The sequence below is a fragment of the Myotis myotis genome, unplaced genomic scaffold, assembly GCF_014108235.1.
Source record: "Myotis myotis isolate mMyoMyo1 unplaced genomic scaffold, mMyoMyo1.p scaffold_m19_p_34, whole genome shotgun sequence".
Classification (NCBI taxonomy): Eukaryota; Metazoa; Chordata; class Mammalia; order Chiroptera; family Vespertilionidae; genus Myotis; species Myotis myotis.
The window spans coordinates 2,007,725-2,112,736 of NW_023416340.1; the positions used below are offsets into that span (position 1 = coordinate 2,007,725).

Here is a 105,012-nt window from a genome sequence, read left to right on the forward strand (position 1 = left end):
GAAGGAGCAGGGGAGGGGATTGTTCTTTAAGGAACACAAAAATCACAAACACAGCATGTGTGTGAACATGCAAATTTACTTCGAACATGAAATAATAACAAATTGCATATTTAAAAGAGCTGCCCTGGCTGATATGGCTCAGGTGGTTGGAGCGTGATCCGGTACACGGAAAGGTGGCCCTGGTCGGGAGCATAGGGGAGGCAACCGGTTGATGTTTCTATCTCACATGTCTCTCTCTCTCTCTCTCTCTCTTTCTCTCTCTCCCTTTTCCTCTCTCTAGAATCCTTTTTTTTTTTTTTAAGCTGACAAATACCGCAAACATTGCTAAATCCCAAAAGATGATAGCGTAATGTTTTTTTATTAATTTACTGCCTGACACACCTCTGTGATATGTTTCCTACTTTTTTGGCTTCATATACTTATTTCACAATATCCTTATCTCCAGCGAGAAAAGCACATTTTCCTTCCTCTAGCATATTTGATGGAACTTTTTTTAGTCATTAGAATTTTTTAAATATATTTTTATGGATTTCAGAGAGGAAGGGAGAGGGCGAGAGATAAAACAACCATGAGAGAGAATCATTGATCGGTTGCCTCCTGCACGCCCCCCACTGGGGATTGAGTCTGCAACCCAGGCACGTGCCTTGATCAGAATCAAACCCAGGACCCTTCAGTCTGCAGGCCGATGCTCTATCCACTGAGCCAACCCGGGTAGGGCAGAATTTCAGCTTCACAAGTCAGCATTGGTGATGTCATCTAAATTTGCAGGAAATTCGTGAAAACATTCGTGAACTTTAACTCATCTGTTAGCTGGAAGTTCTGGAAAATGTTTCCACAGACTGGCTTCTGGCTCATTCCTTTTTTTTTTTTAATCCTCACCCGAGGATATTTTTCCATTGATGTTTAGAGAGTGGAAGAGAGAGGGAAAGACAGAGAATATGGATGTGAGAGAAATACATCCACCAGGGCCTGGGCCGGGGAGGAGCCTGCAACTGAGGTACATGCCTTTGACGGGAATCAAACCCTGGACCCTTCAGGCTGCAGGCTGAAGCTCTGTCCACTGAGTCAAACTGGCTAGGGCTTGGCTCATTCCTTTTAATTATTCACTCAACTCCCCTGTGAGGTGCTTCTGGAGTGAGACACTTATAGGACAGGTCATGCCACTGTAGACTGAGGCCTTGCATCTAGTGAGCTAGCACCCTGGACGTTAGGAGCATTCCTGGAAGCCATTCCTACACCAAGAAACTCAGTAGGTCATTTAAGTCTACCTGAAAATGTCTCTGAACCCCACCAAATAACCCACAAAACTCAGTGTATCCTCAAACCCCATACCCCCCAGTGAGGTCCCATAAATGCCTGACTACTCCATCGCCACCATGGTAAAGAGAAGTGCAACAGGGGGAAGGGAACTGGAAAAAGACAGTGGTAGCAACCAGTTGCATTTTAAATGTCCTCCTTTAAATGAGACCATAAGATCATATCAGTAGGGTCTTGGAAGGGTCTATGCCAGTGATGGCAAACCTTTTGAGCTCGGCGTGTCAGCATTTTGAAAAACCCTTACTTAACTCTGGTGCCGTGTCACATATAGAAATTTTTTGATATTTGCAACCATAGTAAAACAAAGACTTCTATTTTTGATATTTATTTTATATATTTAAATGCCATTTAACAAAGAAAAATCAACCAAAAAAATGAGTTCGCGTGTCATAGGTTCGCCATCACTGGCTTATGCCAATCGTGGGCCCGGAAGCTTACCTGAGCTTTACTATAAACCCACCCTGAACCAGTCATGGTGCATTTCCTGAGTTACCAGTGAGTGCCAGAAGCTAGTACCGGAAATCCTACCCTGAGGCAAAATAGCCAGCCGTGCCATTTCCACCAACTGGTTTCGGGGCCCCCTTTCCTCTCTGGGTATGAGTTTTCCTGCCTATGAATTGAGTATTGATGACAGACTGACATTTAGGGTTGTGATGAGACCTACATATAAAAGTCACAAAATAGTCCAGTTAAAAACTTGAGCGTTGGCCCTGCTGGGTGGCTCAGTGGGTTAAACATTGTCCCCTGCACCAAGAAGTCACTGGTTTGATTCCTGGTCAGGGCACATGCCTGGGTTTCGGGCTTGAGCCCCAGTAGGGTATGCAGGAAGTCACTCAATGTTTTTCTCTCCCTTTCTCTCTCTCTAAAAAAAAGAAATCAATAAAAAAATATTTTTAAAAAAAACACACACATATCACTATTAAAAGAAGAACTTGCCGAAACCGGTTTGGCTCAGTGGATAGAGCTTCGGCCTGTGGACTGGAAGGTCCCAGGTTCGATTCCGGTCAAGGGCATGTGCCTGGGTTGCAGGCACATCCCCGGTGGGGGATGTGCAGGAGGCGGCTGATCAATGTTTCTCTCTCATCGATGTTTCTGACTCTCTATCTCTCTCCCTTCCTCTCTGTAAAAAATCAATAAAATATATTAAAAAAAAAAAAAAAAAGAAGAACTTGAGCTTTGCAGTCAGAGAGACCTGGAAAAGAACCCAGTGCTTCCTATGACCAGCTGGGGGCACTCCCACCAATGGTGCATCTTCTGTGGGCTTCACTTTTCTCTATCTATAAATAGAGTTCAATTCATTCATTCATTCATTCATCAAACATTACTGAGCACCTGCCAAGTTCCAGGAACTTTCCAGGGTTCTGGGTGTATCAATGAACAAATAGAAAAAGCTCATAACCTGCTGAAAGGGAGATAAACTATAAATAAATAAATAAAATGTCAGATGAAGATAAGTGTTTGGGGATAAAATAAAGCCGAATAAAGGAGACAGGCTGGTCAGCGAAGGCATCTCAGAGAAGCTGACTTAGAGCAGAGACCTGTAGTCAGTGAAGGAGCCAGCCTCCTGGGTGCAGGAGTAGAGCATTCCAGAAAAAGGAAACAATGAATGCAAAGGCTCTGAGGTGGGAACATGCTGATGCATTTAAAGAACAGTGAGGCCCTAGCTGATTTGGCTCAATGGATAGAGTGTCGGCCTGCAGACTGAAGGGTCCCAGGTTCCATTCTGGCAAAGGCACCTTGCCCCAGTTGCGGGCTCAATCCCCAGTAGGGGGAGTGCAAGAGGCAGCCAATCAATGATTCTCTCTCATCATTGATGTCTCTCTCTCTCTCTCTGTCTCTCTCTCTCTCTCTCCTTTCCTCTCTGAAATCAATAAAAATATATTTAAAAAAAAAAAAAAAAAAAACAGTGAGGAGGCCAATCTGAGTGAATGGAAGTGTGGTAGAAGGTGTCTGGGAGGCGGTCAGAAGCCCAGTCCTGTAGGCCATTGTGATGAGATCTTCGGGTTTTGCTCCGAATGGGAGGAGACCCAATGGAGGAGGGCAGCAGGAGCATAACTTTACTCATGCCTTACGTGGTCCTGCTGGTGGTTGTGTCAAAAATAGGCTGTTAAAATAATTGAAATGAGGTAACATTTTGGCAATTCCTCAGAAAGTTAAACATAGAATTGCCATATGACCCAGTGTTTCCACTCCTACGTATACACCCAGGAGAACTGAAAACTGATGTTTAAACAAATACTTGTACATACACAGTCATAGCAGCACCATTCAGAATTGCCTAAAGGTGGCAACAACCCAAATGTCTATTAATGGATGAATGGATAACAGAATGTGGTATAGCTATACAATGGAATATTATTTGGCCACAAAAAAACATAAAGTTCTGATGGATGCTACAATATAGATGAACCTTGAGACCATTATGCTAAACGAAAGAAGCCAGACACAAAAGGTCAAATATTGTGTGATTCCACTCATACGAAATGTCCAAAGTAGGCAGATCCACAGGGGCAGAAAGCAGATTAGTGATTCCAGGAGCTGGGGGACGGGCATAAGGATGCAGAGTCACCATTTAATGGGTGTGGGGTCTCCTCTGGGGATGACGAAACATTTTGGAACTCAATAGAGATGATGCTTTCACAATATTGCAAATGTACTAAATATCTCTGGATTGTGCCATTTAAAGTGGTTAATTTATATGTGGCTTTCACCTCAAAAAAATTTTAAGCAAAAGATTTTTTTTTACATGATTCAAAAGAGAGATGGTAGCTCTTATGAGGGTGGTAGCAGTGGGGGTGGCGGGACGTGTTTAGAATCTGCATATATTCTGAAGGTAGGGCTGACAGAATTTGCTGATGGATTGGGTGTTGGGAGGGAGAAGTCAAAAATGATTGCAAGATTTTTTGATCTGAGAATCTGCCAAGATGAAGTGTTCCTTTATTGAGATTACAAGGGATGAGGGGGATCAGGAGTTTGTTTTGGGACGTGTTGAGGTACCTAATGGACTTCCAAATGGGCGTGTTGACAGGATAGGTGAATATATGAATCTGAACTCAGGGTGTGTTCAGAGTGATGAAGAGAGAAAGGGGAAGGGGGCCAAAGACCCAGCCCCAAGACCCTCCAGAGTTTAAAAAAAAAAACAAAATGAGAAAGAAACAGCAGAGGTGACTGGGATAGAACAGCTACTAAGAAAGGAGGGAAATCGTGAGCCTGGGTGTCCTGGAGGCCAAGGGGAGTAAATAAAGCTAGGCAGAGGGTGTGATTATCAGTGAGAGGCTCTAGTCACATGAGGTGGGTCACTGGACTGTCGGACTGAGCCACATGGAGGCCGCTGAGATCCTCAAGAGTTGAATTGACCTAGTGGTGCAGCCACACCCTGGCTGGAGCGATTCAAGAATGCTTGGAGGAAAAGAACTGGAGACCTTAGTACAGGTCACTTGTTTTGAGGGTTTTGTCATAAAAGAATGTTGGAGCCTTGGCCGGTTTTGCTCAGTGGATAGAGCATCGTCCCGCAGACTGAAGGTTCCCCGGGTTCAATTCCGGTCAAGGGCATGGCCCTGATTGGGGGGGGGGGGGGGGGGGGGCGCAACCAATGTGTCTCACATTGATGTTTCTTTCTCTGTGTGTCTCTCCCCCTTCCTTCCACTCTTTCTAAAAAAATCAATGGAAAATTATCCTCAGGAGAAGATTAACAAAAAATAAAAAAATAATAATAAATAAAAGAATGTTGGAGCTGTAGCTAGACAAGGGAATACAGCATGTTTGCATCAGAGCGTTTTTTTTGTTGTGTTTTTTTTTAAATATATTTTATTGATTTTTTTACAGAGAGGTAGGGAGAGAGATAGAGATTTAGAAACATCGATGAGAGAGAAACATCGATCAGCTGCCTCCTGCACATCTCCTACTGGGGATGTGCCCGCAACGCAGGTACATGCCCTTGATCGAAATCGAACCCGGGGCCTTTCAGTCCGCAGGCCGACGCTCTATCCACTGAGCCAAACCGGTTTCGGCCAGAGCGTGTTTTTATGCCAATGAGAAGATCGAGAAGAGAGAGAACTGATGATGCAGGAGAGAGAGAGAGAACTGCTTGACTGACGTCCCTGGGTAGGGGAGAAAGGGTGGGATGTAGTACGCACGTGAGGCAGTGGCCTTGGCCAGGCGTGTTTACGTCTTTGACAGGAGGAAAGGCAGAGAACAGGGTCTCAGGCGCAGGTAGCGAGGTAGACATCCTGGGAACCTGTGGAAGTTCTCTTCTGATGGCCTCGCCTCTTGCTGTGACATAGGAGTGGGGTCAAGGGTGAGAGCGTGGACCGTGAGGAGGTGGTAGAGGTCAGAGGAGGAATGAGAAAGTGTAAAGTAACTTCCAGGAGCATGGGAGAGTGAATGGACAGGAGTGATCTTGATCTTACGGGGAGCCCATTCTCACTGTAGCGTGTGTTTTTGTCCAGCCGTGTTCGGCCGGCGGGTGCAGGCATAGAATAGGTGGAGAGCTGAGTGACACCTGCCCACCAGTCTCATTCACACAGGAACTTGGGAACAGGACGTGTCTCCCGGTGGGTGCTGGAAAGGAAGCCGACTGTGATAGTTACAAGTGCTTTGATTTAGCAAACGGAAGGGCTGTGAAAAGGATGGGGGCTTCCGATGGGGACACCAAGGCCCAGCTGAGTCCCTTCCAAGTTTCATGCATGATTTTTTAAAAATATGGGATGCTATATTATTATGCCTATAAAATGATCCAAAAGCCAAATCCATTATCAAATTTGCTGACGCAGCAAGCATTGCCCAAGCCCCTCTAGGTTGTCCTGATTATTAATGCTGTGATAATAGAGCCCTAGACGGTTTGAATCACTGGATAGAGCGTCGGCCTGGGGACTGAAAGGTCCCAGGTTCGATTCTGGTCAAGGGCATGTACCTTGGTTGCAGGCACATGCCCAGTAGGGGGTGTGCAGGAGGCAGCTGATCAATGCTTCTCTCTCATCGATGTTTCTAACTCTCTATCCCTCTCCCTTCTTTGCTGTAAAAAAAAATCAATAAAATATATTTTTTTTAAAAAAAAAATGGAAGATTATAAGAGAGGGTTTCGCGTGCCAGCAAAAGTTACTGGCGTGCCAGAGGTTGCCCACCCCTGTGCTAAACTGATCTGCATAAGAGAGTGAAGCAATGCTTTCACATGCATTAGCCTGGCCAAACTTAGGACGCCTAAGAGCACCACGTTCTAGAGAAGAGTGTGGAAGAGGGGCCACCCAGCACTGAGGGTAGGAGTACGACTGGGTGCATCCTTTCCGGAGAGCAATCTGGCAATTCTTTGGGAAGTTAATAAATGTGAAGATGGCTGACAGTTTCCCCCCTCTCTCCAGCAGGCTCCTAAACGAGGTATGTATGCAAATGAGAATGAGGGCATTTTAGGTGGCAGAGAGTCGGAAGGAATTTTATGTCCATTATTAGGGCTCCAGAAGCAGAATGTGGGGTACATGAGGGGACACCACACGGTCATATAGAAGGAGCCAGTGCAATGCTTAGTAAGTGCCTGATGCTAAATGCTTGAAGATGCCAGCTTGCAACGGCCTTATAAGAGAGGTACCATTATTCAACACCCTCTATTTTTAAAAAATAATTCTTTACTGTTGAAAGTATTACACATGTTCCCTTTTGCCCCTCCATTGACCCCCTTCAGCCCGCCCCCGCCCCCCCCTCCGCCCCAGGCCCTCACTGCCCCATTATCTGTGTCCACGGGCCATACATACTGTATATGCATACAAAGTCGTTGGTTGATTAATCCTACCCACCCATCCTCCCCTGACTTCCCTCTGAGATTCCGCACTCTGTTCCATGCTTCCATGTCTCTGGATCCACTCTGTTCATCAGTTTATTTTGTTACTTAGATTCCACATATGATAACAGCCTTTTTTTTAGAGAGAGAGAAAGGGAGAGAGAGAGAGAGAGAGAGAGAGAGAGAGAGAGAGAGAGAGAGAGAGAGACATCAACATGAGCGAAACGTTGATCGGCTGCCTCGTGCATGCCCCCTACCAGGGATCGAGTCCACAACCCGTGCATAAGACCTGACCAGGAATCTAACCCGCAACCTCTCGGTGCACAGGACGACACCCAACAAACTGAGCCACACCAGCCAGGACAACACCCTCTGTTTTACAAATGGAGAAACTGGAGCCCAGAGAGGTTAAGTAACCTGCCCCGGGCCATCCAGCTTGTGAGCAGCCAGGCTGAGACTTAAGCCCAGGCAGCCTCCCCTGAGCCCTCTTCAGACTCACCCATCATGAGCTAGAAATAAGCAGCCCCACGCAGAGAGCGCTCAGAAAGCACAATGAAAGAAAGGGAGGCTTGTGGCTCCAAGGCGCTTTTGCAGATTTAAGACATATATAAGACAAAATGACCTTGAAGGCTACATACATGGATTTCAATGAAAGAATAGAAGAGGGATTGGGAGCCAAAAGTTCAGCACCCTAGAGAGGGTACCTATGGGAGGGGGCGAAGATGAAGGGGAGAAATTACTAAAATTAAATGCAAGCAGAAATGATTGCATAGAATCAGCTTCATCCTATGCCCTGTGATGAGCTAGAGGAGCAGCTAAGTGGGGATGCGGGGGGCGCGTGGTGCATACCTGGAGAAAGCTGGCTGAACAGAGAGAGAGACATGTGAGAAAGAGGCAGGGAGGTAGAATGGTTCAGGAGGTAGCTTCTGCAGCCAGGTGGCCAGGGTTCAAGTCCCAGGTCTGCTACAAGTGACTTAAGCTCCTGTGCCTCAGTTTCCCCATCCATAATATTTGTAAATGCCCACGCTGTGGGAGAGATGCACAGAAAGCTCCTTCTCCCTCCATGAACCTGAGGCCAGAAATCTACACCGTTCCTCAAAGTTCTTACAGAAATCCCCCCCTTTTTTTATTTTTTATTTTCTCTCGCCTACAGTGCCCTGTATGATCTGACTTGCTTTTTAAATGAATGACTCTGGGCGTGCACTGTCCCTTCCCATGGAAGACTGAAGACCTCGCCTGGCTGAGCTGAAACCCGGAAGACGTCCTGCCAGCACCGAGCAGCGCTGGCCAGGGCAGAGTGGCACAGGGTGGAGGGGCCCAGAGCAAGGTGGGGCCGACCAGCACCGACCAGCACCGCAGGCCAGTCTGGAGCAGAGCTGAGTGAGCTGCCTGCTGAGTGGGGCCTGGCCGAGGGCTGCTGGCCCCAGGCTGCCTCCCAGCCATGCTGTTTTCGCCGTCCTGCTGTATCACAATGGAGCTGTGTGCTGAATCAAATTTCCTTCTCCACCACGCCCCAAATGGGAGATTCCTATTGGCAATGAATTGGCACCAAGGGCCATTGATTGACAAGTGATAGAAATACTGTCATATATAATCAATTGATTGCCTTCTAATACAGATGTTTTTGCCTTCAGCATGAAGAGTTTTAAAATTATACTGTTGCCCTAGCCGGTTTGGCTCAGTGGATAGAGCGTCGGCCTGTGGACTAAAGGGCCCCGGGTTCGATTCTAATCAGGGCACATGCCCAGGTTGCAGGCTCAATCCCCAGTAGGGGGCGTGCAGAAGGCAGCCGATCAATGATTCCCTCTCATCATTGATGTTTCTATCTCTCTCTCCACTCCCTTCCTCTCTGAAATCAATAAAAATATATATTTTAAAAATTATACTGTTGCCTTAGCTGGTTTGGTTCAGTGAATAGAGTGTCAGCCTGTGGACTGAAGGGTCCTGGGTTCGATTCCGGTCAAGGGCACATGCCGGGGTTGCAGGCTCAGTCCCCAGTGGGGAGCGTGCAGGAGGCAGCCGATCAATGATTCTCTTTCATCATTGATGTTTCTCTCTCTCCCTCTCCCTCTCCCTTCCTCTCTGAAATCAATAAAAACATATTTTAAAAAAATAAGAAATACTGTCCTGTTAAGTCTAGTAATTTTAACTTTAAGATGTTTATTGTACTTCTAAACTTAACAATGTAGGCCTTCTCCAAAATTCTCCTAAAACTCCGTTTTTCTAGGTATAATGACATATTCAAATATATTGTGAGTTATATCTTTTTGCTTACAGTCTAAGTCAGGGGTGGGCAAACTTTTTGACTCGAGGGCCACAATGGGTTCTTAAACTGGACCGGAGGGCCAGAACAAAAGCATGGATGGAGTGTTTGTGTGAACTAATATAAATTCAAAGTAAACATCATTACATAAAAAGGTACGGTCTTTTTTTTCAATAGTTTTATTCATTTCAAACGGGCCGGGTCCGGCCCGCGGGCCATAGTTTGCCCGCGGCTGGTCTAAGTTAAAGGTCTAAATTTTTTTTCAAGTTGCTGACTTTTTTGTCCCAATACCACACGTTGAAAGAAATATAAATTTTCAATCAAAACTAATGCTGTAGTTAAAAAAAAAAAAAAAAAAAAAAGGACTCTGTCTGTTGAAATGATGGGCACGGGTGGGAGTGGGGCGCACAGGAAAGGTCCTATGAGTCTGGCGGGGTAGGGCGGGGGGCTGCTGAGGGCCTGGGCTTTGGCGGTGTTGATAGAGGCTGCGACATGGGTCAGATTTGGAATCCAAAGGTGCAGCAGAGAGCGTTTGCTTATGGATTGGCTGTGGGTGTGAGGCAAAGAGGGGGTGTCAAGGGCAAATGCAAGGTTTTTGGCCTGAACAACTGGGAGAGTTTGGAATTGATCCCAGAGGCAGTAGGAAGTCATAGGAAGATATTAAGGCTGGGGGGAGGGGGGAGGGGACGCTGGTCAGATGCCATAATCACCAAGGAGGCAGCCAGGGCTGGGATGGATTCAAGCCCTGGCTCAGCCCCCAGCTCGCTGTGGGCTCCTGGGCACGATGAAACCATTCTGGACCCCCATCTCCCCGTTCTACAAAGAGGCTGTGAGGAGCAAAGGACCCCTCGAGACCTTCGCAGCACAAAGACTTTTGCTCCAAGATCCTCTGACTCAAATAGCCCAGGATCAGATCTACACACACTCATTACGCAGTCAGACCCCTCTTCCCCATCCTCCCCGAAGGCCTCCTTGTCCCCGTGGACAGGACACAGAAGTTCCCTGGTCTGGGAGCCTGGGGGGTAACGGTGACAGTGACAAGCGGTATTTGTTGAGCACACATTCTGTGCCAAGGGCTGTCTCAGCTCTGTCACACTGACACCACACAGGAGCTCTGAGCGGTGGGTGTTTTATCATCACCCCCGTTTGGTAAATGGGGAAACTGAGGCTCAGGAGAGGTGAAATGATTTGCCCACAGTCACATGGCAGAACCAGGACTCCAGTGATGTCTTCCCACCTGTCACCCAGGCCCAACCACCAGCACTTCCCACCTGCGTGGTCAAGATCACCTCCATACTTCTACCACCACCACCACTGGTCCCTCTACCTCCCCCTGCCCCCCGCCCCCCGCCCCCCGCAGTATTGTTCGCATGCAGCCAAAAGGATCTTGTGATAAAACCTAAATCAACTCACATCCTTCCTCAAAACTCTCCCACGGTCCCATTTCACTCCGAGTCAAAGCTAAGTCTTTGACTGTGGCCCTCAGAGCAGACAGTCGGCTCCCTGCCAAACTCTCTGGCCTCATCCCTCCCACTCTCCAACTTCCCTGGGCTCCTCCTCCTTCCTCCAACAAGCCAGGTACACTCCCGCCTCGGGGCCTTTGCACCTGCTCTTCCCTCTGCCTGGACCGCTCTTTCCCCAGAGATCCACCTGACCTCACCTCTTTCGTGTCTCTGCTCAAATGTCATCTCCTCAGTGAGGTCTTCCCTGTCCATTCTATCTTTTCTTAAATGTTTTTATGTTTCTTATATGTTTGTATTGATTTCAGAGAGAGCAAGGGAGAGGGAGAGATAGAAACATCAATGATGAAAGAGAATCATCCATCAGCTACCTCCTACCCTCTCCCTACAGGGGATTGAGCCCCGCAACCCGGGCATGTGCCCTGACGGGAATCAAACAGTGACCGCATGGTTCATGGGTCTATGCTCAACCACTGAGCCATACCAGTGGACTGACTAAGTGTATTGCTTACTGTGGGTCAAAAAAGTTTGCAGAACCCTGCATGGAACAGTCCTACCTCTCCCAGATCCCATGTACAGACTGGATAGATGATGCTAGTATCAGCTCTTCACTGGGTCCCATGCTAAATGGTCTTACCTCCTTTGGCTCCTGGATTTCTCACCACCCACTTGACAGATAGGAAGACTGAGGCTCAGGCTAGAGAAAGCTCATGCCTGAGGTCACCGGGCTGGGAAAGAGAAAAGCAGGGCTTGAGCCCCAGCAGCCTCCCTCTCTCCTGCGCCTACCCAGTTGCCCGCTTGCCCTACCCCTCCCACTTTGCTCCCCACCTATACAAAGCACTCAAGTGTGCCAGCCTGTCCTCAGAGCCCCCGGGTGCAAGCTGCCTCGTAGGTCCTCCAACAGTGCAGCCAGCAGGATCGTTTTCACTCCCATTCTGCAGGCTAGCAAACTGAGGCTAGGCAGCATTTCCAAGAATCGACCATTCTATCCAAACTCCCTCTCCAAACTCCCCTCTTGGAGAAGCAGGAGAGAGCAGTGGCTCAACATGTGTCTTTCCCCCCCTCGGTTCAAACCCCACGCTTCCAAACTCTGTAGCTGTGTGATTCCAGGCAAGCTCTCTGAGCCTCAGTTTCCTTTTCTGCAAAACAGGAATAATAATAGTATCTGCCCCCAAGGCCATGCTTAAGACTTAAATATGTTGGAATACGTGCAAAAGTATTAGGTCAGCAACCACACCCCTGTGTTGGAAATCTTACCTGCACCCCCGTGTAATTGGACTACTATTTGCCCCTGAACTTTGTCAAGGAGGCCCTTTCTTTTCTTCTTCTTTTTTATTTTATTTTATTATTATTATTATTATTATTATTATTATTATTATTGGCTGCCTCCTGCACGCCCCGATCAGTAATTGAACCTGCAACCGAGGCACGTGCCCTTGACCAGAACCGAACCCGGGACCCTTCAGTCGGAAGGCCAGCGCTCTATCCACTGAGCCAAACCAGCTAGGACAAGGGAGGCCCTGTCTTGAGTTAATACAGCTAGAAAGCGGGAGGGTCAGAATTGGGATGCAGGTCTGCCTGGCTTTTCACCACCGAGTCACAACAGTCCTTTGGGGTGTTAGTTTCGACAGCGACAGCGGCGAGATTGTCCAAATGAAGGAACATAAGACTCAGAGAGAGTTAAGGGTATGCCCGAGTCACACCGCGTGTAAACGGCAGGCCCAGGTTTTGAACCCAGGCTGTGTGTCCAGATGCAGGCTGACTTTGGTCCCATGGTCCCCTCCTTAAAGCTCTGATCAGCTGAAGGGAAAAGCAATTTGAGGGTTGCCCTTGTCCCAGCTCAGTCTGATGGTCTTGTATTCCTGGCTCCGGCCCCTGCCCAGCCTCCAGTGGCCGCTTCCCTGAAGACTCTAGACTGAGGGTACTGGGGTGGCACGGATGATGGCAGAGGGCGCAGCAACCCCCTCCACTGGCCTCTGATTGGGGCCCTGCAATCCCCCAGGATTTGGTGCTTGGAAAGCTGACGTTGGGTTGCTATGGCAATGGGTTTGGGGCGGTTACCATAGCAGCAGAACTAGCCTGGGTTTAAAAATATCTAGGAGGAGGTTTGTGTTTGTGTGTGAGTGTGAGTGCGTGACCGACCATGCTGTCGTGTGTGTCCAACTGGGAGGGCTTGGGGGGACTGTAGAGCTGGGGCTGCAGGCATGACTAGGGGGTGGGGGCTGAGCTGCACACGGGACTCCATGTGTGTTGTGTATGCTGCTGAGTGATCTGTGAGGTCTCCTGTATTGTGTGCATGAGACTATGTGGGACATGTATCTAAAGGTGTGTGATTACCCACTTTGCGTGGAAGACACACTTGAGTCCGTGTGTCCGTGTATTTCACATGTCACTAACATGTATGCCTTATGTAACATGGGTTGTGCTTGTTCGGTGGCTGCAATCATGTCCTCACAACTTCTCAGGGCGTGTGTGGCCAAGTGTGGAGTAGTTTTGGCTCTGAATGTGCGCACCTGGGAAATACTCTGATATCAGCTGTGCCTGTGTCTATTTGTGTGTGAGTGCCTGTGGTATGGCTTTGGGTCTGCCTGACTAACTGTGCATTATGCATTATTAAGGAGTGTGTGTGTGTGTGTGTGTGTGTGCACACCCGTGTGCCTATCCCCCATGAGTCTTCTTCATACATCAGAGTGTGCCTATGTGAAACTGTTGAGAGTGTGTACCTGTGTGTCTGCAAGAGGGCCTGTGTGACTGGGACTGGCGGGACTTCACACCCAACCCCATGGATGTTGAAATATGTACCTGTGTGGTGTGAGTATATGTAACTCAAAGGGTCTAGGTGTGGATCTCCGCCTGACCCCAGTATCTCCCTGCATTCCTCTGCCTCTTCTCCGTCTCCATGGCAACCAGCTCCTCAGCTTCCTCCAGGAAGATGGAGGGGGAGGATCCTGACTGCAGTGGACCACAACCCCCTACGATCCCCCTTGGCTCTGGGGACAATAGGGGGAGGGGACAGATGGGTGACCACCCCATCCACCTCAGGCCATCTGCTACCCTCTCCATCCTGGGGACCTGAGAGCATGGCAAGGGAGGGGGGGCAGCAGTGGGATGGAGCAGAGGGAGGAGGGCCCCCCCCCCCCCCGGCTGCCACAATCACCCTCACTCAGGCCTCTTCTGAGCCTAATCTTGCCTCTGGCTGACCTAAGGAAGGAAAGAATCCTGGGAGACCAGGAATCCAAGGAGAAGAAAATTAATGGATCAGTGAACGTTGACTATTAGCAATGATCAATTCCAAGGAAATACCCCATACTTTCAATGATTTTCGGCTCTGAAATTAAACTTGTCCTTCATTCAAATCCCAGTTTCCCCCTCAGTCTATCCGTGTGCCCTTGGACGAGCCACACTCCACGCTCCTGGGCCTCCACTTTGTCATCTGAAAAGTTGTTTTTCTTCATGACATGAATAGTGACACTTGACAAGGGGCGACTGTTTTGTCCCCCAGCGTTGTAAGGGACAGTGCCTGGCACCTAACATGTTGATTGAATTGAACACCAGTGGTGCGCTAGGCTCAGAGCTACACGCTTTAACTCAGGTATTCATTGAATTAATACCCAGGGGCCTTGCAGTAACCCTGTGTTAATTCTTCAAGGAATAAATGCAAAGTTTCGAGGAGGAACGTCCCAGCTGGGGTGGGAGACTTGTGACGTGGGATTTCTTATCTCGACCAAGTGATGTCCAGCTGCTGAGGCTAAGTTTCCTCCCCTGTAAACTGGGGATACTAAGAGCACCTAAAGGAGCTGGTTGCTCTGGGGATTCCATGTGATGTTTGTGCAGCGCTTGCTTAGAACCGGACCGAGCACATAGCAAGTGCTCAGTAACCGTGCTTTACTGGCGAGGGGTGGGGATGTGTTGCCTGAGTCCGGGGTCCCACTGTAGCCTGGGGAAGCTGAGTCCCTCCGGCAGCGGTGGGAGGGGCGTGGCCAACACATAGGGGCGTGGTCTAGGCTTCCAGGGCAGGCCAATGGGGGCCCCGAGGGGCGTGGCCTTGACCGGCATGGGTGTGGCCTTGCGTGGGTGGGCGGGGCCAGGCCGCGGTGGGAGCCTCCGGGAAAGAAGATGCTTGGTCCAGCAGCCACCGCCAGCCCTGCCGCCGCTGCCACCCGTGCCCGCCGAGCCCCACGTCCCCACTAGCGGCTGCCTCCGCCTCCCAGCTCCGGCCCCCCGCCCCGAGCAGGGTCTGGGGGGCTCGGCCCTCCTCCCGGGGCAGCCAAGAAGGGAGCCCCATCCCTCCAGTGGCGCGGCCAGTCCCCGGGCTCCCTGATTTCGAGAGAGACCCCACCCCTGAGTTTCCTCCGGACCCCATCGGAGACCCCCTGGGCCCTCCCATACGGCTCACATCCGTTCTCTTGTCTCTGTCAGCCCCCCAGAACCAGCTCCCTCCCTCCTTCCCTCTCCGGGGTTCCCCCTCCCCCATCCCTCCGCCGCCGCCCCCTCCTCCTCCCACATCCCCTTCCCTCCCCCTCCCCTCTCCCCTCTGCCCCCCCCCCCCCACCATGAGGATGATGGCCGCCGGCGCGGTGCACGGCCTCTTCACGGCCTCCGCGGCCCCGCAGCCGCCGCCGCCCCCGCCGCCGCCGCCGCAACCCCAGCCTCCCCAGCAGCCGTCGCCGCCGCCACAGCAGCCGCCGCCGCCGCCGCCGCAGCCGCAGCAGCAGCAGCCGCCGCCCCAGGCCCCCCCCCTGGGGCCCGAGGCCCCGGATTCCCGCAAGAGGCCCCTCGAAACGCCCCCCGAGGTGGTCTGCACCAAGCGCAGCAACACGGGAGGTGAGAGGGGGCTGCGCTCGGGGTGGGGGAGCGGGCAGGGGGCCTCGCCTTTCTCCATCCTCCTCTCTCCCCCGTTGGCAGGTGCAAGGGCTCTAGGGAGGGGAAAAGCGCCCCTCCCTAGCCCCGGAACCGAGAGGGGAGTTGGGGAGAGTCCGGACCCCCTCCCCTGCTGGCCGCGGCCCGGGGCTGGGAGCTTTGTCTGCGACCAGAGGAGTTGGGGGGGGAGGGGGTGGTAAGTGTCCTTGGGGGGGCGCAAAGGTTGGGGGCGCGGGTCCCTCCGAGCCGGTGTCCGTGTCCTTGAGGGGTGTGTGATGTGACCCTTTGGGGCAGGGGTGTTCCCGGCTGGCGCGTCCTGGCGGGGGGAGGGGAAGGAGGAGCGGAGGCCTGTGGGCTCGGAGCTCTCCATCTCCTCCCTGGGGATGTCCTGAGCAGGGGTGTCCTGGAGGGAGGCATGTGCGGGCCACGGCGGAAGGAATTGTGTGTGGGCACCAGCGGGTGGGTGTGTTGGTGAGATGGAGGAAAGGGTGGGTGTGTAGAGCCAGGTGGGAGAATGTGTGGCTGGGACAGGTGTGTGTGTGTGTGTGTGTTCGTGTGTATTCATGTGTGCGTGTGGGCCCTGTAAGGCCTGAATGTGTGGCATTAGGGATCACGGATACGGCAGGAAAGAGGGTGTATGTGTGTGTGTCTGTGTAAGAGAGAGGGCAGATGAGAGGGGCTGGGATCCATGTTTGAGACCCTGGTATGTGTAACAAGGAAAAGTGTGTGCATGTCACCCCAAAAGTGGCAGCGGTAGAGGAGTGAGGGTGTGTGTGACATGCAAGCGGGTGTGTGGGGGACGCTGAATGGGCTGGCTCTGGGTGTGAGCCATGAGAGGCTGTGCGGATCAGGGGGAGGCAGTTCAGTATGTGACACAGGCGTGTCTGGGGTGGGGTGGGACCAGGAGAAGCGGGTGAGGGTATGTGACCAGAAAATGGTGTGGGTGTGACTCCAGAGAGGCTGTGGCTGGGTGTGACACATGGAGGTGTGCAACAATGACATCAGAGGGGGTGTGTGCCACAAGCGGAGGTGGGTGTATGACGAGGGAGAGGTTGGGGCTCCGGGGGTGAACCGGGAACAGGGAACATGTGCATATGACACCCAAGGGGTATGAGCAGGGAAGGGTGCGTGTGTGACAGCCAGCGTGTGTATAGTTGTAACAAGGGGAGAGGTGTGTGTGTGTGATGGTTGAGTGTGTGACACCGGGGAGGTGGGGATGATTGTGTGTGGTTGTCAAGGGAGTGTGTGTGTGACACCACAGAAGAGGGGCCGTCCCTGTGTGTGACCTGAAGAGGGATGTGTACGGGAGAATAAAAGACATGCTGGGGGCGCTAGGTGTGTGTCTCAGGAGCAAGCAATTAGTCGGGGGGTCCTCTGAGCCCAGTCCATTAGCCCTGGACGAGGGGAGACCCCAGAGCAGAGAGGCCCCTCCTGGCGGTCACCTTGGCCAAAATCTCTGCTTCCTCCAGCCTTTTCCTCGGGATGGGAGCAGGATGGCCTCAGGCAGGGTGCACCTTCTCTTCCCACTGCCAGGCTGCCGGGCGCTGGAGTGGGTCGGGTGGGGACCTCCCCCACCCGCCCCCCCCCAGACTAACACAGTTGAGTCTCTTCCTTCTATCCCAGTGCTCCCCCCACCCCTGTCCAGGTGGGACAGGAATCGGGGACCCCCTGGCCGCCTATGAGGGTGTCCAGCAGAAATTGGAGGAAAGGGAAGTTGGGGGAGGGGTTGGGAGTGAGTTTCCTGTCCTTCTTCCTGCTCCCCCACCCCCAACACACACATGAATACGGCCCCTCCGACTTCCTTCCCTCCTTCCTGTCCCATTGCCATTCCCAGTCGCTGAGAGGGTCAGGGACCCAGGTGGCCCCAGAGCCCGGCCCGGCAGGCAGTCCAGCCCCGCCCCCCGCGGTGGGGAGGGGGAATCCCATTCTTCTCTTAAAGGGGCTGAGAGGCTCCAAAGCAGTGCACTCAGAGCAGCACAACCTTTCTGCCGAAGGTGGTCCGGCCCGAGCCCTTGGCGCCCTACTCTGAGTCAGACTCTGAGATACGGATTAATTTCCCAATGAATCCCTCCAGGGGGGTGATTTGGGCTGCTTTTTCAGATGAACAGAACTGAGGCTCGGGGAAACGGAGCCACGGCCCAGGCACACAGCTCATCGGTGCTGGAGCTGGGACCCGTCAACCCCGGTGCCGGTGCCGGTGCCGGTGCCGGGTTCCAGGGCTCATGTGCTTGCTCTCGGCAGCAGGGAAACTAGGATGAGCCCTGAGGGACCGCTCCTCCAGGCTCTCGCCCCTCCTCCCCTCCCATTGACCCACGGGTAAACTGAGGCCCGGAAACGCAAAGGGGCAAGCCTCCGTTTAGAGCAGTGGTTCTCAACCTTCTGGCCCTTTAAACACAGTTCCTCATGTTGTGACCCAACCATAAAATTATTTTCGTTGCTACTTCATCACTGTCATGCTGCTACTGTGATGGATCGTCATGTCAATATCTGATCTGCAGGATGGTCTTAGGCGACCCCTGTGAAAGGGTCGTCGGACCGCCAAAGGGGTCGCGACCCACAGGTTGAGAACCGCTGATTTAGAGAAACACTCAGGGGCAGGGATGGGCAAGGGTCTGAGACTTTCATCTCAGAAGTGAGGGCTCTTTCTTTTTTTTATATTTTATTAATTTTTTACAGAGAAGAAGGGAGAGGGGTAGGGAGTTAGAAACATCGATGAGAGAGAAACATCGATCAGCTGCCTCCTGCACACCCCCTACTGGGGATGTGCCCGCAACCAAGGTACATGCCCTTGACTGGAATCAACCTGGGACCCTTGAGTCCGCAGGCTGACGCTCTATCCACTGAGCCAAACCAGTCAGGGCAAGTGAGGGCTCGTTCTGACACTTTCATGACTGGGGTGTTGAGTCAACATCCCTTTTCTGAGCCTCGGTGTTCCTACCATCTGCCAAATTGGGAAATAACAGTGACCACAACGATAATAATAATAAAAGCTACCAGTATAATTGCTTAGTGCCTTACATGCAGCATTTCATTCATTTAATTCTCCCAGTATCTAAGATGAAACATTAATAATAATAATAATAATAATAACAATAATAATAAATTACAATGATGGCTAGCATTGAAGGTCTGCAGTGTGCCGTGCCAAGAAAAATTATGGAAAACATTTGGTACCGGCCAAATCATTGAATCCATACAATTCTATTATGTTATCCGTCTTACCGACGGCAAAGTGCGGCCCAGAGAGGTTAAGTAACTTGCCCAAAGTCAGTCAGCTAATCAGAGGCTGAGCCGTGATTCGAACTCGGGAGGCTGCCTCCATTGTGCGGGCAAACACCGTAGGGAACCTCATTTTCAGGTGAGGATAGGCTCAGCGAGCTGGGGAACTCCTCTGGGGTGTCCCAGCAGGTTGTGGCAGACGGGGCAGACGGAGTTCTTGCCCAGGGCACCTGCCCCGTTCTTGGGGGCCGATAGAGGAGATGGTGGCTGTTAAACTGGCTTCCGGGTACCATGACTGGCAGGCAGGGGCGGCTGGGAGGGAGATGAAGCTCTGAGGACAGGAGGCGTTAGGTGAAGAGGTGGCTGGAAACTCCAGTTAGAAGCAGCAGATGACCAGGCTGAGGGGCAGTAACAAAGAGCGTCCCCCTCGAGTACAGATGATAACTCTGAAGGTGCCAGTAGAATGGCCCCCGTACTTCTGGCCGTGTTCCCACCTCTGTCACCCCCATATATAAACAGAAACGCACGCTTCACCCCCCACCCGTAGCTTACACCAGCCAGGTCCTGTTCCCGGCATCCCTCACATCCCTTAACACAAAGACAACGGCACCAGGGTTAAGGGCGCTCGGGTGGGACCTTCCAGGGCCCGTCTCCTCCCTGTCCCTGTCCCTGTCCCGTGCTTGGTGTGGGCCCCTCAGGCACCCTGTTTCGCTGCTCTGAGGCTCAGTCTCCTCGTCTGCAAAATGGGGACCGTAAGTCCTCCCTCTGCCTCTCCAGGCTGCTGTGCGGGTTCGGTGAGGTTGCGTAGGTGAAGTGAGGCCTGGCAGGTGGCAAGCACTCAATAATCAATAGCTGTCATTCAGTATTTTTATTATTATTGTTGTTGTTGTTGTTGTTGTTGTTGCCATGAGAATGTCACTGTCCTGTTCCGCCACTCACGGGTGAATTCCCCCAAGGGAGTCATTCCCCACTCACCTTCCTCTCACTCAGAGACCGTGTCACCACACAAAGTCAGCATCACACCTGCCGGCGCTCATCCCTTCAGGGGCCGGCTCCAGTAGTGTTACACTTCTCACACGCGCGCACCATCCTTCACGGAAAGGCATCCCAGACCTGGCGTCCCCCCATCCTCGGCGGTACCCTCCAGCACCCTCACACGCCCCATGACAAGATCAGCCTCAGCCTCAGCCTCCGCACACCTCACAGAACACGTGACCCTGCCGCCCCGGACCCCAGGCAGGAGCAGGTGCCATGGGTACAGCACCCGGCTTTGGCTTCCCCAGGCCGCTGTCACGGAAAACAGCACCGCCACAACGTACACCCCCAGCCCTACCTTTGCATGGGTGACCTCCCGTTCAGATCAAAGCCGCCTTTCAGGGTCCACTCTCTGACTGTAAAAAGGGCCACTCCTTCCCAGCACCCCAGATCTTTGGTTCAGGTGAACGTTATTTAGAGGGGCGGGGGGGTGGTGGTGGTCGCTGTTTGGAAGCCTTCAGAAGCACTCCTGAGGAGGTGGGCACCCAGGGGCGGGCGGGGGGGGGGGGGGGAGACCAGAGACTCATAAAGGCTAGAAGAGGGAAGACAGCCCCTTCCCAAGGTGGAAATACTTGCAACTGTAGCCGGAGGGACACAGATGAATCAGGAGAGCCGAAGCTGGCATCTCTTCAGTCCCTGGCATGAGTAGAGGGAGCTACCTGAGCCCAAGGAAAGTGCTAAGAGGGGGGTGGAGCATGGGTGGGTGGAACGTTCTGGCATCTCGATTCTGCGATTCTGCGTCGGTAGAAGGAAGAACTTTTTTCACAGGCAGAGTCCTGAGTATTCAAACAGGGTGGGATGGGTGAGGCTTGGGGGCTCCAGGGTCAGCAGAGGTTGCGTGTCTCCCCTTGCTGCAAGGCAGGCTGGGAAATAGAGGCCTGGCTTCTTCCCCGGGGAAGTGGGACTCACCCGGGGAGAAGTGCCCTCAAATAGGAAGGACACGCAGATTCGAGAGAGGACCAGACTGGTGGCCAGGATGGGGACGCCTGGGACCTAGAGTTCGGAGTTTGAGCAGGTGGGAGATCTCAGCTGCTGAGACTGGCTGAGGAGGGGGCTCCAGATTGCCACTAGTCTGATCCAGCGACCACCTAGCACCCCTGGATGGTTTAAGGGGTCCATGGAGAGACTTTTTTTGTTGTTTTTTCACCATTGTGTGCTCATATGAATGCGCTTTGTGGGGGAGACACAGCATACATGTTAAAAGTGATTGGATTTAAGGTAAAGGGACTGCCTGTCTTGTGTCATGATATATCCCCGGCACCTAAAACCAGGCCTGGCCCTGGCCGGGGGGCTCAGTTGGTCGGGCGTTGTCCCATGCTCCAAAGGGTTGTGGGTTTGGTTCCTGGTCAGAGCACATACCTAGGTTACGGGTTCGATCCCCCGTCAGGGCGCGTAGGGGAGGCAGCCGATGGATGTTTCTCTCTCACATTGATGTCTCTCTCTCTCTCTCTCTCTCTCTCTCTCTCTCCCTCTCTCCCTTCTTCTCTCTCTGAAGATCAATAGGAACATATATTCAGGTGAGGATTTAGAAAAAGACATTATAAAATAAGGCCTGGCACATATAGTGGGTGCCAGGAAGGATTTGTTGGAGGAAGCGAGGGAAGAGGGAGAGAAGGAAGGAAGGAAATAGTAGTGCAGAGGGATGGGAAAAGGCAACATTGAAGAAGGTGGCAGGAGGACGAAGAGTATCACAGAGATACTGAGGCAGGAGAATGGGCGCAGGGTCTCACTTCTGCCAGTGAGAAGCCATTTCTCCTCCACGAAGCAGGGAAAAGCCAGGGCAGCCCCTAAGGGGGTAAGTGATGGAGGAAGAGGGGTCTCCCCTCCTTTTCATATTTCCCAGCAAAACCCCAAATCTTAGAGGCTCATTTCCCCACTTAGAGAACACTTCCATGTGTCAGACACTGTGATAAGAACTTATATTCATGAAGCACGTAATAATAATAGAAATAATTGCCCTGCCAGGGTGGCTCAGCTTGTTGGAGCATCACCCATACAACAAAAGGTTGCAGGTTCAATTCCCAGTCAGGGCACATACAGGAGGCAATCAATAGATCAGTGATGGCGAACCTATGACACCACGCGAACTCATTTTTTTGGTTGATTTTTCTTTGTTAAATGGCATTTAAGTATATAAAATAAATATCAAAAATATAAATCTTTGTTTTACTATGGTTGCAAATATCAAAAAATTTCTATATGTGACACGGCACCAGAGTTAAGTTAGGGTTTTTCAAAATGCTGACACGCCGAGCTCAAAAGGTTCGCCATCACTGCAATAGATGTTTCTCCCTCACATCTCTCTCTCTCTCTCCGCTCTCTCTAAAAATCAATAAAAATGTATCCTCAGGTGAGGATTATAATAATAATAATAATAATAATATGATGATATCTAACATTTTTCAAGTGCTCCATGTGCCTGAAACCATCCTAAGTACTTTACAGTTTATCATTTTATTACTGACAGTAGCCCTGTGGGGTAGCACTATCATGTCCCCATTTTACAGGTGAGAAAACTGAGGCCCACGGGCACACGGGCTATCGGTGACAAAATTCACACTCAGTCTAGGGCTGTTTCTGCCATTTCCTATGGGAATTCTGACAAAACCTGGGAAGTATGAGAAAGGGCACAGGAAATGGGGTGGGGACCAGTTTTCTTCAGAGCAGATGAATATCTTCTCTCTTCAAGAGGGAAGCTGGCTGGAGGGAAGATGGGGACTGGAGTCAGAGGACGAAAGAGAACTGAGCCCTAGTGAGAGGGGAAGGATCTCCCTGTAACTGAACCCTCTTTCTGAGCCTTCCAGGAGGTAGAGAACTAGCCCTCATCTCTGAGCCAGGTTTAGGGGCAGGGCAGACAAGGGGCCACCTCTGGGAACCCAGGGGAGAAAGGGAATTGGGGGGAGGGCTGGGATGATGGATGGGAAGGCACCCTGGGGCGAGCCAATTACCTAATAGGCTTAATGGTCTGATTAGGCAAGTTTAAGAGGATTGCCTTGGGCTCAGGGAAACCCCTTCATTCTGGACCCCCTCCCAATGCAGGCACAGCCACATTCAACCCCTCACCCTCAGACACCCCACCTTAGCACATCGGGGAACCCAGAACCTTCCATCCTAAGGGACCAGGTAGAGATGGGCAGGGCTCCCAGGCCCTGACCCTGCTCCCATTTTTCCCAGCAGTTTCTCCTTATCTGAATGTTGGAATGTTGGAGTTTCATGGGAGAACATTGAAAATAGGTTTCCTTTGCTTGGGAGGTGTTTTACAACCTTAAGCTTTGGAGACAGGACGACCTGGCTCCCCCCTCCCCTGTCCCCCTACTCCCCACCCCCACCCCCCCGCCACCCCCATGTTTATTGCATGCCTACTACTGCTGGGCACCGGTCAGTCCCTGGGACACCAGGGTGAGCTCTAGTGCATGGCCCACAGTGGGCTTCGGTGATACATTGCTCTGAATACATCCCCTCCTCAGAGTTTAAGGAAAGCTTCCAAGAGTTAAGAGGCATTTGAGTGGGGATCTGAAGGACAAAAGGAATTCATTGGGGGGAGGGGAGTTGCAGACACAGAGAATGTGCAAAGGCCCTGAGGTGGGACGGAGGAAGAAATGTTGGAGGAACAGAAAGGAAAGTATGTCTAGTGCCCATAGAGAAAGACCAGGACCTGCAGCTGGAAAGGTGGGCGAGCCCGATCACCAAGGGACTTCGGTTGAGAAGTCAACAGTTTGGTTAGAAGGTAGGAGAGGCAAGGCACTGGCCTTGAGACTGCGTTAACCAAGAGCTTTATCCATGACCAAGGAAATGGCCATAACAAAGAATGGCCAAGCCCCACAGACACCCTTGGCACCACCTTGGCACCTCCGGTCTTGAGACTGACTGTCCTTGAACGCGTTGGCCTTTGGCCACGGGCAGTGGAGGGTGTTAAACAAGGGAGGGCCAAGAACCAAGCAGAATCGCATTTGAATCTCAGCCCAGCAACTAACTGTCTTGGTGCCCTTGGGCTGGTGACCTGGAGCTGGTGCCTCTCCGTCTCTGAGTCCCTCCGTGCCTCAGTTTCCTGTTTTGTAAAAATGGGGCTCGTCTACCCCCCTCACTGGCAGGTTGCGAGGAATGGACAAGTTCAACCTTGCCAAGCAGCACAGCGCCAGGGCTGTATGAGTGTTGAGGACATTTCTGGAATCCGGCCGCCTCCCTCTCACCTCTCGCTGCCTCCACCAGTCAAACTGCCATCACCTCCTGCCCAGGCCTTTGCAGTCCCCTCCTCGCTGGGCTCCCAGCTCTTCACCCTGGCTGCTCTCAGTCTGCTCCCCTCCTGGGTGCCAGAGGGATCTGGCAACCTAAGTCAGAGCACATCCCTCCTCTGCTCAGAGGCCTCCGTGGCGCCCATCTTATTTGGGTAGAAACCAAAGACGTCACGGTGGGCCACAAGCCTGAACACCCCGCCACCACCACCCCTCTGAGCCCTCATCTCTTCCCACTCTCCACTCTCACTCAACCCCAACCACCGGCCGCCGCACTCCCTGAAACAACCCAGGCATAACCCCGCTCCAGGGCCTCTGTCCTTGCTCTGTCTCCCAATAGCCACAGCCGGGGGACAGGATAGCATGGTTCAGAGCTAGGACCCTGGATCTCAGCCCTGTCACCTATGCAAACGGGGGCGCTTTCTTCACCTTTGTTTCTCATCTGTAGAATGGGTGGGTGTGTGTGTGTGTGTGTGTGTGTGTGTGTGTGTGTGTGTTTTGTGTGTGTGGGGGGGGGGTTGTTGTTGTCAGTCTTCACCAGAGGATATTTTTTCATTGATTTTTAGAGAGAGTAGAAGAGTGGGAGGGAGGGGGAGAGAGAGATACATCAATTGGTCGCCTCCCCACACATACCCCAACCGACTGACCGGAGGCTGGGATCAGGGATCAAACCTGCAGCCTAGATACTTGCCCTTGACTGGGAATCGAACCCGCAACCCTTGGCAACATCGGCCTAAACGAGAATGGGTTTTTTAAAAGTACCTCCCTCGCCGCATCAGTGTGAAAATGAGAGGAACTGGCTTTTGTAAGTGCTTGGGAGAGAGTCTAGCTCTAGCACATAGTAGGGCTGCAGCGTGTTTGACAGAGAAAGCCCCATTCTCGGGAGGGCTTTCCTGGCTGCCGGACCTGACAGCGCAGCCCCTCCACTCCCCAGCCCTTTCCTGCCTCTTTTTGTTTCCCTCGCACTCACCACCGTCTGACAGCCATGCTGTCTGTCCCCCCCTTAGGAGAACGTAGCTGTGCAAGCTCTTGGCTTAACGACTAAAACCCTCGCGGCCTCATTTTATGCGCGAAATCAGGGAGTTTGCTTCTTTCGTGGCTGTTTGGCCAGCACAGTGCTAAACACACAGCAGGTGCTCGGTGACTACTGGCGAGTGAATGAATGATCATTATTTTCCTTTCTGCTGTCCTCATGGTCATTGCTCCTGTATGTTAGTCACCGTGAGCCCAGTGGTTTCCTAGGGCACCCCGTGCTGGCACCTGAAGAAGGGGGACCCCGAAAGGTGAAGACCCCTCCGCCACTCCCCTCCCCCTGACTCTCCTCCCGCCGTGTGCCCCTGCAGAGGAGGGTGAATACTTCCTGAAGGTGCTGATCCCTAGCTACGCAGCGGGCTCCATCATTGGCAAGGGCGGGCAAACCATCGTGCAGCTACAGAAGGAGACAGGAGCCACCATCAAGCTCTCCAAGTCCAAAGACTTCTATCCGGGTAAGCCCCTGCCAGGACTCTGCCCATCCCTCCCACCTGGGCCCTGGAGGAGTGGGAGCAGCTGCCCCAGGGACTGTGAGAGTGGTGGGGGACCTCCCCTCCCCCTAAGTGGGGGGCGGGGGGGGGGGTTGAGGACAGAGCTGCTCTCAGCCCCTGGGGCCAGGCCCAGAGCAGATGGGGGTGGGGGCAGGGCCAGACAATGGACCTGCTGCATATTCATGAGCTCATTTGCATGATGTGCTGGCAGATGTGCCCCTTCCCACACACCTGCCCCTTTGGGTCAGTTGGAGGAGCTTGCGCGGAGGGGCAGGGAGGCAGGTGTTAGGATGCTCCTTGGGGCTTGGGGGCCAGCCATCCTTGTCACACACACACACTCTGTTCCCCCTACTCTGTCCCTTTGGGTTTCTCTGTCGCCCCATCTTGCCCACTCTGAGTCTCACTGGTTTTCTGCCTGTTTTGTCTCTTTCTCATTCTATCTCTGACTTTCCCACCTTTTGTTCCCTTAGACTCCAGTCCCATCGGCCCCTCTCTGTCTCCCCTGGCTCTGCTGGCTTGTCCCTCACATCTTGTTCTCAGCCTCTCATCCGGTCTGTCTGTCGTCCGTCTCTGCCTTTCCCTCTCCCTCCCCTCTGCTTTCCCTCCCTTTCTATCTTCCCATCTCTACTCCCCATCTTTTCCTTTCCCCCCACCTCTCATATTCTCCCCTTTTTCTTTCTCTTGCTCTCCCGACTGCATCTGTCCAATCACCCATTCAGCCAGTGTTCGGTAGCACCCCTCAATGAGGTCAGCCTCTGTTGGGGATGCCCCTCACTCCTCCCTCCCTCCGCCTGCCCATCGCTGCCTTTATGTTTCTCTCCTTTTCCTACGCCTCAGCTCCCTTCTGCGTGGTTTCATTTTTATCTTGTCCTCTCTCCAAACCCGACTTTCTTCTGCCTCTCCTCCATGTCTGTCTGCTTTCCCACAGCCATACATTTTCAACGCCCCTCCGCTCTCTCTAATCCCCCTCATACCTCTCACCCTGCATGTCTCCCTCCCAGGACCAATGCCCATGCTGGGCATCTAGGATTTCAGGGAAGCCCCCCAATTATCGCACATTTGCCCCAGCTGGTTCTAGTTCATCCTTAATCCCCTTGGATTTTTTTTAGGTCAAACACCAGAGATGGAGCCCAGGGTCAGGACACATTTATTCATTCTCTCTCTCTCTCTCTCTCTCTCTCTCTCTCTCTCTCTCTCTCTGCCCCTCCCCCGCAGTAAGCAGCTTTGGCAAGAGGTTTAGAGAACAGTCCAGGGAACCAGGCAAGCCCCCCCTTTCTCTTCTCCCCTGGCCCAGTGGCCCCCAGGCCCCTCCAGCCCACAAGAGACAGATAAGACCTCTGCTTGGGACATGCATCCGAGGACACTGGGTTTCTTGCCCCTGAATCACATTCTGAGACATGAGACACGTCATCATCCCCTCCCAACTCAGTGACACACCCCGCAGACCGGGCAGCTGGGAACCCCAGAGGATGGGACAGTCATTGACTCTCCGGGGATAAATACAATTCAAACAAACATAAGCCAGCGTCTGTCCCCGGTCCTTGGACGTGCGACCAGCCTCCCTCCCTGCTCCAGATCATATGGCCTGTGCCAGCTCCTGACTCATACACAGCACCCAGCCACTCTACCCGAGTCCTGTCCCTAGGACTTCCCAGGACCACGGGAACACAAGATGCTACTGCTCAAGACAAATAGCTACTTCCCTCTGCTTCTGGCTGACACCCTTTCAATCATTCATTCAGCACACATTCTCTGAGCAGCTCCTCTATGCCATCCTGTGCTGGACAGAGATGGGGACACAGCCATGACTGAGGTGCCCAGCCTTGCCCTCTCGAATCTCACATCCCAGTATGGAAGACAGACCCAACATAAGTGGTGATCCAGAGTGGTCAGGGCGAGGTGAGGAAGCCCAGAGGATGGTGAGCGCTCAGAGGGGGCACTCGACTCAGCCTGGGGAGGTCAGGAAGGCTTCCTGGAGGAGGAGCCCAGAACAATAACTATAAGTGAGTGAGGTAGAGGGCTGTTTATTCAGTCTGGCTGAAGCGTAGAGAGCAGAAGAGAAATGGAAAGGTTCTGCTAGGCCTAGTAGGTTCCCACATGAACACATACACTGCACTTGTGTGTCTACTATAACACCTACGTGGCCCTTAACCTCAAGGGAGGGGCAGAACGCAAAGGGGGATCCCTCCTGGGTACAGGAAACCCCAAACCCCAGATTTAATCCTTTCGGGTCATCCATGGAGACACTGAGACCCAGAAAGAGAGTCAGGTCCCTGGCCGAAGCCGCACAGACTCCTGCGCACTCACCCAGACACCCTCGTGATTCGAAACTCCTCCTGAATTTGAGCATCCATCTGAAGCCCTGGCCCCTATCCCAGAAGGAAAACAGACACACACGATTTTTAAAAATTGATTTATAATATATTTGCACCAAAGGACAAAATCCTAAGTGACCACTTAATAAATTCACACATATCCTTTTTTACTGTCAAAAATACAAAAGCAGCCCTGGCCTGTGTTTCCCAGTGGTTAGAACATCAGCCGGTGCACCAAAGGCTCCTGGATTTGCTTCCCAGTCAAGGGCACCTACCTGGGTTGCAGGTTTGCCCCCCACCCCCGATTCGGAGGCAACCATTCGATATGTCTCTCTCACATAGATGCTTCTCTCTCTCCTTTCTCTCTCTTTCTTCCCCCACCCCTCTTTCACTCTTTCTCCCAGTCCCTCCCTTCCACTCTCTCTGAAAAGTAATGGAAAAAATATCCTCGGGAAAGGATTAACAACAACAACAAAAAAAAAGAAGCAAAACTGCAATCCTGTTATGCCTCTCTTCCCCCCCAACCCCTCCCCCCCCCACACATATTTCACACCCCGAAAATTCAGTACATGTGGCTCAGTGGTTAAAAGCTCAGACTCTACCCTGGCCGGTTTTCCCAATGGTTAGAGCTTTGGCCTGTGGACTGAAGGGCTCAGTTCCCGGTAAAGGGCACATACCTCGGTTGCAAGTTCCACATGCGGGGTGGGGGGAGGGTCAGCAGCCAATCGATGTGTCTCTCTCACATCGATGTTTCTCTCTCTTTTTCTCTGCCCGCCTCCTCCCTCCTTTCCACTCTCTCTAGAAATCAATGGAAAAAGTATCCTCGGGTGAGGATTAAAAAAAAAAAAAATCAGACTCTGAGCCAGACACCTGGGTTCACAACCCTGATCTTTCACTCCGGGATGAGTGAACGTGGACAAACCCCAAAGCTCCTCTGTGCCTCAGTGCCCTTAGCAGTAAGTCAGGAATAATAATGTCGCCTGTCTGATATATTAAAGTGAACAAATATATATAAAGTGCTTAGAACGGCGCCTGGTGCCGGGTGTTATGTAAGCACCAGCTGTTATTATTGGACAGTCTCACCGAGTTTAACTGGGCCCCGTAAAAGCCCTGCGGACCCGGGTTAAGAACCACAAGGGGAGGGGAGATCACAGACTCTCTGAGCCGGAGAGAAACCCCGCAGTGATGGAGAACCCGGCCACTTCATCCAGGCTCTCCCTGGGGCCGCCCCGAATCCCCCCAGTTCCCACCCTGACCCACACCCTTTCCTATTTACACCCAGACGGAGGCAGCCTGCACGCTGACTCACCCTTGGCTCAGACCAAGCCATTGTTCTGGGGGGGGGGGGGGGGGGGGTCAGAGTGAGGAACAGCGGCCCAAAGGAGATGGAGGATGTCAACTGCACAAGTGACCCAAGACAGGGACACCCGCACAGGGCAAGACTGGCCTGCGAGGCTGCGAGGTGGCAAGCGAGGGGTCAGAGCAGTAGCACCAGCACGCTGCGTGAGAACGCCCCCAGGACACTGGACATGCGCCCCAGTGTCCCAGACAGGCAGTCACGTGAAGCCTGGCACACACTCAAAACCAGGGAGCTAACTGGTCCTACAGACGGAGTCCCACCAGAGAGACACACACAGCCCCACGCACCAAACAGGGCCAGCTCACCCAGGCGCTCACATCGTCAGACCGGCCCGTTCATAGCAGAGTCTTCTTTGGCTGTAATACATACAGTCCCCCACACAGTCTTACATCCTGACACCTGGGTCTGCCTGTAGGTCTCTTTCTCATGTTTACACACACATCAGTCATAGTCTTGTCTATATCCTATACACACTGTCACACGCCTATACATTCATACCACGTACCCGTCATTCAGATAGTGTTTTGAACACGAGGGTGTCAGGCTGTCTCTTTCCTTTACACACCTGTACACACATATAGGCACACACACATACTGGCATACAGTTACAGTGGTACACATTCATTGTATAGCCTCAGTGTTGCTTCCTGAGATTCTTTGTCTCCTTCAAATTCACAGTGTACTTAACCTTGAACATCACAGCGACGTTCTCACATACAAGAGTACACACAAACTCCTTTCCTGGAATCACTATGTCATGCAGTCCGTTTATCTCTCATCTCTTCTGCCCTTTCTCTTATACACACATACTCTGATAAAGATCATTTACCCAGTCCTGCCCCCAAGTGAACACACGCGTGTGCTCACACACACACACCACTCAACCAGAGTCACAAATATACACACACTGCTCTCACAGTGTCACCCAGTGTGTGTCTCCCACAGAATTACCCCAACACCACCCAGAGTTCTCCCCACTGCCCCCCAGCACATGCACACACACACACACACACACACACACACACACAATGACACAATGATGCCTGGGTCAGAACCAGAGCCAATATGTGGAGAATTTCCAGCAAAGGCACCCAGTCCCCCATTGCCTAAGCTCCCATGAGTTGCCTTTGACCCCCTCTGCCCTCCCCTGTGTCCACACCCATGCCCTCCCCCACCCCTCAGCCCTCCATCTGGTGGGTCCAGGCAGGCACTCAGGCCTCTCTTCTGTCTCCCCATCCCCCAACCCTTCCCCATCCTCTCCAAAAGCCCAGAGGCCCTCGCTGCAGGCTTTCAGGGGTTGCCATGGCAACAGGGCCTCATCCCTCGTCCCCCTGGGGGTGGGCTGAGGACCCGGCCAGCCAGACCGATAAGGGGGTTCCAGTTACTGTGGCAACCGTTGCAGGCCTGAGCTCTCCCGCTTCTGGAAGGGGGGGGGGGGGGAGTGAGTGAATGGTTGCCAAAGCAACCGGGAGCCAGCAAGGACTGGGAAGAGGCAGCTGAGCCCTGTCTCCCCTGCCCAGGGCTGCTGTGGGCATCGCCAAGCACTTAAGCATCATTCTTCCATCCCCTCGGGTTGTTTTAGGGGAGGGGAGGGCCGTGAAGTGCAGGTTACAAAACAGGGATTCCACTCACTCCCCCAGCTGCCCGCGATGGCCCGGGAGCCCGTGCCAGCTCCACCGGCTTACCATGTGACCCCACATTCCCAGGTCCTCCGTTTTCTCTTCTCTTGCCATTAACCGGGGCCCGTCTCTTCCTTGCTCAACAGGAACCACAGAGCGAGTGTGCCTGGTGCAGGGCACGGCAGAGGCCTTGAACGCCGTGCACAGCTTTATCGCCGAGAAGGTCCGAGAAATCCCACAGGCGATGACCAAGCCTGAGGTGGTCAACATCCTTCAACCCCAAACCACAATGAACCCCGACAGAGCCAAGCAGGTCAGCACGGGGCAGCGTGGGTTTCTGTACAGCTGGTGCGGTTCGGGAAGTGACACCTTCTCCCATCACTGGATGGTTATGGGGCTCAAAGGGTTCATGTTGATCACATGTTGGGCAATCGAATACACGGCCGTGGTTAGTATTATTACTCTTAGGGAGTCCGCCTGGGGACTCCAGACTTCCGGTCTAGGTCAGTGGTCGGCAAACCGCGGCTCGAGAGCCACAGGCGGCTCTTTGGCCCCTTGAGTGTGGCTCTTCCACAAAATACCACGTGCAGGCGATTGAAACTTCGTGGCCCATGCGCAGAAGTCGGTTTCCGGCCTGGGCGAGTCTATTTTGAAGAAGTGGCGTTAGAAGAAGTGGGGGTACCTTCGCTGAGGTCGACCCCTCAGATTGAGGACGTTTTTAGCAAAGGCCAGCTTAGGAGCACCCTAATGAAGTTAATAACAATGTACCTACCCATATAGTTTCAGTTTAAAGAATTTGGCTCTCGAAAGAAATCTCAATCGTTGTACTGTTGCTATATGGCTCTGTTGACTAATGAGTTTGCAGACCACTGGCCCACAACCCCCTGCGCCCCCCTCCTTCCTGGGACCCTCCACAGCCTCTCCGCCCCCATCTCATCCCATTGTCTCTCCCGGCAACCTGCCTCCCACTTCCGGTCCTCACCGGAAGTAACCTCAGCGACAGCCCGTCCACCTCCCGCGGCGCTGAGCCTCTCATACTCCCTCTCTCCGTGAATTATTGTACGGGGGCAGCCACCATTTTGGAGAAAGGATGTTTCGTTAGCGAGCGAGGGGCGGGTCCTTCTCCGACAGAGCGCTCCCGTCAGCGTCACTCCGCCGTCTCAGTTCCGGGGAAGCGGCGGCCGCCAGGGGCGTGGCTGGGAGCGGACCAATGGCTTCCCAGGCCTCCCCGGTTGCCATGACCACGGTGCGGCAGGTGGGCAGCTGCGGAGCCCCCAGCGGCTGCGGCGTCTGGAGCGCAGGGACCCAGGCGGAGGGGCGCGCGGGGCGAGCTGCGCATGTCCGTTCTCTCTCCCCGCTCCCGCTCCCATCGTCCTGCACGCGAGGTGTCAGAGGGGCCGGAAGCCCTGGGCGGCGGACAGGCCGCTTGCGAGGGTTCCTGAATGTCTGCCTAGAAACGAATGGAGGGCCTTGGCAAAAGGCATCTGGAAGTCTTGGTCATTCTTGTTGCTCTGAGGTGGGGGACCGCGTTTCCCCAAGCTCGTGGGGGAAACGGTGGCGGGAGAGCCTCGGAAGAATGCTGCCCAGCTGAGCGTCCCCCCCAAAAAAGGACCGCGGGGCTTGCGGCGCGGTCGCTGTCCTTGGTGCTGAATCCGCTCCGCTCCCTTCGCCCCGCCGGCCTCTCCCACCAGCAGCTGACCCACAGTTTGCAGGAAAGCGAGGGTATTGCCTCTTCCCTCCACCTTGGTCGCTGCCACAAGGGACCCTGGGTTCACCAAGAGTTTGTTCATGTTGCAGGGGGCATGGGGTCAGCACCGTCTGTGCCTGAGCCTCCCACCCCCACCCCCTAATCCACAGGAACTCTGAGACCGTGGAGTCGAAGGTTTCTAGAAGCAGGGTTTTTCCTCTGCCTTATTATTACTCCGGGACCCCACGGAATGAGGGGGACAATGACTGCAGGCTCGGGCCCTGGAGTCCGATGTAGAGTTGAATCTTACTCTGACACTTCTGGCCTGTGTGACCTTGAGCAAGTGACTTGATTTCTCCGTGCCTCATTTTCCCATCTGTACAATGGGCTTTATTATGGTACCCGCTTAAGGTGGTAGTTCATGTTCACTGATGTTTGAAAATCGCTTAGCATGGATGCCTAATGCATGGAAAGTACTCAAAAAAAATGTTAGCTGTTGTTACTGTTATTATGGGAATTTTTTTAGTTAGGAGACAGGTCGGGCTGTTCCCTTTTTCCTTGGACTTGCTGTATTACTTACTCTGGGTCTTCTTCCTTTCTGTGAGCCTCAGTTTCCCTTTCTTTACCGTGTGGGAGCTGGGCCAAACCAGGGATTATAAATGGAAATGCCTCCAGGATTCAGAAAGGGAACGTGAAGGATTGAGGACCAAGGCTTCATCATAGAGATATAATACCACCCTTTAAGGGGGCAGCTGCTGCTCAGCTACACTTGATACTTGCCCTTTGGGAATGTGGACATAGGGTTGCCACATCTTCCAAATTTTTCAAAAGAAGCCAGAAATATTTGAAACCAGCTGATTTTTTAAAGGACAGCTTCGATTTTGAAGCACCGTGTGGCGCCCTAGCTGGTTTGGCTCAGTGGATAGAGCACCGGCCTGCAGACTGAAGGGTCCAGGGTTTGATTCCGGTCAAGGGCACATGCCTGGTTGCAGGCTCTATCCCCAGTAGAGGGCGTGCAGGAGGCAGCTGATCAATGATTCTCTCTCATCATTGATGTTTCTGTCTTTCTCTCCCTCTCCCTTCCTCTCTGAAATCAATCATATATATATATATATATATATATATATATATATATATATATATATACAGAGCCATATAGCAACACTGTGTGGCTATAGGCTGGCTATGGCCTAAGGACCACCAGTTTGCCACCAGTTTTGCTAAACGGGTGATGCTCAGCCTTTGCTAGTATCTGAATTATCTAGGTAGCTTACAATATATACTCCAGGGTCCCCACCCTGACCCAGAATTTCTGGGGCTAAGGCCTTGGAATCTGAATGTGGATTCTGGCCTGGGATCAGATCCTAGCTCTGTCATTCACTATCTGGTACCTGTAACCTTGAGTAAGTTACTGAACCTCTCTGTGCCTTTATTTTCCAATCTGTATAAAGTGATGATAATAATAGTACATACCTTGTTGGGTTGTTGCCAGGATTAAGTAAGTTGCTGTATGAAAGTTTAGAAAAGTGAGTGGCACATGGTAAACACCATTAGCTGCTGCTGCTGCTGCTGCTGCCATGGTTATTGCTGCTGCTGCTGTTGTTGTTGTTGTTACTGTTAGTTTAAAATCTCCAGACTTGCAAATCACGGGACAGATGGTCTCCGAGGTCCTTCTGGCTCTCAAATGCCTACAATTCAGTGGCTCGATGATTCCAGGATTCTACGCATGTATTATTCTAAGATTCTCCTGTTCTGACATCCTGAGACTCCAGGATTCCGTGGAGCTGTCCCCACCGGTCACTCTAAGATGCTGTGGTTCTCCATTCTGGGCCTGTTGTGAAGGCAGCGACTGTTTTTCTGAGGGCTTCCCTTGCACCAGGCACCAGGCAGTCGCTTTAGTCGTTGAATATCCCCAGTCATTGCCTGAGTAGCTGTGATCATGTCAGAGTGGGAGATGAGGAAACTGAAGCACAGAGAGGGGAAGCCATTTGCTTTCACCGTTTCTGGGTGATCGGTTTTGGGGTGAAATGATTCCATCCTCCCCCGTGGCTCTGAAAGGCGCTATCACACACTAGGCACCTCTTTGCTGTCGGGTCTGGTTTTGGACTTTCTTTTGTTCTGTCCCTTCACTTGTCAGACTTCTTATTTTCTAATGACTTGTTTTTGAAATAACAGTTGTATTGAGATATAATTCACATACAGTAAAGTTCACCATTTCAAAGTTTGTAATTCAGTGGTTTTAGTACAGTCACAAAGTATACTAAATGCATTGTTATTATGGGAATAGCTCGACCTGTCTTCTGACTAAAAAAATCCCATAATAACAATAAAATGCATTGATCACCACTATCTAATTCCCAAACATTTCTCACCACCTCAAAAAAGCTCTGTAGCCAAAACCGGTTTGGCTCAGTGGATAGAGCGTCGGCCTGCGGACTGAAAGGTCCCGGGTTCGATTCCGGTCAAGGGCATGTACCTGGGTTGCGGGCACATCCCCAGTGGGAGATGTGCAGGAGGCAGCTGATCGATGTTTCTCTCTCGTCGATGTTTCTAACTTTCTATCTCTCTCCCTTCCTCTCTGTGAAAAATCAATAAAATATATTTAAAAGGGGGGGAGGTTGGGGGTTAATGGGGGGGATGAGGACACATTTGTAATACCTTAACTAATAATAAAAAAAAAAAAGGAAGAAAAAAATATATATATATATATATTTAAAAAAAAAAAAAAAAAAAAAAGCTCTGTAACCATTGACGGTCACTCTCCATTCACTCTGGCCCCCCTCCCAGCCCTTCCCACCACTGATTATTTTGGTGTCTAGGGATTTGCCTGTTCTGGATATTTTATATAAACTAAATTAAATTTATGTGGGGTTTTGTGCCTAGCTTCTTTCCCTTAACATAATGTTTTCAAGATTCATCCATATTGTAGCACAAGCATGTCAAACCCAAAGGCTAACACAGGCCAAATAAACAAGGTTTAAGTTTACGTGGGCCGCAAAGAAACAAAAGCTTCAATTTTCATAGGAACGTACGTTTATTTCGATAGAGACATGCTAAATACAAAGGGCTGAAGTAAATGAGTCATCGTTAACATAAAATAATAGAACATTTTAATAAAAATATTTTTCTTGAACATGAACTTACCAGACACTGAAGATCTGCACAAATTAATAAGCGTAACGCACATAAATCTATTATTCTTGTTCTCCAAATGCGAAATATTTCCTGTTGTGCACACCAAACAAGTCAGTCCAAGAGGTAGCAATCAGCTGCTAAAATATTCACTGCTAGTATTAGTAGAGAAAAATGGTGCGCCTGCCTGTAAGGTGCGTAAGGGAAATGAATGCAACACAATTATAGTAATCAGTCATTAGCGAACATTGTAATTTGTTATTGGTAATTATGTATAACAAAATATTGTAAAGATTAAGTTAAAAAAATTTTATTGAAATGTTTCTTACATACTGTTATATTGGCTGGGCCGTCTGCGGCCCACAGGCCACGAGTTTGACATGCTTGTTGTAGCACATATCAAAACTTCATTTCTTTTTATGGCCAAATAATATTTCATTGTATGGATATACCACATTTTTTAATCCTCACCCGATGATATGTTTATTGATTTGAGAGAGCGAGGGAGAGAAAAACATTGATCAGTTGCCTCCTGTACACGCCCCAACCAGGGATGGAACCCACAATCTAGGTATGTGCCCTGATGGGAATTGAACCTACAACCTTTTGGTGTACAAGATGGCGCTCCAACCAACTGAGCCACCCGGCTGGGGCTGAATATACCACATTTTTTCTATTCATCAACTGACAGAAATTTGGGTTGTTCCTACTTTTGAGCTATTATAAATAATGCCGTTGGTGAACATATGTGTGGACATATGTTTTCAGTTCTCTTGGGTATATACTTAGGGGTGAAATTGTTGGGTCACAGGATAAATCGGTTTAACCTTTTGAAAAATTGCCAGACTGTTTCCCAAAGTGGCTGTAACACCGATGTGAGATCTACTAGTAAATTCAGGCCTGTCTAGGAGGTAACAATGACAGCAATCATTTTTTTTAGGACCTACTACAGGCACATACTAACTGCACACTCACGTGGTACCCTATGCTTAACGTAGCATGTGCTCAGCAAATGTTGCTTGTTTGAATGACCTAGGAGGTCCCAGCGGACCTAGTTGTATAGTCTGATGACATGCCCACAGGGGCCAAGCAGAAACATGACTAAGGGGAGGTAGCCAGGTGTATTCTGGCAGTGGTAGGCTCTGTGAGTCACCTGGAGGGCAGCTATACTAAGTTGTGGCTAATTGTGACCATGCTTGACTTTTAAGTTCATCTTTTTATATATATATAATTTTTTTAAATATATTTTATTGATTTTCTACAGAGAGGAAAGGAGAGAAATAGAGTTAGAAACATCGATGAGTGAGAAACATCAATCAGCTGCCTCCTGCACACCCCCCACTGGGGATGTGCCCGCAACCCAGGTACATGCCCTTGACCGGAATCGAACCTGGGACCCTTCAGTCCGCAGGCCGACGCTCTATCCACTGAGCCAAACCGGTTTCGGCAAAGTTCATCATTTTATAATGATCTCAGTTGGGCCTCACAATAATCCTACAGAGGAGGTATGACTATCCCCATTTTACAGATGGGAACACTGAGTCTCAAAGAGATTAAATCTCTTGCTCAGCATCAGTGATGGAACCAAGATTTGAACCTGAACAGGTGTCTCCAGAGTCCAAGGCAGCTTTTCAGTGATATGTGTACACAGACTACACACTGGTGGCCTGGCTACTGCATAGACATTTTTAAGAGGTTGCCAACATTTAAAAACGTGGATGCTTCACATATGATAAGTCAGAAGGTCAAGTTAATCTTAGAAAACTTAGATGGGCCTGAGTTTGATAACCCAAATGCACAGCATCCTAACACACACACACACACACACACACACACACACACACACCACCAAGTGGTATACACCTGGTTGCCTCCAACCCAGTAAATCTCCTGCTTGGTCCTGTCATCATCCATTCTTTCATTTATTCATTCATTCACCCACCCTTTGCTGAGTGTGTACCAGTCACTCCTCTGGGCACTGAGCACCCAGGAGTAAACATGTCTGCCCTTGTGGATCTTAAATTCTTCCAACAGAAGATGATAAATCTTCCATCAGAAACAGAAAACAAGTAAAATATATAGGGAGACTTAACTTGGGGTGGTGAAGAACACACAGTGCAATATACAGATGATGTATTATAGAATTGTACACCTGAGACCTATGTAATTTTATTAACCAGTCACCCCAATAAATTCAATAAAAAAGAAAATATTTTTTACAATTTAAAAATCAAAACCAGTTAGATGAAAAAAAATTTAATAAATATACATAAAATATAAAGTATATAGGATATCAGAGAGTGAAAATGCTATGAAAAAAAATCAAGCAGAGAAGAGAGAAAGGGAGTATAGGGGTATATATTTTTTTTCTCCTGACTTTTTATTTTGAAAATGTTTAAAGAACAGTACAATGAACTCCCTATACACTGCACTTAGATTCACCAGTTGTTAACATTTGATTTATCTCTACACACACACACACACACACACATTGTTTTTTTGTTTGTTTGTTGCTCATCCATTTGAAAATAAGATGTAGATCTCATGACTCCTATATTAGTATTACTATTATTATACCTATAAAACCTATAATAATAAAAGTGTACTATGCTAATTAGACAGACGTCCTTCTGGACGAAGCCAGGGCTGCAAGGGAAGTCCGGGTCCTGGGTGCCAGAGGGAAGCCGGTGCTGGCAGCCGGGGGAAGGAAGGCCTACTCTTGCACAAATTTCGTGCATCAGGCCTCTAGTTAATAATAATTCCATACTATTATTTAACAAAAAGCCGATATTCTAATTGCCCCAAATTATCTTTTATACCTATAGAGTATGCATTTTTCTATTCAAGATTCAGTGAGTGTTCATTTGTTGCATTTGGTTGTTATACCTCATTAGTCTCTTTTGATCTAGAATCCTAGGATGGTTTTGACGGTAGAACCAGCAGCATTGCTGATTGGATGTTGAGTGTGAGGGAAATAGAGGGTGCCTAGTCTTGGGTCTGAGTACTGGAAGGATGCATTGTCCATGGGCAGAAATGAGGAACATGATGGCAGAAACCCATTTGAGGAGAAAGATGAGAAGTTCCAATTTGGACTTTAAGTTCGGGGTGTCCATTCTACATCATACTAGAGCTGTGAGGTTCACAGCTGAATTGGAGTCTTGGTGTGGGACATAAAATGGGCAAATAAACAGGCTTTGATAATTGGTTGGTCAGGGAAAGCCTCTCTGAGGAGGTGCATTTGTGCAAAGACCTGAATGAAGGGAGGGGTGGGCCTCTTTTTCGGGGGAAAGTGTTCCAGATGAGGGAACAGCAGGTGCAAAGGCCCCGAGTCTGGACTGAGCTTGGCAAGTTAGAGGAACAGCAGGACGTCGGGTGTGTCTGCAGTGGAGTCAGCAAGCGGGGGGCGGGGGGGAGGAAGAGCTGAAGTCAGAGAGATCAACAGGGAATAGAGCCCGTGGGGTAGTGAGCGGCTCTCGGCCTTGTCAGACCCAATGTCCTCTTCCTCCGACAAATATGCCCACTTACTCTCTGAAATTATATATAAAATACAGATGTGTTGCTGAAACCGGTTTGGCTCAGTGGATAGAGCATCGGCCTGTGGACTGAAAGGTCCCAGGTTCGATTCCGGTCAAGGGCATGTACCTGGGTTGCGGGCACATCCCCAGTAGATGTGCAGGAGGCAGCTGATCGATGTTTCTCTCTCATCGATGTTTCTAACTCTCTATCTCTCTCCCTTCCTCTCTGTATAAAAATCAATAAAATATATTTAAAAAATAAAATAAAATACAGATGTGAAACATAGCTAGATATGTAAATTTTTTAGTATTTTTATTTATTTTTTTTAGAAAGACGGGAAGGGAGAAAGAGAGAGAAACATCGATTTGTCGTTCCACTTATCTATGCGTTCATTGGTTGATTCTTGTATGTGCCCTGATTTGGGGGTCAAACCCGCAACCTTGGTATATCAGGACGACACTCAAACCAACTGAACTACCAAGATTTTTTTAAAATATGTTTTTATTGATTCCAGAGAGGAAGGGAGAGGGAGAGATAGAAACATTAATAGTGAGAGGGAATCACTGATGGCCACTTCCTGCACGCTCCCAACTGGGAATGGAGCCCACAACCCGGGCATGTGCCCTGATGGGGAACCGAACTGTGATCTCAACCACTGATTGAACGGTGATCTCATACTGGTCGGGCTGTAAGATTTTTAACAGTAAAGTACAGTTCAATGGTTTTATGATATGGAGTTGTGCACCCATCACCAGGATCCATTTTAGAACATTTCATTTCCTCAGAAAGAAATCTTGATCCCCTTAGCTATCACCCCTTAATCTGCAGCTCACCACCACCCCCCCCCCAGCTCTAAGCCACCACTAATCTACTTTCTTTTCTATAGATTTGCCTATTCTGAACATTCATATATAAATAGAATCATACAATATATGGTCTTTTGTGCCTGGCTTCGTTCACATAGCATGTGTTCTAGATTCATCCATGTTGTAACCTATACTAATACTTCACTCATTGAAATTGATTGCCAAATAATAGTCTGTTGTCCAGGTGGACATTTTCTTTATCCCATTGGACTTTTTTTAACTAAAGAAGAAATGAAAGTAAGGTGATTTGTCATAAAATCGGATGCATTTTAATATGTAGATGCTCGGCTAGGACCACCGCAGAAAAGATAACGAAAGGCTCATACCTAACATCGTCTGAGTGAGACAGCGGCAAATGCAGTGATCCAGAGGGTGGTATTGGGAATATAAATGGCGCCAGTGGCATCACTGCTGGTGTCACGGTTTTCTAAACGGATGAAAAGACTCTTGGTAAAGTTCAGAACAAAACAAAGTACAGTCTTCCCTTCGTTTCCTAAGAGTTGCAGGCCTGGAAAATTGCAGTAGATCTTAAAACCGTGCAAAAATAAATAAATAAATACCTGGCCCTTTACGTGTATCGTGGTGTTCAGAGATTTATAAACAGACTTGCCACAGCATGCATGTCAGGGGGACATCCAGGATGAGTATTCACTGTGAGGAGCTGCCCCTCACATTGTGGGTGCAAACATCCGTGGCCCTGCCCACTGAACGCCCAGATCTGCCCCTAGTCATTGCCACAACCAAAATGACTCCCTCAAATTCCCAGGTACCCCCAGGGTCTGGCTTGGGGGTGGAGAGGAGAGGCAGAGGTGAGAGAGAGAGCTTCAGGGGCTAGAATCCACAGGTCTGAGGAGGCGTGGGAAGGATTGGGAAGAAGGAATTTGTGTGTAGAAATGCTCTTGGAGACGAGAAAGGAGACATTTTGGGGGGTTTTGTTTTTTTAAAATATATTTTATTGATTTTTTACAGAGAGGAAGGGAGAGGGATAGTTAGAAACATCGATCAGTTGCCTCCTGCACACCCCCCACTGGGGATGTGCCCGAAACCAAGGCACATGCCCTTGACGAGAATCGAACCTGGGACCCTTAAGTCCCCAGGCCGACGCTCTATCCACTGAGCCAAACCAGCCAGGGCAAAAGGAGACAGTTTGTTGCGAAATATCCCCGCTGGAATTCAGATCGATCAATTTCGTGGCTGCAGAGGATGGGCTGCTTTGCCAGCTGGGAGAGGGGACCACCATGGTCAGGCGACCGGTTCTCTCCCTGCCTTCTCGGGCGTAAGGTTTCGCTGCCTTCATTTTACAGAGCAGACACCTGTGTTAGATCGCGAGGGCTGCCGTAGCACAGCCCCGCAGACTCGATGGCTTAAACAACAAAAATTCATTTCCTTACAGTCCAGGAGGCCGGAAGTCCAAGATCAAGGAGTCAGCATGTCTGACTTCTGCTGAGGCCTCTCTCCTTGACCTGGAGCTGGTCTTCCCTCCGTGTGTGTTTGTGTCCTAACCGCCTCTTCTTATAAGGACGCCAGCCATAGTGGATCAGCGCCCCCATGACCTTGCTTAGCCTTAATCACCTTTTTAAAGGCCCCATCTCCAAACACAGTCACTGAGGTAGCGAGGGTGAGAACGTCACATATGAATTGGGGGGTGGGGGGTGGGGAGAGGGGAGAGGGAGGAACAATTAGGCCCATAATGACAACTACAAAGAGGTTAAGCAGGTGGCCATGGCTTAGGGTGGGAAGCCCAATGGAGCAGGACTCCATGAGGCTGAGTGCAGCTCCTTCACTATCTGGGTGGCCTGGGGACAAGTCCCTTCCCCACTTAGGCCTCAGGTGGCCCATCTGTAAAGCGAGACTAATGATGCCTTTTCTGGGGCTCAGAAGACTTTTTTTTTTAAATTGATTTCAGAGAGGAAGGGAGAGGGAGAGAGAGATTGAAACATCAGTGATGAGAGAGAATCATTGATGGGCTGCCTCTTGCACGTCCCCTGCTGGGGATCAAGCCCGCAACCCGGGCATGTGCCCCTAATGGGAATCGAACCGGAGACCCTTCAGTCCGCAGGCCATCGCTCTACCCAGTGAGCCAAACTGGCTTGGGTTCAGGAGGAGACTTGTAATGATAGAGAAGGAAGGGCGTGGGCACCCTGGCAAGCTTGGAGCGGAGTCCTGGGGGGCCCCACGGGGTCAGCCACAAAGCCTTCAAGGTGCTGGATGGAAAGGCGGTCCCAGCGGACCTAGGGGCATGGGGCAGGGTGGCCGAGAGTCTACCGAGGGGACTTGGGTTACCAGCTCTTTTTTAACTAATAGGGAAGCATTCCGATATATTTCCTCTGACTTTCAGAGAGAGAGTGGAAGGGAGGAGGGGGAAAGAGAGAAAGAAACATACATGGGAGAGAAACACATCGATTGTTTGCCTCCCGCACGCACCCCAACCGGAGCTGGGATTGAACCTGCCACCCAGGTACATGCCCTTGACGGGGAATCGAACCCTCCACCCTGCGGTCCACAGGCCGACGCTCTATCCACTGAGCACACTGGCCAGGGCCCGGTATTTTTTAACAACCAGCAGGACCTGCCGGCGCCTCTCCCGGGGGCCTGATTTGGGACACGTGAGAGCAGAGGTGGGAGTGACACTGCTGTCACTGTTCAGGCTGCAATGACCACCCTGATGATCCTCCCGCTCTCTCCTCACAGGCCAAGCTGATCGTCCCCAACAGCACGGCGGGCCTGATCATCGGCAAGGGAGGCGCCACGGTGAAAGCCGTGATGGAACAGTCGGGGGCCTGGGTGCAGCTGTCCCAGAAGCCAGAGGGCATCAACCTGCAGGAGCGCGTGGTGACGGTCAGCGGCGAGCCCGAGCAGGTGCACAAGGCCGTGAGCGCCATCGTGCAGAAGGTACAGGAAGACCCCCAGAGCAGCAGCTGCCTCAACATCAGCTACGCCAACGTGGCGGGCCCCGTGGCCAACTCCAACCCCACCGGCTCACCGTACGCCAGCCCCGCCGATGTGCTGCCCGCGGCGGCCGCCGCCTCGGCCGCTGCTGCCTCCGGCCTGCTGGGCCCCGCGGGGCTGGCCAGCGTGGGCGCCTTTCCCGCCGCCCTGCCTGCCTTCTCGGGCACCGACCTGCTGGCCATCAGCACCGCCCTTAACACGCTGGCCAGTTACGGCTACAACACCAACTCCCTCGGCCTGGGCCTCAACTCGGCCGCCGCCTCCGGGGTCCTGGCCGCAGTGGCCGCCGGTGCCAACCCCGCCGCTGCCGCCGCCGCCAACCTCCTGGCATCCTACGCGGGTGAGGCCGGGGCCGGGCCCGCCGGAGGGGCTGCCCCACCTCCACCCCCGCCGCCCGGAGCCTTGGGGTCCTTCGCATTGGCCGCGGCCGCCAATGGCTACCTTGGGGCCGGGGCGGGCGGTGGGGCGGGCGGCGGGGGTGGCCCGCTGGTGGCCGCCGCAGCGGCCGCAGGGGCGGCTGGTGGCTTCCTGACGGCGGAGAAGTTGGCAGCTGAGAGTGCCAAGGAGCTGGTGGAGATTGCGGTGCCTGAGAACCTGGTGGGAGCCATCCTGGGCAAGGGGGGCAAGACGTTGGTGGAGTACCAGGAGCTGACAGGCGCCCGAATCCAGATCTCTAAGAAGGGCGAGTTCCTGCCAGGCACGCGGAACCGGCGGGTCACCATCACCGGCAGCCCCGCGGCCACGCAAGCCGCTCAATACCTCATCAGCCAGCGGGTCACCTATGAGCAGGGAGTGAGGGCCTCAAACCCCCAGAAAGTGGGATGAGGCCTGTGGTGTGTGCTCCCACCCTTCTCCTCCTCCTCCTCTCCCTCCTCCTCCTGCTCCTCCTCCTCCTCCTCCTCCTCCTCCTCTTCCTCCTTCTCCTCCCCAACTCTTGACCTCAGCTCGGTGTGGTCCTGCTCCTCCTGGGATTGGGGCTGGGGCTGGTCTGACTGCACCCCCCTCCCTTCTGGTAGTTCATAGGCAGGATTGAGAGATGGCTGGGGATGGAGCCCACAGCTCCCTCCCTGGCCCTGAACTGACCCCTCCTTCCTTCCTTCCTTCCTTCCTCCCTTCCTACGCTTGGCTGGGCCTGACTCCCCTCCCCCAGGGCCCAGGTCTGTGTGATATCTGTATATATTGCATTTTGTTGATTTTAATAGAAAACAAAGCGTTATTTTCTCTTTCTTTCCCTCCTTTTTTTTCCGGTAAGGATTTTGTTTTCCCCCTTGATATATATGTTTTTGTTTCCATATGGGAAGAGGGGAGGGAGCCTCTGGGTGACCTAGAATGAGGGGCCTCCCCCAAACCACACCCACCTCTCCTGCGTTCAGGTCCAGCTGGAGGGATGCAGTGGGAGGAGAGGTAGCTGAAATGGGGCATTTGCAGCAGGAACCCCAGTTCCTCAGCTACTCTCCCCCCATTGCAGTCACCCCTCCCAGGTGGGGCTTTTAACTTTTTGTTGTCAGGTTTATGGGGGGTGAGGGGGGGCTTGTGCTGCTGGGAATGAGGCCGGCTCTCAGACTGGGCCGGTCCAGTGGGCGAGACCCTTGTGAAAGGCTGGAGCCGCTGCCTTTGGCATCTCCTATGGCTTTTCCTAAAGTAATAGGAATGGAAGTCCTTGTTGTGATGTCACTGAGTCAAGTACTTTCTGGGGCGCTTCCGGCATCCCTTGTGATGTCACAGGAAGTAGTTCCCCAGAGGTCACTTCCCGTGATGCTAGGAGAGATAGGTACTTGCTATGACGTCTCCCGTGAGCCTTCCTTGAAGGTTACTTTCATGATCTCCTGGGGGCATGGACTGCCTGTGGTGTTTCCGGGGTACTTCCTGTGATGTCACGGGGACGAAGCATGCACTTCCTGTATTGGGCCACGGCCAGTTAGTGACTTGACCCTCTTTCTCCACCCTCGCCCCTCTATGGTGGGTCTTGGCCTGGGGGTCTTCCCAGGAGGAGAATAAGGGGTGGGACTTGGATCTGACCTGAAGGACTCCAAGGAAAAAGACCCAGTATTGTCAGGGTCACCTCCATCCAAACACACCAAGTCTGTGAACTCACCTGGCAGGGAGGGGCGGGAGATGGAGCTAGTGAAAACGACAGTCAAAGACCCCCATCCCTACCCCCCACCTTGTGTGTGCATGCTCGTGTCTGCGTGGCTTTGTTTCATTGAGTCTGGTGAGCCACGTGTGTGGTGGCTCTGTCAGGCCGGCGTGGCCCGCTGTCGAGGTCAGTGAGCCACGGTAGGGGCCCGAGGCCAGAAGGCTTCGCGTGGCCTAGTGGGTTAGATTGGCTTGTGGTGTCCAGCGAGCTGGAGCACTTTGGTGGTATCTGATGAGTCAGAAAGTTTTGACGCTCTCACCATAGGCTCTGAGGAGCTAGAATGTTCTGATGGCGTCTGCCAAGCCAGGCAGCCCTGAGAGTTGGTGTGGGAGTGGCTCCCTGAGCTCTGCGGCTGTGGTCAGATGGAAGGCCTTGTTGGCAGGCTGAGATTTCAGGACCTGACAACCCTGTAGACTTAGGCTAGCTGAGACCCACTTCTATCCCCATCCATCTCCCCCTCCCCCTCGGAGACCACCTCCACTTCCTCCGACCCCAAGCAGGGCCCCCAGGGCCCTGGTTCCATCATCAGCATCTGTGGGGGAGGGGCACCCCATGCCCACCCTCTCCCCCATTTGTCCCCTCCTACGTCTTCCAGACCCTTCTCTTCTCCACGGCTTTGGGGGAATCGGCCTCCTCGTCTCTCTCTCCCAAAAAAAGGAGGGAAGAAAAGCCCGAGACAATTCCCCGCCCCCCTAAAGCCCAGGAGACCACTGCCCCTTGCTAGAGAGCCACCCCCAAATCAAAATGTGAAAATCCCTAGAAAGCAATAGCCTTCAAGGTACCTTGCACTGAACTTCCCACCCTGGCCCTTCCACCTGGCGGGAGGCTGTAGCTTGGGCACTAGGGTTACCTTTTCCAGGCCCTCTCCATCTCCAGGGTGGAGGGCAGGCCCCACCTCCCCATCCCCTACCTCCTGCCGCTGCTGCCCCCGCCCACCCCCAATCTCCAGACCGAACCCCGATGGAGATCTGAGTGCCAAAACAATTCTTGATGTAACTTTGTACATATCTTCTGCAAGGGGGTGTCCTGAGATTGGAGGTGGAGGCGGCCCTGGGGGCCCTTGCTCCTCTCCGCCTGTCAAAAAGACCTTACAGTATTTCACAGTAACTCCACCCACATGTGGGCATTGCAGTGTCTAACTGGAATGTGCCCCCCTACAACTCCCATCCCCAGGCCCCCAGGAGGAGGGAGGAGCCAGGGAGAGGTACCGGTAAGGTCTGGGAGTGGGGAGGTGGAGTTTGAAAGTGCTCATTTGCATATCGTTTGCATCCTCAGCTGCCCTCTGCTTGTCAGATGTTTCCTGTACCCATTTCTGGGGGTCCAGTATCCTTTCACACAGACACGTCTCTGGAGGCTGGGCCTCCTGGAAAGTGTTCCTTTGGGATATCTGTGTGACAACCCCCTCCCTATTCACATTTCCCGGGGACGCCCCCCCCCCCCCCCAGCCCGCCAGCCAGGGTTATCTAGAAGGTAGCTTGCTAGCTCAGTGAGCGGGTTTACTCGCCCTGCTGGAGAGCGGACCACCACCCGCCTTTCTCCCGGTCACCCTGGGAAATGCACTCCACCATCTTCCGCATCTCCTGGAAGTCCCTTCTGCAATCTGACCTCAATCTTTTTGTGCTGCAGTTTGTCCAGAGGGGACGCGGGCGTGGAATCAGAAATGGGGATCATCGACAAACCCATCGCCTCTTTCCTCCCCTCTCTCCCCGTTAGCTGGTCAGGTCTCAGAGACGCTGAGTGGCTTCCTCGCACCCTGCTCCTCAGCACCCATTTGGTGCTTAATAAGTGTTTGCTGCATTGAATTGTCTCCCTATTCCTTTCCCATTTGCCCTCCGACTCCCAACATTCCCCCCTCCACCCCCCCCCCCCAGCATTTCCCTCTCTCTTTCTTTCTCTGACTCCCTATGGCTTTCTACTTCCTCTCCCTGTGGTTCCCAATGTCATCTGTCCTGTCTCTATCTTTTGTGGACGTCTGATTTCCCCTTCTCCACTCAACTCTCTCAACTCCCGCCCAATTTCCCCACTGATTTAAAAAAAAAAAAAAAAAGTGCCAAACTTCCTTAGAACTGAGCCGCTCTGGGGGGGAGGGAACCTCAGATAGGGGGCAGGAAACGGGGACCATTGATCTTGGAGGAGGCCCCTACGAGGCATTGAAAAAGTCTGTGGACACTTAGCTAAATTGGGTCCCCCTTCCTCACCCCTCCCACCCTGAGTTTTTCTTAGAATCTTTGTAAGAAAAGAAAAAAAAAGGAAGAAAAAAAATTCCCCTTCAGCTGACCCCTAACCTTTTGAATCCCCCAAATGCCACCAGCCAGGGAGAACCCCCACTTGCCTCCTTGGGGCAAAGCTGTAGAAACTGGGGGAGAGCGGAGACAAACTCAACCCCTCCTCTGCTGGCCCAAAGGATGGTGCCCACCGGATTGCAGAGAAGGACCTCAAGCACTTACGAGAAGAAGGGGTTCAATGTGCCAAATTCACCTCCTCCGTCCCCCGTCTGAGGGGGCGCTGAGCCAACCTGCCCCAGCCACCTTCTTCTGCCCCCGCCCGGCCTTCTCCGCATGGGCGAGGGGGCTCCGCTGCAATAATTCTTAGGGATGAGAAGGCAAAGGTCGTGCCATCGTTATCTGCCCTGACACCTGCCCTGGACTGGTAGGTGAGCATGACATGCATCACCATTGGCATTTAAGAGTCCATCTGTAGATGGTTGGGGACCAAATAGGGAACCGCTTTTATCTGCCTGGTATTTTCCTCCCCTGCTTATCCCCTAAGCCCCCTCAGTATTCCCTTGATCTGTGTCTCCTCCCCGGTCCTCATCCCACACCCTCCTCATCTCGTTTCTGAGTTGGCGGCCTACTGTTTGGAAAGTGAGCGGATTCCCCTGCATTGATGTCTTGCTCTGGCAAGACCAGGATTGGAGGTTGAGAGCGAGAGAGCCAGCGGTGGGGAAAGTGTTCGCGGAGAGTGGCGAGGAGGCGGCCACGTGCGCGTCCAGGCTGCTGCCTGGGGGCCCTGGGGGCACCCTGTGCCCACAGCCCCGGGGGTCTTCGCGGTCGCCACGCACCTGCCCGGCGGTCTGGCACCCCTTCCGGCTGTCTGGCTGTCTGTCGCCCAAGCCCGAGCTGGGTGTCACGAAGGGGAGACCGGGATCGCGATGCCCAGGTGCGGGCACTGCGGCCCGGGACCTGGCCCAGGGCTCGTGGGGTCGCCCTGCCATCGCGATCCCTCTCCGCCTCGGTCAGCGGCCTGGGCGCCACGTGGGGGGACTGGGTGCCGGGAGGGAAAAGGGGGAGTCTCTGTGGGTGGTGGGGGGGGAAGGCTGCTGGTTTTAACCCCTTCTCAGCCAGTCCAGGATACTCTTGTCTCCCAGAGATCATTGGGGGGACCGCCTAACCCCCCCTCCCCTCCCCCTCTCTCCCCCTCCACCCCACCCCCAAAACCACCAACCTCTCATTTCCTGAGTGACTCCATCACCACCGGCCACCGGGACCTGCGGCCTCATTGCTCCAGCCCAGCCCACTCGACAGTCAGACTTCGCTCATCGAACTTTTTTAATTAACCCTTTCTGTGTCCATCCCACGGAAAACTGTGTGTCCGGTGGGGGGGAGGGGGGAGGCGAGGGGCAGTAGCTACCTTTCCTCCATCTCCTCCCACCGCCCGTGCCTCCCCACCCGCACCCCATCCCACGCCCCGCCCCCATCCCTCCCCCCTAGGGTCCTCCCCGCCCTGGGGATAGAGACCCTTTATACAGTCTGTCTGGCTTTGTCCCTTTCCAAGGCGGGGGGTGCCAGGGGCGTGGCCTCCCCCCTCCCCAGCGGAGAGCTCACTCTGGCCCCACCCCTTCCTGTGCCCCCTCCCCACTCCCCACCCCTTCATTGTAAATAGTCACTTTTGTACTGGGTTTGAGCCAGAGGACGTGGGGAGTCATTTTTTTTTCTTTGTGTTGGCATCTCAGGCCCCTGGAGGCATGGCCCACAGCCCGGTGTGATTTGGGAGAATCCCAAGGTGTGTGCCCTGCCCCGCGCCCAATGCTAAGGGTTTCAAGATGATCAGTATTCGCCCAGAGGGAGGGGCTGCGCAGATCCTCGGGCAGGGAGGTGGGAGAAGTGTGAAAGCGTGTAGTCGGGACAGGACGACTCAGTTTTCCCCATCTGTGAAATGGGCTCGCCCTCCGGGCTCCCTGAGGAGCCTCTGGGAGAGAATGGTGTGGAGTCAGAGGAGTTCGAGTCTTTCCCCTTTTTCCGTTTGGGACAGACAGGGTAGGAGAAGAATCGGGGTGGGGAGAGGGCTGGAGAACTGATCGCTAAATCCTGATTAGGACCCTAAGCTAGCCTCTCCCAGCTTGTTCCCTCCCTAGGAAAATGGGGGACTGGAGGACCTTGAAGGTCCCTTGGATTCGAGGCCCAAGCCCAGGGCTGGCCCCGTCTGCTACCCCATCCCCACATTCCATTTCCTGGGCCCAGACCATCCGCCTTGTGGCCATGCCTCCAGTGCCTCCATTCAACCCCCTCTAACTGATTCCTTCCATCCTCTGCAACAGAGACGCGCCACCTCCTCCCCACCACCTCCAGAAGCTCCCGGCTGGGGCCCACTGCCTCTCCTCCCCCTCCCCCCATTGCCATGCCTGGGCCACGCCCACCCCACCACCCACCCCCAGTGTCCGTGTGTGACCTAGTGCACCATGTATTAGCTTCCATGGCCCCCACCCCGGCCCCCACCACACCCCCTCCCCCCACCCCCCTCCCTCGGCGACTTCACCTTTTTTTGCCGCGATAAACGCCATCTCAGCATCTGTGTCTAATGTTGTCTTTTTTGCTTGACATCACACACTCCTTCTTAACCCATCCCCTTCCCTCTGCCTCCTCCCCACACCTCCACCCTCATCCTGAATTCTTTCCCCCTCTCCCCCAGGGCTCTGGGCATCTAGGGGTGGCGGGTGGGGGGACCCCTGAGGATGGGTGACGGAGGGGCGGGGCTGAATGTTCTCTCTGGACGGGATGAGCACCCAGAGCAGGCTGTCTGAGGGGAGCAGGTGCCCCGGGTTTCGTTTCCAGGCCTCAGTGTCCAACCAGGAGGATGGGCACCGCCACATGGCACATCCTCGGCACCACGGTCCCGCAGACACGCTCCCGGGCACACACCCCCACACACAGCATTGCACAGGCACAACCCCACGCACGCCAGGGTAGCCTAGGGCCGTGGTCGGCAAACTGCGGCCCCTTGAGCGTGGCTCTTGCACAAAATACCACAGTGCGATTGAAACTTCGTGACCACACTCAACGGGCCAAAGAGCCAAATGTGGCTCGCAAGCCGCAGTTTGCCGACTACTGGCCTAGGGTTACGGTGTGGGAGTCCGTTGAGATCCGGGTTCAAGTCCCAGTGCTGCTATGGAACCCTGGGACTTTGCCCCTCTGTGCCTCCATCTCCCCATCTGCAAAATGGAGATTTTTTTAATTGTTATTTCTATGGCGTCTGCTAGGATTTAATACACCACTCGCTTCAAAGATATATGGAGCAGCTATGATGGGTAAGGCGCTGTGCTAGGTGCTGAGGGTAAAGCAATTAACAGACCCACACGCCTCTGCCTATTCTACTGGAATCTGGAAATTCTTCCTCAGCACAGAAGCTGGCACATGGAACTAAAATCAACTCAGAGGCTGCAAGCCGCCGCCAGCCGGCCTGGCTGGGGCACACGTCATCTTGTTTGGGCCGAACAGCGTTTGTGTGAATTCAATCCTAGCATTTCATCCTGGGGAGGCTTCTGGAAATCTGGCTTTCCAGCCCGTCTTGAGAAACTGGATGTGGTCTCTTGGGATGCAGATAACTGGATGAGTTGGAGAGTCGCTGCCCATCTTCCTGGGCAGGGGGCTGTGTCACAGGCCTGGCCCCTGGGCCCACTGGGATTTGCAGCCCCCATGCTGTGTGATACTAATCTCCTTACATGCGTGGAGGTGCCAGGTGATGAGGTGGCCAGCAGGAGGAAGGATAGAGAGGGAGAGGGAGAGACAAGAGACATGTCTAGGGAGAGGCCAGACGCGCTGGTTCTGAAGTGACCAGGGCACCTCCCTTCTTTCTGGATCTCAGCCTCCACATTTGGAAAACACCCGGGAGAAGCTGTCCTTACCTTCTGGAATATTCCAGAAGGATTCCACCAGCGAGTCACCTGACACAGAGGAGATGCCCAGCAGATAGTGGTCACTGGAGAGAACCCCCTTGGCTGAAAAACTGACAACAGGATTCTAGAGAATGGCAAGCCAAGAGAGGGGGGCAGGAGGGAAAAGGAGGCAGGTGAGACAAAGTAAGAGACAGCCATGGGGATAAAGACAAGGGGAGACGTGGAAAGGCGTCCTCAGCCGCTTGGGGTATGTTTTTTCATTTGTTCACTCGTTCTTTCATTCAACAGGCGTTTATGGAGCACCTATTATGTTCTCAGGCCTAGGGACATGGCAACAGCCATGACAAGTCACTGGTCTTGTGTTAAGAGCCTGTGAGCCATCTCCCCAACTTTTAGGAGGTAGTAGATGCTCAAAAATCTACCAGGCCTTGCTCACCGGCACCTCTGGTCCTGACCTGTGACCGTCACATACTGCCTGGTATTTAGAAATATCACCAAGTCGGGCCATTTTCAGGGCAGAGTATAGAGGAATTTTCCACCAGGAAGCCGAGAACTTGGAAGGGATTTGGAGGAGTGGGTGGAGTTTAGTCTCTGTTCTGCTGTGTGACTTTGGGAAGTTCTCATGACCTCTCTGGCCCAGGAGATGGAAAGGAAAGGACATGAGGCCAGGATGCAGGTGAGTAAAGGTGGATTCCTCACTCCCTCAAAGCCTCCACACCTCCTCTTGGGGGCAGGGGTGGGGGTGGGAGGGAGAATTGCAGAGGTCTGGTTCCTCGATGAGAAGAGAGATAAAGAAAGAAGACAGAAGAGGTCCCTGGAGGAAAAAGATGGCCCTAGAGACAGGGCTGGGCTGGGAGGAGGAGAGGGGGAGGGGACCTAGTTGGGGGTGTCAGGGGCTTAGGGGTGGCTCTGACCTTGGGGCAAGGTCGTTAAGAGGACAGAGATGGTGAAAGTGGACTGGCAGAGGGAAAGACAAGAGCAAACAAAACAAAGCAGGCAGAAAGAGAACAGAGATGGGGAGGGAATCCCAGATTTAGCGAAAATATAGTACGTCTGGTGAGATTTGAATTTCAGATTATTTTTAATGAATCGTGTATTTGTTAATCCTCGCCCAAAGATATGTTTTTACTGATTTTAGAGAGAGGGGAAGGGAGAAAGAAAGAGAAACATCAATGTATGAGAGAAACACTGATCGATTGCCTCCAGTATGTGAACCCGAAACCTAGGCATGTTCCCTGGCCAGGAATCGAACCAGCAACCTTTCGGTGCATGAGATGATGCTCCAACCAACTAAGCCACACCGACCAGGGCAGTAATTTCTTCTTCTTTTTTTAAACATGTTTTTATTGATTTCCGGGAGAGGGAGAGAGAGATAGAAACATCAATGATGAGAGAGAATCATTGATTGGCTGCCTCCTGCACGGCCCCTACTGGGCATTGAGCCCACAACCAGGGCATGTGCCTTGACTGGGAATCCAACTGTGACTCCTGGCTCCTGGGTCAAAGCTCAACCCCTCTACCACACCCACCCACCAAGCTAGGGCAGTCATTTCTTAAGTCTAAGACTGTCCCATGCAAGCTTGGGGGCCAGACTTACGCTAAAATATCTAACACTGAAATGTAACTAGTTATTCTGCATTTTATCTGGCAACCCTTGATGGAGAACGAAGATCAGATGGGCAATAATGAGGCCAAGGGAACTTATGAGAGGAGCCAGGTCATCCAGGCCCGCTGTCTGGAATCTCAAATCGGGCGTGCCTTGCGCACTGCCCCTCCCTCTGCCCCTGGTCTCCGCTCTCTCTGCCTCGGTCTGCCCAGCTCTATCCCCGGGCACCTCTCTTTTCCACTGTCCCCTCCCCTCCTCTCAGTTCCTCAGTCTTCCTCTACCCTCAGGAGTCTGCCTCAGACATCAGAAGTGGTTGGGTCACCCAGGTCATGAAGTGGAGGCTGGGACTTCAGGGACAAGATCCCGCGGGCCTGTGACAGAGAGGTTGGGAGTGCACTCGGGGACACGACCCCCCCTCAGTCGGGCTGTTGAAGCTTGGGGCTCGAAACAGACATTTTGCCAGAACGCTCCATGCGCGGCAAGGCCTCGCTGAATCCAACAAGTCCGGCCCTCTCCAATGTCCTCCCATCCTCTTGCCTCCAACCGCTACGCCCGCTGGCGTCCAGGCTCTAAAGCAGCGGTTCTCAACCTGTGGGTCGCGACCCCTTTGGGGGTCGAACGACCCTTTCACAGGAGGCGCCTAAGACCATCGGAAAACACATACATAATTACATATCGTTTTTGTGATGAATCACTATGCGTTCATTATGTTCGATTTGTAACAATGAAATTGGGGGTCACCACCACAGGAGGAACTGTATGAAAGGGTCGCGGCATGGGGAAGGTTGAGAACCACCGTTAGGAAAGGGTCCCCTTCCCACTCGGCTGCTCCGGCAACCTGGGAGGTCTCTGGCACTGTGTCCGGCCCCCTGCCCTTGCCTCTGCCAGCACTCCTCTCTGCCTCAGTTTCCCTTCAGTACTTCTCTGGGTGTCCGTCTCACATCTCCCTTCTTCTATCACTTATTTTATTTTTTTTCAATTTCATCCGCTGTATCGCTGAGCTGGTTGGGTCTCCCCTGTCTCTGCGGGGCGTGGGGTCTCGGCGTGGCTCTCTGAATCGCTACCTCTTTCTCTCTAGCTGTGTGCCCCTGATTACTCAGCGGCAGCCAACAGGAAGGACCCAGTGGGGCAGTGAAAGGAGAAAGGGACTTATTGGGACTTATGAAGGGACACAGTGCCCGTCAGGAGACACAGACTCTAGGCCACCGCCCAGAAAAGGCCACCCCGGAGGGCTGCTCCCGGCGCGACCAGAAGCCGGCTCACACCCACACCGGCTCGCTCCGACCAGCTGCCCTTCTCCCACCTGAGCTTAATTAGAAATCCAAGCTTCCCGCGAAGGCATCTGATTGGTGGAACCTAAATCTCTGCCTGCCACGCCCCCCCACCACAAGGTATTCTGGGAAGTGTAGTTTTATCCGGCCCAGCCAGCAATTAGTGCAGTAGGAGAATTAAATAGATGTGACGTGGAATAAAATGTTCCGGGGCGTCCATTTTCTCCCCATTATTGCACGCACTCTCTCACTGTCCATTTGTGTGTGTGTTTTTTAAATTTTATTACAGTTGACATTCAATTTTATACATACAATTTTCAATTACAGGTGACATTCAATATTACATTCATTTCAGGTGTATGTACAGCATACTGGTTAGACATTCATATATCTTACAAAGTGATCTCCCCTTAAGTCTAGTATCCACCTGGCCCCATACATAGTAATTACAATATTATTGACTATATTCCCTATGCTGTAGGTCTATCTCTCCATGTTCATATGTTTCTCTCATTCACGCCTTCTCTTTGACTCTTTTTTACTTTTTATTTCGGAGAGGAAGGGAGAAGGAGAGAGAGAAACATCAATGAGAGATAGTCATTGATCAGATGCCTCCTGCACGCCCCCTACCGGGGATCAAGCCCACAACCTAGGCATGTGCCCTTGACCGGAATCGAACCCGGGACCCTTCAGTCCACAGGCCAATGCTCTATCCACTGAGCCCAACCAGCTAGGGCTTTGTCTCTGGTTTTTTTGCCTCTTTTTCACGGTCCAGTTTTATTTCAGTCCTGCCGTCTCTATGGCCTTCTTTGGTCCTCTTTATTCATGGCGGGCTGCTCAGCACTGAACCCCATAGTCTCCCTGCCTCACCCTCACCCTTATCGCCAGGTCCAGCTCCAGCACGGAGGGGAGTCTCCCTCTCAGCCTTCACCCCATCGCCAGCTGAACGGAGGCTCAGAGCTGCAGGGAGGGAAGGTATGAGTGCCCCTGATTCTGCATACGAGCCAGGAAAAGGACCCAGACCTAGGCATTTCTCAGCTGCTCTCTGTGCAAGTGGGCAAACCCAGTGCCTCCAGGTGGGCAACGTGAACCCAAAGAGGTTGGTGAGTTTCTGGCTGGAGCTGGGGTGGCCACAGGGATTTGGGGACAAAGCCAGGCCCTCTGTCAGCCAGATGTAATTGACAACTCAACCAACCTGCTCTCCTAGAAGCTGTGGCTCCCTCGGCTCCCTGCCTCTTCACTCACTGCTCCTCGCCCCCCTGATGATCTTAGAACTGCAGGGCAATGGAGCTCTGTCCTTCTCAGGAAGCACCAAAAGTATCTGCTATGTGCCCTCGATTCATTGCCAGGCACTGTTCTAGACACTAGGGAACAGAGGGGACAGCAATGTCCCTGTCTTTAAGAACTGACACGCCGATGAGGAATAGACAAGGAGCAAGGTAAATAAGTGATACAGAGCACTAGGCGATCATGCATGGCATGAAGGAAAATGAGACAGAGAAGGGAAATAGTGCTGGAAGCGAGGGGCATTATCATTTTGAGTAAGGTTAACGGAAAGGCTATAATGAAAACGTGACATGTGAGTAAAGGCCTGAAGGAGAGGTGGGAGTGAGAATGTGGGTATCTGGGGAAAGAGCGCTCCAGGAAGAGGGAACAGCAAGTGACAAGGCCCTGGGGTAGAATGTGCCTAGAGCAGTGGTCGACAAACTGCAGCTCGAGAGCCACATGAGGCTCTTGGGCCCCTTGAGTGCGGCTCTTCCACAAAATACCGACTTCTGCGCATGGGCCACGAAGTTTCAATCGCACTGGACGCGCGCCCGCATGTGGTATTTTGTGGAAGAGCCACACTCAAGGGGCCAAAGAGCCACATGTGGCTCGCAAGCCGCAGTTTGCCGACCACGGGCCTAGAGTATATGTGGAACAGCAAGAAAGCAAGAGTGGCTTGAGCAGAGTGAGCGGGAGGGTGGGGGGGGGATGAGATCAGAGAGGAGACAAAGGGGCCCCTACTATTAGGGTCTTGAGGGCCAATGTGGGTCTTTGACTTCTATATCTTGTGAGGTGGAGGCCATGGAGGGTTCTGAGCAGAGGAGGGATGTGAGCTAACTCAGGTTTAATATTTTTTAATTCTTTATTGTTTAAAGTATTACATATGTCTCCTTTTCCCGCCATCGACCCCTCCCCAGCCTATTTTATATTTTCAAATACATTTTTATTGATTTCAGAGAGGAAGGGAGAGGGAGAGAGACAAAAGCATCAGTGATTAGAGAGAATCATTGATCGGCTGCCTCCTGCACGCCCCACACTGGAGATCGAGCCCATAACCAGGCCTGAACTGGGACCTCCTGGTTCATAGGTCAATACTCAACCACTGAGCCACACCGGCTGGGCCTGACTCAGATTTTTTTTTTTAATTTTATTTTTAAATATATTTTATTGATTTTTTACCGAGAGGAAGGGAGAGGGATAGAGAGTTAGAAACATCGATGAGAGAGAAACATCGACCAGCTGCCTCTTGCACACTCCCCACTGGGGATGTGCCCGCAACCAAGGTACATGCCCTTGGCCGGAATCGAACCTGGGACCCTTGAGTCCGCAGGCCGATGCTCTATCCACTGAGCCAAACCGATTAGGGCCCTGACTCAGATTTTAACAGGATCCCTCTGGTTGTTGTGTGGGGAACGGGCTGTGGGGGATGGGGGCTAAGGGGCTGGAATATACGGGAGCCCAGTGAGAGGATGCCCGCAGAAGTCCAGGAAGAAGATGCTGGTGGCTGTGGAGGAGGAGAGGAATGGTTGGACACTGGGAGAATTTGAAGGCAACATGATGGCATTTGCTGGCCAACTGGCTGTGGGGAGTGAGAGACGAAGAAGAATCAGAGATGACTTCTTGTCACAGAAAGCTCTTAGGACTGGAGTTTGGTTCCAATTAGGATTAGAAATCAATCAGGTTAAGGCTAAGAGTAAGGATCAGGCCTTAGCCGCTTTGGCTCAGTGGATAGAGCTTTGGCCCACAGACTGAAGGGTCCCAGGTTTGATTTCAGTCAAGGTGCATGCTGGCTGGATCCCCGGCCCGGGTCAGGGCACATGCGGGAGGAAACCAGTTGATGTGTCTCTCTCACATCGATGTTTCTCTCTGTCTCTCCCTCTCCCTTCCATTCTCTCTCTAAAAAAAAACAAAAAACAAACAAAAAAACACCACCAACAACAATGGAAATATCCTCAGGTGATCATTAACCAAAAAAGGGGGGCGGGGGGAATCAGTAGCAATCAGTATCACCAGAATTTGGTTTAGGGTTGAAGAAAGAGTCAAGATTCCCTGGCCGGCCCTGGCCGGTTTGGCTCAGTGGACAGAGTGTGGGACTGTGGACCAAAGGGTCCCAGGTTAGATTCCGGTCAAGGGCACGTACCTCTGTTGCAGGCTCCTCCCCTGCCAGGCCCTGGTCAGGGCGCTTGCAGGAGGCAGCTGATCTAGGTGTTTCTCTCACATCGATATTTCTCTCTGTCTTTCTCTCTCTCTCCCACTCTCTGTAAAAAGCAATGGAAAAATATCCTCGGGTGAGGATTTAAAAAAAAAAAAAAGATTCCTGGCCAATGTTCCCAATAGTTAGAGCATCGACACCCCAGCTCTTACACACACACACACACACACACACACACACACAAAGTGAAGGGTTGGGGATTTGATTCCCTATCAAGGGCGTACTAGGGTTGCAGGTTTGCTCCCTGCCCCCAGTCAGGGCTCCTGTTGGAGGCAACCAGTCGATGTGCGTGTGTGTGCGTGCGTGTGTGTGTGTGTGTGTGTGTGTGTGTGTGTGTCTCCTCCCCTGCCTCCCTCCCTCCCACTCTCTCTGAAAAAAGCAATGGATCCTCTGGTGAGGATTAACAGCAACAAAAAAGATTGAGGTAAAGATGACAACTGACATTGGTGTTTGGGTTCTGATGGTGGGTAGGGCTCGGGGTATGTAGGATAAGGGTGAAGATTAGGCACAGAGTTTAGACTGCTTGTAGCTAGAACCCGTCAAGGCAAGGCTTATGGCTGAGATGGAGGCTGTGTGTGTGGATCTAGGACTGGATTGGAGCTACGTCTGGGGTCAAGGTCAAGGTGAATCTGTGGTCAGGACCAGGGTTAAGGTTTAAGACTGGAGTATATCATGATCATCAGATTTACAGTTAAAAGCCAGGGTCAGGTCATAAGTTTAGGATTAAGGACCGTGTTGAGGTGCAGAACAAAGTCAGAGCTAGGTTTATAATAGAGACAGGGCTCGGGATATAGCTGAGGTCAGGGTCAGGTCAGGCCACCGGTAGGGCTAAGACGAGGACTGGGGTAGGCTTACCTTTAAGTGCTGACCCAGCTTTTGTCAGAATGTGGGCTGGGGTGGCTGGAGGGCAAGGCGGGGGCCTGTGTGGCCTCTTTGCCTCTTTTTGCCGCCCGGACACTGCACAGGCCCCTGAAGATCCGGACTTGGAAGCACATCGCTGACCACCCCTGGGAAACTGTTACAACAGCTGCAAGGCGGAACCACCTCCACCCTCTGAACCCCAGCGTGGTTGGAGTGGATGCACTGGACAGGCATAGATCCTTCTGGAGAGTGGCACCGCAGAGCGGGGACCGCCTTCCATCGTGCAGCAAGATCCAAAACATATGGGCAAGGACAGTCTGTAGTTGATCAACCTTCTGGCCCTTTAAATACAGCTCCTCATGTTGTGACCCAACCATATAATTCTTTTCGTTGCTACTTCATCACTGTAATGTTGCTACTGTGGTGAATCGTAATGTAAATATCTGATATGCAGGATGGTCTTAGGAGACCCCTGTGAAAGGGTCGTTCGACCGCCAAAGGGGTCGCGACCCACAGGTTGAGAACCGCTGCTGTAGAGAGAACAATGGAACGCAAATCCACGCATATTTCATTTACAAATATGGGTTCAGTAGGTGAGAGACATACATAAACCACATTCTCCGGAGGCAGAAAACACTGTTTTGATTCAAGAGGCCGTAATCGCTGTGAAATGAGTCGGTGTCAGTAGTTGATCTCAAAGGGCTGATGGCAAGTGTGATACCTTCAAATGCTAAGGAAGGCCGAGTAGCAACGGGCTGGGCCATACATCGATTAAATGCTGAGGTTGAAGAATTGACGGCTTTGGCACCCACCCACCCCCCACCCCCATGGCGGCAGCAGCATTTGTAGAGAAATGATGAAACTTGGTACACAGCACCCACTCCCCCAGGTCTCTCCTAGCGGGCATTACATTTATTTGTTATTTTAAAATACCACTGCATTTTAGGTAGATTTTTTTTTTAATAAGCTGAAGGCTATATGACTTGAGCAAAACAAAGAAATACAGGGCTTCTAAATAAAACAGGGGGAAGAATGCGGGTTGGGTTAAGGTTCTGATTGAGTCAGGACTAATGCAGGCTGGAGGTGGATGTGAATTGAAGGTTTGGGAATTTTATTTTATTTTATTTTATTTATGTATATCCTTTTTTAAAAAATATATATTTTATTGATTTTTTACAGAGAGGAAGGGAGAGGGTTAGAAACATCCATGAGAGAGAAACATCCATCAGCTTCCTCCTGCACACCTCCTACTGGGGATGTGCCTGCAACCAAGGTACATGCCCTTGACCGGAATTGAACCTGGGACCCTTGAGTCCGCAGGCCAACTCTCTATCCACTGAGCCAAACTGGTCAGGGCTTATTTATATCTTTTTATTGATTTCAGAGAAAAAGGGGAAGGGAGAGAGATATAGAAACACCAATGATGAGAGAGAATCATTGATCAGCTGCCTCCTGCACACCCCCCACTGGGGATCAAGTCCACAACCTGTTGCTCGGAATCAAACCTGAGACCCTTCACTCCACAGGCCGGTGCTCTATCCACTAAGCCAAACTGGGTAGGGCTATTTTATTTATTTTAAGGTTTGGGAATTTTGAGGTCTCGTCGGCTTTCCGTACGGGAATGTACGTTGAGTTTGGCATTAGGTGAGGTGACATTAGCTGCTGCAACCAATAAACCCTGGCATCTCAGTGGCTTAAGACAACGATGCAATGTGTGTCTAAAGCAGGAAACATTCATGTGTTGGTGCTACTACCGTCAGCACAAGGAAGCGGAAGGGGGACAGGAAGCCTTCCTAGCTTCTGCCAGCCCAGAAGTGACCCAGGTCACCTCTGCCCATCTTCCTCTCAAAAACACTTGTCCCGCGGCCCTCCCCAGCCATGCAGAATGGGCCGTGCGACGACAAGAGTGGGAATCGAGGAAGAGAAAGAGTCGTAGTCCTTCGCCCTGGGTGGGAGGACTGAGAAGGGGACGTGGCCAAAAGTCCAAAGACATGACAGAGAGGGACTGAGAAAGAGAATGCAAGACAGAAATGGACAGAGACCAGAGAGAATGAGGGGAGAACTCAGAGAGATAAAGGGACAGAAACGTAGAGAAAGGGACAGAGAGCCAGAGAGAGGGGGTTAGGGGGTGAGGGGTGAACACAATAGATTCCCAGAAGGGTGGCAGACTGAGACCCAGAGAGAGAAAGAGAACAAAACAAAACAAACAAAAGAAATCCGGAAGCCCTCTCCTACCTTCAGCTGAGCCACCCTTCCCCTCTCTCTGTGCGTAGTGAGGCCTGACTAGTGGGTCCCTCTGAGTGATATTCATACGTAGTCCATTGGTTCATTTTAGTAGAGGTGTCATTTTCTATTTCTTTTCCTTCTCTCTTTTTTTTTCTTTTTAACTTGTATATCTTAGAGGCAATGAGAGGGAGCCTACCAATTCTGACCACTCCTCTTTAGAAACAAACAAACTGACAAGGCAACCAAACCCTTCCCTTCTAGCTGCAGAGCTGAGATTGGGGGGAACTTGGAGGATGAAGGCAGCTTGTCAGTGGCCTTGGCTGAGCGGTACCGCGCCTCACCAGGTGCCCGCGGCTCTTGTCTCCCCACCAGAAGAGATGGTTTTGGTCCCTGGAGAGGGACCAGGTCACTTATAAAGGGGTGCGGGTGGGTAGCCGTCTCTGGGTCCGTGGCCTTTACAGCCTCTGCCTAACCCCCTCCGGAGGCCCGGAGATTCGTGTGGCCCCGGCGCAGGATGTACCTCGCCAACTCCAGTGGGCAAGACCTTTCCAGGGGCAAATACAGTCTCCAGGACCCACACCCTCCGCACAATAGTGACTACTCGAGGCTCAGGGCTTTGAGGGGAGGGGGCGGCGGGATGGCAGACCCTCAAGGGCAGGGGGCGGTGCTGGACCGGGTGGAAGCAGGGTAGCCGGAGTGGATGGGCAGGAGACTTCGCGTTGGGGGCTGGAAGGGAACCAAACATGAAATCGATGGGGGCGTGGCTTCATGGCGATGATTGCAGGACTGAGGCGGGGCTTGTCCTAGTACCGTGGGCGTGGCTAGGGGCGTGGTCCTGTTTGCCGTGGGCGTGGCTCTGTTTGCCGTGGGCGTGGCTTTATGGCGGTGATTGAAGGGCTGAGGCGGGGCGTGGTCCTAGTGTCGTGGGCGTGGCTAGGGCGTGGCCAAGGAGCGCAGGCCTTCAGCTGACTTGCCTTAGCCCTGGAATTGAGCGCTGCGGAGAGGACCTGGGTCCCCACCCCGCCGGTTCGGCTCGCACGGGGGCGGACGTCGGAGAGAGGATGTTGGTTCCCTCCAGGCCTGGAGAGAGGATGCCAAGGGGTAATCTTGTAACTAGTCCTGGAAGCGGAAGTTCCGGAAAGTATCTATTCTGGCCGGCTCCTCCGACTCAGGAAAACACGGGGCGGCAAACATAGTAACAACACCCAGCGGGCAGCCATGAAGCCGATGCAATAGGCGCCAGCACACACTGTGGAAGGCCACACTTACCCCAAGAGGCCGCCCCGGCTGAGCCCCCAACGGCACACTGGGCCGAGCCTGGCACGTGACATGCGCCATCTCCCTGAATCCTCAAAAGGCCTACGGGGCAGAAACTTAACCTTCATTATACAGACAGAGAAAAAGAGGCACAGAGACACTCAGTAACCTGTCCCAACTCGCCCAGCGGTGAGATGTAAGCTGGGAGCTGAAGTCATGCAACCTCCTTCCCCAGCCCATGTGCAGATCGACTGGGCCTCAGATATTCCCATGAACCCCAGGAGCAGGCACAGGTAACAAGCCACAGACACACAGATGCACGCGCTGGCTGGATGATCCGGTCCCCACGCCCGCCTTGCCAGCTGTGGGACCCCAACCCAGCCCACCCCCCAAGACTGGGGTCCTCACCTGAAGCAACAGTGCAGCCCCTACTGTGTTCAGCTGGCGGAGCTGGAGCCAAATAACCAACCACAAGCCCTAGCCAGTTTGGCTCAGTGGATAGAGCATCAGCCTGTGGACTGAAGGGTCCCGGGTTCGATTCTGGTCAAGGGCACATGCCCGGATCATGGGCTCGACACCCAGTAGGAGGCATGCAGGAGACAGCCGATTAATGGTTCTCTCATCATTGATGTTTCTATCTCTCTCTCCCTCTCCCTTCCTCTCTGAAATCAATAATATATCTATATCTATCTATCTGTCTCTATATAGAGACAGATAGATAGATAGATAGATAGATAAAACGTGGAGACCTCTACAGGACAAACACCCCAGATTCTTCAAAAAATAAAATAAAAATATCCAGCCGCCGGGCCTGAGGTCCCTGGGAAGACCTGGGATGAACTCTAGGGGGTCCTTGACCCCTGAGATCAAAATAAATAAAGGGAGTCCTGGCCTAATGGCTAAGCACAGGGGCTCCAGGGTGCGCCCCTGCTCTGTCACCGACCACCTGTGTGTCACGGGAGAGGCCGTTACCCTCTCAGATCTCACTTCCCATCTGTGTCACGGGCTCATCAAGGTCCTTCCTCCTTGGGTTGCTGTGAAGACTGCTTTCTGACTGTCAAGTATCAGAGCCGAGCCTGGCCCAGACTACGTGCTCTGCAGGTGCTCATCATTATGAGTAGGGGTGAGTCTCCGTTCACCTGTTGAGAGGCCTGGCGTGGACCAAACCAGATAGCAGAACTTCAGTGTCCAGTGAACCCCCTGAAATCACACAGAAAGTTGCGTGTGTTCGTACAGCTTCCATCAGATTCACCAAGGGGTCCCCCAAAGGGTGAGAAAAGAACAAATACAGACAGAGACAAAGTGATGTCTCTCTACAGCCTGGATCTCCTCGGATCACATCACTCTCTGCCCATACCGCCCCCCTCCCCGACCCAGGCCTTCCCATGTCCCATCCCCCTGCCCTGCGGGCTCTACCCTGAACTCCAGGACCGGGGCTCAGTCTTACTTGCACCCCTTGCCCCGCACCCCCACCCCCAGCTTTCTCTTTGCTCATAAAACACACATTTGGTCTTGCCTGGGGGACCTTATTTTTTTTGTACAACAAAAGAAACTTTACCTAAAAATACTTTACAGACCTGGGTGCTTGCGAAAGCTCTTCAGTTAACTGTGTATATAAATGGGGAAAAAAATGAATAAATAACATTAGTATAACAGACCTAAACAAGAACACACTGGCAAAACAAATGGACTTCAAATGGAAACAAATCTTAAAGCTCTGCCATTCTCGTAGGAATGTTTACCTTCTGTTTTTCTTATTCTTTACCAGAGAGAAAGATTAAATACTATAAATACAAAGTTTCTTGTGTTAATGACACACTTTTAAAATCGCCAACACAGGTCTCACCCGAGCTTTCTGTTTACCTTCCACACGGAGGCACAGGCACCTTTTACACTGGCTGTTCCCCTTCTTTCCAACTCCAAACATCCCTGAGCACAGGGTGCTCTCCAACGTCCCGCCTACCGTAGCCACACAGCCCGCCCCGACACTGTGTCTAGCCTTCACGGCAGCATGATTCGTTCATTCATTTCAACATGTCTACGCGGAGCGTATGGCCACGTGCTGTTCGAGGCACAGACACAGCAGGCAAGTCCCTGCCTTCAGAGGCTCGCACTCTGAACCTCGTAACCATTTCTTTGCTGGAGTGTTGTGCTCCTCCCCCTCCCCCAACCCCACTCCCAACTAACAGGTTTGCTCCCGAGAGCAAGAAGCATTTGTCACATTCTGATGCACAGGTTGGAAATGTCACTCTGCTGTGTACCATTTAAAGCCGGCCCAGCGGCCCACGGGGTCCTGCACTATCTCTCACCTCCTCCCACTCTCCCTCTCAGTCTACCTAAGCCACCGTGTCCCTTCAACACACCAGGCACACTCTGACCTTGGGGCCTTTACACTGGCTATTATTTCCTCCGTCTGGGACATGCTTCCCCCACATGTCGACAAGGCTCCCTCTCTCTTCTCCTTTAAGATTCTTCCGAAGTGCCGCCTCCTCCAAGAGGCCTTCCCTGACCACTCTCCAGCTCCCTACCGCCTTTATTTTTTTTTTGTTTCTTTATCACATAGACCTACCTGGCATATTACATTTCAGTTGTCTATCGTATTTGCCATCTGTCTAGAATTCCAGCTTGTATGTTTTGTGCATCACTGTATCTTCAGCACCTAGAACAGTGCCAGACACGCGTTAGGTATTCAGCAAGTCTTTGCTAAAGGAATGAGCAAATATCCTCCCGTCTCTCTGTGCCCCACAGGCCCCGTCCCTCAGCCTAGCACCCTTCAGTAAATCTTTGGTGAGGAAATGAAATTACAAGTACTGGCTAAAGCTCACTATATACCTCTTCTAATGACTTTACCTGCGTTGTCAGCTGTCACCCTCAAAGCAGCCCCATCGTGCCCTGGCCGGTTTGGCTCAGTGGATAGAGCGTCAGACCTGCGGACTGAAGGGTCCCAGGTTTGGTTCCGGTCAAGGGCACATGCCCAGGTTGTGGACTCAATCCCCAGTAGAGGGCGTGCAGGAAGCAGCCAATCCATGATTCTGTCTCATCATTGATGTTTCTCTCCCTCTCCCTTCCTCTCTGAAATCAATAAAAATATATTTTAAAAAAAAACAAAAAAAAACCCCACAGCCCCATCGCAGGAGGTCTGCAATGTTCTCTGTCTTTGTGAAAAGGAGGAAACAGGAGCCCAGAGAGGTGATGTCACTGGCTCAAAGCCACACAGCTGAGAGTGGCAGTGCAGAGGCTGTACCCAGGCCCTCTGGCTGCAGCGGCCACACCCCCAACCACCCTGCTAAGTATCACATGATTCTTGTTTTCTGGCTCCTGTCTCTGTCCTCCTCGCCTGGAACCTGCCTCCTTCCATCACGGCCGATGTGCGTGTCCCTCTTCTCTCTCTGCAGACCTGAATTTGCATCCAGGCTCACCGGGTGACCTCGGTGACAGGGGTCACCTCCCCGGGCCCCATTTCCTGTTCTGTAACATGGGGAGATTAGAAAGTCACTTGTCAGGGTTGTCCTGAGGGTTTCATGGGATTGCACAGGCCAGCACCCAATAGAGAGGCTGCAAGGACAATGACCATGAGCTCCTCGGTCCTGGGGGCGGGGGCGGGGGCGGGGGCGGGGGGCGGGTCATTATGCTGATCATCATCTCCCCTGTCTTGGTCTCTGCACAAGTGTGTCCCTCGTGCCCTATCAGAGTCCTTGTCACCTGGGTATGTTTCTCTCCCCCTCTGTCTCAGCATTTCTCTCTCCTGCCCCTTCCCAGCCCTCTCATGCAGCCGGAGAGCTATCTTCTGCCAGGCACCAGGCACCAGGCACCAGGCACCAGGCACCAGGCGGAGGGTGCCTCCCCCAGTAAACAAGGCAGCCGGGAAGTCTGGTCAGCAGAGAGGTGGGCCCTGCTGTGGGGGTAGACGAGGTGCTCAAGTAAACAGCCCAGGCTGATGAGTTTCCCATCAGTATCGCCTTGGACTCTCCCTTCGCGCACAGGGCTGACGCACCTCGGAAGAAAGCTGTCTGCAGAGGGATGCCCTTCAATTAGGGACCCAATAAAACACCACAGGGAGGAGGGGGAGGAGAAGGGTCGCCATGGCCTCAATCAGAGAATCCTAGAGAGAAAAAACAGCAACAATTGGGGGAAAGATAGCAATAAAAGATTCTGGCAAGCCACAGAATCTAAGTCTCTGGCCAGCAGGTGTGGTTGCTAAGGGGAGTTCCGGGAGCTCAGAACCCTCACCCCTCCTTAGTCATTCCACACGCCCAGCAGATGCCACAGCGGCAGAGAGGGCGCTGGGCCCCGCGTGCCAGCTCTGCCACCCACAGGGCCTCCGCGGTCTCAGCCGTGCTTCTGCAGAAAGCACGTAGTGCGGAGACCTCCATGCCAGGCTTGGTTCCTCCCTCCAGGAACCTCGTGCTTCCACACGCAGATCCTCTCTCTTCTGCCTTCAGAATGCCCATGGATGTCCAGGAGGCCTCATCCGTCCTTCCTGTGAAGATCTCTGTGGCCCAGAGACCCCATCCTTCCTGATTTCCCACCTCACTCTGTCCCTGTGCCTGGCAGCACCCTCTACGATCCCCTGCTTTCTGTTCACCGCTTTTGCAGGCTCTTAGAAAGGGCAGACGGCCCTGGGCTTGGCTCGAGCCTCGCAGTCACTGTCCGTAACCTTGGACAAGCTCCTCGGCCTCTCGGAGCCTCCCACTGCTCATCTGTCAAATGGGACTATTAGACCCTACTTCACAGGGGCTGGCGAGGTTTCCTGGAGAAGGCACAGCAGGGGGCTGGCCTGAAGGAGACACTCAACAAATAGGTGCCCTTAAGATTATTGCCTCATGCCCAGACGGCATGGCTCAATGGTTGAGTGTTGACCTATGAACCAGGAGGTCATGGTTCTATTCCTGGTGAGGGCACATGTCCAGCTTACGGGCTCGATCCCCAGTGAGGGAAGAGCAGGAGGCAGCCGATCCATGATTCTCTCTCATCATTGATGTTTCTCTCTCTCTCTCTCCCTCTCCCTTCCTCTCTGAAATCAATGTTAAAAATATATTTTAAAAAGACTATTGCCTCAATTGTGTCTTAATGACTATAGCTCACACCTAATGAGCACACCCATGGGCCGGGGTCAGTGTTACTGAGAGCCACCATCCAGTCTGTGCTCGAGGGCAAGCAGGTGGCAGAACCAGGCTGATTACTGAACTGTTACCCATGATGCTTCCCACTCCCTAAACTGTGGGGTTTGTGCTCAAGTCACCCCACTGCCCAACCCAGGGACCCCAACATTATGCCAGAGAGCTCTGACTTGCCTCTTCAGGGAGGTGAGCAGGCAGAAAACCTCGCAGCCAGCCATGAGACCCTGGGTGTGCTTTTATCTATAGGTTTTCAGGAAGTGCTTAGTCTACACGTGTCTGGGGACCTTGGCCAGGAACCATGGCTTTAAGAGACGAAAACTTGGATCCTTCCCATCTGAAGACTCTGTATCATAGAAAGTGGGGTGAGTTCGACCCGGTGATCTGGAAGGTCCTGTGGAGCCCTCAGAAGCCTTCATTCATTCATTCTGTTGACAAGTAGTCACTGAGGCAGGACAGAGCAGTAGTTAAGGACTCTGCTGGCTGCCGGCTGTGTGACCACAGACAAATCACCTAACCTCTCTGAGCATCAGTTGCAAATCAGGAATAATAAGGTGCTTCACTCAGGGAAGCACTGAGGGCCTTGTAGAAACAACCTTGGCTCTGCCCTCGCTCGCACAGTCCAGGGGGAGAGAGAGACCCATCCCCAGTCAGTGATGACACAGAGAGGACAGGGCTGGGATGGAGTCACCCATAGAATTCGACTGACCCAGCGTGAAGGCTGGAAGGCTTCCTGAAGGAGGAACGTGCGAGCTGAGCAGTGCTGGACGTCGTAAGCACTAAAGACGTAGGAATCACCACGTGAGAGATGTATCATTAGTCTGCGGGCAGGCTGCCTCTCCATCCATTCATCCTTCTAAGATCCCCTGCCCTGCTCTCTGCCCGGCCTTGAGCTAGCCGATGCTGAGACACATCAGTGACCAGGACACCTTGTCCCTGACCTTCAGGCTCTCGGATTACCAGTGAGGACAGACATCAAACAAGCGTTATGAAAGAAATTACAGCCCTGGCTGGTTTGGCTCAGTGGATAGAGCGTCAGCCTGCAGACTGAAGGGTCCCAGGTTCGATTCCAGTCAAGGGCACATGCCTGCCGCCCGGGTTGCAGGCTCGATCCCCACCCAGTAGGGGGTGTGCAGGAGGCAGCCAATCAATGATTCGCTCTCATCATTGATTTTTTTTTTTCTCTCTCCCTTCCTTTCTAAAATCAATAAAATATATATATTTTTTAAAATGCAGCAATAAATGTTCACATATATAAAAAAAAAGGGAAAAAAATTAAATAAGCTGGGAAACGATATCACAAGAAGACCTTTCCTGTGACATTCACAAATTCCTCCCTTTGTCACCTCCCAACCATAAGCCCATCCGCAGAGACAATGCACCCACTCAGTCAGCATTTATTAAGCTCTTTCTAAGGCATGGCAGATACAGCGTCTGCCATCACGGAGTTCTCAGCACTTTGTTCAGCCTTTGGTCCCTGACCACACAGAGACAAGGTGAGCTGACGGGGACAGTCCGCTGCCCCTATTCAGTAAATAGAAACCTAAAATATATTTCTCAACGGCCTCTTCCCTGCTTATACGCTTCTGTAGCTCCCTATTTCTCTGAAGGCAAATACCAATAGCTGACCTTGGTCGACATCTTCCTGGTTCTTAGCACCATGAGACCTGACAACCACTTTATATAACATTTCAAAATGCCCCTTTAGTATTCTGAAATTAAACTCATAGGTAATACAGCCACCAACACCAATTTTATTTTCAAAACTTTTTATCATGTCCTAAGTGAACTAACTGCAATGGAGAAATTTATAGTAAACTAGAGGCCCGGTGCACGAAATTCGCCTCAGCCCCACCTGCACCTTCTCGCAGTCCAGGACCCCTCTCTCCTTACCGCTCACCTGTTCACTGCTCCTTGCCACTCAGCTCACTGCTCCTTAGCGCTGCCACGAAGGTGGGAGGGGCTCCCGCCACCACCACTGCGCTCTCCACCCCTGAGTCCAGCTTCTGGCTGAGCAGCGCTCCCCCTGTGGGAGCACACTGACCACCGGGGGCAGCTCCTGCATCAAGCCTCTGCCCCCTGATGGTCAGTGTGCATCATAGCGACCAATTGTTCCACCGTTTGGATGATTTGCATTTTAGGGTTTTATTATATAGGATTAATAATCTATTTTTGTATACAAATGCTCAGGCTCAGCTGTTCTAAAAAAAAAAAAGAAAATCTCATCAGCCCCGGGTGGTGTGACCCAGATGGCTGAGTGCCATCCTGTGCACTGAAAGGTCACCAGTTCGATTCCCAGTCAGGTCACATGCCCAGGTGTGGGGCTCGATCCCCAGTCAGGGGTCATGCTGGAGGCAGCCAATCCGTGTTTCTCTCTCTCCCTCCTCCTCTCCCTCCATGTTTCTCTCTCTCTCTTTCCTTCTCTTTCTCTAAAAAAAAAAAAAAAAAAAATCAAATCCAATTAAAAAATCTCATCAGGCAGATACTAGCATCTAGTGTCAACTCACCACAAATGAGATAAGAATAAACTGTGTTTTGTTTGGACAGTTACCACAATCAGCATTGCCCGGGGTAACGTGGCTTCTAGCAATAGTGAATAAATCTAGATAGAATTCCCGGCAAAACCAAGAACAGGCAGGCCACAATGTGCACAGTTAGTTGAATTCCAGGAAAGGTCAGCGCCTCTTACAATACTGCAACAGCACTCAGTGTCTGTACGTAAAACGCAGCTCGGTTCTGGACTCAGCTCTGCGTACACAGGGTGTCCAGCGGGACACGGGGAAGTTAAGTGGGCCAGGAAAAGGTCTGGTGCGTGTGGGCTGTTGAGATACCTGGCATCCCTGGACCCTGTCCGCTAAAGCCGGTCACACCTCCAGGCACTGAGACAAACTCAAAATGTCCCTATTATTTCCAAAGCATCCCCAGAAGAAGAGCCACAGTCTCATGGCCCCTGCACATCCAGCTGGCCTCCTCCTGGGGTCCTCACTTTGTTCTGGGCACCTCAGCCCCCTGCTGTCCCCAAACTTCAGGCCTCCATACCTTGTGTTCCTCTTTCTAGAAGACTCTCTGTGGTTTCAGCTTTCAGGTCACCTCCCTCCCCTAGCCCAGCCTCTCTCAGAGCAGGTGGTTACGGTCTAATGTTTTCTCATTTGCTGGCTGTTCCCAGGATGGACTGGTTGCCCATGAAACAGGCACAAGGTAGCCATGGTGGCTGCTGAATTTCCAGTGCCCAACACAGGGGGCCTCACTGACTTTTGGGTGGTCACGGTGGTCACTTCTAAGATCAAGCCCCAGTGTTTCCAGACCCAGGCCTGGTGTGGATCCCAACTCTGTCATTTCCCTGCTGTGTGACCTTGGGTACATTCCTTAACCTCTCTGAGGTGCACAGCCTTCTCTGTAAATTGGAAATGATAGTGTCTACCTCCTTGAGTGGTTATGAGGTCCAAATCATGTTTATAGATCATGTATATCAAACAACTAGTGGCCCTGTGCACTAATTCATGCACATTGAAAGGAAATTAATTAGAAGAAATATGTGACTATTGCTATTCGCCCTTTCTCTATAATAGAAGTGTCAACCAAATTCACGATTGACAAGGACAGGTTGAAACACATGCGTGCGATTGGCGCCGGCGAGAGCTTTGTATGTACTGTGCATGCGTGAGTCAACTTAGCCCTTTATATATAGAGAATAAACTTGCTTAATTAGGCCTGCTGTCTGATGTAGCTAAACTTTTTCCAGGCCAGTGAAGGACCCCAACTTCTCTTTCAGGTAATTGTCAGCAACACAGCAGTAAATATCAACACAAAGCAGATTATTATTGTAGATCCCACAGGGAGAACAAAGGGTAAAATATTTCACTGCAGCAGTGTTTGACTATAATCTGCACAGCGAGAAAAACTGAAGTCATTTTGAACGTCCACCATTTCTTTTTTTTTTTTTTTAAATATATTTTATTGATCTTTTACAGAGAGGAAGGGAGAGAGATAGAGAGTAAGAAACATCGATGAGAGAGAAACATCGATCAGCTGCCTCCTGCACATCTCCTACTGGGGATGTGCCCGCAACCCAGGTACATGCCCTTGACCGGAATCGAACCCGGGACCTCTCAGTCCGCAGGCCGACGCTCTATCCACTGAGCCAAACCGGTTTCGGCCACCATTTCTTACTTCTTTTCAATCGGGTCAAGTTTCTAAGCTTTCTAAATCTCCGTTTTCCGGCTAATGAAAAGAAAATAGGATTCTACCAAGTCTCCTATCTACCTACCCCAGGACTTCTGTGAGCATCAAATGAGATGAGGCACGGGAAAACGCTTCACAGACATTTGGTTTCAGTGTACAATGTTTGCACCTGGCTATAAAGCAAGTCCTGTTCCTGGGCTGAAAAAGCTCCAAGGAAGCTAGTCGCTAGGGAGAGGAAGCCGGGGGTTGCTACGTAACATCATTACCCGGCGCCCACAGCCACCATTTCCAGGCTGGGCTGGGCTGTGGGCCGCATTTTGCGCCATGAGGTCTTGGCAGCGTTGGCTGCAATTTGGTGGGGTGTCTCTCCAGGGTGGTGCCGGGGCCTGTGCCCCACTTGGGGGAAGACCAGTGTTGGTTTGTGGGCGCCAGGTCCGCGGTGCCATTTCTCTGTAAATGGCCAGTGCGCATCACGGCAGCTCCTGCATTGAGCATCTGCCCCCCTGGTGGTCAGTGCGCGTCATAGCAACTGGTTGGACGGTTGGACACTTAGCATATTAGCCTTTTATATATATAGATGAACCCCTTTTGGTCCTACAGTGGCAGTGCTGAGCCAGCAGCACCCACCCTCCGTGTATCTGCACCTGTACTCCACTCTGTGCCCTCTGCATGGCCCACTGGGCAACCAAGACAGACCAGGCCATCTCCTTTGCCAAGGACTTCTGGCCTGAGGCATCGCCGTAGCCCCCAATGGAGCCGGCCAACCTGCCGCTTCAGGCACAGCACCAGCAAGCAGATCTCAGTGGACAAGCGGTACCTGGGCATCGGGGACTGCACCGTGCGCATTCCCAAGGAGCAGGGCATGCTTCCTTCTGGAAGGACGACCTGGCCAACGTCATCCGCTACCTCCCCACGTGAGCCCTTAACTTCGCCTTCCAGGGTAGGTACAAGCAGGTCTTCCTGGGGGCGTGGACTAGCACATGCAGTTCTGGAGGAATATTGCTGGCAACCCGGCCTGCAGTGGTGCCATGGAGCCACCTCCCTCTGCTTCATCCACCCCTGGATTTCGCCAGAGCCCATCTGGCAGCCGATGTGGGGAAATTTAGAATTGAGTGGAGTTCAAGGGCTTGTAACTGTCTGGTGAAAATCACCAAGTATGCCCTAACCGGTGTGGCTCAGTGGATAGAGTGTCGGCCTGAGGACTGAAAGGTCCCAGGTTCGATTCCGGTCAAGGGCATGTACCTTGTTTGCGGGCAACATCCCCAGTAGGGGGTGTGCCGGAGGCAGCTGATCGATGTTTCTCTCTCTCTTTCTCATCGATGTTTCTAACTCTCTATCCCTCTTCCTTCCTCTCTGTAAAAAATCAATAAAATATATTTAAATAAATAAATAAATAAATAAATAAATAAATAAATAAATAAAAAAAATATATTTTATTGATTTTTTACAGAGAGGAAGGGAGAGAGATAGAGAGTTAGAAACATCGATGAGAGAGAAACATCGATCAGCTGCCTCCTGCACACCCCCTACTGGGGATGTGCCCGCAACCAAGGTACATGCCCTTGACCGGAATCGAACCTGGGACCCTTCAGTCCGCAGGCCGACGCTCTATCCACTGAGCCAAACCAGTTACGGCTAAAATATATTTTTAAAAAAAGAAAATCGCCAAGTCTGAGGGCATCCTGGATCTGTGCCAGGGCTTCAGTGTTGGCGCGGGCAGTAGCTCCCGGGCTGCCTACTTGGGCTTGTGCAGCACGGCCAGAGGCATGCCCCCGGGCCCCAGGAACACCCACATGGCGGTGAGCTGGATGGCGGTGACGGCCGTGGCCGGCCTGGTCTCCTACCCCTTCAACACCCTGCGGAGTTGATGATGGTGCAGTGGGGGCACGAAGGGGCGGACAGCACGTGCGGGGGGACCGTGGACGGCTGGCAGGAGATCTTCAAGGACAGGGGGGGCAGGGCCTTCTTCAAGGGCGCCTGGTCCAGCGCCCTCAGGGGCCCGGGTAGAGCCTTTTGCTGGTCCTGTACGATGAGCTGAATAAAGCCACCGGGGTGTGCTCCATGCCTAGACACGGGGACCAGGAGAGCCACAGAGACGACGTCACTGTTACAGACCATTGATCTTCCAGAAACTCCAGTGTTCGTGCCCAGCGGCATCATGGGTAGAGCGCTGGGGAGGCTCTAGAACCGGTTCCTTGTGATGAGGACCACTGGCACCCTGATTCCAAGCATAGATGGGGGGGGGACACTGTCGCCCTCCCGGGTCCACAGGCAGGGCTGCTCCACCACGCAGGCCTACAGCCCAGGTGCTCGAAGGCCGGCCGTACTGATAGTTCACTTAAAGGAAATCAGCCCGCGCCCTAGCTGGTGTGGCTCAATGGATAGAGCGTCGGCCTGCGGACTGAAGGGACCCAGGTTTGATTCCGGTCAAGACCACATGCCCGGGTTGCAGGCTCGATCCCCAATAGGGGGCGTGCAGGAGGCAGCCGCTCAATGATCCTCTCATCATTGATGTTTCTTTTTTCTTTTTTTTTAAATATATTTTATTGATTTTTTACAAAGAGGAAGGGAGAGAGATAGAGAGCCAGAAACATCGATGAGAGAGAAACATCGATCAGCTGCCTCCTGCACATCTCCCACTGGGAATGTGCCCGCAACCAAGGCACATGCCCTTGACCGGAATCGAACCCGGGACCCCTCAGTCCGCAGGCAGATGCTCTATCCACTGAGTCAAACTGGTTTCAGCTCATCATTGATGTTTCTATCTCTCTTTCTCTCTCCCTTACTCTCTGAAATCAATAAAAATGTAAAAAAAAAAAAGACTGGACATGGTTGTGATATTTAAAAAAAAGAAAGAAAGGAAATCAGCCCGGCCAGCGTGGCTCAGTGACCTATGAACCCGGTCATGGTTCGATTCCCGGTCAGGGCACATGCCCAGGTTCGGAATTCCATCCCCAGGGGGGCTTGCAGAAGGCAGCTGATCAATGATTATCTCTCCTCACTGAAATTTCTGTCCCTCTCTCCCGCTCCCTTCCTCTCTGAAATCAATAAAAAGATATTTTAAAAATAAAAATAAATAAAGGAAATCATATCACCCATTTGTACTTAAGCACCATCCTCACTGCACAGCTGAATGTTTGCGACTAAGTTCTATGTCGGATATAATCTGCTGCAAACAAAACCGGGCACAGAGAATAAAACACACACACACACACACACACACACACACACACGGAAAAAACCCCTGAACACGGCAGTGTGCCCTCAATAAATAGTTACTAAGTGGCTTCTAGTTCAGGACATAAGACGTGAGGTTTTAATTTATTCAAGAAAGGTAGGGGAGCACTTGCTTCGGAGTCCCACAAACCTGGGTCAGAGCCCAGCTCTGCCACTGGCAGGCTACGTGCCTCTGGGCCCATGAGTCTCCCTCTCTGAGCTTCAAATGTTTGCCCGTCAAATGGGGGCATAACTGTGCCCCCACGTGGAGCTGCTGTGAGGGTGAAATCATATCGTGTAGCAACTGTGAGGCGGTGCCCAGCTTGGAGTCAGGGGCGGGACTGTTATTAGGGATGACTCTGGAGCACGTGGAGGAAGCCAGGAGGGGGTGAGGGACATTTGCTCCATCGAATGGACACGGGAACAGAGGCCCAGGGAGGGGAAGGGCGTTCCCAGAGGCCACAGAGCAGCTTAGAGGCAGAGCAAGAACCAGAGACCAGGGCAACGGCCTCCTTCCCGATCTCCGCGGGGGGCTAGTCAGACAGGAGTCATGGGCAGGGAGTGGGCCCTTTAAATCCTAAGCTCCACCTTTGTTTGGAAGGGTCTTTGGGGGAGTATAAAAGGGGGTGCAGTTCTCCTCTGCTCCAGAAAACCACCCACTGCTCCTGCCACCAGCCCCCAGCCCAGCCTCTCTCCGGCCACCCAGCCTCGCCACCCGGGCGCCATGCAGCTGCCACCCTTCGACATGTGGAAGGACTACTTCAACCTCAGCCAGGTGGTGTGGGCACTGGTCCAGAGTCAGGGGCAAAGGCCCGAGGCCCAGGACATGAGGGAGCCAAGACCCCAGCCCCAGCTGGAGCCGGAGCCGGAGCCGGAGCCGGGGCCGGGGCCGGGGCCGGGGCAGGGAGGGTCGGGGGCCAGCGGAGGCCCGGCCACCCTGTGCAACTTCTGTAAGCACAACGGGGAGTCCCGCCACGTCTACGCCTCGCACCAGCTGAAGACCCCGGAGGGTGAGGTGGTGTGTCCCATCCTGCGGCACTACGTCTGTCCCCTGTGCGGGGCCACCGGCGGCCAGGCCCACACGCTCAAGTACTGCCCGCTCAACGGTGGCCAGCAGTCTCTCTACCGCCGCAGTGGGCGCAACTCGGCTGGCCGCAAGGTCAAGCGCTGAGGACCGTGAGGTGCCCCCACCCCTGCACCCCTAACCATCCTGGTTAAGTCCCCACGACGTTCCTGGACCCTCCCCAGACTCACCCGGCCCTTTGGAACTGCTGGTCCCCAGAACTCCAGCCCTGATGGATCCTGAGACAAGGGTGGCTGCCGGGGAGCCAGGCCGGCCCAGCCCCTGGGGCCGCTCAGCCTGTGGGTTCTGTCCTGCGGGCGCCTGTGGGTTCTTGGTGCAGCAGGACCTCTGCCCCTTGGACCACACCGCCCGATGGCTCCTTTTGGGCCACAGCTCATGGATCTTTAGGGGACACCAGCTCTGTCCCTCTGACTTCTCAGCCCCAGCCCCGGGCTCCATTCCTTGTGGAGTCCTTGGGTCCTGGGACCCACAGGGCCCGCGGTGCTCTCCCAGGCCAGCCGTCACAACTTGCAGAGTGCACAAGACTGGCTTGGACCCGCGGCCCGAGAACTTCAAGATGGGACTGAGACTTCAGGCCAGCCTGGCCCACCGTCCTCAGCACCTGCAGACCCGGGTTCATTGTGAACCACAGGGAGGGCGCCCTCCTGCCCTCCAGCCCCCCATCAGCGCGTCCATCAGGAGCTGGGGGAGGGGGGGGGCCCACTGCAGGACCCCATGTCTGGGAGTGGAGAGCCTTGAGGTGAGCTGACACCCTCCAACTCCCCCCTGACCGGGTCCCCCCTCCCCCCAGGCTGTTGGCTGTTCGTTTCGCTGCTTTACTGAGCTCTGCCCTCAACGCAAACCACTGAGGTCCTCTCCCCCAGCCGGAGGGCGTGGGCCGGGCGCGGGCAGACAGACTGCGTGGGCCGGCCTCTCGCCGCCACCTCCCGCCGCCCCCACCGAATCACAGTCTGCTTTAAGGTCGGGTTTGTTGTTTTGCTTTCCCTCCCGGTGCTAACAGTGAAGTCAACAACGTGCCGGCTGGGAATGGCAGTTGCCTAGCGTTTATGTTAAGGGGCGAATCCGAGCCCCGGTCAGGTTTTAAGTTGTTTTGGCGCACGGCGGGGCCCACGTGTTGCCCGCTGGTTAATAAAGCGCGTTGCCGGTTGCCTTTGAAATCGCTGTGTCTGTTTGTGTCTTCTCGCCTGCCCCCTCCCCCCAGTCCCCGCTGGTGGGGGAGGGGGACCCGCGTTTGCCCGGGAGGCGGAGCAGGAGGGGGTCCCCTGGTATGTCCGCCACACCGGTCTCCTGGGGACTGGCCCTCCCGGCCCAGCTTCCACCGTGACCCCCCGGCTCCTTCTTCTGGCTCTTTCCAGGGGTCCCCCTCCTGCCCTGCTAGACCACAGGTCTTCAAGGACCAACTTTATGGTTATTCTTAAACTTTGGGTGCCAGACCCCATAGTAGAGGTGATGAAAAAGTATGGTCCTGCCCTGACCGGTTTGGCTCAGTGGATAGAGCGTCAGCCTGCAGACTGAAGGGTCCCAGGTTCGATTCCGGTCAAGGGCGTGTACCTTGGTTGCGGGCACATCCCCAGTAGAGGGTGTGCAGGAGGCAGCTGGTCGATGTTTCTAACTCTCTATCCCTCTCCTTTCTTCTCTGTAAAAAATCAATAAAATATATATTTTTTAAAAGTATGGTGCCCAGGGAAACACACATATGCACAAAACGCTGCATATAATGTCAGAGGTTCTTTTATTCCATTGGTCCACAAACATTTATTGTGCATCCACTTTGTGGCAGTTACTGGTCGAGGCATGGGCGGGTACAGCAGTGAGCAAAGCAGGCAAGACCCCTGCCCTCAGGGAGCTGACACTCGAGTGGGGAAGGGAGTTGCCTGACCATCAATAAAGACACAATGTCAGGAGTGACGGAAAAGAAGGCAGGCAAAGGCATGGAGGTGAAGGAGAGGCTGTTACGTATGTGGTGGTCAGGGAAGGCCTCTCGGTGGAGGTGCCATCTGAGCAGAGTCCAAATGAAATGAGAAAAGCAGAGAGTATTGCCCTAGCCGGTTTGCTCAGTGGTTAGAGCGTCAGCCTGCAGACTGAAGGGTCCCGGGTTCGATTCCGGATTGTGGGCTCGATCCCCAGTGGGCGGCATGCAGGAGGCAGCCGATCCATGGTTCTCTCTCATCCTTGATGTTCCTATCTCTCTCTCCCTCTCTCTCTCAGAAATCAATGTAAAAAACATATTTTTTTAAAAAAACGAAAAGCAGAGAATATCTGGGGGGAGGGCATCCCAGGCAAAGGGGACAGCAAGTTCAAAGGCCCTGAGGTGGAACTGAACCCGGCCAGCTGAGTGAGAGGTGAAATCACAGAGGCTCACCCTGGTGAGTCTGGCCTTCACTGTGCACCGTCAGACGCAGAAATCCTCCCCGGCTCCCCTCACACACACCAGTCACACAGAGCGCCAAAGACCCAGTGAGGCCCTCCGCTCACTGGTCCTTTCCCAGAAACGCAGCTCTGCCCATGACAGAGACCCCCGAGGTAAGCCAAACAGAACTGCAGTGTGCAGCTGTGGTAGTGTGGGGTGCCCTGGAGGAAGCAGGGGGGAGTGGGTGCTGCATCAGGTAGCAAGCTGATGGCCTCTCCAGTGGGGTGACAGGAGCGTTTGCTAGTTTAATAAAGGCCCCAAGTGTGACAGAGTGTGGGCAGCAGTCACAGAGAGCAAGCAGCCAGGACGGGCCGGGTGGAGGGGTGCGGTGAGACCTGCAGGAGGGAGGGCGGAGGGTGCTGAGGGCGATCTGGGGTGTGGGTGACATGAAGTGCCTGGGGCACAAGGGGAAGCGCCCGGGAGGCTTCTGGACACCAGGTCCTGGTTCAGCAGAGAGAGCTAGAGAGAAACAATTAGTAGTCGCCAGGTTTGGGTGTGTGTGTGTGTGTGTGTGTGTGTGTGTGTGTGTGTGTGTGTGTGTGTTAATGAATTAAGCCATTTATTTGACAGAGAATTAAGTGGCAGGGTGGCTGGAGGAGCTGCGGACACCGCAGGGGCTGAGGGCATCATCTAGCCTGACCTTGATCTCCCCCAGCATCTCGCACCTGCACTGCTCCACGCGCCCAGGCCGTTGGCTCCCTCCCTGCCACCTCTCAGGAGCTCCACCTGATTTAGGCCCAACTCCCCACTCAGCCCAGACTCTCCGGGAGCCACAGCACCCTGGCTGCCTCCCTGGACACCCAGGGGACGGGAGACGCCTAGGCGACACCAGGTGGCTTGCCCTGGTTCCCGCTGGGGACATGGGTCAGTTAGGATATGGCGACTATAAGGCGCTCAGTCGGAGCTATGGGGCGAATGTTGTCCTCCCCCAAAAGGTATGTCCTACCCCTCAGCGCATCAGAGTGTGGCCTCACGTGGAGACGCCATCGGTTAAGATGAGGTCATACTGGGATAGGGTGCGCGCTTATCCACCCTCACTGGTGTCCTTCGGAGAAGGGGGAGAGGCACACAGAGGGGAGGCAGAGCCGGAGATCAGAGTGATGCTGCCACCAGCTAGGGGAGGCCCGGGGCTGCCAGAGGCTGGAAGAGGCCACGAAGGATCCTCCGCTAGAGCCTTCCAGGGAGTGCGGCCCCGCCTACAGCCTGGATTCCAGCTCTGGCCTCCAGACTGTGAGGAGATGCATGCATGTCTGCTGCTTAAGCCACCCAGCGTGCGGTGTTGTTATGGCAGCCCTGGGAAAGGACACGCTGGGCATCCAGGATGTCGCGGCGCCTCAGGAGTCTGGGCCGAGGGACGGATTTGGGCCTAAATCAGCCTGGAGCTGATGAGGAGGCTGAGCAGGGAGCCAGGGAGCCAGGGAGCCGGGGCAGAGGTGAGTGGATGGGGCGGTGCAGGTGTCCGTGAGCGGAGAGAGGATGCAGGGGGGCTGCTCAGACTCCAGCACCGCCCCCCTCCCCCTCGGGTCCCTACCATGAACCAGGGACTAGGGAGCCAGGGGGATGGAGAGAGCACTAGGCAGCCTCCGGGACCCAGGGCAGGCAGACAAGGGACAGAATGGGCTTGGAGGGCACCACAGACTTCTTTCTGCTCGCGGGCCTCGAGCGCCCACCCTGGGTGTTCTAGAACAGAACAGGGAGAGCGACAGAGGCTGGACGTCATGCAGAGAAGCAAATGCTTAAGAGTGAACCCCTCCCCCCTCCCTCCAGCCCAGAGGATAAGGGGGGGGGGGGGCAGTTCTCCACCCACATAGAGCCGTGGGAGAAAAATTAGGTCCATAGCCCTGTCCGGTTTGGCTGAGTGGGTAGAGCACCGGCCTGCAGGCTGGAGGGACCCGGGTTCAATTCTGGTCAAGGGCACAGGCCCGGGTTGTGGGCTCCATCCCCAGTGTGGGGCGTGCAGGAGGCAGCTGGTCAATGATTCTCTCTCATCATTGATGTTTCTCTCTCCCTTCTCTTCCTCTCTGAAGTCAATAAAAATATTTTTTTTAAAAAAGGAAACAAGAAAAATTAGGTCCCTTAAAGATGGCCCTAGAACCCCACAGAGTTCCATTGTGCCCTGAAGTGTACACGCCAAAGGTGGGATTCCTGAACCTCACCTTCCCCCGCTCTGCCCACCATCCCCCTCCCCCTCAGGTCAGGGTGCCCACCGTCTCCCCTCCCCCTCAGGTCAGGGTGCCCACCATCCCCCTCCCCCTCAGGTCAGGGTGCCCACCATCCCACCTCCCCCTCAGGTCAGGGTGCCCACCATCTCCCCTCCCCCTCAGGTCAGGGTGCCCACCATCTCCCCTCCCCCCCAGGTCAGGGTGCCCACCATCTCCCCTCCCCCTCAGGTCAGGGTGCCCACCATCCCACCTCCCCCTCAGGTCAGGGTGCCCACCATCTCCCCTCCCCCTCAGGTCAGGGTGCCCACCATCCCACCTCCCCCTCAGGTCAGGGTGCCCACCATCTCCCCTCCCCCTCAGGTCAGGGTGCCCACCATCTCCCCTCCCCCGCAGGTCAGGGTGCCCACCATCTCCCCTCCCCCTCAGGTCAGGGTGCCCACCATTTCCCCTCCCCCTCAGGTCAGGGTGCCCACCATCTCCCCTCCCCCTCAGGTCAGGGTGCCCACCATCTCCCCTCCCCGCTCTGGTCAGGTGCCTATTATCTCGTGAGACTCCGAAATTGAATTTGTGCTCCTGTTAGGGTCCAGGGGTCTAGTGTGTTGTGACTGTCGGTTAAAGCTGATGTCCGAGCCCTAACCGGTTTGGCTCAGTGGATAGAGCGTCGGCCTGCGGACTCAAGGGTCCCGGGTTCGATTCCGGTCAAGGGCATGTACCTGGGTTGCGGGCACATACTCAGTGGGGGGGGGGGGGGGTGCCGGAGGCAGCTGATCGATGTTTCTCTCTCATCGATGTTTCTAACTCTCTATCCCTCGCCCTTCCTCTCTTTGAGAAATCAATAAAATATATTTAAAAAAAAAAAAAAAGAGCTGATGTCCAAGGCTGGCCAGAATCTGGGCCACGCTGGAGAATTTTATGCAAATGGAAAGGTAGCTCCACTAACTAAAGTCCCTGTTTTTGATCTGTTGACCATGCTGAGATCTCTCTTAGGTTTAGCGTCCTGTTTCTTTGTGTCTTTCACTCTGTCCCTTTCCTCTCCTTCCTTCCTCCCCCTCCCCCACAGTCATTCTGACAAATGCAAACCTTCCTCACAGACTCCACTCTCATCACAGACAACCGCCTAAGGAATCCCCGCTTGGACGCCTCATCATGTCCAGAAGGGAAGGCACACACCCAGAGGACACCCTGTCAGCGCCCCCCTCAACGTACTGACCACACCCAGATTCTGACCACGCCACCCGGCCCCCAACTCCTCTCACCAGGACTGTGGCAGTCACCTCCTCACCCGTCTCCCTGCTTCTTCCGTTCTTGACCTCCTGGGCTCCAGGGCCTGTAGTACACGTTCCACCCCCAACAAAAGTGACCCCGCTAAAACACAAGTCAGGTCACATCCCTCCTCCGCACGGGGCCCTCCTGCCGTCTGCCTCACTCAGAGTAGAAGCCGAAGTCCTCACCGGGGCCTCTCTCTGAACCTCTCCTCTCACTCCCTTCTCGCTGTTCCAGGAATGCTTCCAGGACATACCTGCCTGAGGGCCTTTGCACACACCCTGCCCCTCCTGGGATCACTCTTGTCCCAGATTCCCACTGGTGGTGGCTTGCCCCCTCACCTCCCGCCGTTCTTTGGTCAGATATCACCTCCTCTGTGAGGCCTTCGCATCCTCACGCTGCTGATCCCTCCTGCCTGCTCTACCTTCCTTTCCCCCTTAACCACCAGCGAACATGCTATGTGGTTTCATTACTGATTGTGTCTACGGTTGCGATGGTCAGTTTGATGTGTCCACTCGGTGAGGCTACTGTCCCCCCAGCTAGTCAAACACTAACCCCACTGCTGCAACGCAGGTGTTTTATGGATGCAATTAAAGTCGATACTTGGTTGACTTTATATTTTTTTAAAAATATATTTGTATTGATTTCAGAGAGGAAGGGAAAGGGAGAGAGAGACAGAAACATCAATGATGAGAGAGAATCATTGATCGGCTGCCTCCTGCACGCCCCCTAATAGGGACTGAGCCACAACCCGGGCATGTGCCCTTGACTGGAATCGAGCCCTGGACCCTTCAGTCCAAAGGCCGATGCTCTGTCCACTGAGCCACTCCAGCCAGGGCCTCGGTGGACTTTAAGTAAGGGAGCTCAGCCTAGATAATCCAGGTGGCCTGGTTTAATGGTTTGAAAAGTCTAAAGAACAAATTTCCTCTCCTAGATCCAGTTCCTTTCACTTCTTATTGCAGCCCACAACAAGGAGTTCACATCACGATCTAACACACGCATGTGCGCACACACACACACACACACACACACCTCTGAAACCAAGGTTCACAAAAGAGTACTCTTGCCGAAACCGGTTTGGCTCAGTGGATAGAGCATCGGACTGCGGACTGAAAGGTCCCAGGTTCGATTCCGGTCAAGGTCATGTACCTGGGTTGCGGGCACATCCCCAGTGGGGGATGTGCAGGAGGCAGCTGATCAATGTTTCTCTCTCATCGATGTTTCTAACTCTCTCTATCTCTCTCCCTTCCTCTCTGTGAAAAATCAATAAAATATATTTAAAAAAAGAAAAAAAAAGTACTCTTAGTAATAATAACAAAATAGTTATTACATGCCAGGCCCTGCTCAAATGCTTTCTACATATGGACCCAGTTAACATTCTAACACCCCATGAGGGAGACACTAGGGCTAATCCCCATTTCACAGACAGGAAAGCCAAGGGCCAGACAGGCTAAGCAACCTGTCCCAGGTTACACAGCAAGTAAGTGGGGAAACTGGAAACCAGACAGCCTGACTCCAGAACTGAGCAATTGCCACGATCCTAGGATGTGTCTTAAAAACCTCTGAGCTCAGTGGATAGAGCGTCGGCCTACGGACTGAGGGGTCCCAGGTTCGATTCCAGTCAAGGGCATGTACCTTGGTTATGGGCACATCCCCAGTAGGGGGTGTGCAGGAGGCAGCTGATCGATGTTTCTCTCTCATCGATGTTTCTAACTCTCTATCCCTCTCCCTTCCTCTCTGTGAAAAACCAATAAAATATATTTAAAAAAAAAAAACAAACTCTGAAAATACACAACTGAAGCAAAAGGCCCTCAAAGCAATACTTAGAATGCCCTCCGACAATTTCCTACTCTGCTGTTACTGTGTTTGTTTGCCTGCGACCCACTAAATGTATTTCTGGACCACTAATGGGTCAGGACCCACAGTTAGTTAGGAAAACAGGCCTTAGGACACTTTCCCTAACTCATCCCCATTCCAGGGGCCTTGCCCTTTGACCTCCTGCATCCTGTTCAACACCCCCACACCTACACAAGTCTAGGCCTCACCTCTGCCAGTGGCTCCCTGGCTCCAGGCCTGACTTAGACGCAAATCGTCCCTCAGCCCACACTTCCCTGGCACCAGCGGCATCCTGGGTGCCTCGCCAGATGCCCAGCGTATTCCTTTCCGAGAGCTCCCATAGCAAACTGGGTGCCTAAAACAGCAGAAATGGCCCTGGCCGGCTGGCTAGGTTGGTTAGAGTGTCGTCCTGTCACCGAAAGGTTGTGGGTTAAGGCACATACCTAGGTTGTGGGTTCCATGTGTGGAAGGCGCTGATCAATGTTTCACTTCCTCTCTCTCTCTCTCTCTCTCTCCCCCCTCTCTCTCTCTCTGATCTACAAAAACATATCCTCAGATGAGGATTAAAAAAATTAATAGAAATGCACGCTCTCACAGTTCTGGAGGCCAGAAATCTGAAATCAAGCTGTTGGCCGGGTCACACTCCCCCCGAAGACTCTAGGGGAGGGTCCGTCCTCGCCTCTTCCAGCCTCTGGCAGCCCCTGGCCTTCCCTGGCTTCCGATCTCGGTCTTTCCTCTGCGTCTCTCTCCTCTTCTTATAAGGGCTCCAGTATGCCGTCATTTTCACGAATTACGTCTCCAATAATCTATTTCCAAATAAGATTATATTCTGAAGTACTGAGGGGTAGGATTTCAATATCTCTTTTTCTGGGGGAGGGGAGGAGAGGGTACAAAACTCAGTGAATGTCATCTACTGAACACTTCATGCTCACCATGTCCTATCTGACCCTATGTCCCCAACTGGGTCCTGGGCCAGAGAACTGGGTGTCACCTACACATCTCCCTGCTCCCCAGCCTGACAGGCTCTGCACTCTACATTCCGCCTTCCAAATGCTTCCCAATTAATTTCTACCTTTCCCACCATCTCTGCCCTGGCCCAGTATCCCCACCCCTTCCTTGTCCCTGCTCTAGATTTCCCTCTTGACTCTGCCCAAAAGACTTGCCCCCTCCCATCCAGCCTGCACACAATGGCCAGGGCGACACCTTCCTGAAGCACACGGCAGGCCCTTGCTTCCTGGCTCAGGCCCACTGCCTTAACACTGCCCGTAAGACCCTGCATGGGCCACCCTGACTGCTGGACCCGGTCCCCTCATGGGGCCCATGTGGGGCCTCATATAAACCCAGCCCTGGGGACAGTCAGCTTGCCACCCAGTCTGCACCTGCACCCACTCGGAAAAATACAGCCAGAGCAAGACACGCGGCCACAGCGACGCATCTCATTTCAGTTTAATAGCCAGTAACCTCAAGGGGTTGGGTCTATGTGTCTACCTCTCCCCGGCCACTCACTCACTATCTCATGATTTCCCCTCTCTCTCCAACCTCAGCACCTCCCTCCACCTTGACGCTGCTTCCTAATTTACCGAGACAACGCCAGGAAGGAGAAGAGAACGTTCACATTTCCTGACACCTCGTGTTGCTACCTGCCCGCCTTCCTGCCCATATGCCCCTCCTCCCCCGTCACTGTGGCAGAACAGCGATGCCCCTTGGACCACCCTCCCCTGGGGCCCTGGAACCCACCCACCGTGCTGACCCAAGGACAGGGCTCCAGCAAACCTCCCCTTTCCCCTCTGCAGCATCCATCTCCCCTCTTCTAGATCGTTCTCATTGGCACATGACATAGTTACATCTACCATCTGAAATAAACCTTCCAAGATCCCATTCCCCCTTCAGATACCACCGCATTTCTGTGCTGCAAAGAATCATCTACACTGGCTCTCTCCAAACCCTCTCTTGAACCCACCTAATCAAGCTGCAGACCCCCCCCCCACTGCCCCCAAAAATGGCTCTTTTCTAGATGACCGGTGACGTCCATCTTGCTCGCTCTAGTGGCCAGTTCTCAGTCTGCATCAGACTCCGCTTCTAGCAAGCATTTGGCATCCACGACCCTTCCCTCCTTCTGGATTTGCACCCTTCACTTGGCCTCCAGGGCATCACATTGCCAGGTTCTCCTCTGTCTTCCCTGATTGCTCCTCCCTCAGCCTCCTCTGCTGACCCCAGCCCTCTCCTGGAGTGCCCCCGCCTCAGGCCTGGACTTCTCTTCTATCTACAACGGCGCCCTGGTGGACCTCTCCCAGCCTTAGGGACTTACAGGTCACTTACTCACTGACAACTCCTCAATTTCTGCCTCAAGACTGAAGCTCTTCCCCTGGAGTCCAGACTCAAATATCCAACTGCCTACCTGACATTTGTACTTGGGAGACTAATGGGCATCTCAAGTTGAGGCAAACTTGAACTCCCGATCCACTTGCAGCTCTGCCCATTGCTTCTGGCAGCTGCATCCGTCCTGTTACTCGGGCCAAAGACACTGGAGTCACCCTCGACTTCTGTCTCTCACTTCCCTATGCAATTCCATTTCACCTCACCTTCCCCGCTGCCACCCTGGTTGGAGCCACCATCACCTGAACCACTGCAGTGGCCTCCTCGCTGGGCTCCCAGCTTCCATCCTGGCTCCCTGAAAGCAGGTCCCCAGAGGAATCTTACTAAGTCCTTCCCCAGTGCAGGGCCCTCCCCTGGCTCTCATCTCATACAGGGTAAAGGCCGAAGTGCTTGCAGTGACCCACAAGACCCTGCACCATCTGGCTCCCCACCCTGCCCGCCCCTGGCTCCCTCCATCCCCATTGGCCTCCTAGATGTTCCTGTAACACAACAGGCAAAGTCCTGGCCCGGGCTGCACTTGCTCCCTCACCTGCTTCACCTCTCTACTTAAATGTCACCTCTCTGCTTAAAGGAGGCCTCTCCTAGCCACCTTATTTTAAAATCACACACACATACACACACACACACACTCACACACACACACACACACACCATACTCCCCAACCCTTTTCCCTTACATTTTTAAAAAAATATATTTCTTTATTAATTTCAGAGAGGAAGGGAGTGGGAGAGAGAGAGAGAAACATCAATGATGAGAATCATTGATCGGCTGCCTGGTCCAGCACGTCCCCTACTGGGGATCGAGCCCACAACCCAGGCATGTGCCCTTGGCCAGAATCGAACCTGGGACCCTTCAGTCTGCAGGCCAATGCTCTATCCACTGAGCCAAACCGGCTAGGGCCCCTTCCATTTTCTTCATAATACTTATCACCTTCTCACTTATTTGTCTATTTATTTTGCCAGTTGTCTGATTCTCCCAAGTGAAGAGTGAGCACCATGAAGGTATAGGTTTTTGTCTTTTGTATTCACTGCACCTGGAACTGTATAGACGTTCAATAAATATTTGTTGAACAGATGAAGCACCGTTGGTTGATGACCTTGAAGTCTCCTGCGGGTTACTAAATTACAAATATTTCGGCCCGCCTTGCATCCTGCCTTCCAGCTCACCCAACCGGTCTTCTAGATTCATTCCTGCTTCCACGCGTTTGCTTAAAGTCATGCCCGCGCCAGGATCACCCTCCCTACCGAGGAGGCTCTCACTCAGGTCTCCCTCCCTTACCTCGAGAAGTAAATGTGTAGATGGTGGGGGGGAACGCCAGGCATGGATGGAAGGTTTATGCGTTGCCATAGTTACTGCGCCCGCCCGGAACAACACATTCCCAGGGTGCCCCGCCCCTACGGGTAATAGGTGGTTAGCAGATCCCGAGCAGTCCCGCGCTGGGGCGAGTATAAGGAGGCGACAACCCGGTTTTACTACGACGCCCCCCGCCCCATCCGCTTTCACTCCACCCACGCAGTTGTCATGGAAACAAAGCGCATCCCTCCAGCGCCGTCTCCCTCCCTTTTCTGCTAGAGAAAAAAACATATGCATAGATATGGAGCTGGGTGGGCTGAGAGTCCAAACGGCGGGGACGCCGCTCGGTCCCCGCGCTCTCTCCCTGATCTCTCCTGCCTCCTGCAAGGAGGGCGACGCCTGCGCAGGGCGACAGCCTTGGGTACCAAGGCTAGAGGCAAGCGGCGCGCATGCGTGAGACGGGGTTTTGCGCGTGCGCCGCGGTGGCCCCGGAGGCTGCGGCCGGCGGAGGCTGGCGGGAGGCGGTCCTGCGCTGGCGACGTGGGCGGGGCGTGAAACCCCGGCGGTCGGGGCGTTGGGGACCCACCGGCGTGTGCTGCGCCTGCGCCGCGGCTCTCCCGGCAGCGGGAGGCGGGGTCCAGAGCGGGAGGACGGAGAGCAGCGGGGGGAGGGAGGAGGCCGCAGGGGCCCGAGCCTGGACCGACGGGCAGGCGGGGGCTGCGGCGGCGCCGGTGAGTGACCCGCGGCCCGACTCGGTCCCCACCCTCCGCGACCCTCACTCTTCCATGAGCCCCCCCCCATAGCCTCCGCTGTCCCCCGCCTAATCCCTGACTCCCATTACCCCCAGAGCGCCCCTTAATTTCTAGCAAGCCCCCGCCATCTCTGCAGACCCCAATTCCTAATATTTCATGGTCCCAGCTCCCCTGCCCTAGGAGCCCCCAACTCGCCGCTCTTCCTGCTCATCCCCTCCGAGGACCCCTTCCCATAATGGTCGTACAGACGTCCCATTGGCCCGGAACCCCCAGAGCGCTCCTCTGCTCCAGATCCCCCCTTCTTGCTGCATCTCCCCTTCAGCATCTTGCACCCCCGTTACCCTTGTGCGTTTTCGACCTCCGAAACACCCCCATTCTGCTTGCACTTGTCCTATGCCCCCATTCTCCTCCGACTCCTGCAGATACCCCCTCTTCCGCTCTTCCTCATTTCCCTCCACCCCTCCAGATCCTCCCCAGTTTCCATCAACTCCTCGGCTTGGCACTTGGCGCCTCACTGGCAGGAGAGGAGCGCTCCACGGGTGTCAGCTGCTATTAGGCACTCGGACTGCCCCCCACGGCCCATCGCCCCCCGTCCCCTGCCCCCATCCCTGGCCCCGGGTACTAAGGAGCCGGTGTCGCAGCGGCCGGCCGGGGTGGGGTTGGCGGCGCGGGGGACGCCGAGCCCCCGCCAGCGCGGTGCGCCCTGTGCCCGCAGCGCCGGCGCCCCCCATGCGCCAGGCGGCCGGACGGCGGCGTCGGGGGGCGCCATGGCCTCGGCGGCGGCGGGCGAAGCGGAAGAGACCACCCGGCTGCGCAAGCCGCGGTTCTCGTTCGAAGAGAACCAGATCCTGATCCGGGAGGTGCGCGCCCACTACCCGCAGCTCTACGGCGCGCAGAGCCGTCGGGTGAGCGTGGCCGAGCGGCGGCGCGTGTGGGACGGCATCGCGGCCAAGATCAACGGCATCACCAGCTGGAAGCGCACCGGCCAGGAGGTGCAGAAGCGCTGGAACGACTTCAAGCGCCGCACCAAGGAGAAGCTGGCCCGCGTGCCGCACTCCACGCAGGGCGCTGGGGCTACCGCCGAGGACGCCTTCTCTGCCGAGGAGGAGACCATTTTTGCCATCCTCGGGCCGGGTGTGGCGGGGCCAGGCGCTGGCGCAGGGGCGGAGCAGCCCCCAGCGGCGCCCCCCTCACAGCCACTGGCCCCAAGTGCCTACACCCAGCGCTATGTGTTGTCCGAGGACCGCAGGGAAGACCGAGGGGCAGGTGAGTTCCTTAAGCATCACCGTAGCAAAGAGTCTGCTGTGTGCCTGGCACTGGTCCAAGCCCTTTAGGTGGCTCATCAGCTTCTCACTACAACCCTGCTAGGGGGATGCTGTCATTATCCCAATTTTAAACCTGGGGAAACTGAGGCTCAGAAAAGTGAAATGATTTGCCTCGGGTTCCACCGCGAGTGACTGTCAGAATCAGGAACAGAACCCAGACCTAGGAGGCCTGGCCCCAGAGTCCACACCCAGAGTCATCAGCTCAGGCATCATTTTTTTCCTTCTTTTTTAATTTTGTGATAGAATCTTTTTAAAAATATTTTTTTATTGATTTCAGAGAGGAAGGGAGAGGGGGGGAGAGTTAGAAACATCAATGATGAGAGAGAATCATTGATTGGCTGCTTCCTGGGGATGGAGCCCACAGCTCTTGCCCTTGACGGAATCCAACCAGGGACCCTTTGGTCCGCGGGCCAATGCTCTATCCACTGAGCCAAACCAGCTAGGGCAAGGCATCATTTCAATTGAACGTCTTGTAGGGTAGTGACTCTGGAGGCAGACTGGGCTCCAACCACAGCTTTGCCACTCAGCTGTGTCATTTCGGGTAAGTTACTGCAGGTCAGTTTCTGCATCTATAAAATGGGGATAAAAAGCAGTTGCTACCCAAAGGTTGCTGTAAAGATGAAGTGAATTAATATGCATAAATTGCTTAGAACATGGCCTCTGGAACATTCATTATTAGCTTCTGATATAATTGCCAATGCTGTGAGGTACGGGCTGCTTCACTATTTTATAAGTCAAAGTCTCACAGAGGTTTGTTAACCCCCAAGGTCATGCAGAGTCGAGGAGATGGTGAGAGCTGAGTACACGATTTTCCACTTCGCCTTGAGTCTGGGTTATTATTTCTTACACAGCTATTCCCCAGGCACTGTCCTATGGTGGGTAGTGTTGGGGACACACTGAAGGTCAGACTTTGGACTTCCTCTTGAAGGCATTTGGGAGTCTTAAGCAAGAAATAAACACAAAAATCTGGACCTTTGTTCTTAGTGTGAATCAAACCTCAGTGTTTCTGTGACTGAGGAAACACAGTCCAGTGGGGAAGACAGACTCATAGACAGTGATGACTCCCAGCTGACCTACCCTGGGAAGTCAAGGAGGGCTTCCTGGAGGAGGAGAAATCAGAGCTGAGACTTAAAGTGAGGATGAAGCGCTAGGAAAGTGTTCCTGGTAGAAGGAACAGCATGTACAGTGGCTTGGAAGCAAGAAAGCTTGACCAGTTTAGAAAATTGAAGTCTCCCAGTTGGAGAGAGGAGCGGGAGAGTGGAAAGATTGAAGAACGGAAATGTTTTGAGATGAGGTTTGAGAGGTCAGCAAAGACCAGACCCTGCAGGGCCTTTAGGCTGGATTGAGGAGTTCGCATGTTATCCGGAAGTGCTTTGGGAAGCCACAGAAGGGTTTTGAGGAAGGGAGGGACATGATCAAACAAAGCAGTTGAGGATCTTGTGATTCAAAGAGGTTCCTTCACCTACCCAAGGTCACACAGCAAGTAAGTAGTAGAGGTAAAACTGGAATACACATGTGTGCAACTCACAGTCCATGCACTTAGCAATTGGGCTAGATTGCCTGGCAATAACAACAATTAGTATGACTGAAAGTTAATGAGTGTGCCAGAATTGGGTCACACATGGCTTACAAGTGAAGGCCAGGCTTTGGGTTTTATCTCTTTTTTTTAAAATATATTTTTATTGATTTTAGAGAGGAAGGGAGAGGGATAGAGAGATAAAAACATCAATGAAGAGATAGAATCATTGATCAGCTGCCTCCTGCACACTCCCTACTGGGGATCGAGCCCGCAACCCAGGAGTGTGCTCTTGGCCGGAATCAAACCTGGGACCCTTCAGTCCGCAGGCCGATGCTCTATCCACTGAGCCAAACCGGCTAGAGGGTGGACTTTATCTTGAGGGCATCTAGAAGTCATAAAAGTGTCTTGAGCAGGAGAGAGACACAATCACTTGGGACTTTTATTCTCAGTGTGAATGAAAACTCCGTGTTTCTATCTGTGAAATGGCCCTGTTGAACTGGAGCAGACATGTTAAACTTATTTTTCAAAACCTGTGCAGCCCCTTCATTCATTCATTCATTCATTCAACAAATGTTTACTGAGTACCTTTCTGAGGCGGGCACTGTTGTAGATGCGGGGAATACTGTGCAGAAAGACAATTTCCCTTCTCTTATGAAGCTAACGTTCTAATTATGGGAGACAGACCACAAACAATCCAATATGGATCATATATAGGAGGTTATAAAAACTAAAAAAAAAATAAAGCATTAAGAGGATAGTGAGTGATGGAAGGAGGTCTGCTTTAGACAGGGTAAGAAGGGTCAGCTTCTCTGAGGAGGTAAACCTTGAACAGTAACCTGAATAGAGGGATTGAGCCAAATGGATGAATAGCTGAGGAAAGCACTCCATCCAGCTAGAGGGAACAGCACGTGCAAAGGCCCTGAGGCAGGAAGGTGCTTAAAGCTCCTTGATTAGAATAGTACACAGAAGACCCACAGTGTAAAACTCAAAAGAGGAACTGAAGGACTGAAACAGCCTGGGGCTGCCTGAGGTGTCTTTATCGACAATGAGAGAATTGGGACCATTTCTCTCTGACCTAATGTTTGAAAAAACAGTAACAACATGGAGAAGTCACTGTGTGTCAGGCACTTAAGCATGTGCCAGAGGTGAGTCAGTGACTCCCAGGAATGGCCCTCGGGAAGATGATCTGTTACTGGGGCCCTTGGTCCCAGGCACTGACACACATCCAGTTACAGGTAGGGACACTGAGGATCAACGTTGGTAAATAGGATTTTAACGCTGGTGTGATGGTGCCTCCGTGAGCCCTGTGGGTGTGGGGAGTGGGCCACTTTCCGTGCATCGTAGTCAGTAGACGAAAAGCCATATTTTCAAGTGGCTGCAGTTCTCATGTCCTTCTGAGTGAGACTCACCACCCTCAGGCCCACAGCCGCGGCCCAGGGAGTGGATAAAAGTGTGGGCTCTGGAACCTACCTGGGTTCCACTCCCTCTTCTACCATTCGCCAGATCTGGGACACCTCTCTGGGCCTCAGTCGCCTTATCTGTAAGATGGGATGATAATGATAGCACCTATCCCAGAGAATGGCTGTGAGGACTCTGAAACAGCACAGGAGGACAGGGCCTGGCCAGGAGACAAAAGGACAGGGATGGGAGCTATTTAAGAGGGACAATATCAAGGAATGTCTTCCCAAGGAGGCCGCCTTTGAGCGGAGGCCTGAGGAGGTGAGGGAGGGAGCCAGGCAGGTGTGTCTGGGGAAAGACCTTTCCAGGCCAAGGAATAGCAAATGCAAAGGCCTGGATGCAGGCGCATCCTACTGTGAGGATCAGTATGAAGGCCAAGGTGGCCCTAGCCCAGTGGTCGGCAAGCTCATTAGTCAACAGAGCCAAATATCAACAGTACAACGATTGAAATTTCTTTGGAGAGCCAAATTTTTTAAACTTAAACTATATAGGTAGGTATATCGTTATTAACTTAATTAGGGTACTCCTAAGGCTTCGGAAGAGCCACACTCAAGGGGCCAAAGAGCCGCATGTGGCTCGCGAGCCGCAGTTTGCCGACCATGGCCCTAGCCCAGGGATGGGCAAACTTTTTGACTCGAGGGCCACAACGGGTTCTTAAACTAGACCGGAGGGCCGGAACAAAAGTATGGATGGAGTGTTTGTGTGAACTAATATAAATTCAAAGTAAACATCATTACATAAAAGGGTACAGTCTTTTTTTTTTTTTTAGTTTTATTCATTTCAAACGGGCCGGATCTGGCCCGCGGACCATAGTTTGCCCACCGCTGCCCTAGCCGGTTTGGTTCAGTGGATAGAGCATTGGCCTGGGGACTGAAGGGTCCCAGGTTCGATTCCAGCCAAGGGCACATGCCTGGGTTGCGGGCTCGATCCCCAGGAGGGGGTGTGCAGGAGGCAGCCAATAAATGATTCTCTTTTATCATTGATGTTTCTGTCTCTCCCTCTTCCTTCCTCTCTGAAATCAATAAAGAAATATATTTTAAAAACAAATAAGAAGGCCAAGGTGGTGGAGCCAAATGAACAAGGTACAGACCGTGGGGAGGGAGATGAGGTCAGGGAGGCCGTGGGGGCAGATCACGCAGAAACTTGGGGTCTTTGAGGACTTTCCTTCTTCCGAGACCAACGCCAGGAGGCATTGAGCTGCAAAAGACATTCGACTTGTGTTTTTTAACATCTTCATTAAGCTACAATTCCCCTACCGTATAACCCGCCCACCTCAAGTCTGCAATTCCGTGGCTTTTCCTATATGCACAGTCTGCAACCATCACAATCAATTTCAGGTACTTTTCATCACTTGAAAAAGAAACCCTGGCCCTAACCGGTTTGGCTCAGTGGATAGAGCATCGGCCTGCGGACTCAAGGGTCCCAGGTTTGATTCCGGTCAAGGGCATGTACCTTGGTTGCAGGCACATCCTCAAGAGGGAGTGTGCAGGAGGCAGCTGATCGATGTTTCTCTCTCACTCTCTCATTGATGTTTCTAACTCTCTATCCCTCTCCCTTCCTCTCTGTAAGAAATCAATAAAATCTATTTTTTTTTAAAAAAAAAGAAAAACCCTGCACCTCTTAGCCATCACCCCCCTCCCTATTCCCCCATCTCCACCCTGCCCTAGGCAACTACTAATCTACTTTCTGTCTCTGTAGATTTGCCTATTTTGAACATTTCATATAAATGGGTCACGTGACATGTGGTCCTTTGCGACTGGCTTCTTCCCTGTAGCATAACTGACATGTATTTCAGTTGGACCCCTGAGGCTCTGGTGGAGGACAGACTGTGAGGGGCAGGGTGGAAGCAGGAAGCCAGTGAGAAGGCACCTGCCACGGTTCAGGTGGGAGGTGACGGTTGGACCAGGTGGGGACCGTGGAGGCGGACAGGAGAGGTTGGGTGTTGGATTAGTTTGAAGGCAGAACCAATGGTGTTTGTATATGGATGGGGCCTCGGGAGAGAAAAAGAGAACAAGTTTTTGGCCCGAGCAGTTGGAAGGATGGAGAGCTGCCATAAGCCGCAATGGGGGGGTGGGGGTGGGGGGGCTGGGGGAGGAGCAGGTTGGGAGCACCAGGAGCTCAGCTCTGGGCAAGTGAGCGAGAGGCATTAGTAAGTGATCATCGGGGTATGCCGAGTCCACAGCGGGAGAGAAGGGTTCAGGCTGGGTCTGGAAATCCGGGAGCCGCTGCCTGTGGACTATGTTCAAGTTCATGGGCATGAATGAGATGCCAGGTGAGAGGAGATGGAGGCAGCCCAGCAGGACTGGGGGTGAGCTGGTACAGACCGGAGCTGAGGTTGAAACCCTGGCATCTGCATAGGAGACAACCCCTACTGCTCCGGCCACCACACCTCTCCCCCTGGGATCCAGCAAAGAGGTCTGAGAAGTGAGCAGGGGGCGGGGGGGGGGGGGGGGGGGGAATCAGATGATCTGAACCTTCTAGATTCTAGGTTGGCTCTGCCTGACTCCGCTGCAGGCCTCCAGGACCCTTTTCCACTAAGGCCGCCCGAGGCTACCAGGTTATCACTCAGTATAACCTACTGACTCCGCAGTATGCGGGCTTCTGTTGCAAGCCATGATCTGACTTGAGTTTTGAAGATGGCGGCTCTGGGGCTAAGGCGGGTGGAGGTGGAAGGGAGGAATCCAGACAGCATTGCAGGGTCACGCACACCTTGCCTACATCTCTCTCCGCAGATACACCAGCCCACAGCAAAGGGGGCTCCAGCAGCCCGGAGCCCTGGGCCCGGCCCTCCTGCCACCCCCAGGAAAGGGGCTGCCCACCGCCCAAGGAGCGTGAGTCCTCGCTCCCTCCAGCCCTGCAGACCGTCCAGCTGCCCCGTCTGGCCTTGTCTCCACCGCCCCCAGCCCCTCCAGCACCCCAGCCACCACCACAGGTTCAAGTGGCGCCCTCGCCCGCCAGCCCCTCACCCCCTCTCCTGCCTCTGCCCTCGGCCCCAGACCCCTCCCTGGACTTCCTGCGGGCGCAGCAGGAGACTGCCAACGCCATCAGGGAGCTGGCTGGCACCCTGCGGCAGGGACTGACCAAACTGAGCGAGGCCCTCAGCGCCCTGCTGCCCCTGCTGCCTGGAACCCCCGTTGACCCACTGCCCCCACCTCCACCCCCACCCCCCAGGCCTGTCCTGCCTCCACCTACCCCCAAGGTGGAGATCACCCCAGAGCCCGTGTCTGTGGTGGCTGCTGTCGTGGACCGGGCCAAGGTGGCAGCCAGGGGGGTGATCATCGCCCGTAGAAGCGAGGAAGGGACGCCCCGGCCACCCCCAACCCCTCCTCCTCCCCATGACTCCCCCCCACACAAGAGGAGGAAAGGTTTTCCTACACGGAAGAGGCGAGGGCGATGGAAATCTCCGTGAAATCGACCATTGGATTCAAGCTTGTCTGCACTTTCTGCCTGCACCACCTCTCCCAGCTTAGCCCGGCGGAGGAGGGCCATGCACCTTCCCCGTGCCAGCTGCACCCTGGCTCCCTGCTGCAGGGGCGTGGGCACCCCACACCCCCACTCCCTGTACTAGTTAGTGCCTGATTCGCGGGGGCCCTCGTTGATGGGCCCCCCAGCCCTTTCTCCAGTACAGCGCTGTCTGCCTGGCTGCTTTCCTTAACCCTGACTTCTAAGCCATCCATTTTAGGTTATTTCTTATTGCCCTTGGTGGGCTGCAGAGGGAACCTCACGCCCCCTTCCCTAATCACTCCTGGTTTGACTTGAAGAGAACTGATCTGTGGGAGGCCTCCCCGCTTCCCAATCCAGACTTTGGAGGGAGTGGGGGCTGCGAGACAAATCAGAGCGTGGATGACAATGAGGGGACAGCAGTCTGTATTCTGGGGGCGGGTGGGGGGGGCGAGTTCTCAAGGGGAGGTATAGGTTGGGTCCTCTGCCTCCCAGTGCAGTCTGACCTCCAGAACTCAGCCCCCTCCTTTCTCCTCAGTGGTGACAAGATATCAATAAACTTATTTTTAATATAATCACTCAAGGCTCTGGCTGAGACAGGCCTGGGATTTCAGTCCCTACACCTGCCCCACCCTCCCGGGAGCAGGCGACACACCCTTGAAGTTAGAGAGGCTGGAGCCTTCTTTTGTTAAAACCGTGAAGGCCAGCGTTCACGTCTTATTCTACTTACTCATCCTCCAGGTGCCACCGCACTGTCATCTCCAGGAAAGCATCCTGGTTCCCTCCCCGCCTAGGATGGGCCTGCAAGTGAAGACCGGTTAAACATACTTAAGGCGTGTTTCCTCCATCGTTCAGGAAGGCAGGAGCTGATTTTTTTTTTATAGCAAAGGTGGGAATTTATTGAGAAACAAGCACAGACTCCCACGTGGGGAGGGGGAAGAGTCCCAGGAGCTGATTTTCTTACTCTGAAACCTGCTGCAGAGTCTGGAGCAAAGCTGGTAATAACCACCTCCCTGGATTCAGACCTGGCTCCGCCCCTGATGTCGCCCTGGGCAGCTGCGTAACCACGGTCCTCCGTTTTCCTCATCTGTAAAATGGGCATCTTTTGATGTAGGAGGCTTTATTTTCTACAACTAGATTCTACTTATCTCCCAGGCCTTAGCTCAAATATCACCTCCTGAGGAAAGCCTTGTCTGACAACCCCCGCCCCCCCAGCAGTTGCCAAGAAATGAAGTTAATCATCTGAAGTTAATGAAGTTAATCATCTACAGTTAAATGGAAAGTCTACCTCCCTCACTAGGCTGAGCCTTGTCAGGTCCAGGCCCGAGCCTCTCTCAGTCACTCCTGTGTCCTCAGCGCTGCCCAAGGCTGAAGCGGAGTTGCATCTTTGAAATAATGGGCAGCTAACAAACACACACTTCACTTACAATGCTTCATTTCGGGGCCTGGCACCATGCTTAGCATTCATATGCAGGTTTGCATCTTAACCTGAAGGTAGCCGGTGAAAAGCAGAAGCTAGGGGGTCTCCTTTTTTTTTCTTTCTGAGTTTAGGAACTTGCCTTAAACTTATCAGGTGCCAATCCAGTCCACCTGAAGCTGGCATCTGGCCAGAACTCTTGTCTGCCACTAGAGTTTACTAGAGAATGACCCAAATGCAATTTTCAGTGATACCTGCTGGCCCTTTTAATAGTTGTAGATGCACCTTTAACTTACGTAAAAATGTAGCTAGCACATAAGGGCCATGATGGTGCCCATAACATTGCTTAGGTTGAAGCAAAAGGAGTCCTTTCCAAAGAAGTCCATTAATATATATTCTATATAATAAATAACTAATATGCTAATTAGACTGAAGAGCAGAACAACCATCTGGATGACCTTCTGGATGAAGCTGGGGCTGCAAAGGCCAGCCAAGGCAGGCAGGGCTGTGAGGGCCGAGCCCCTTGCACGAATTTCGTGCATCGGGCCTCTGGTATATATATAATTTCAGAGAGGGAGAGAAACAACGATGAGAGTCACTGATTGGCTGCCTCCCACACTGGGGATCAAGCCCGCAACCTCAGCCAGTGCCCTGATGGGGAGTCAAACTGTGACCTCCTGGTTCATAGGTCGGCAGTGCTCAGCCACTGAAGCATGCCAGCTGGGCAAGAAGTCCATTTTTTACAAGTTATAGGTGGGTAACATAAAATCAGAGCTGCTATGCTTGCAGCTGGATGAGGGAGTGGGGTAGGCAGCCCCTGATTAGTTTGAAAAACACTTTAGTATGCAACGCTGACAATACATTAAAATATTGTTGTGTCCTTAGCATGGACCCAGGCTTAGGAAGAGGCTAATGGGGGTTAGAACTTAGAGACCTGTCTTCCCTGCCCAGCCCGCCTCACACTATTCCCAAGGACACGAAGAAAAAACACGGCTGGGCCAGCATGTCTCGGTGGTTGAGCGGGGACCTGTGAACCAGGAGGTCACAGTTTGATTCCCCATCAGGGCACATGCTGGGTTGCAGGCTTTATCCCCAGCAGGGGACGTGCTGGAGGCAGCCAATCCGTGATTTTCATCACTGATGTTTCTATTTCTGTCTCCCTTCCTCTCTGCAATCAATAAAAAAAAAAAAAAAATTATAAGAAAAAACATGGGAGTCGCCAGAGCCGGGCTGGGCCTATCAGGTAGTAAGCACTCAGGTTGCTGAAAGGTGGTCTGGCTCTTGCTCGTCCCAGAAACTACATCCCCCGCCCCCCACTCTTGCTCGCCATCTCGGGCCTCCTTCCCTTCACTCCAATTGGGGAGCAGTAGAAGGTGGTGATCCCCTCAACTCCGTGCCCCGAAAACACGGGAGAAGCACCCCCCACCCCCCGCAAAATTGACGGGGGGTGTCGGAGGTAGGACAGTCTGTGGGAATAGGAAGGCCTCCCCAGACCTCCCAGACAGCGGAAGTGCGTCAGTTTGTCCGATCCGCGGGGCATTTTGGGAATTGTAGTGAAAGTTGGAGGCGGGCGCAGAAACGGACGTCGTAACCCTTTGGACACCAGAGCGCGCTGTCAGCGCTGGAACAGCGTTGGAGGGCGCTTACCGCTCCAGCAGAGGAGGCAACTGAGGCAGAGGCCTTCGGGCCTCTCTTCTTAGCCGGCTGATGCTGGGCTGGCTTAGGGGCTGATACCCAGGATTCTGGGGAGAACAAAGTGCCAAGTGGACACCCCACCCCACCCCCGCATACCATCAAATGGCCAACTTCCCGTCCCCTACCCAGAAACCATCCAATCAGGGCCCCTCCACCCCAACCCAGGAGCGCCTGCCTTCTTCACGGGCCATTGGCTTACCTTTGATGGGCGGGGAACTCAGTCTCAGAGAGGGCAAGACTTGTGCTCGAAGCTGCACAGCAAGTCCGAGCAGAAACTATGTACACGCTCGGAAACATGTCCGCCTCCTACAATTTCTGGATTCGTGGTACCTCTGACCCTTGGTACCACATCTTCATCCCCAACTCTTGTGCCCGAGCTCCCCGAAGCGCGCCCAACTCCCTGCCCTTTTGGAGGAGTTGGTAAGGGTTGCGCGGCAGGGAAGCGACGAGTCCCCCTCAGCCGTCCCCTTTAAGAACCGGCCCCGGCGGGACTACGTTTCCCAGAAGGCTTTGCCGGCGCGTTATGTAACTTTCCCTGCGAAGCGGCCTCTGGGGCAGAAGAAGGTGGAGGCGGCGGCGGCGGCCGTTGCAGTGGCGGCGGCGAAAGCGACGCGAGCGGCGGGAGCCCGAGGCGGCGGCCCATCACTGGGCCGGAGCTGTGCGCCTCGGCCCGGAGCCTGGACCGGACGGGGGCGCCGACGTGCCTCTGCGGCTGCCTTTTCAAGGAGGCGGGAGTGAGGAAAAAGGCTTAGGGCCCAGGGGGCGGGGAAGGGGGGCCGGGCCTGGATCCGCGGGGAGGCCGAGCCCAAGGCCCGACCGTGGCTCGCGCTTCCCGGGGACACGAATAGAACGTCGACGGCGCGGATCGAACGGCGGCGGCGGGTGCAGCGCGGGGGCCCGGCGGCGGCGGCGGCGCGCGCGCGCGGGGGCCATGGCGTCGGTGCAGGCGTCCCGCCGCCAGTGGTGCTACCTGTGCGACCTGCCCAAGATGCCGTGGGCCATGGTGTGGGACTTCAGCGAGGCCGTGTGCCGCGGCTGCGTGAACTTTGAGGGCGCCGATCGCATTGAACTGCTCATCGACGCCGCCCGCCAGCTCAAGCGCAGCCACGTGCTCCCCGAGGGCCGCTCCCCCGGGCCCCCGGCCCTCAAGCACCCCACCGGCAAGGACCTGGCGGCGGCGGCTGCCCAGGGACCCCAGCTGCCGCCGCCGCAGGCCCAGCCGCAACCCTCGGGGACCGGCAGCGGCGCTGCGGGCCAGGACCGCTATGACAGGGCCACCTCCTCGGGCCGCCTCCCCCTGCCCTCGCCGGCCCTGGAGTACACGCTGGGGTCCCGCCTGGCCAATGGGCTGGGCCGCGAGGACGCCGTGGTGGAGGGGGCGCGCAGGGCCTTGCTTGGCTCCATGCCTGGCCTGGTGCCCCCGGGGCTGCTGGCAGCTGCCGTGACTGGCCTGGGAAGCCGAGCGCTGACGCTGGCGCCCGGCTTGAGTGCCGCCCGCCCGATCTTCGGCTCCGATTTCGAGAAGGAGAAGCAGCAGAGGAATGCGGACTGTCTGGCCGAACTGAATGAGGCCATGCGGGGCAGGGCAGAGGAGTGGCACGGGCGCCCCAAGGCGGTGCGGGAGCAGCTGCTGGCGCTGTCCGCCTGTGCCCCCTTCAACGTCCGCTTCAAGAAGGATCACGGGCTGGTGGGGCGCGTGTTCGCCTTCGACGCGGCCGCCCGCCCGCCCGGCTACGAGTTTGAGCTGAAGCTCTTCACCGAATACCCCTGTGGTTCTGGCAACGTGTACGCGGGAGTCCTGGCCGTGGCGCGCCAGATGTTTCACGATGCTCTGCGGGAGCCGGGCAAGGCGCTGGCCTCCTCGGGCTTCAAGTACCTCGAATACGAACGCCGGCACGGCTCGGGGGAGTGGCGCCAGCTCGGAGAGCTGCTCACCGACGGCGTCCGAAGCTTCCGCGAGCCGGCTCCCGCCGAGGCCCTGCCCCAGCAGTACCCCGAGCCGGCTCCTGCAGCCCTGTGCGGCCCACCCCCGAGAGCCCCGTCCCGGAACCTGGCGCCCACCACGCGCCGTCGCAAGGCATCCCCTGAGCCCGAGGGCGAGGCGGCCGGGAAGATGACCACCGAGGAGCAGCAGCAGCAGCAGCAGCGACACTGGGTGGCCCCGGGTGGTCCGTTCTCCGCCGAGACCCCCGGGATGCCCTCGCCCATCGCTGCCCTGAAGAACGTGGCTGAAGCTCTGGGCCACTCCCCCAAGGACCCCAGTGGGGGTGGGGGCCCCGGGCGTGCAGGGGGTGCCAGCCCAGCGGCCTCCTCCGCGGCCCAGCCGGTAGCCCAGCATCGCCTAGTGGCCCGAAATGGCGATGCCGAAGTCAGCCCGACCGCCGGGGCAGAAGCTGTGAGCGGGGGTGGTAGCGGCACCGGGGCGACCCCTGGAGCCCCCCTGTGCTGTACCCTCTGCCGCGAGCGGCTGGAAGACACCCACTTCGTCCAGTGCCCCTCAGTGCCCGGACACAAGTTCTGCTTTCCCTGCTCGAGAGAGTTCATCAAGGCGCAGGGCCCCGCGGGTGAGGTGTACTGCCCCAGCGGAGACAAGTGCCCGCTGGTAGGCTCCTCTGTCCCCTGGGCCTTCATGCAGGGCGAGATCGCCACCATCCTCGCTGGAGACATCAAGGTTAAGAAAGAACGGGACCCCTAGGCCACCACTGCCACCAGTCTGCTGCCCGTCCCCTTGCCGCCCACCGCTGCTGCGGATAAATTATTCCCTCCCTTCCCCAGCCCAGTGCCACCCCCACTGTGTACATACTCCCTTCCTCCTCCCAGAGGGGTCCCTGGGGTAGACGCATTGAGGGTGGGGGGAGAAAGCTCGTGGCTTCTGTCTGAGGGGGGTGTTTGGGGTCCCTTGGCCCCTCCGATTTCCCTCTCCCCTCCTTGGCTTAGCTTTGCTGCTGCTCGTAGTTGGGGAAGAGGCGGCCCGTCCTCCTTGAGAAGGCGCCTCCTGGAAATGTCGCTCTTTATAAATGAAGCAAAAGCATTTTATTGCTCCCCTCTCCTGCCCCCTTTCCTCCTTCAATAAACCGAAAAATGGGTTTTTTCCTTCTTGGTCCCTTAGTTTGTGAGCTGCTGCGCCCTCTGCGGGACGGAACTGGTCCTGCAGGGAGAGGATGTTCAGTGTGTCCTCCAGGTGTCGCTCTCCGCCCGGGCAGGCCCGCTGGCGACCTTTGCCGATGCTGGCGGCTGGTCAGACGGCCTAGCCATCGCCTGCTCTTCAGGTGACAGGACAGGCCCAGAGGAGATGGCTGTTGCCCGGGAGCCATAGCCACGCTTGGGAATTAGGTTTCTTTTCTGGTCCTTCCCCTGTATTTACCCAGAATGTGGGGAGGAGGACTCCGCCCATGAGGGGCGGGAAAGGGGCAGCAGGAGGCTTCAGAGGGTGGGTAGCGAGACGTGCGGGGCAGAGGCAGAATTAGGGGAGGTTGCTAGAGGGACTTCCCGGGGAAGGAGGCTGACGGCTGTGGGTCACACCAACAGGGTCCTCGGCTGCCTCGGGCCTCATGGGGCCCAAGCGCGCAAGAGGGAGGCACTCGGGCAGCCTGAACTGGTTCCTCGTGTGCATCCGGGAGACCATCCCAGCACCCTGACTGGCAGGGTGAAAAGCACTCCCCCCGCGGCCGCCTCTGATGTGCCGGGCCTTGTCCCGCACCTGTCCAGGTGGGCTGATCATTAACCAGGACTTCCTGCTCGCTGACGTCAGGGGGCGGGGCCTGGGCAGGCTGTGGCAAAGCAGGGGTTAAGGGGAAGGGGCAGCCCCAGAAGCCCAGCCCCCACCCCAGCGGCCTCCCCTGTGACCTGGATTGGCAATTCCGGGGAGGGGAGAGGGAATGCCGGGCACAAAGGCTGGCGGATGGACAGATGGGGGATGGGAGTTCTGCCCCTGAGCAGCCCTGTCTTACACCTATGGGACCCATGGTTGCCCCAATCTCAGGAGGCCAGGTGTGAGTCACTCAATCGGGAAGATCCTAACATTCTGACCTGGGTCGCCCAGGGGTCCCACCCACACCTCTTCAGACCACATGCCCCCACCTCCAGATATTAGGGCGGTGGGTAGGGGGTGCGGTTTGTCCACATCTTGAGTTCTTAAACCCCTAGTTCTTGGACTGAGGGTTCCCACCCCCTCCCCCAAGCCATCAGGTCTCAGGTGTTCAGTCACCCCTGGCACTGCCAGCCTGGGCTCTGGGCAGGGCTGGGAAAACCACCCCTGGTTAAATAACACCAGGCGATAAGCCTGGGGCAAGTGAGACTGGATGGAGTCCCCTGCCTGTGCACCCCTCCCGGGCAATCTGTGGCCTCCCCAGACACAGCTCTGCAGCCCCAAGCACTGGGTAGCTCCCCCTCCCCCATCCTCAGGGCTAGAGGCCTCCAAACACCAGGGCCCTCCTTCTCAGTGGGGGCCAAAGAGCTGTGGAGGACACCTGGTCCTTTAAGAACAGCTGGTGGGTGGGTGGGGGGCAGGGGAGTCACCCCCAGCCTGGTCGGTGTGTGTATTCTAGATAGAGGTTGGGTTAACCATTAACAGCAGAGGACCTGACCTGTGTGGGTGTGAGGGGCTGGATCAGTCCCCCTCCCCCCAGCACCAGCGTGGGTCCAGAGTGAAGGGGGTCTGGATGTATTTGGGGATCAGTGAGGAGGCGACCAAGCTCCTAAAAAGAAAGACAGGAACACAAAAGAGACCTAGGGGAAAATGGGAGACAACAGGCGGTAGCGAGATGCAGGGAGCAGCTCACTGAGAGAAAAGGCAAGCCTAGAGGGACGGAGAGCTCAAGGGACCCTCTGAGATGGAGGAGATGAGGCAGGAACAGACATTCAGCAAAAAGGAGAGGAAGATCCAGATACGTGGATACTTGCAGGAGTAGAGAATTATCCTGGTACACGATAGAGATAGAAGGAGGGAGAAAGACGAAGGTTCAGAGAGAGGAATAAAGAGCAAATGAGAGAGACACAAACAGAAGGGGCAGGTTTGAACTAGAGGGTTCTGTGAGACGGGGGGCTCTGTGAAGGACAGGCTCCATCTGTTTTGGTCCCTTGGTCCCCTCAACAGGCCTGGCCGACTCTTCCCCCACCAGGTCTCAGCTCAGCTGATGCTTCCTCCAGGAAGCCCTCCTGGACCCCCAGGCTGCAGCAGGTGCCATTTCTGGGCTCTGACAGGTCCTGCACTTCTCATATCCCAGCCCCGCTCCTGTAGTGGCTGGCGGCTCAGAGGCATAGGAATAGAGGCTGACACTGAGAGGGACAGGGACAGAAGGAGAGAGGCAGAGACCCAGAGTGTGGCCTGGCAGCGTCGGAGGCTGGCCCCAGTGGAGACAGAGAAGCCAGACTTCACTGAGAAGACTGAGGTCACCACTGTGTCCCCGCAGCGCGCAGCACAGGGCTGGTGTGAAGGCCGGATAGCTAGACGGTCCCCTCCAATAAACGAGTATACAGCACCCGCGGTGTGACAGGCGCTGCGGTGGGTGCTGTGAATACAGCCGGAGCAGACGCGTCCCTGCTCTCATGGAGCTGGCATTCAGGCGCGAGCTGCAGACAGACCCAGAAGATGTGACAGTCGTGGAGCGCTAAGTCCTCAGAAGGAAAAAATCAGCCACAGACTCCAGCCGGGTGGCTGCGGTACCAAAAAGGTCACGGGTTCGATTCCCAATTGGGGTGCCTACAGGAGGCAACCAGTCGATGTTTCTCTCTCACTAGAATCAATACACATATCCTCAGGTAAGGATTGAAAAATAAGAAACCAGAGAAAAGGGAGAGAGAACGATGGAGGTTGCTATTTAAAGAGGGAGGGAGCGAAGGGCTCACTGAGGAGATGGCACTAAGAACTGAAGGCGGTAAGGGGGTGAGCCAGGAGAAATCTGGGGGGGATAGCGCGTGCAAAGGCCCTTGGTTGGTTCCATGTGGCCAGTGCAGCTGTGGCAAGGGGGGGAGTCATAAGAGTGAGGTTAGAGGGACAGTGAGGGAGCATCGGGGGGCCCTGTAGGCCATGATGGCGAACCTATGACACGCGTGTGAGAGGTGACACGCGAACTCATTTTTTTGGTTGGTTTTTCTTTGTTAAATGGCATTTAAATATATAAAATATCAAAAATATAAGTCTGTTTTACTATGGTTGCAAAGATCAAAAAACTTCTATATGTGACATGGCACCAGAGTTAAGTTAGGGTTTTTCAAAATGCTGACACGCCAAGCTCAAAAGGTTCGCCATCACTGCTGTAGGCCATGGTAAGGACTTTGGGTTTTGTCTTCAACAGGTAGAGGGTCTCAAGCACCGAGAGAAGGGATGGAGCAAGTGAGACAAATGGCAAAGCATCAGTGGGTTGGACAGCAGCTCATTCATCTGTGTGTCCAG

The 105,012-nt window shown here is 53.5% G+C and overlaps 4 protein-coding genes, 1 long non-coding RNA gene and 2 pseudogenes across 6 annotated transcripts; 6 read left to right on the plus strand and 1 right to left on the minus strand.

Annotated features, from left to right (window-relative positions):
* The first annotated feature begins 15,363 nt into the window (after positions 1 to 15,363).
* On the plus strand, positions 15,364 to 47,307 carry NOVA2 (NOVA alternative splicing regulator 2). Its single transcript, XM_036302854.1, has 5 exons — positions 15,364 to 15,414; positions 15,460 to 15,634; positions 25,500 to 25,643; positions 31,120 to 31,286; positions 42,866 to 47,307. Exons 1-5 carry the CDS (start codon positions 15,364 to 15,366, stop codon positions 43,946 to 43,948), a joined length of 1,620 nt encoding a protein of 539 aa, XP_036158747.1. The 3' UTR covers positions 43,949 to 47,307.
* Positions 47,308 to 57,009: 9,702 nt separating this feature from the next.
* LOC118652763 lies at positions 57,010 to 59,445 on the plus strand (annotated as a pseudogene).
* A 12,675-nt stretch (positions 59,446 to 72,120) lies between these two features.
* On the plus strand, positions 72,121 to 73,491 carry LOC118652764 (annotated as a pseudogene).
* A 1,819-nt stretch (positions 73,492 to 75,310) lies between these two features.
* On the plus strand, positions 75,311 to 75,757 carry NANOS2 (nanos C2HC-type zinc finger 2). Its single transcript, XM_036302860.1, has one exon. It carries the CDS (start codon positions 75,311 to 75,313, stop codon positions 75,755 to 75,757), a length of 447 nt encoding a protein of 148 aa, XP_036158753.1.
* Positions 75,758 to 87,560: 11,803 nt separating this feature from the next.
* LOC118652792 (Myb related transcription factor, partner of profilin) lies at positions 87,561 to 95,935 on the plus strand. 2 transcript variants are annotated; one of them, XM_036302916.1, is made up of 3 exons: positions 87,561 to 87,742; positions 88,230 to 89,029; positions 94,798 to 95,935. In XM_036302916.1, the coding sequence occupies exons 2-3, from the start codon at positions 88,531 to 88,533 to the stop codon at positions 95,472 to 95,474; spliced, it is 1,176 nt and encodes a 391-aa protein (XP_036158809.1). In that variant the 5' UTR covers positions 87,561 to 87,742; positions 88,230 to 88,530; the 3' UTR covers positions 95,475 to 95,935. The 2 variants fall into 2 exon arrangements, with proteins under 2 accessions (XP_036158809.1, XP_036158810.1); XM_036302917.1 differs by having other exon boundaries at positions 88,479 to 89,029.
* LOC118652793 lies at positions 93,022 to 97,410 on the minus strand. Its single transcript, XR_004966702.1, has 3 exons — positions 96,471 to 97,410; positions 96,237 to 96,307; positions 93,022 to 93,262 (listed from the first exon to the last, which is right to left on the minus strand). It is a non-coding gene; the product is annotated as an uncharacterized LOC118652793 (long non-coding RNA).
* A 1,736-nt stretch (positions 97,411 to 99,146) lies between these two features.
* IRF2BP1 (interferon regulatory factor 2 binding protein 1) lies at positions 99,147 to 101,715 on the plus strand. The gene has a single exon (XM_036302915.1). The coding sequence runs from the start codon at positions 99,550 to 99,552 to the stop codon at positions 101,311 to 101,313; it is 1,764 nt and encodes a 587-aa protein (XP_036158808.1). The 5' UTR covers positions 99,147 to 99,549; the 3' UTR covers positions 101,314 to 101,715.
* Positions 101,716 to 105,012: the final 3,297 nt, after the last annotated feature.

Excerpts from the sequence above, each read along its gene's own strand:
- NOVA2 (XM_036302854.1), top strand. The coding sequence starts at position 15,364 with ATGAGGATGATGGCCGCCGGCGCGGTGCACGGCCTCTTCACGGCCTCC. Across the intron at positions 15,415-15,459 it reads GCCTCTTCACGGCCTCCGCG|CCTCCCCAGCAGCCGTCGCC; the intron begins GCCCCGCAGCCG and ends CCGCAACCCCAG. Across the intron at positions 25,644-31,119 it reads GTCCAAAGACTTCTATCCGG|GAACCACAGAGCGAGTGTGC; the intron begins GTAAGCCCCTGC and ends CTTGCTCAACAG.
- IRF2BP1 (XM_036302915.1), top strand. The coding sequence starts at position 99,550 with ATGGCGTCGGTGCAGGCGTCCCGCCGCCAGTGGTGCTACCTGTGCGAC.
- LOC118652792 (XM_036302916.1), top strand. The coding sequence starts at position 88,531 with ATGGCCTCGGCGGCGGCGGGCGAAGCGGAAGAGACCACCCGGCTGCGC. Across the intron at positions 89,030-94,797 it reads CAGGGAAGACCGAGGGGCAG|ATACACCAGCCCACAGCAAA; the intron begins GTGAGTTCCTTA and ends CTCTCTCCGCAG.
- NANOS2 (XM_036302860.1), top strand. The coding sequence starts at position 75,311 with ATGCAGCTGCCACCCTTCGACATGTGGAAGGACTACTTCAACCTCAGC.